Below are 103,831 nucleotides of genomic sequence, written 5' to 3'. Positions count from 1 at the left end.
TTAGATTACGCTATTTAATGAAGTCACTCCAAAATAAGAAACCTACTGTGGTACAACTGATAGTGTGGGACTTTTTTAGTCGGACTGGAACCAGGTAGGTTTAAAAACCCTGAGTGTTTTAATCAATTGGCTGACAGAGCAGACAACCGATACATAATTTGTAGCACTGGGAAAAAAAATGCCCTGCGACTGCCTGGCGACCAGTTAGGGTGTCCCCTGCCCACTTAAGATGTGACTTTAAGGTTCTCTTATTAACATACAAATGTTTGCATGGACTTGCACCCTCTTATGTCTCTGATTTGATTTCCTCCTATGTTCCTGCACGGAGCCTCCGCTCGGAAAATGACGGTCTACTTGTGACTCAGAGAGCCAAGAAGTCTGCAGGCTCGAGAGCATTCTCCATTCGGGCCCCGGTGCTGTGGAATGCTCTGCCTCCAGAGATAAGATCTGCATACCTGTCAACCTGTACGTTTATGCCGTACAAAGTACAAAAATCTGTACAGAAAAACGCAAATTGGTAAATTATGGGTACCATCCGGTATACACAGACTATTACGAAACGGCAAATCAATCAAGTCAAACGAGTTCGGCGCGGTAGCCTCTATCTCACTGCGTTTTATTTTTTTTTTCATTGCAAACGAAGCGAGCGGTTTGATGCTACTGTGCGCATGCATCTGCCGCCTCGGATTTCATGTGGTAGTTATGTAGTGAAAGGAAGTCCGTCTCATTTTAGAGAACCGGCTTTTTCCGCTTAACTCATTAAAGAGAGCCGGCTCTCAAACGGCTCACTTGCATTGATGCATTATATTACGAATCATTATTGTTGTATAAAGAAGTTAAGAAGAAAAGGAAGTATAGAAGGAGAAAATGAAAAAAGACAGGTTTGTGGTTATCCCTTTAATCAGTGTATTACCAACAATAATTTAATGCAGAAAATGAAATAATATTTTGAATAAGAAAATGTATTCTTCTACTTAACTATATTTGCATGTATTTTTTCCTTCCACTGCGAATGTCCAAGCTACTTAATTTTTGAACTTTTTCTTATAATAAACCTCATTCATGTCGAGGAACACATGTACAATATACAGGGTTGGGTAGGGTTACTTTAACTGGATTACTTTCAATTACTTGTGGATTACTCCAATACCAAATATGCTAATAAAAGACAAAACAAATAAATACGAATAAAATTATGACTCACAACACGTGGTAAGCTTTCTCTCCTGGCTTTGATCTCTTTGATCTCCAGCAAAACTAACATAAAATGCGACAGAAACAAAATGAAAATAAATCCAAACAGCTTGCCAACATCATTTTTGCCGTTCCATCTATTCCATTACTCCCCAAGCCTGCACAAAATTTAGTAATTTTAATCATATTTAGTTTCTTTTATCTTTTATTAGCATATATGGTATTGGAGTAATCCAAAAGTAATTGAAAGTAATCCAGTTAAAGTAACCCTACCCAACCCTGACAACATAACATGTTAAATTACATAAATAAACATGTTTGAAAAAAAAAATATCGTGTAAGATTATTTTGTATTTTGTAAGGGAAAATACAACATTTTGTAAGGGCATGGAACCGTGGAGGTTGACAGGTATAGATCTGCAACCTCAATGGAACTTTTTAAATCCAGCCTTAATACACACTTCTATTCAAAAGCGTATGATTGATGCCCACCTCATATTTTGTATTGTCCTGTCTTTTTCCGACTGCCTGGCTGGTGGTGATACGAGGAAGAAGGACGTTTTGAGATGAGTCAGCGGACCAGCGTTTGACCTGAAGCATGCAACGCCTGCATTGACCAGCCGGCAGAGATGGGAAGCTGCGTCGTGGCCGTCATAGACTTTTTGGACTAGTTTACAGGCTGGGGGGAGTCGTTGCTGTCATGCACTTTCCGGACAAATTTTCAACATGTTACCTAGAGTTTACTATGTTTGTGTATTGTAATGCTAAATCTAATTCACCCTGGTCATCCTGGAAGGGGGATTACCACTTGTGAGGCCCCTTCTCAAGGTTTCTTTTTTCCTCACGCTGAGGTTTTGAGTTTTTCCTTGCCCGCATGTTGGTTTAAGATCAGGTAAGGGTGTAATTGTAATCCTGTGCAGTCCTTGAGACATTTTTGTGATTAAGGGCTATATAAATAAATGCGGCTTGACTTGACCCACTGCCCGAAGATAGCTGAGATGGGCTCCAGTCCCCCGGCGACCCTACAGTGGATAAGCGGTGTAGACAATGGATGAATGAATGGAGGAAAAAATGTTTTATTGTCTTACCTTGATTATAAGTGAAGTCTATGTGCTGCTCCATTTGAATTAAAAGCTTTAGTCGATAGCTAATGCTCAATAATGAAAAAAAGTCCATGCAACGAGAAAAAAAATATACTGGAAGGCTGTCAGTTTGCTAATTCTACTATTTGGGTACGATGTGTGCGCCAAATCAGATTCCTTGGTCTCACTGTCGCCCTCTGCCAAGAAGCAAGAGAATAACGTGCCTCACTCTGCATTCTGCATTTGCAGACGCTGAGCACAATATTACCTTGAATACCATTGTATTACTAGTAAAGTAATCCCTTGCTGTATCACGGTTTCACTAGTTTGCCGATTTTTATTGTGAAATGTGTTCTGCATTCTTATTGGCTAAACAGTTGCCCTACCTTTTCCCGCTTGTCTGCCTGCGTGTCAATAATGTTGCAGTCTGAGTTGTACACATACGTAATACAGCTTGACGAACCTACATCACACAGGCGCAAATCTTTTTTATTTTCAAGTTTCTCTAAAAGCTATTAATTCAACAAAACTTTCTGGCCCAACAAAAGCACCAAAAGGCAGTGGACGATGCTTTCTGTCACCAACAAGGTTTGCTAAACTTTCCCAGGAACGGTTCTTTGGCAATCCTAAACACTTTTTCAAAAAAGTTTGATAACGGAAAAACATGTTTTCTGTATGAGAAAACGGGACACATTCTTAAAAATTTCCAATGATTATAGATAGATAATGTGTTTCTTTCCTTAAAGGTTTACATAAGGCATTTAATTTTTTGCAAAGCCAAAATACATTTACAGTTTTTACCCAAATATGGCTTACTTTCGGTCCACTTCAGCTTCTTTGGGTTGGCGACTGGAAGGTAAATGCAATTTTCTATGGGGACAAAACGTGTTAAGTAAAGCGGATTGTATATTTAATCAATACAGTCTTGCGACCAGCTCAGTAGCCTAGATGGTAGGGCGCCCGCTTTGAGACTGGGAGGTCGCTGGTTCGCGCCTCGGCCGAGTCATACCTAAGACTTACAACATTGGTAAAATGGCGGCGCCCTCTGTTGGCTGCGGCTGCATCGGCTCGCTACAACGGGTCAGGTGTATCGACATTTCGTTCTGTGTACATTGTTACAAAGAATGACAATACAAAGGAAATTATTATTATTATTAATATTATAAAACGGAACGATTATTTTTTAAATGATAATTTGACAGCACTAGAATTAATTGTGAAAAAAAAAAATTTATAAAGTTGGTTGGTTGGATCCCTTCCACTAGAGCCAAAGGGGCACAATTTCCTGTGGTGTGTCTTGGGAAACTACAGCCTGGTGGCGCCCATCCCTCTTGTACAATACTTTGATTTGTTAAATAAATAGTTAAGCCTGCAAATTGTGTTTGTACTTGAGTATTTAATTAATAATAAACAAATAAAGGTTTTTAATGCGCAAGTTTTGACTACCGTTGGATGTTTTTGAAATTCAACCTTCGCAAAAAGCGAGGGGTTACTGTGACTATGTGAAAGGATAGTGGGATATTTGGACGCGTTCTAAGGGATGGGCAAGGCACCTGTATGATGCGTCAGGGGTAAACCAGTGAAAGCTGTCGGGCCCTGCTGTTGAACAGAAGAGTGTTTTGTGTCACCCTGACCCGAGTGACATGGCCGCTTTCTTGTGTCCCATTTCATCTGGAGGGACGAAAGCGTGACCAACTTGGGTGCCAAGTTGCTTAACTTGTTCGGGTGTTTGGACATTTGGGTTGTCCATGGTCAAATTTTTTGTGTTTTTTGCTCCTTTTTCCTTTTTCTTTTCTTTGTTTTTGTGTATGTGTTTGTCTTGCTGTCAGTCACCCCTCTCGAGGGATACGAACAGGGTAGGTAGGTAGGTAGGTAGGTCGGTAGGTAGGTAGGTAGGTAGGTAGGTAGGTAGGTAGGTAGGTAGGTAGATAGATAGATAGATAGATAGATAGATAGATAGATAATTTAGAGAAAAAAAATCTGCGATTTTAAAAAAGGAAAATATTAAGAAGATAAATGAGAAAAAAATTTAACACAGGATATTTATAGCAAAATATTGATTAATTCGTTTTGGATTTCCAGGATTACAAGTAAGGCACAGCCTCACCTTCCTTTCCTGACTCCAGGTCACTAACTTGCAACCATATGCCTCATATGTTGATGCTGTCTTCAAACAAGAGAAGACCAGGGCCATGGACAAATGTGATCCTGCGGGGATATCAGTCCGTGTCAGTGAACCAGACTTCAAGGATCCCCTTCCTGGACCCTGAGAGGTTAGTGTTGTGACGGCTCCCTTAACCTTAAGGCCAGAATAGCTTCACCGAACCCCTTTCAGTATTATCTAGCAGTGGGAGTTTTTGAAGTGGGGCGAGTTTGAAAGGGATGTCTGTTCATATTTTATTCATCGTCCCCAAGCAGTTGTTAGAATGTGTGCAGATGGATTCTTCCAGAGGCCGCACCTGTTTTTCTGTAGTAGTTCTGTGTACACAATATTCAGTTTGTCACTGTTTAAACGGTTGATAATGTAAGCAAGATACACTTCTAATTTGATAATTGATGCTCTTGAAAGAGTCCTTTATTTGCGCCGGAATTTTAAATATTTGTCGAATCAAAACATTGAGGGCAAGAGAAGTCTTGCATGTTAAGACTGGTAGGAAAACATATTTTTGACCTTTTGCAGAAGCTTATTTTTGTATTTTTTTGAGTTTTGTACCTCCATTTTGAACATTTGAGGTATTGGCTATGAATTCATTCCTGATAACTTTTCCAGTAACACCTGATGATCAATTAAGTTAAACTGCTCCCTCTCTTGTTTCGCCTCTCGATGCTGGATAATTAATCACTTTTCATTTACGCCTGATAGTACCACTACCCGTTTAGTACTTACTGGATTTTAAATGTATTACACATAATTTGAGATGTTTGAAATCCGTGGATGTTTTCAGAATGGGTGCTTTTATTTTTTCTTTGCACACGTAATCAGTTAGCACTGCTGACAGTGCATCCAAACCCATTTGTCCCATAAATTCCACTTCATCCTGTGAAATCATCTAAATTCCATGTGGGGTCCATGCCGTACATTTAATTATGATACTGAATTGAGAACTAATATATTCCGAAGCAACCAGCTTGTGTCTTCGTAGTAAATTAATCTTAAACGCTGGAAAATTTGACAAATTCTTTTATTGTAGTTTGCGTTTTTTCCTCAAGCCTAATGCGCTCAGTGTCCAAAACACCAATGGAAAAATAAAATCAGAGAGACTTGGTGAATTGAAATATAGAACATTTCTTTGATCTCAGTTGGGCGATGTTAACACATACCTAATTGAGAAAATGTTTCATTTTGAACTTAGCCATTGTTTTCATCAATTAACTGGCATACTTTCTGAGACTATTGCATCATTTCAATATATTAATAGTTGTGTTTTGGTGTGCATTTTCATTGCCTTTTTTAAAACCCCCGCATTGCAATTATTAGGGTTTTAATAGGGGTATTGCCCGCGTGTAAAAAAAACCAAGATTATTTTTTCAATTGTTTTTGATAAACATGTTAGCAAATTCATAGAATGCTCAACATCCTTTTAAATAACACATTTGTGGCACCCATTCTTGACTTTTGATATGACATGTAAATCAAAATTACAGGTAATCCTTGGGGAATCATGATCAATATAGCCTAGATGGTAGTGTGCCCGCTTTGAGACTGGGAGGTCGCTGGTTCGCGCCTCGACCGAGACATACCTAATTGGTATAATGGCGGCGCCCTCTGGCTGCGGCTGCATCGACTCGCTACAACGGTCAGGTGTATCGACATTTCGTTCTATGTACATTGTTACAAAGAATGACAATACAAAGGAAATTATTATTATTATTATTAATATACAGTACACTATAATCAATGTGCAAGAATAATGTCAGATTTGAGGTTTGGAATACTAACCCACCGTTTTACTCTTCTTGTACAAAGACTGTTAAAGTTAGGTTCACCAGAAATAAAACTCTCCCCTACTCCCCAACATTGTGCCGCTTCCAATTTTTCTCTGCAAATCTAATGGGCACTTTCTGCTAGATGTTATTAGCTCAGGTATGGGCTCTTAAAAGAAAGATTCCATTTAAGAGTTGTCCTGGATGAAGTCGGCAAGCTACCTGTCTGCTTTCTGGTTCATCCGTGACGTTGCCTAAAAAGCAAGTCAGGTAAGCATGTCCAACTGTACAAATGTTGAAACCTTGCCACTATGTGTGGCAAGCTGCCACCACAATTGAGAGCGTGTGCTGAGTTGAACTGTATAAAAGCTGCTTCGTTGCTTCCTCAAATGTCTGATCTTTGCCCCTGTCACATTTTCAGACCATGTGTTGTACTGCACCACATAAAAGTCAAAACTGTTTTTGCGAGACAATGGCGTTTGTGCTGGTGTCTGTCTTATCTTTAATTTGTTTGATGTCAATCTTAGAATGACAGGCATTACAAAGAAATCACACTTTTTGTAAGACTTATTTGTTTAGTTAGCATCATCCAAAGCATCTGCAAATAAATACCATCTAAGAAAACAAAAACGAGACCTGCGCACGTCTTGGTGGTGATTACATCAATATTTGCAATAATATAGGTTTATTTTATAAGCAGGTTGAGTGAGAACCTTAAGTTTGTTAACCCTGCAATTAAAGAAGCAGTGATTGTCCGTTGCATGAAGCAGAACTGTTTCGCATAGAGGTAACATGAAATCTCTGCTTGTTACCAGAGTAACAGAGCCTATTTTTAGATGAGCAGTCTTAACTCAATGAACCTCAAGATTATTTTTTTCAATATTTGTATGTGTCCCTCATTCATTCCGGTCTGTATTGGGCTGGACTTAATCGGAAAATTGATGTCTAAAATTGGGTTGATTTAGCCTGTCGGACTAAATTTTGTCAAAAATAGTCAGTATCATCTTTTAAACTTCTTGAAAACCACTTTTTAATTTAAGACGTCTTTGGGACTGCACCTTGGTGTCTTATTTGTGTTTTTTTTTCATTTATTTTCAAACAATTTTAAGCTCTGTAGGATTTATCTTACTCATGACTTAGTTCCCGGAATAAAAAAAGAAATGTTTGCTATCTCAGGGTTACTGAACCCAGAATTTGGGTTTAAATTCAGCATTCTTACCAAGGCTTTTTTTAAATGGGATGTTTACAAAAACAGAAAGCAATAAGATGTCTGCAAGTACTGTAAATTCTGGACTGCCAAAAAGCTGCGAGCTCAAATTTAAGAACAAATTTCAATTTTGTCTTTGTAAAAGTCGCACCAAATTTTAAGCCTCAGGCCTTAACAGCAAATGAGGGCTCATCTCATCTCATCTCATTAGCCGTACCGCTTATCCTCAGTAGGGTCGCGGGGGGGCTGGAGCCCATCCCAGTCATCTTCGGGCAGTGGGCAGGGGACACCCTGAACTGGTTGCCAGCCAATTGCAGGGCACACGGGGACAGACAACTCACTCGCTCATTCACACCTAGGGACAATTTGGACCGGCCAATTCACCTGAAATGCATGTCTTTGGAATGTGGGAGGAAACCAGAGTGCCCGGAGGAAACCCACGCAAGCACGGGGAGAACATACAAACTCCGCACAGGAAGTCTGGAGCTGGATTTGAACCCACGCAGGAGGTTCCCATGACATGAACTGTGCCGCACAAGCGCTAACCACTGCGCCGCCGTGCTGCCCCAAATGAGGGCTGTGTCTCTTAAAATGTGAGCCCTGTATTTCTAGACAACAGGGCCACGGCAACCATATTGTGGAGAATAGAGCCTGATTGCAACTCGGACATGCCTCTTGTTGTTGTCATTGGTAGTTGCGGCAATAGACCAAATTGCAAAAAACCTGAAATTTCATGAGTATGCTGTAAATTTTGAATAAAGTAGTCAAAACCTCCCGTTTGCTCCTCTTAACTATTACAGTATGTAAATAATGTTGGCAAAGACACAAAATAATTTATTTTGAAGGGTGTCATACTCCTAGACATCGCCGTGGTGTTTTGTACTTAGAGTGCATGCTTTGTGGACCCTGTATTTAAACTATAGCAGAAAATTAGCGGCTTGTAATCATGGATTTGCAATACAGACGCTCCCCTACTTACGACCATTTGACTTACGGAAAACAATAGACACGAAAACATTTTTCAGGATATCGAAATATATTCCGACATTGCTGTCAGTAAGATTTTGTATTGTGTGCACCTTTTTCCGAGTAGAGGACAGTACTGTACTTTAAAACTCACTTCTACTCTATAGCATACGAATAACCTAAACTTCTTATATGTAATAACTTGTGAAGCCCTTTGAGACTATTTGTGATTAAGGGCTATACAAATAAAAATGACTTGACTTGACTTACTGCAGTGCTTCTTTCCGCCGTGTGGCGCTGTGAGAGGTCACCCAGCATCCAGCCTGAAGAAGAAATCCAGCTTCTACTTCCTAGTTTGTGTATAGACATACTATGTGTACTGTATCTCTAGCGTGCTAAGAACTCCGACGTTTTTATTGTTTGATATCTCATGCATCCATTCAATATGGTTGGTGTAAAGTGTAAAGGAGAGGCGAGCCGTTTGTTTTGAAATGAAATTGGAATAAGAAAGATTGATGCGGTTGAGAAAGCGGTTGGATCGCTTTTTTTTCGTTCACTCTCTACCACGGAGGAGGACCTTTCGAAGCCCATCTTCCAAAAGTAAGTTAAACTCAACTTGATTCATCTTTATAGAGGATATTATTTTATGAAATGTTTATTTGTTAGTACAAAACAATACAGGTTACTTATGTAAACCTTAAACATAAAAAATATTACACTGAGCAACTTAGGAGCAAATTCCACTTTCGAACGTCCGGAACCTATCTCGTTCAAAAGTAGGGCAGTGTCTGTATATCTTCAATGCATGAATACAAATTGGATATTTCTTTTTTTCTCCTTGTTGCATTCAAGAGACTGTATCAATCTTTTCCAACTAGTCTGGGCATTGCTCCAATTTTTTTAACCTTAATGCGGCCACTACTGAATTTGCCCATCCTTGGTCTACATGATAGAGCAAAACACACAGATGGCTCTACACTTTCTCCTCGTTGAAAACATGAAAAAAGATAAAAATGTGCTCTGACACCACTGTACTGAACAGTATATGATCAAAAGGCTGATCGAGAATCCAATTACCCACAATATTAAGCTAACGTAAGCACACTCATTATAAAGCTGACTCATTCGACGCAAACGGATATCTCGAGCAATAATCCTGCTCCGTGCATCTTTGCTTGCAGAAGCTTCCAAATTCATACCATGTCTGACACTTTGCCGACAATGTGTGTTTTGCTATCTTTGTTTTTGTGTGGTGTTGTTGTATCATTGGCCTTACGGCTCAGATTTTATCAGGAACGATGATTTGTGATAAGCGCTTGAAGGCCCCTGTTTAATGGATAACTTCACATTAGGACCTCGAGCGTGTGTTTGTCTTTATCTTTCTGCAGCACCACAGCCATGACATTCCACCTGTATTTTGTGGAATCTATTTTGGAAGGGTCTCCTTTCCCTTGCTAATATGTATGTGTCTGAGACAGTTTCCTATAGGAAAATCAGTCTTTCATTTCTATATGAATTGCTTGTGGCATACTACAGTATATAAGTGGCATTTAAATGTGTATAATAATGCACATTTATGTCTTATTACCGAAGGTGTCCAATAATCAATTTACAGCCATAAGATGTTTTGCATATAGTGTATATATATATATATATATATATATATATATATATATATATATATATATATTATATATATATATATATATATATATATATATATATATATATATATATATATATATATATATATATATATATATATATATATATATATATATATATATATATATATATATATATATATATATATATAAAATTTATAAAAATCCCACAATCCGTTCACAGGAAGTGACCAGACTCTCCAGATGCAAGAAACGATAACGCCACAACCTGTTTTGGGCAAATAATGTTTCATTTCTGACAGACCATGAAAAAAAAAAGATCATTTAATGAACTGATTATTTTAAAACCGGGTTTATTGATCAGTACTTTCATTATTGCTACTGAATTTCTTACCCTGTTCCCCTTTTGCTAACCGACTGTGAGTGCTTGTGTCAATAATGCACTTTAACCTTTCTTTTATTAAATTTTCTTTGTCATGTCAATAAAACGTAGTTTGTTAGAATCAAACCATGGGCTGGATTTATTTGTGTGTTGATATAATTTTCCTTCTGGACTGATTAATGATTATCCATATCAATGAAGTACAAGGCAGCACGGCGGCGCAGTGGTTAGCGCATGTGCGGCACAGTTCATGTCATCGGAACCTCCTGCATGGGTTCAAATCCGGCTCCAGACTTTCCAGGTTTCCTCCGGGCACTCCGGTTTCCTCCCACATTCCAAAAACATGCATTTCAGGGGAATTTGCCGGTCCAAATTGTCCCTAGGTGAATGAGTGAATGTCCCCGTGTGCACTGCGATTGGCTGGCAACCAGTTTAGGGTGTCCCCTGCCCACTGCCCGGAGATGGCTGGGATGGGCTCCAGACCCCTTTTATTATCTTACCCCAACTTACAAGTGAAATTTATGCACTGCCCTTTTTGAATAAAAGCATCAACAGATAGGTAATCATTAGGAAAAAATGTCCATGTAATGAGAAAAATGAAATACTGGATGCTTTGACTTGCTGTGAGCTAGCTCATACTATTAATACATCGTTTGTTTAGGGGTGAGTGTGCATCAAATCTGTAGATCTCGCTATTGCCTACTGCCATGAGGCAAGATAATTGTGTGCTTCACTCTGCATCGGCAGACGCTCAGCACAGTAATATTTTAAATATTTTTTTGTCAATAGTATTCCTGATTTAATACATTTTGAAATTCATAAGAAAATTCAGCGATCTGGAAATCATTTTAACAATAGGCGTCTTTCTATTCTATTCAGGCTGTCCCTCATTAGTCTTAACAATTACCATACATACATACAAGCCCATCCCCAACCTTTAACAAAGACAATAATGTGATGCTAGCAGAGAACATCTAGTTAATTTTCTCTTCAGTCTGTTTTACTTTGTTTGTAAATGGAATGCTACACTTTCCAATTTAAAGGTATCTTTCCATTAAAGAATCACACCAAACATTTTGTTGGCACAGACACACCTGAGCTACTTATCGCTCCTGTGTTCCTTGACAAGCTCATTCTTGCCTTGATCATAATGGTTACCGTAGTTTTGATTGAAGCTGTCAAACCTGTGGAGTTTATTGAGGGTGCAGAATACATTCATTCAAAATACATATGTTGTATTTGGTGCTTTGGCTTCTCAGATGCAATGTGACACAATCCACACATATAAATACGGTTCACAGATCCCTTAACCGCATGGGTCGTCAGGTCACCAATGAGGATGCAACTTTGGACAGCCTTCTCCACTGCTGACGGTCCCTGGCCGCTTCTTGGGTCGTGGCATAGTTGGCACCTGTCCATTCCTTATTGTTGTCGGCCCAGTTCTTTTTCGGTCTTCCTCTCCTCCTGCCTCCTTGGACTGTGCCCTGGAAAATGACCTTGGGCAGTCCTGATGATCTTGTGACGTGACCATAGCACTGAAGTTTCCGTCTGCGCACAATTAACAACAGTTCTTCATCGGGTCCAATGTGCCCTCTGTTGGTGTTGCGCACCGTTTCCGTTGTCACATGCGTCATGTAGCTGATGCCTAGACGTTTCCTGTAGCATTTCCATGGCCTGGATTTTCTTTTGCAGTTTTGCTCTGAGAGTCTATGTCTCGCAAGCAAAGAGGAAGATGGAAGTAAGCAGTGCCTGTATGAGTCTTGTCTTTGATTTTACTGCTATGTTCTTGTCCCTCAAGATGGGTTTAAGTCTGGCAAGTGCAGCTGTGGTTTGAGCTATCCTCACCATGATTTCTGGGTCTGACCCTTCTTAATTTTTTTAAATGTTTATCGCGTTAATAATTATAGAGTTATTTTTCTTATAGAAATCTCGAACCAGGATGGAAAAACAAACATTAAGAGCAAAATCATGTGAGTCAAGGGGCTCCAACATGGTGCCTGTGGGCACAGGGGTGCCCCTTAAGGACAGCTGAGGTGCCCGTGGACCTCTTCCGAAAATAACTCACCAGTGCTGGGTCATTATGATTTTTGTAGTAAAATGATTTTTTTCGTCGTTGACCTAGTTTAACGATGATTCCCATTATAAACCTGTTAATAGTATCAACATAGTTTAGATTTTAGATATCAAACAGGGTGCCCTTTGTGCTAATTAGAGACAAAAAGCAGCTCTCAGCTTGAAAAAGGTTCAAGACCCCTGTTGTAAGTTGCCTCACCGCACACATAAAAATAGTGTCAGAGCACTCAAAATATTTTACTTGGATTAAAAAACTTTCACATCACCGCAAAAAGCTGAAGTTGAGGTCTGACATATCTACAATAATATTTGCCTGACCACTGGGGATTAAGTTACTGTAAACACTTTGGGCTATTGATTACTTTATCTTTTATGACTCAGACTAAGGATAAAAAGTGTTTTTGTTTTTGTTTGTTTTTTTTAACAAGGTCATGCATTACATGACAGCTCAGCTTTCTGTCTCCCTTTCTTCATATAAAAGTGCAAATCATTGCCTTGGCTGCTTGCCAAGTCATAGATAGAAAAACATATTTTTTTCAAATAATAGGCTCCTGGTCACTTTCTGAAATAGGAAAAAAAAACATGTATTTTCATGGTGGTTTAATTTCACACTTCATGGGTTCCCAGCCACGAGAGGAATAGAACTGTTTGTATACTTATTCTACAGGTAAATGAAGCAAAAAGGTTCAATTTGTTGTTCCTTGCCTGTACCTCTCTGGGCATGCCAAATCGTTATAAAGACACCTTCTAAAACCATCTTTTTAATCTATAATCAGAATAAGGAACATGGATAACTATTCTGGTGTGTTTCATCCTATATCCTTACCATTAAGCTTTTCTCTATTTCAGTATTGGAAGCTGGCTGTATCATAGAAATTGTTAAGATCAGAGCCGTTCTGTTCAAACAGACATACATCTGCACATGCTTTTTTATGTTAATGATTGCTCAATGCCAACAAACACAGTTATCTTTTCATTTGGTCTTCCTCTTGTTTCTATATTATTTAAATACCCGTTTTGGGTGAATAAGAGAGCAGACACAACAGTTCAAATCAGATGGATCCTTTTTTTTTTTTAAAAAAAAGAGGCATATCAATCCGTTGACTTGCAACAAAGAGCAATCTGATATTTGTGAAAATAGAATGGGACTGTGGATTAACATGGCAGCCTTACTTAATACCTCCGTGACAGGGTTGAAAGTGAAAAAGATGGGCAGATCAACTTGTTAGATAATTAATCTGTTCCTGCTTGTTCTGCCTTAAGGCATGCACGTGTTTTGGATGCAGATTATTCCATAGCTGCTAAAAGGAATTCATACAAGATTTAATAGCTGTCATGATTACTGATTAGCCCTGGTCGCTGATTGGCTCCTTGCCACTTTTTAAACCCCCCAACTCCCTGTTACCGGCGTCCGATCGTTGCGAGGCAAGCCTTCCGAACCTGACTCCATGTTTTTTTGTTTTTTTTGACTCCCGTACGTTTCCCGGCTTCGACCTGTTTCCGTTTGATCACGTGTCTGCTCCTGCGCCTCGACAACCCGACCTGCTTTTCGCTCTTCGACACCGCTATCGCTCGCCAGAGAAGTGCCACTCCCGCGTCCCGAGCGACCTGCTCCCCACAATCAACGATCACTGGATCGTGGGTGCCAGCTTACGTCTCCTTCTCAATAAAACTAAGAAACTAACGCAATTGGGTTCCCGTCTCCGTTCCTGGTGCCTGACAAGAGCCAAAGCCAATGTTGAATAACTGAGGTCATCTGACTGTGTGTAGTGAAAAACACTTTTGCCTATAACATGTCAGCAAATGTTTTGGAGAATGCGTTTTACAATTCTAAATTAAATATAGTTAAGTTGGTCTTGTCTTTCAAATACTTTTATAACAAATGCAGCTTATTGCCTCACATTGCTACAATGGTTACTAGGCATGCAGTGTATAATGATGGGGTTAAAATGTTAAGAGATTGTTTGTAGGAATGCATATTGTTTTGATTTATTAATCTTGTTTAGAAAAAAAATCCACTCAGAAAGCTTTCCACCTCACAAATGTTCTTTCTCACTCTGCTAAACTCTGCTCATTTTTCTAGTGTCAGGTGATCACTAAACTGGATTAGATTTTGGTGAGTGATCATAACGGGAATCGATGAAGAAATTGGTACTCGCAACAGCATATTATTGCAGTGCACCCACCTTTTTTTGGCAATTCTATGTAAAATAGAGGAAAAATGAGATACATGTAATATAGAGGAAAAACATTATATATGTGAATAACATACAGACAGAGAGACAAACAGACAGACAGACCTTGATTGTCTGCAGGGGGGAAATTTGTTTTCCCAGACATGACATACAAACATAAAATAAGGACACATGTAAACAACACACAGGATATCACACATACAGGTGACTGGATAAGATGATTACCAACAGTTAAGTGCAAAAATAGCAGACAGACAAGCTTTTTTTGAAGCGTACCCGCTTCCACCTCAGAGTTATGTATCTGTTGCCCAAGGTCAAATGGCACAAGTGACTGTATAATGGATCATCTGAGTCCCCAGTAATTGTCCTGGCCGTACGATGGCTTAATTGATGAGGTTTGAGCGGTCCGTAATAGGCTGATTCATGATTTTGGAGACTGTACGGGTAATCTTAGGGAGTTTGTTTTGGACGACTGTTTCACATAAAATATTACTGTAAAAATAAAAATAACAAAAGGCAATGTATGAAGGCATGATACATCTCTTGAGGCCCCACCATATTGAGTGTCTTGAAGGGGAAAGACGCAAGTGCAGAAATATTTCAGTCATTGATGGGAAACATTTCATTGTTGTCTTTAAAGATTTTATTCATCTTGAAAACAGACTGCAGATTAGTACTTTCAACCTTGAGTATTAACATGAACAGTGTTGCATTTCACCTGTAGCCAATTTTCACAAACTAATACAATATGCCATCCGATTACAAACTTTCTGCCCCCCCAAAAAATATAAATTAAAAAAAATAAAATAATCCATAACATGATTTCTTAGCTCACTACTATTAACATAGTATTTAACACATATTTAGAGTAACAGGATATTCTGTAAAACAGGATACCTTCCTTTAACATACTTTAAATTTAAAGTGCACATAGAGAATTAATGAGAAAGTAGCCCGAAAGCCACACTGAACTACAGTAGTATGATTCTGCATTTACTCCATCTTTAACGCTGAGTGCCATTTAAATATTATCTATTTACTAAAAATTCATTATTTTTAAACATACACTTGACCAAGCATTGCTCTCTCTAAAATTCAAGATGGAAAAATAAACTGAACAGTTATCTATGTTACAACTAGTATTTAACCATATTGACATTGAACAATTTACCTGAATTAAATATCGAAACAGCTTCCCATTATTTTTAATATTGTTGATATTGGAAAGCCTGCACATTTATTGGAAAAATACAACCCAATCATACTTTTAATATAATGTACCATGCTTTTCATCCTTTTGCACATTTTACCTTTTTATTTGTTTACTTGCACTGAAAGAACAAACCCTCCATTTTTGTTATACTGTACTTGTATAATGACAATAAAGGCTACTCATTCATTTAAATATTTAAGCAACAACATGATATTTTCTATAACACCGACACAGTAAAACAGGGGTGTTTGATTGTACCACTGATTAACAGGGCCCTAGAAAATATGACTTTCAATTTTTACTAGTGGGCGGCACGGCAGATAAAATGTTAGCGCGTCAGCAGCACAGTTCTGAGATCATAGGTTCAAATCCAGCCTTCCTGTGCGGAGTTTGCGTGTTCTGCTTGGGTGGGTTTCCTCCGGACACTCCGGTTTCCTCCCACATTCCAGAAACATGCATGTCAGGTTAATAGTGTGAATAGATGAGAGTGTTGTCTGTCTCTGTGCACTGCGACTGGCTGGCAACCACTGCCCTAAGATAGCTGGTATGGGCTCCAGCACCCCCGCTGTCCTACTGAAGATAAGTGGTGCAGATAATGGATGGGCGAATTGGTTCAGGGACACAGAAAGTTATTTTTATAATATTATAATGTTACAGGGCCTCAAATCAATGGCACCATTCTCTTCCCACGTTACGGTATGCACTTGCCGTTTTTAGGGGAGACATTTAATATTTTTCTCATGGGAATTATCATCATTTTATATACAAGTAAGAAAGCTGTTGTTGTTGTTTTTTGTGAGGTTAGTTGTGAATCTTTTTGAAAGCGGCAGTTCCCTATACAATAAAGCTACTGTTCTTTTCAACACTTCCAATGCAAACTGGTCCTTTTAAATATGTACACTAATACTTAATTATAAGTTAAAACATCCAAAGAGAGTTGTGTCACTAACCTAACTTGAACCTTTCCTTGGTTGAAGACTTTACAACATGATACTCTAAGTATTGTTGTTTTATTCCGATCAGCAAGTAGACAATAGCCCCACAATAGTCTTAAGCAATAGAAATGCAAAATAAGCTAGCAGAATGAACACCCAACAGCCCAGATCTTCTTATTCTTATCTTATTCCATGTACATGTTACAATAGAAATTAAGTGAGCTAACACAACATATTTTAAGGGAATCATATTCATAGCTTATTTTTAATTCAAACACAGTTCCCCTCAAAATTCTCAAAGCAGTCACTTGCACTTTTCAATTTCTTTAAACATGGCTTCAAACAAGTACACAAGTCCATGAAATAAATAAGACACAAAAAAATCCAGCCCATCCCGACCTGGCCTGCAGTTATATTTGAGTGAGTAAACACAAAGTTTTACTACAGCGCTGAAGTAAACCTGAAGCGCCAAAGTGTGCGTTTTGGCTGAAGTACAAGTCAAGTGTGTGCATCGAAGTGCAACGGCGAAACGGAAATTTCAGCGTTGAAACATGTATTTCCGCGAAGTGCTGCGAAAAGAAACCGAACGAAAGGATAATCCGAAAAGAAAATCATATTCTGCATATTACGAGATGCAAATTGTGAAATATTTGGCTGAAAAGCAGAGATAAAGTTTATAAGGCTTGTAAGCAGGAATGTCGTCTGACGAAAGCCACGAGGAGGTGGAAAGAGGAAGCGGGGCATTTTTTACCCTGACTCTGAGGATAAAAATGTTTACAAATTCGGAGTTCAACTGAGTTGGTAAGGGTGTTCTTTATGATAGAGTTATCTGAATAATATAACTGCAGCGCCCAAGTGTGTTACTCAAGTAAAAGTACTGTTACTTCAGAAACATATTACTTATGTAAAAGTAAAAAGCACTTGTCTAAATAATTACTTGAGTAAAAGTAAGTGCATGCTGTGCAGATCATCCATGAAAGAAAAAAAAAGGCGAGAGAAAAGCCCGGCCCGGCCCGACTTAGTGATTGACATTTTAAACCTGAGCCCAGGCCCAATATATTCCCTCCTCACCCTTAGAAATACTTACAATCAATAAATGCACATAATAAACATATTTACAACTGTTACAACTTGGTCACATATTAAAAACCTGTAATGAAGCGATCCACAATAACTGTATTACAAGGTAGCAAGGGAAAAACACTGCATCTGGTTTTGGGTTTCCCACTAATATTCAGCTAAATAAATGCTTAAAGTACCTTTACAGATAAAGAGTAAAGATTAAAATCCTAAATTTTGAAGGAGGTAATGATCACAACCATAAATTTCAGGTTGCTGAGAAAAATAAATATATGCTCCACTTCTGTGGTGGTTGGTCCAGTGCCATTTAAATCCCGATAAAATTTTGGGCGTTCCCTAATGCCAGTGACTTGAGGAAAATGACTACTGTAGGCGTGTTGTGTGGTTACTGCACTGTCTGGCTTAACCAGTCAGACAATGCGAAGTAAATTATGTCTAGTGACTGTCTGAAATTCATCTCATAACCAACTGTCAGTAGTTACTTCAACAGGAGCAAGGCCTCCATTCATAAACTTTTCTCACTAATAAATAGTATTCAACTGAAAAGGCATGGAGAAATGACCTTTTTTGACATGTTGCTGTGTTTTGCTGTGTGTTTTGATATTTGTATTCTGTCGGTTATTTTTTCATTATTTAGGAAATACTCAAATTGTATGTTCATACCTTCTGATCAGTTACTTCTCGGGCTGAGCTATCTGTTCTCTCCTTTGCTCTGTGTTCGGGACTTTCTCACGAGAGCTTGATTTTGGCTCTCCTTTTCTTTAGAAAAAGTCTTTGGTTTTGACTCCTCGTTACTTCGCCCTTTGGAATCTCGATTAAATGTCTTTTTAATTCCGCCGTCCTTACTTTTCACGTCCTCCTTGTCCCTCATTTTTACATTCCTCTCAAGACCTGGCGATTCTTTGCTTGAGATGTGCTTGTCTTTATTGTTAAACAAAGCAACATATGCTGTATAGTCAATTAATAAAGGACTGTTGACGTCATTAGACTGAATAGTTTTTGCACTATCAGGATCATGACTATCTACTGAACTCTGACTGTCACATTTTGCACTTTCAAACACATTTGGAGAGTTTGGTGAGTCCCTGCATTCAAAATACTCGTCTGAGGTTGTGGAGCGATTGGAGGCACCTCTTGAGCGTCGCCCACCACTCTTGTCTGATGTAGGGGAGAGTGAAGATGAGGTCTGGTGGGGTTTCTCTGGTGTATGGGAAACTGTTTGTTCTTTTAGAGATTTAGGGTGTTGTTGTGATATTCTTCGAGGGTTGTTCTCTGCTGTGGTAATATCATGTGTTGGCGATGTGACATCCGTGTCATCACTGGGCGGTTCCATCATTGCAGCCTGAATCCGCTCCCACATTGTCAATGGGGAACTTTGAGTATAAGATATTTGTTGTGGTTTATTTTCTTTGACTTGATAGCTTTTCTTTTCAGATTCATTTTCTTTCAATATTTTTGTAGATTTCGTTTCAGCTCTCTGTTTTGATGTGGCCTTGCTGGTGGTTTCCACAAGGTCTTCACGTGGCTTTGGACTTAAAACAGAGTCTTCTGGCCGTGCAGTTTTCGTCCCATTCATTTTTTTTCCTGGAATATTCACAATGTCTTTATTTGTTCCATGCGAGGCACTTGATTGGATTTCAGTTTTGTTCCGAGAAACCATGGATGCTCCTTCCTTTCCAGTACGTGTTCCAACTGTAATTTTCTGACTTTCTGAATGATTTTGTCTTTGATGTTGAGGTTTCTGTAACAAGTCACTCTTCCTATCGTATTTTTGAACTCCAGTTTTTCTGTTACTGTTTTCTTGCAGATTAACAACAGAGTGTTTGTTTTCCCAAGCAGACTTATAAATGGTTTCTTTATCTGTGGTCAGGTTGCTTATTCTCTTTAGAGTGTTAATACTGCCTAAACCATTGGGGATGCTATCTGGAAGCATAGCCTGAGGTTTTTGTGTTTGGTTCTTTGAGCTTGGCGAGGAAGGGTGGGAGGTGTCGGTAGAGGTTTTAGTTTGCATGCGATGAGCTGTGTAATCTGGTTTGGAGATGGAGTCTGTGGGACTTCGTAGGTAACGGGATTGTCCAACAGGAGATTTCATAGTTCCAGTATGTTGCGGCACTCTTTTCATTTGTTCAATAGGGCGATCCGTATTAATGGTGTGTCGATTAATATGTTCATTGATGACAGGTTGTTCAAACATCTGTTTTGCTTTATTTTGTTCTTTTGATTGTGAATGATTTGTTGACATTTCATTTTCAGATTGACTTAATCTTGGTTTAGCAACTTCTGGCAAGTCATCCTTGGGTCCAGGCAAAGGATTTTTGAACCGAATGGCTTGACTGACTTCAAACCTCTCAGAACGTTGAAGATGAACCTGAGTGGGTTTGCTTGTATCCATAATGTTTATAAAACCAATGACGTCACTTGGGGGGTCAGGTTCAGGCCAGGTAGGTAAGTAAGGTATCAAATAGGCCTTTTCTAGATTGATGAGTCCCGGATGGATACATTCCTCTTCATGTCCAGGTTCTTTACTTCCTCTTCCTCGTCTTCTCTTCTTAGTATCTGGAACTTCTGGTGTCTGGGACTCTTTGAGACTTTCCTGGTCAGCAGAAGAAGGGCTACCGCCGTCTCCAATAAGCAAGGCATATTTGGGATTGTACAACTTCCTTGAAGTAGTGGGAGGGAGGACTACAGGAGCTAACTGTGGGAGAGGGTCAGGCTCTGGCTCAGGTTCTGTCGTAACTTGTTGAAGATCAACAAATTTTGAGGACACGTAAAGGTGGCGAAAGAGATGATCAAAGGCTTCAACTGCCTGGCCAGTAACCACGGTGACAAGATTTTTGTCCAGTCGTGAAGACATCCACGTGAAACTGGAGATAAGTTAAAAACACGATATACGTTAAAAGAAAAAATAATTAAAACAGTTTCTCATTGTTTCAAAGAGTGAGATGACACATTATATTTCATCAACATGACTGCTAAAAACAGGTTCATTAAAACGTGTTTTTTATTATTAATGTATCATTTGAACGCTTACACATCCGATAAACTGACCTGAAAGAACCGGACACAGCTTTGTCCCCATCGATGAACATGAATCTGTGTCCCAGTCGACCGTTAACCTTGGTGCAGGAACGAGTGTAGAACTCAGTTCCCACTGTGCAACGTACCCGAAGGTGCTGCAATAATAGCCAAACATCCAGTTAATAGATTAATTGTTTATGAAATATAGCATTACAGTTGTACAATATTTATTCATTTCTTCAAGTAGATTGTATTACTGGACTTTTAAAATATCTTTATCATGATGGATGATTCAAAAGATACATTGTAATATGTCATACAGCAAGCATCATTTGGGCAAACCACAGCAATACAGTATATTCTTTTGGAATTGATTTCTTCGTGCTTGATGATCAGAATATTTGATGGCCTAGATATTTTGAAAGCACGCCCATCCATCCGTCCATCCATCCATCCAACCATCCATCCATCCATCCATCCATCCATCCATCCATCCATCCATCCATCCATCCATCCATCCATCCATCCATCCATCTATCCATCTATCCATCCATCCATTCTCTGCACCGCTTATCCTCAGTAGGGTCGCGTGGGTGCTGTAGCCCATCCCAGCTATCTTCCGGCAGTGGGCAGGGGACACCCTGAACTGGTAGCCAGCCAATCGCAGGGCACACAGGGACAGACAATCCCCTCGCTCATTCACGTCTAGGGACAATTTGGACCGGTCAATTAACCTAACACGCATGTTTTTGGAATGTGGGAGGAAACCGGAGTGACCGGAGGAAACCCACGCAAGCACAGGGAGAACATGCAAACTCCACACAGGAAGTTGGATCGCATGACCTCAGAACTGTGCTGCACACGTGCTAACCACTGCGCCACCGTGCTGCCCTTGAAAGCACGTGTGAGGCATACACCCCTATTGTGTATAGGTAAAATAAAATACATTTGGAAAAAACTCCTCTTCATAGAATGTCGTTGGTCTGAACAACACATCTTAGTAGGTCATATGGTAGGAGTTCCCTTTTCATCTCCTTCTAGACATACTTTTCTCTTCCCCTTTGTGCATAATTTTCTTTTCAGCCTTCGGTCATACAAGTTGGAATGTTTCAAACTTCAATAGTTTGTTTATTAACTTATTGCAGTTAGAACTTACATTGACATGACTAATGAAGTATTGGTCACAGGCGTAATACATTAGCACAATTTTATTTCCTACATTTTGAACTGGAAAGAATACAAAAATTCTTACAATCTTAGGAGTACAAAGCTCCATTTTCAGTGTAAACAAACACACTCATCAATTAATTACAATTTGTTCCCCCTCAACCAGTTGTGGCCACATGACACAATTAATCAGCCAATTATGAGTATTATTTCTGTTCATAATTGTCACTTAGTCATGAAAATATTGCTTGTGCTATATAATCCCCAGTGTGATGTGATGCGGTTGAGAAAGGGTAGTAACTTTGCCTGTTGCCTAAAATATCTCTATCTTCACCCTAATAATTTTAATCTCAACAAACTGGTAATGTACTATTACAGTTATCATTAACACTATTATGGAAATTTATATTCATATTTTCATTAAAGACATTACCCAAAGTGACAAAAGGCTTCTCGATAAATTCAAGTTATGTTTATTTGAAAAGTGACTAATATGATCCATAAATTCATGTCACATACCGTACTATAACATTTTAGCCAAGGGTAATTCTCTAAGTCTGTCCCCAGAAGGGCTTTTACAGAAAAAAAAACATACATAAAATACACAACATTATAAAACAGCACAATGGTCACAGGTGGTCACAAATTTGGTAAAATTGGTTGGATTTTCAGCCTAAATCATGTTCCACAAAAATGAGTCTCTGAAAACATTGGAGAAATGTGCTTTGTTTTGTGTTAACATTTGTCTGAAATTGCACGATTAAAAATTCCCTGGATTGAGATTTAAATGAAAGTTTTATTACACTATGTCAAAGCATGGTCAAAGTTTAGAAAATATTTGTTTTGATATTGAAATTACAAAGATTATTAACAACACATTTTAAAACTGTTAACTTTGCTACTACCAAATGTTTCCCCTATTAAAATAAATAATATTTGCAAAACTTTCAAACCAACATAATATTGTATGGTATGACTATATAAGCACTAGATTTACCCCACAAAAAAAGTTAAACAAATTCTCAAAGAAAAACAGTACATTTCTAATTTTACAAATTCTCAAGTATTAACTAATGTTTTACATTTTTATATGTTCATTCGTTTTCACAACACTGTAATGAAGCAGACAAAACATCAAACAATGTGTAGAGTTTCAGTTCAATTGTCGTATCAGTGACTATTTGCAAAGTAAAACAATGAGAACTATATTTGATGATTTATGTGTAAAGTGATGTTGACTTGTAATGCATGATAAAGGATGTTCAGAGTATACTGTGTTTAAACTACTCAAAGAAGTATCAAATATCAAAAAAAATAGTCAATAACTAGACTGACCTAGTTGTTTTTTCTGATTACGGTTCCCCAAATATAGTTTGTTATATTTTTTTCTTTCATTTATGTCATTACTCTTTATGATAAAATGTTTTTTCGTGTTTTGTTTTCAAAAAAATGACATTTAACGATGTAATTTTAACAAGTACATACCTCTACCATTAACTAGAAATGTAAAATACAGCCTGCTTATACTAACTTCCAAATACCATATAGAAAGGCTAATTTTTATAAATGTTTCAATGTTTTCAGACTTCGCCTTGTCACAAGTTAGTGCCAGATTATTTTGGGGGGATTTCTGACACTTTGACTTGCCTTGTCCTTGACATTATTCTTACCTTGAGATGTCCAGCGTGTATGCTAGCTCTTTGACACATAGACAGGAAATGAGGTAAAGATGTGCTTTCCAACAGAATGTAGACGGAAACTCTCCTCCTATAACCAGCGTCGATCAAATCTTGGAAGATGTCGACATCGGTGAAGACATCCATTACAACAGCAATGACCTGAAAAAACACACACAATAATATTAATTGGATATTTGACGCCTTCTAATTCTGTCCACATTCAGAGCAGCATCCCTATTTTTAACGTTTGGAAACAATGGAGATTTAAGTGGTTCCACAGGTTTCGGTTCTTGTTTAACTAAAGCTAGTGAAAACACCAATTTTGTCAGCATACTCATAGCTTGCTGTCAACATCTTTTTTATTTGTTGTCAGGTTTGAAACAACCAAGAGTGCTCTAGGCGTATTGTGACTGTCACGCTCTTCCACGACGCATACATGCGTACAAGTGCTATATTCAACACAAAATTAGGACACATTAAGTCCATAGGGTTTCAGGTTATATTGCAAAACCACATGGACGACCCATTAAAGAAGCAATATCAAACATACGGCGCGCAGGCTGAACCCAGTCCGTCGAATGTTTTAACCCGACCCGCCATAAATGTCTAATTATGTCAAGAAAAGGAACGAATCATTTCCATCCAAAGTTATGATTTTGAAAATAAATACAAACTAAATGCTTCCTCTGGCCGCTAGAAGTCAGTGAAATATATCCTCGCAGCTCTGGTTGGCCCAGTCTAGTAATTTGATCTGATGTAGTCTTTTCATATTGCACCTGCACTGCTAAAACCTTTATTTTGTATTTCTTTTTTATTCATTTTAAACCAATACGACAATTAGGGCAAACATGTCCTTTTTTCATGGCTCTTACTCGAGTTTGTATAGCGTGGTGAGTTGGTTCAGGTTTAAAACTACATTCATTCAACTGTTAAAATCAACCAGTTAACACATTTAATACCAAAGATGAAATTCATGTTTTTTCCCATTGTGGGGGGAGGGATTTTTAAGGGTTATTGTTCTATCTTCATTATTCATTATCCATTATCCGTTATCGGTCAGTTCATAATACGCTACAAAGCCTAGGAGCCGGGACACCTACTCTTAGCCAAAAGGCCAAGCTAAGGTCCTAGCCCTAAAGCCTTGCTGCGATCATTGCGGATGCACCGTTCCCGGAGGTACTGCAATATTTTCTCTGCAAAAGTTTATTTTTTGTTTTGGCCGAAAGAATTACTGAAACAAGGGGTGACGGAAAACAATTTGTGATTAAGTCAAGTCAAAAGCTTTGGGAAACTGGCTTTCATTCAAGGAAGTGTTTGTGCACAACCCGGCTGCTTACTTTTAGCAAAACGAGAAGGAAAGAAATGGGGAACCCTGTCAGAACGGGAGCTCATCCAAGCTTTTACCAACAACGTTTTATCAAAAGTTATTGTGTCCTTTTAATTCCACGTTTTTGCCAGCCACTAGCCGGACTTTGGCTAATCTTTACATGCTAACACTATATAGCCAACAACAGTTAAACAGTGTTTGACGTTCAATTTGTCGGTCCTGGTTGGCTCTTAGCAATTTGCAGGAAAAAAAAGTGATTTAACTTTGGTGAATATGCGAGTTTGACTAAGTGCGTTAGGTGGCGCTATCCTTATCATTGTTATCAGTTTCTTCCTTCCACTATTTTCTTGTCGCTATTAATTGTCCTGTTTATCCATCCATTATCAGCACCGCTTATCCTCAGTTGGGTCGCGGGGCTGCTGGAGCCCATCCCAGGCAGTCGACACCCCGAACTGGTTGCCAGCCATTCACACCGAGGAACAGTTTGGAATGGCCATTTAACCTGACATGCATGTTTTAGTGAACGTGGGAGGAAAGTGGAGTGCCCGGAGGAAACTTACGGAGGAAACCCACGCAGGCACAGGGAGAACATGTTAACTCCACATAAGGAGGCTGGACTAGAACCCTGTACCTCCGCACCGTGGGACTGCGCATTATCCACCCAGCCGCTGTGCTGCCCTAGTCTTGTTAATTAAAAGTTAAAATGCCCTAAATATATGTTCTTACTAAAAAGGGAGAGGTAGACAATGGGAATCGAACCTGGATCACAGCAGTGAGGGCGCCGACACTTTCCTACTAGACCTCCAGTGGTAAAGGAAAAGAGATTAGGGCTTATCTCATTATCATACTATTTTTAATCACCGTGGCAGAAACACTGATTTCCATAGTGCATTTTGATAGGGATTGGGAACCATTTTGAATCAAAGAGCTATCAAAGCAAAATATTGTTACTTTTCAGGAAAGAGCAACACCATATATTATAAGACAAAATTCAACAAAACCACTAAACCTGCTCTACAGACAAAAGCTTATTCTTCAGCACATTTTACTTCACGGAGTGACAGTTGATGATTTGATAAAATCTATGAAATAATTCTAAAGCCAGAACTTGTCTCCCATACAAATACAGCACTTAAATTTGTCTCCCTCCCAGAGAGTTATTTGAGAGTGTTGAGGCTCATTTTGACCGTCATTTTTTTATAATAAATGACAATTTCAAGGTGCGAGCAGAGTTCTCTTGTAAGAGTGTCAAAGAAATTTACAAACAAGGATGCTTACGTACAGTATTTAGCTTTGGCGCAGGTGACGCAGGGCGAGAGACAGGAAAGAGTTGTTGTGCTCTGTGCATAGCTTTGCCCATCCCTACGGCTCACCTAGTCAAATTGCTCTGGGTGCTTTGCTGGCGTGCTGGCGTGTTTACAGTTTGTTCTGTGGATTTTCATCACCAGGTGTATCAACAGTGAACATGGATTATTAAATGACCTTCCTTAACGATGTACAGCCAAAACGAGGTTTTTTTGGATGTGACACATTGACAAAGTGTTGGTTTAACTTTGCATTATAACATATATATATATAATATAATAGGCTTCCCTCACGCATATATGGATCTATATGGAGAAAATTCGCATGGTATAAATTTTGTCGTCGAACCATACGTACATGAAAAGAGCCATATATGGCTTGTGAGCCATATGTTGCCGACTGCTGGGTTAAACAGTCTCTCCACTTCTTCACCTGTGCGTCAGGCTTTTTCTACGTCATCTACATCCCTAGGTCTAGTGCAGTGGTTGCCAACCTTTTCTGGAACGGTTTAATGTCTGACAGTATTGTCACGGGTAGGCCAAATAATATCATTAGTTATAATAACGATAAAAAATTAAATAATAATAAGCCTAAATGCACAGTGCAATTGCTAGGCTACCAGTGATCCAAATGAATTAGGAAAAGGCATTAGATTTTATCCCAGCATTACACTAATTTTACTCACGGTACCACGTAGTACAACATTGTTTTGACTAAACTCCCTCCCATAATGCTCCATTACAATTAATGGTAAGACTGGGCCTACAAAAACAGTCTACCTAACCCGGACCTGAGGGTATTAAAGCCTGACCCCAGGTCAATTGACTTTCTTTGAGGGACCGATGCTGAAGCACACTCGAGAATTTGTGAGCACTTGGCAGGGGAAAGGGTGATTAAGGCTGATGCCGCCTGCTCACCGCTTGCCTGCCCTCTGGGTCAGATTGTGCAACTACGAGACAAGCATGACGACACGCGCTACACAGGAGGGGGATGGAATACATCGTGTGGAATTTCCGCAGAAAAAAAGAAACAAAGAACATAGACTGCCGGAAAAAAGGGAAGATACCCGGCCCTCCCCGAAAGACTGACATTTAAAGCCCATCTTGACCCGAATTTCGTTTTGGGCTTTGGTCCGGCTCGGTCTACCTCTAATTACAATGTTTTACTACGTGTCACAGTGATTAAAATCCTGTGATTATGAGATAAAATCAAATGCCTTTCCCTGTCCCATTTACAATCCTGGTAGCCTAGTGCTTAAAATATGGCGTTCTCAACACTGTCCTCCAGGATTGATTCCTGTTGCTCCAATGCTGAGCAAATGAAGTCAGCAAAATTCATCAACTACCGTAAAACCTAGGTATAGCGCACATTCAGCCTTCTTGTGTAAATATTGTGTAAATTATTTTTTATCTTCTTTGTTCCTTTAACTTCTTTGTTTTCTTTTACCCTCACTGATAAATGTGAAACTGGAGTGCCACGTCCGATTTCGTTGTCACAATATGTTCAACCCATTTTGTAACAATGACAATAAAGGTATATTCTATTCTATTCTATTCTTATAGATATATTTGGGTGAAAAACAAAGCGTTTAGAACGCACACTCATACGACAAGTTGTATTTGGGTGAAAAACGATGCCTGTATAAACGAGTAAATACAATGCCATCCAAAAATATTGAGTTTTTTCTTTTTGTACGGCTTACTACCAAACAAACCACATACCGGTACCGTTCTGGTGGTTGCATACTACAGATTTAGAGGACAATTATACGGTCGCACCTTTTGCGCCTGTGCGATCATCCTCCTGACAATCTCCTTGATGTGAGTCTGACCCTCAAGCGGCGGTTGCGTGTAAACGGTGGTCCGCGTCACCCCGCGGTACGATTCCGCTTGCGGCCATCCCAAGTCCATTTGCGGGATGGACAGGTCCGACAAGTCCGGCCAGTAGTGCAGCGACAGCGGGGGCTCGTTCTCCTCGGCGTGCTCTGGGAAGATCTCCGATCCCGGATCATAGGCCTCCACAGTCTTGGTCAGAATTTCCTGCTCCGAATCCGACAGAAAGCGTCTCATTTGGCGCTCCTCCATGAACTTGAGGAAGGGTTCGCGACCTTGACGGAGAAGAATCTCCAGGGCGAGTCTCTGATCCTCGCTGTAGAAAAAGTCCGGCTTGGTTTCATTTGTCCGTGGGTTGACGTGATTTTCGTCCAGGCACTGAATTTGAGAAAGAGCCATCGCCGAATTCAAAATAATCAAGTACAAAAACGCAAATCGACTTCGGTTAACTCCGGTGCGCTCCTGGCTGTTTTGAAAAGTTTTCTGAATCAAAACAGCTGCACAGTTGAACGTGAAACATGGTTGACAAAAGACTCATTGGAATTCCTTGCTTGAAAACTGCCATTGCGTCCCATTGTCTTTTGATGAGCGCTGTCAGTACTATGCGCGGTAGTTCGCGCGTGGTTGACGCCTCTTCGGAGGCCCCGCCCGACAGGTGCGAACCTGGCAGTGAAACGGACACACCTTTCTTCGTGTGACCCGCAGCGATTTGTAGCTCTGGATGGGAAAAACGATTGTTTTTCGCAAAGAGGAGGGACAAATTGCGAGTGAAGGCACCCATCCCTTTTCAAACGTTTATTAAATCATTAGTGGCCATACTGAAAACCACGAGAAGAAGCCTGCGGCATTATTTTGAGAATTCACCATCCTGTGTGAAAGCATACGAACAGGTTTTGAAAATAGTTACACATGGATCACATTTTAAAATAGACTAAAGCGAAGTTCAATACACGAGTACCAAACGAAAAATGTTCAATACAAATAGATGTTTTAGGATATAGAATCCACACCTGTCAACCTGTACGTTTTTGCCGGACAAAGTATGTTTTTTATGCATTTTAAGACGAGTACGACTTACAAGAAAGTCTGTACGGAAAAATGCGAATTTGTCAATTATGGGTACCATCTGGTATACACAGACAATCACGAATCGGTAAATCAATCAAGTCAATAGAGTCCGCCGCGGTAGCCTCTATCTCGGTATCGTTTTTTTTCGTTGCAAATGAAGCGAGCGGTTTGATGCTACTGTGCGTATGCGTCTGCCGCCTGGGGATTTCCCATCATGCATCATACTGTGGTAGTTGTGTAGTAAAAGGAAGTCCGTCTCTTTTTAGAGGACCGGCTTTTTTGGTTCAACTCATTAAAGAGAGACGGCTCTCAAACGGTTTACTTGCTTTGATGCATTATATTACGAATTATTATGCTGTATAAAGAAGTTAAGAAAAAAAGGAAGTATAAAAGGAGAAAAGAAAAAAGACAGGTTTGTGGTTATCCCTTTAATCAGTATATTACCAACAATAATTTAATGCTGAAAATGAATTCATAATTTGAATAAGAAAATTCTACTTAATTATATTTGCATGTATTTTTTTCCTCTACAGTGAATGTCCAAGCTACTTAATTTTTGAACTTTATTTTAAAATAAACCTCATTTATGTGGAGCAACTCTGGATCTCACAACAAAATGTTCGTTAACAATATATATGATGTAACGAAACGCTTCTACAATATAACACGTAAACTACATAAATTCAAGTCAAGTCAAGTCAAGTCATTTTTATTTGTATAGCCCTTAATCACAAATAGTCTCAAAGTGCTTCACAAGTTATTACATATAAGAAGTTTAGGTTATTCGTATGCTATAGAGTAGAAGTGAGTTTTAAGCTTAGATTTAAACATTTCCACTGAGGTTGGAGATCGGATCTCAGGGGGAAGAGCATTCCACAACACCGGTGCCCGGATGGAGAACGCTCTCGAACCAGCGGAACACTTCATGGCTCTTGGGATCACCAGGAGACCGGCGCTCTCGGAACGAAGGCTTCGGGCCGGGACATAGGGGGAAATCAAATCTGAAAAATATGAGGGGGAAAGTCTATGTATGATTTTGTATAGTAATAGGAGAACCTTAAAATCGCATCTTAGGCTAACAGGGAGCCAATGCAGGTTAGGCAAAATTGGGGTGATGTGATCGTACTTTTTTGTCCTAGTTAAAAGCCTCGCTGCAGCATTTTGTACCAGCTGAAGACTCTTGAGTCTGGTCATCGCAAGACCGAAAAGTAGTGCATTACAGTAATCGAGACGGGAGGTAACAAACGTGTGAATTATGATTTCCGCATCCGACTGAGAAAGTATAGGACGAATTTTAGCAATGTTAGGGAGATAAAGAAAGCGGTTCTAGTAATTTTCTTCACATGTGTTTGAAAGGACAGATCGGGGTCAAAAATGACACCTAAATTTTTAAGTGAGTCGCTCTGTGTGACGAGGCAATTGTCGATGTTCACAGCGGTTTTAGAGAATAAGTCACGGGACTTAGATGGACCAATAACTAACATTTCAGTCTTTTCAGAGTTAAGACGCAGGAAATTGAGTGACATCCACTCTTTTATCTCAGTGAGGCAGGCCTCCAAATTTCCACAGTTTAGTGTGGCAGATTCCTCCATCGGGAGATAGAGTTGAGTGTCATCTGCGTAGCAATGGAAACTGATATTATACTTGTGAATAATATCACCTAGTGGAAGCATATAAATGCTGAAGAGAAGGGGGCCAAGCACTGAACCCTGTGGAACACCACAGGTAACACTAAATGGCTCAGATGTCAATTCGCCATATCTAACGCAGTGTGTCCTATCTGAGAGGCAGGATCTGAACCATAAGAGGACGTTTCCTGAGAGACCAATCCATTTTTCCAACCGTTCTAGCAAGATATTATGGTCCACTGTGTCAAATGCAGCACTAAGGTCCAGCAGCAGCAAAAGTGATGATGCGCCAGAGTCCATTGCCCGTAGGAGATCATTGGTTACCTTAATCAGAGCTGTCTCAGTAGAGTGGTTAGCCCTGAATCCTGATTGCATTGATTCAAAGAGATTGTTCTCAGACATGAAATCATTCAGCTGCTGTGCAACTACTTTTTCAAGTATTTTAGAAAGAAACGGTAGGTTTGCCACAGGTCTATAATTACATAAGTTTTCTGGATCAAGGTTGGGTCGTTTCAGTGTGGGTTCAATGACGGCGGACTTAAAAGCCGCTGGAACTACACCTGAGGAGAGTGATATGTTTAAAATATTTAGAACTGAAGAACGCCAAAGAGACCTTTAATAAGTGAACCTGGAAGCGGATCGAACTGGCAAGTCGTCGGTTTGGCCGTATTCACCATCTGTTTAAGATTATCGAGTGACAGTTCACTTAAAACGGGACAAAATCACTGGACAGCCACCATGTCGTGCATCTATAGATTTGAGTGCTTTAGTATGTGTTGAACTAATACTGTCTTAAGCGATTTTTTCCTGTATGCTTTGGATCTTCTTAGTAAAGAATACCATTATGTCGTGGGCAGAATGAGTGGAGCTATCTGGGATAGTCTGTTGCCTTGTAAGCGATGCTACAGTGTCGAAAAGGACCTTGGGATTGTTCTTTTGTGATGCAATCACCTTCGAAAGGTAGGCTGATTTTGCAGAGGCCAGGGCCGCTTTATACTTCAACAAACTATCGCACCAGATTTGATGGAAAACTTCAAGCTTGGTAGCGCGCCATTTTCTTTCAGATTTCCTGCATTCTCGTTTAAGGGATCTAGTTTCATCATTAAACCAAGGCGTGCGTCTTTTAGGTCGTGATTTCAGCCGGATGGGCGCTACTGAATCCAGGGCACTAGCCAGGGTAGCATTAAATTCATTCAAATAAACACGTTTGAAAAAAAATATGGTGTATAATATCTTGTAAGGGAAAATTCGACAGTTTGTAAGGGCATGGAACGTGGAGGTTGACAGGTATGCATACTATTGTCTTAAGTGTCTCCAGATGCAGAGTGAGGCACCTAATTCTCTTGCCTCATTGCAGAGGGTGAGACCAAGGATTCTGATTTTGCGCACACCCTGGCCCCAAACAGTAGAATTAGCTGATATCAGCAAGCTCACGGCATGCTGTTAAGCCATCCAGTAATGTTTTTTTCATTGCATTGACTTTTATTCATAATAGAGAATTGTTTTATTCAGAAGGGTTGCACATATATTTAATTATTAAGTCAATATAAGATAATAAAACGTTTTCCCCTATGCTACAGTTTATATATTGCTTTATTGCTCTTCCAATCAAATGATGAAAAAGATAAAGGTCAATTTAAAAATCTGATGGTGCCTAACCAGACACAGACTTTACATAACGTCCCTGATAGATAAATGCCCACATATAAACAAAAATACGGGTACTCAATAGAAAAATGTCTAGACTAAAGCAATTGAGAAAGCTATTTATAGCCATTGTTAATGCTTGCAATGCTTTTTACAAAATATTATTTTCAGCAAAGTGTTGATAGTCAAATTAACCACCAATCAAAACCATTTTCACAATTTTTTATTTAAACAAGAATAATTTGAAACAAATGAATCTTAGTGGGTGACTTCAAAGTACTAAGTTAGCGCTGTCGTTGCTGATTCGGGTAAAAAAAAAAGAAGCAAAACAAGACAAAAAAAGCGCCACCTTCCTTTGATCTGAAATCACTGGTCTACTAGTGATCATAAGACCCAAGAAGAAATCCACAGGTTCGAGAGCGTTCTCCATTCGGGCCCCGGTGCTGTGGAATGCTCTTCCCCCTGAGATTCCATATGCAACCTCATCTGTAAATGTTTAAATCTAAGCATAAAACAGACTTCTATTCTATAGCATATGAATAACCTGTATTTTATGTTGACAATATCTGTGTAATATTTGTTATTGCAACATCTACTGCAGCCTGGTCATCCTGGAAGGGGGATTACCTCATGTGCAGTCCCCTCTCAAGGTTTCTTCATCTTCCTCATGTTGAGGTTTTTGAGTTTGTCTTTGCCCTCATGTAGGTTTTGGATTAGGGGGTGGTGTGCTAATAATCTGTGGTTTGCAATCATCTGTGGTCTGTGCAGCCCTCTGAGACTCTTTGTGATTAAGGGCAAATAAAATGAATATACTTGACTACTTTTTCCCAAATAAGTGACATAAAAAAAGGTATCAGAATTCCACTAAAAAAGACTGAGGACTGTCCGGGTGGCATAGTGACACCAAGTTTTTTGGCACACAGTCATCCAATTTTGGACCTCATGTGTGAGATAATCATGGCTCTCACTCTACTTTGACGTGAGTTTTTGCCAAGCCCAGCAGAGAGGTGGGGATATCGCTTGGTGTCGGACCAGAGTTTAGCTACAGAGGCTTCTGAAGGGATAGGATATGTTAAGAGTTTGCAAAGAGCTGCATTTAGTCATGCATATTCTACTTATAATCAGCTCTTCCAACAGATAATGTTGACTGTTTAAGCTTTCTGTTTGTTAGCGTATTTATATAGGTAAGCAGTTGTTTGCCTCAGGCGCAGGCAACCCATATTACACCACTGCTTGCTGTAAGTTCCAAAAAAAAATACTGAAAAAAAAGAACAAGATTGAGAACAAAACAGGCAGTCACAAGTATAAAGTAGCTTTATATTAATAAGTTCCACAGAGCCTCAACAATTGCAGTCTACACGATTATCACATGACAGGTTGTTTTGGTTCACGTTGTGATTAAATGTCACGAGACAGTCAGTGAGGAGCGATATAATCAGTGGTCAGCGTCGTCTTCTGGTTGTGTGCTTCTGCACAATTTTGCTTAAGATCAAAACAAAGATACAGTAGACCTACGAGATATGTTAAAAAAAACACAAAACATCAGGTGGTTGGAGAAAGTTCTGACTCTTTCACTATGTTCTGTATCTCACTTTTAATAGCTTTGTGTTTCACCAGTGAAAATATTGTTTAGTGTAAACCTGTTCTTTTTATGTCATCTGAGAAAGTCCAACAAGGATCCTGTTGCACAATTAAAATGCCACCACTGTGAGAGATTAAGGTTTACATACAGTACAGCAGTGAAAGAGGTGGACGGAAAATTGAATTATTATTGTTTGAATCTAAACAAAAACTCATAAAATGTTAGAAAAAAATTCCTAATACAGAACTGAAGACCATTGTAAGTTCCAAACTTTTTCATCTATTTTCTGCTGTTGTACCAAGAATGACCTGTTGGAGACAGCATGGTGTAACCCATTGATAAAAAAATCATGGGAAATAATAGCCTGAAAGAGCAGAGAGTACAAAAATGACATCAGCTGAATGTCATCGGGAACATTTTGCAGATTTGATTTGGGATCCTTTAAACAACAGGTGTCAAGCAGGCGACCCGCTGGCTAAGGGATTGAATCCGGCCCGCGAGACAACGCTTAGGGAAGCGCAAGAGAAAAACGACTTGCGGGTTGAAATATGTCCACTTGATGTTGCCAAAGCCTCTCACAAACGCTGTACTTGTATTTCTCTCTCTCTCTCTCTTCCTCCCACATTTTATCTCTCTCTTTCTTTCACTCTGCCTCTTTTTCTCTATCTTTGTTCCTCTTTGTCTCTCTCTCTCTCAGCATCGTTTTACCTTCTTTTGCTCTCTCTTCCTTTCCTCTCTCTTTTGTCCCTTTCTCTCTCTCGCTCTCTCTTTCCCCTTCTCTCTTTCCCTCCTACTTTTTTCTCTCCTTATCTTATTATTTCTTTGGACTTATTTCTTCTTCTCTCTTTCTTTCCCCCTCGCTCACCTTTTCTCTTTTTTCATAGTGATAGCCTTGCCTTAAGGGGTAGAGCAGATTCAGTAACCCAGAGGTCCACTGTTCAATCCCAGCTTTCTTCTGGTCACGTGTCCTTGGGCAAAACTCTTCATACACGTTGCCTCCAGTGCCACTCTCTTTCTAGTGCCTGAAATAAGGGAATGCTCTGTGGCGGTCAGAGGCGCCGTTGGAAAAAGGCTGGCAACGACACTTGCGTCAGCCTGCTCCAGGTGGATATGTATGTAGCTTACGGCCACTACAGTATGAATGAGTAATGTATCCTCTGTAAAGTCCCGATGAATGTCAAATAAATCGCTATGCTATTGCTATTATTAATTACACTAGCAAACTGCAGGAGTTGTCAAATACGAAACACAACCTGTTACTCTACTGATTGTGTATGGAAACAGCTACAGAACAATTCGAATTGGATACAGTTCACAACGGAGGCAAATTGTACTACTTTTATTGACTCCATTTATATGCAGGGAATATTCCAATCGGAAACAGAAGTAAGATTTTTGGAGAAATTCGAAAGGATTGTTGACACGATTAACCTTGTATACATGGCCTTTAAGAACATTCCTATTGTAAAGGCAAAGCAAGAGTGACGTCATTAAGCAAATAGACGTCGTTACCGCTTTTAACTCTTGACATTAAATCAAGTATGGATTCAACAAAGTACAGATCTTGTTTCCTCCAAGTTCCAAAAATGAGCTCCGGTGTTCCGCCTTATGTGTTTACAAGTTGTGTTTGTACTTGGCTTGCCAAAGGACTTACACTATACATGGATGGATATAAATTAAGCATCAACTATGAATGACCTGTAGCATTTTCACTGTGAAATAATGTGGAAATCAACCGATATACATGAGGCATTTTTTAGTAAGTACATTTTGACTGTAGTCTGGCTGTATCATTCATCTTTATTTACTCATCATTTATATATATATATATATATATATATATATATATATATATACAAATATATATATATATATATATACATATATATATATATATATATATATATATATATATATATATATATATATATATATTCTTATATTCATATTTGTTTTTGGGTCCGTTATGGCTCTTTCAAAATTTTGTGTTGCCAACCAGTGGACCATCCCAACCATTGCAACCAGAAAACTTGCAATGGGTTAGGACTTTAATCAGATATATTTGAACATTTACACGGCTTTACGAAATCAGAAGACTGGCAACAGTCCATTTCCAATCGATATATCGCCTGCATGTAAACCTACACACTGGACTTTTAGTCGACCCAACTTTTGATTCATTGTTTTAACACTTGACCTGCTTAATTGGCTGAAGAAGAGCTAAACGGTTATGGATGCCATGGCGCCCAATTGGTCCCCCGCCGTGTGGCGCCAGGTTCTGTCACGGTTGCCACGGCGCCCAATTGGCCACACTCATGGACACCAGCTGAAACGCGTTGACAGATTGCTCCCTGGGAGTACTTAAACCCTGTCCTTTGAGCCGTTTGTTGTCGAAGCGTCTGCAAAACTCCTGTTAAACTCCGTTTTGCCAGTGTTTTTTTACTCTTGTTTTGTCAAGCTCTGTGAATCTCCGTTTTTGCCTGTTTTGCTCCTGTTTTGTTCTCGCCCTGTGTTGTTTGATTTTGACCACTACCTCGTGGCGATCAATCTACTTCCGCGACCAACGATCCACGGATCGAGTTTGCGCTCATTCCTCTTCTCCCCAATAAACTGTGAGTGACGTTACGCGATTGAGTTCTGCTTCCTGTTTCCTGTCCTGGTTCGTGACATAAACGTGTCCTGCCAGCTTGTATTTGTCCTGCCTACAGACTGCTGAAGGCTACAAGTCAGTCCAACTGGTTTAACTGTTTTTTTAAAATTTATATTTACATCCCAGAGTATAAATGACTCATTGGTTTTACACTTTCTCGTCTACCGCCTCTCACTTAGTTACTGTCTCTTCCATGACTACTTTTTATCTATTGCTTCTCCACCCTGTATAATCTTTGTTCTTTTCACTTCTCTTAAAGCATTAGTTTCCTTTCTACGCAATCCCTTTTAACTCTTGCTCTTGAGGTGATGTCAGGCTTGTACTCTTGTACGCCGTCTTCCATCTCGAGTACTTTACAAATATGAGGCATGGAAAGAGAATTTGTTTCGGCTGAGTCGAGAGCACCTGAAGAACAGCATAGTTCATTGTACAGTATGTGAAAAAACTAAAAATGAAATATAAGACAGACAATTAATTGAACTGAAGTGATGCAGCAGAAGGGAATTTCCGCATGTGAACTGATTTCCTGCTCCAGTTGAAATCTGACGTCCTAGTGAGAGAAACAGCATTGCATTCTTCACATAACACCAGTCACCTGACAACTACGTTATCACTGTATGTGTGTGTGTGTGCCTAAATGTGAATTTGATTGATTCTAAAATATTAGCTTGCTGAATTATTTGTATTTGTACTTGTATTTGACAGCCAGTTGATATTTACAATCTTTCATTTTATTAGTTTTTGAGTCTGATCTGTTCACTTGGTCTTTTCAGCGTTGCACTGACCCTCCTGTATCACAGCCGATCTGATTGTTTAATTGCTTTGGTCTTACAGTATGTTCTCCATAGTAGCATCTTTGCGAGCGTCTTTGCTGTTTCCATTTTAAATGCAGTGTTCAGTAGGCTTTCTCGTGTAAACTTCACAATAACAGCAGCGAGCAACTGGTTTCTGAATGTATTCATGTGACATCTGTTGTGTCTCGTTTTAAAACCATCATGTAAAAATTACGACTCTTATCGTTTCAGCTATAACTCAACATGCAAGATCAAACACAAAAGGTGGAATAAGAAACATTGCTCACTTTATTCAAATGATTCACATTTGTCTTTAAATAGCTGTGTAGCAACCAGGTGAGTTGCAGAGAGAAACACATTTGATGCTTACTGCTGGATTGTATATACTAGATTATTGTAAATAGAACTTTATATACAACAGAATAATGAGGGCCCTGTTGTAACGTCATACTTGGTACACTGTGTGGGTGGAGATTATTTCTTTTATCCTGGCAGATGCACGAAGAAACTAGGCTTAGGTGCAGTTCTGGTTGAGAACATGATACTGGCAAATGGAAGTGGCTCCAATTTAATTTTATATTCAGTGAAGGAGGGCTCAAGGTCCATAAAGGAGGACAATGAGCACTCCATGTATGTTTAAAGAACTTCAGGAATATTTTGACATTGATATTGTCAAATTGGCCATGATTACTAATTATGTGATGCCCCAACACATTCACTGTTTACCAAAATAGAGCCCTTAAAATTCTTGACAGCCACAACTGATTTAGAGCACAATGAGTACATATTTACGTCCACGCCTGTTTGTCATTCACACTTTTTCTGAGGTCACTGGAACATTCCTCCACTGTCAGTCCAGATATATTTGTTCTGATACCGGAATGCCCAAATATACCACCCAAACAGTTTTTTTTTTCCTGTCAAGAGGCTTGTTAGTGGCGTTGTAGCTAGCTTTGGTCACTTGCTTATAATACACTGGTAGCAACAGCTTGACTGATCTTTGTAACAAAGGTCTTATGTTCGAAATACTTTTGGGGAGTGGTCCTTTACTTGTGAATCTATTTGCTGTCCCTTAAGTGGATTCCCTGTAAAGAGCAAGGGTCCACAATTTATTATTAACAGGTACTTGTACCGTACTACCATAGAATTCTGTGTGCTTTTCAAGTATTAAAGAGAAACTATATAAAGTTAAATACGACACCACTATGTTTTCTGTATAATAGTGTCCCAGGCTTTCCAAAAACATTTTTAGCCTACCGTGTCAAAATTTTATATTTTGTCAACAGGTCAAAGTGGCAAAGGTTTACCGAGCAAATGGCAGTGATGTGGTACACATAGTAAAGGGTTGTTTACATCGCACATCTTTCACAGTTATGCATTTGAAATTTATGTTTCACAAAGACAGGATACACAAAAACCTCCATCTTGGTCCAAAAAAGTGTGATGTGTGTCTTCATATTGCTTGGTCCAATCATTCAAACATAAAAAGATGTTTCTCTAAACTTACCAACCACTTGATGAGTGGGTAACTTTTCATGTACAGGGGTACCTCTTTATACAAGCACGTCTAGACAAGATCATTTCGACATACACGTATTTTCTTTTAGAACAAACATCTTGCTCTACGTATGGGGGTAAATCCAAGCTATGAGCAGTCCCGAAGGCTACCACTAGAGACCGCTAAACGATAGCATCAGCTCGTCCCAATTAGCGCATGCGCTTCCCACCATCAGATGCATGATCTTGTACCACTTGTATAAATTCTGCAGCAATTTTTTTTTCTATTTTATTTTTTCATATACCATCTATTTTTTTGTTGCTTTTTGTGACCCTACCCATGGTTTCTAAAAAAAGGGAAATAGTTAGTTTTCAGAGAACAAAAAGAGAATTATGTCAATTTAATTGAATCAGGAAATAAAAGACAATAATGGTTTTTGTGTGAGTGACTTAGCTAAGGAAGTAAATGGTCTGCATTTAGCGCTTTTCAAGTCACTGAAGACCTCCCAAAGCGCTTTACAATGTGCTTCACACTTACCCATTCACACACTCACACACCGATAGCAGTGTCAACCGAGAAAGGCAACTATTGGGGGCATTTGGTATTCAGCGTCTATGATTGGTAGACATCTCCTATTGGTACGCTATTGAAACAGAAATATTTCATCAAGGTTATAAAGACGAGGAGTGTGACTGTAGATTCAAAACTGAGAACTACTATTCATGACGGGATAGAGAGACTTATCACTGTGGATACGCGACAAGCTAGCAGTAGCTAGTGGCACTGACAGCAGAAGTCACTGAAGATGACTGGCTCTGTGACTGTGGTTTGGTACAAGAAGCAACGAGTGCAGATTACCAAGCCGTGGAGAAGTTTCGCAGGGCTTCGCTCCATTAAAATAAAAGAAGAAAATGAATGTGTGTGTACGTTTAATTAAAGTTACAGTAACTTTATAGTGCAGAGTAGATGGTTATGTGTCATCTGCAGTCTCGTGCTATGTCACTCTTCCCACACCCACCAAGTACTCCAAGATAACCGCCAACTCCCTAAATAAGTCCATTTTGTTTCTTATATTGGACAAATGTAAAACAGATTTCATAGGATACTAATTACTTTTTTGACTATTATTGTCTACTGTTGTTTGTTGTTTTGACTATTACATCATATTTGCTATTGAACAATCATGTTGCTGTTCTTTGATTCCACACCCCTAAGGGTTTTTTTTTGTAACCTTGAAGATTTGATGAAAAAAGGGGTCTCAAATGCAGGCTATATGACATGATGGAGTTATGTCATCTGTAGGCCAAAATCCATTGATGTCTCCTCTACTTATTTTGAATGTCTATTGAAGTTTAACCCTAAATATTTATAACACTGTTAAATTTGATTCGTCTGAGAGATCAGAGTAGGGCCAAATAGTTTTTAATGATTTCATATCGGGATAATTTGCTCGTTACAAGAGCGATCCGAGCTACAAACACAATCCTGGAGCAAATTAAGCTCGTATGAAGAGGTACCATTGTATGGCAAACACATTTTTGCATCTACCTTATGTTTAAAGTCCACAAATGGATATAAGCCTGAAAGTACAAGAATATGATTTTGAAGGTAATGTTTCTAAGTTGGAGAAGATTTTGTCTCAGTCACATCTAATAAGCCAGTGGTTTTGTCCAGGAGGTGGCCAACAAGAGGTGTGTTAACTCATTCAACTGCCATTGGTTGCTATAAATGTCCAAACATGTGAACTGGTTTGACACTGAATGAGTTAATGACTCCATCCTTCATCAATCAGAATGCCATCTGCTCCAAAGACGACTGGTAGCCGAGAGCAGCTGAGCGGTGGAAGTGACGTTGGTGAGGAGGCCCACCTCGTGTATGTGTGGGCTCACTGGCAGTGGTAAACAGGCTGGACATACTCTGGAGGAAAGTAGCCCACGTGTCCATGGCAACGGCCCCTCCAGCGCAGGGAGTCGGAGCAGTCAATGAGCTCGATGACGTCACCTCGCAGGAAGCGAAGTTGTGATGGATTGTGAGGGTTGAAGTCGAAAAGAGCGTGGGCGTGGTGAGGACGCTGCCAACCCGCATGGGAAAATCACAAAAAAGAAGCAGGAAGTTGTAAGAGGAAGTACAAAAGGAAAACAAGATCAGTTTTAAATTAAAGCGCTTTGGGAAGTCTTCATTGACTTGAAAAGCGCTATATAAATGCAGATCATTTCATTTCATTTCATTTCATTTTAAATCCTTCTATTGGGGCGGGCAAAGTTTTTGAGTAGCGGGCTGCATTGAGTTAAAAGATCTGGCCATGGGACAGGTCTTTTACGAGTAAATATACATGCAGAAATCTGCTTTTTACATTTCTTAGTCTTATAAAATTGGTTTTGAAACGCTCAGAGTTGAAGCAAAATAATATGGCAGAAATAATTACCTGTTTTAAAAACTCAATTTGATATTTTGTTTTGTACTATTACTGTGGTTGTATTTATGTAGTGTTTTTGTAGTATTTAGATTTCTTTGTATTATTTGTGAACATGTCTTTTTGTATTTTTTTTTGTATTATTTCCAAGTATTTCTGTGGTATTAATGTAGTAATATTTTTGTCACATTTCCTTGGTAGTATTTCTGTCATATATATATATATATATATATATATATATATATATATATATATATATATATATATATATATATATATATATATATATATATATATATATATATATATATATATGTATATATATATATATATATATATATATATATATATATATATATGTATATATATATATATATATATACATATATATATATATATATATATATATATATGTATATATATATATATATATATATATACATATATATATATATATATATATATATATATATATATATATATATATATATATATATATATATATATATATATATATATATATATATATATATATATTGTTAATATACAGTGCAGTGAAAAGGTATTTGCCCCCATCCTGAATTCTGCGTTTTGTTTTCTTTTGTTTTTTTATCACTCACAAAGGTTTCAGATCACAAAACCAGTTTTGATATTTGATGACCCGAAGTAAAAAAAGTATTAGTTATTAGCTATTTCCAAAGCTGTAGGGCTGCACCGAACCACTGTCCGAGCCATTATTCACAAATGGAGGAAACAGGACATTGGCAAACCTTCCCAAGAGTCGTCGACTAACTAAGATTACCTCTGAGAGTGTGACAACCGCTTATGCAGGTTACAAAATAACTCTCAAAAAATATCCAGGGAACTGCAGGCCTCTATGGCCTCAGTTAAAGTCAGTGTTCATGACTCCACTATAAGAAAGTCAACAATGGCATCCCTAGGCAGAGTTCCCAGGCGAAAACAACCGCTTTCACAAAAGAACACAAAGGTTTTGTCTCACATTTGCCAAAAACATTTTGATAATCCTCAAGGCTTTTGGAGAAACATTCCGCGGACTTCTGAGTCAAAATTGAACTTTTTGGTAGGTGTGCAGGCCATTGCATTTGGCATAGAAATGGCACAGCACTTGACAAAAAGAACATAATGCCAACAGTGAAGCATGGTGGTGGCAGTGTGATGCTGCTTTGCTTCCTCAGGACCAGGACAATTTGCTGTGGTTAACGGAATAATGAATTCTGGTGTTTACCAGAAGATCTTTAATGAGGATGTCCTGCCATTAGTTTGTGCCCTCAAACTCAAGTGGTCTTGGATCATGCGGCCGGACAAAGATCCAAAACACACCAGCGAGTTCACCTCTGAATGGTTAAATAAAAAAATCAATTGAGATGCTGTGGTGTGACCTCAAATGGGCAGTTCATGCTAGAAAGCCCTCAAATATGGCAGATTTGAAACAATTCTACAAAGAAGAGTGGGGCAGAATTCCTCCACAGCGTTGTGAAAGACTGCCAATTATCGTAATTGTTTTGTTTTTGTTACTGCGGTCATAAGTGTCCCAGCTCGCTATTTGGTTCAGGGAATAATTACTTTTTCACATAGGGTTTTGATTTTTTATTTGTACCTAAGAAAATGGACTCAACATTTCAAAACTGCAATTTGTATTTCCTTGGGATGTCTAGAAAAATATTAAAATTTGGTCTGATGATTTAAAACCTGTGTGAATGTTAAGAATGCAAAAAAACAGAGAAATCATGAAGTGTGCCTTTAAAAAGCTTCCTAGGCCACATGTGGCCCACGGGCCGTAGTTTGGTCACTCCTGCCTCTGGTGAGTGTTTAAATCAAGTATTTATTTGTATAGCCCTTAATCACAAGAAGTCTAAAAGGGCTGCACAGACTACATACAACTAAAACAGGTTAGCGGCTATTGAGTATTGCGAGGCCTTTTTAAAATGCAAGCCCTGCATAATGAGGGATTACTGTATTCAAATTTAAATTTAGCTTCACTCAATACCCATAGATACTTGACATACAAAAAGAGACACTGCAGGAGAAGAAGCAACTGTCAGGCCTAAGGAGGAAGCTCCTCTCCTAGCTGACGAGTGTTAACCACACGAACTGTAAATAAATGGGGCAAATAATTTATGGAAAAAGTGCGCTTAATTATTAGTCTTTTTGTTTGTAAAATTATTACTATGCCTGGAGCAGCACGGCGGCTGAGTGGTTAGCGCGTCTGCGGCACAGTTCTGAGGTCATGAGATCGAAACTTCCTGTGTGGAGTTTGCATGTTCTTCCTGTGCTTGAGTGGGTTTCCCACAGGCACTCCGGTTTCCTCCCACATTCCAAAAACATGCATGTCAGGTTAATTGGCTGGTGCAAATTGTCCATAGGTGTGAGTGAGTCAGTTGCCTGTCTCTGTGTGCCCTGTGACTGTCTGGCAACCAGTTCAGGGTGCCATCTGACCCCTGCCCAAAGATAGCTAGAAAGGGCTCTGGCACCCCTGCGACCCTACTGAGGATAAGCAGTGCAGACAATGGATGGATGGACAATGCCTGGAAAGAAAAAAATCATCTTGCACAATACCGAGAAATGGATAAGCCCAGAGACAAAATTGATATGGAGTGTTTCGGCTAAGTGTTATTCGTTCAACATGATATGTATTTTAAGAAAACATCAAACTTTAAACATAGATTGTTGTCCGTGACCCCAATTATTCTGACCAGTCATTTTCAATCCAGCTCAGTAAAACTCAGGCTCCAAGTACATAGGAGAGAAAATTTGGCTTCTGGAACATCATTCCGAGTTTAAAGCTCCTCTGATAGATGATTCAACAAAGCAATCGAGTTCCAATTAGAAGATCACCTCTAAGTGGTCAGGCGCAATGGCTTTTTTTTAACAGCACTTTGCTTGCATCATTGGACGGCTACGAGCACAAAATAAATGAAGAAACCGCAAGGGAAGGCACAGAGAGCTAAATGTTGTTTGGAGAAGAATGTATGCGATGCTCAGATAAGATCACACGCCTATGTACTAAAAATAAAACGTCGCTTTCTGTCCCACTGTCTTTAAGCACACCAAAACAAGTCAAGCTTACTTTTCTCCTGGCCGACAGCTTCCTCTGATCTCTGATGGCCTACGAAATAAACCCGGTTAGCTGGAGAAAAGCAACTATTTTAGGTAGCACGTTCTGAACCTCAATGAACTCTTTGCTGTCATTCGCGCTCCTGCCGAGAAGAGTGGAAGTGAACTAAGAGCAGGCTTCGGGCCTGGAAGGAATACCAATACTTTCTTTTCAAGGCAGTAGAGAACTCTGAATAAAGGCCCATCACCAGGTTTTTGTTTTGATTTGAAAAATACCTCATAAACGATCTTGTTCAAGTAAGCTTGATACTGTAGAGCAGGGGTCACCAACCTTTTCGAATTCAGCTACGTTTTTGGTACTGACTAGGACAGAAGGGTTTGATATACGCTTCTAAAATAACAACTCATCATATTAGTACTATGTTCAGGGTTCGTACAGGTGGATGAAATCCTTAAAAGAACTTTGATGTTGTGATTCGATGAAAAGTGCTTGAATTTTGGGTTAATTAGTTGTGAATGCTTGAAATCGTTGCCATGTTTCACAACATGTTTGCTTAAAAAAAACGGCAACACAGCTCTCTGGTGGCCTTACCTTGCCATTGCATTTCTTTTTCCATTGTAATTAACGGCCACTGGCATTGGTTTGTACGACAGTGTCCTATTAAGCACCATTGCCCTCATAGGTCAAGCCCAAAAGGACAGGTGCATGCTACAGCTTAACAGGGAACTATGAAATGTGTACTAGTGCAAGGATGGCGTATTGAATAAATGAATGAAAACTTTATTCGACCATCAAAATAAATAAAAAAACAGAACAAAAACAATAACTCAACAACAAAATAACGTTACATAATAAGTTCGAAAGGGGTAGTGAGAAGCAAATGATTATATTACCTACTCCTTCATGTATTAATTAAGGACATTTATTGTAGGCCATGAAAAGAATTAGGTAGCATCTCCTAGTGGTAAATTTTAATGGGAATAAATTCCTGCAACTGAAAATGTAAGCTACATATTACTGTCAATTAACCCAACACCTATATGCATACGTATTGTTCAGATCTACAAAAATATTCTCGATTTAGTCAAGATCTTAAAATGATATGTGTTGATAAATGGATCTGTAAAATACACAATTTAAGCCAGATTTCCTCTTTTGATGGTACTAAATAAATTGAAAATTGGCTTTGAAAAGTGTTTGGATTTTTGCCATGAGTGTGTACCAACCCCTTGTGTTTTTATTATGATATTACCGTGTTTTAACTAACATTAGGAGGGTTAGATAGTCTCAGTTAACCACTAAAATATTCATTCATTATCTGCACCACTTATCCTCCGTAGGGTCGCAGGGGTGCTGGAGCCCATCCCAACTATCTTCGGGCAGTGGGCAGGAGATACCCTGAACTGCTTGCCACCCAGTCGCAGGGCCACTAAAATATCTGCCTTATGAAAGGGCACTGAATGCTTTACATAGAGTATATGAACTAAAGGCTGATATCAACAGAAATTTCAGAAAAAAATATGTGTTTGAGGACATTGATCATGTCAATACTATCTTGTGTCAGTTAGAAATCAAATCTCTTGGAAAATCACAATGCCGATTACTGGTGAGCTATTTTAAATTCTACTCGGGTGTTTTTGGTGACCCCAGTACAATGTACCAATGCAAGAAAGAAAAACCATAAACAAAACATAGTGTGTTGTGATATGTTTACAAATTAATACTAATATGACAGACTTTCGGATAGAAGTGTAAACTTGAATGTTTATTGGTTGATGAGAGAAGTGAAACTGGATCAAAAAGGTTATTCCTATCCTGCCATGATGGGATAAGAAGTGATCTGGGGCCGTGTAATGAGATGATTAGTTTGAAAAGAAGTTGACACAAACACATTTTGACTCGGGCAGCTTTCTAGACAGTCGCACCAGATTTGGTTCGCAGCCGTGAACCTGCCCTACATAGGACCGAACAAATCAGAATGCTTTCTTTTTATTTAATTGCTGATATTGCAGTCTTTTTAAGTGTGTCTTCTTGGGGAGGCACCGTCAAGAAGAAGGATGCCTCTCGTCTCAATAAACTGGCTAGGAAAGCGAGCTCTGTTGTGGGCACAGAGCTGGACAGCCTAACAACAGTAGCTGAGAGACGGGCACTGAAAAAGCTGCGGTCAATCATGGACAATCCATCGCATCCACTACACAGCATTATCTCCAGACAGAAGAGCAGTTTCAGCCACAGACTGCTGTCACTGTCTTGTACTACGGACAGACTGAAGAGATCTTTTCTTCCTCATGCCATGAGGCTCTTTAACTCTACCCGGCAGAGTAAAAGCCCACAGTAAACCACACCACCTACATTGCATATTACCGAATCTTATTCCAATATGTATTCTGTGTAGCACTATTTAGTTATTCTATATAACACGCTACAGTGGGTATTTGCACGTCACACTGGGTATTTGTATATTGTATTCTTTTTGCTTTATTATTGTATTGTTCTCAGCTAAGGGATGCTGCTGGAAATGTGAATTTCCCTTCGTGGATGAATAAAGTATCTATCTATCTATCTATCTATCTATCTATCTATCTATCTTTCATCGGTACTTTACAGTAAATTCTGCTAAATTATATAATTATTGACTGGATTAGAATATGTGAGTTATACATGCATTATTAATACTTTTTGTTTGCGCGTAGTGATGTCATGCACATTAAATAACAAGCATAATGCAGAGCATTCTACGTTATCTACCCATTTTGCACGATTTGGAAAACCATTAGGCTGGCGGTGCCATCAACCTCATGGCTGAAAAGCTTAGGCATGTCAAACATATGGTATGCAGGCCAGATCTGTCTTTTTTTCCTTTCTTTGTTTTTGTGTATGTGTTTGTATTGCTCCCGGTCACTTCTCTCAGTGGATATGACCAAGGTAGATAGATAGACACCTAAATGGGTTTTAAATGATGAAGCATTACATTGCAAAACAAAGCTACATATGTGTCGGTTAACTTGTTTTACTAATTCGGGCAAGCCTAAAAACAGAAAGTCTGGATCCGGCCCCAGAGCCAAACTGAGTTTTACATCCCTGGCTTAGCATGCGTTGAGTTATTTTGCAACTGCAGTTTTAACAAAGTAAGTCAAGTCATGTTTATTTGTATAGCCCTTTATCACAAGAAGTCCCAATGAGCTGCACATACCACCGAATATTACAGACTACGGACCATTATTGCACCATCCCCTGATCTAAAATCTACATGAGAGCAAGGAAAAACTCGAAATCTCAGCATGATGTTATATGCTACATGTTCGAATGACATTTTCCTGGAGAAAACTCATTTCTGAGGGTATATGTACAGTGAAGAGCTGAAATTACATCATGAACTGTACTAATCACCATGTGCCAGGTTAAAATGAGATGTACTACATTTCCCATCATTTTAAGACTTGGAAACAGTTCAGGTGAAATAGAAACTTTATTTCTAAACATTTATTTAAGAATTCCTATGAAAAAATTGACTGGTGTTAAGGGGAAAAAACTGGAGCAAACGTAAATGATTCACTATAATTAATGTTTCATGTTAGGCTGCGTGTGGAATAATGAGCGAAGGTCACTGATGACATAGATTATTCAGAAAATATTATCTCAAAATCATGATTTACGGATGTAGGGTTTGTGATTTTTCTTTTGCTATGATGGTCTTTGCTTTAATTTTGTCATTTAATCGCTTGTTATTCAACATCATTGATACATTATTATAAAGTGTTGTTAGATTTACTTCTGCCTTTAAGATAGCTTTGATTTTATGCTATTCGAGTTTTGGGCATTCTATCTTTCTACAATGATATATTGAGTTCATACTAAATTAGTCAGAATTAGTGTATGTGATGATTTATTTACAACAGATACAGATTTGGGAAAACGTTTTGGAATGGAAGTAGTAACTCATTAGTATCTAGATGCTCCCAAAAAAAGCCATGCTTGTATGGTAGATGTTTATTTCAAGGTAAGGATTATTATGGTACAACATGATTGGACAAGAGGGCAACAGTTAGTTATCCCAGTCAGTAAACTTAATCTGAACCATAAACCCATGCTGTAAATATGGGTATCTCAGATTAAAACCAAACAAAAAAAAACCAACCATAGAATTTTTTTTTTACAGATTATTTACGGATTAAATCCAGCACAGCAATTGCTCTCATATGTTTAAAACACGTTTTGTATTGACATATTTTTTCAGGCAGACTTCTAATCAATACAAAAATCACGAGAGTCAGACTGGAACCCACCACTCTCACCATCAAACAACTTGGTAAGCATGAAAAAAATCCTCACATTTCCTCTTAAAAGGCAGCAAAAAGATTTCTTACTTAGTTCTGAGAGCTCTAACTTTTCTATCTCCACTATCACGCATTGTTCAGGTAGGTGTGCCTTTGCGCAAAAATGTATACAGGTAAAAACCGCCAACTTCAATCAATGTCCTTCTAAAGTTGCAAGAAAAATGTTGATCTTTAAATATGGATACATACAAAGTAAAAAGGAAGCAAGTCAAGTAAAGAAATGAAACATGTGAGTATATATATATATATATATATATATATATATATATATATATATATATATATATATATATATATATATATATATATATACTGGACTGTCTCAGAAAATTAGAATATTGTGATAAAGTTCTTTATTTTCTGTAATGCAATTAAAAAAACAAAAATGTCATACATTCTGGATTCATTACACATCAACTGAACTATTTCAAGCCTTTTATTATTTTAATATTGCTGAATTTGGCTTACAGCTTAAGAAAACTCAAAAATCCTATCTCAAAATATTAGAATATCATGAAAAAGTATACAAGTAGGCTATTCAACTAATCACCTGAATCATCTAATTAACTCGAAACACCTTGCGAGGGTTTCCTGAGCCTTAAAAACACTCAGCTTGGTTCAGTACACTAAATCACTGCTGATCTGACTGCTGTCCAGAGGACCATCATTGATACCCTCCATCAGGAGGGTAAGACACAAAAAGAAATTTCTCAAAGAGCAGGCTGTTCACAGAGTGCAGTTTCAAAGCATATCCACAAAAAGTCTGTTGGAAGGGAAAAATGTGGCCGGAAACGCTGCACAACCAAGAGAGATGACCGCAGCCTTAACAAAATTGTGAAGAAGAGCCGCTTCCAGAATTTGGGGGAGCTTCAAAGACAGTGGGCTGAAGCTGGAGTCCAGGTATCAAAAGCCACAGTTCACAGACGTGTCCGGGAAATGGGCTACAATAGCCGTATTCCCATGGTCAAGCCACTTCTGAACTCAAGACAACGGAAGAAGCGTCTGACTTGGGCTATGGAGAAGAAGCACTGGACAGTTGCAGAGTGGTCCAAAGTCCTCTTTTCAGACGAAAGCAAGTTTTGCATTTCATTTGGAAGTCAAGGCGCCAGAGTCTGGAGAAAGGCTGGAGAAGAGCAAAATCCAAGTTGCTTGAAATCAGCAATGGTTTGGGGGAGCCATGTCAGCTGCTGGTGTTGGTCCACTGTGTTTCATCAAGTCCAGAGTAAATGCAACTGTGTACCAAGAGATTTTAGAGCACTACATGCTTCCATCTGCTGAAAAGCTCTATGGAGATGAGTATTTCATTTTCCAGCATGATCTGGCACCTGCCCACAGTGCCAAAACCACCAGTAACTGGTGCACTGACCATGGCATCACTGTCCTTGATTGGCCTGCTAATTCCCCTGACCTGAACCCCATCGAGAATTTGTGGGGTATAGTTAAGAAGAAGATGAAAGACACCAGACCTACAAATGCAAATGAGCTGAAGGCCGCTATCGAAGCATCCTGGGCATCAATAACACCTCAGCAATGCCACAGGCTGATTGCCTCCATGCCACGCCGGATTGATGCAGTAATCCGTGCAAAAGGATTCCCAACCAAGTACTGAGTGCATCAATGGACATTTTCAAATGTTTGATTTAGTTTTGCTGTTATAAAATTATTTTTTTTACTTGGTCTGAGGAAGTATTCTTATATTTTGAGATAGGATTTTTGAGTTTTTTTCAGCTGTAAGCCAAAATCAGCAATATTCAAATAATAAAAGGCTTGAAATAGTTCAGTTGATGTGTAATGAATCCAGAATGTATGACATTTTTGTTTTTTTAATTGCATTACAGAAAATAAAGAACTTTATCACAATATTCTAATTTTCTGAGACAGTCCAGTATATATATAATATAGTGCACACCATGATGTCATAATTAATGTACCCAAAATGTATTGTAATGTTCTATAACTCTAATTACTTGTTGTAGCATAGGAATTCACTGGCCGAAACACCCAAACAAGTTAAGCACTTGGGTACCGAAGTGCTTAACTTGTTTGGGTGTTTGGGTTTGTCATGGTCCAACAAATTAGTGTGTGTGTTTTTTTGCTACTTTTTCCCTTTTTAATTTATTTTTGTATGTGTTTGTCTTGCTGTCGGTCACCCCTCTCGAGGGATATGACCAAGGTAGATAGATAGATAGCATAGGATTGTCTTACTTGGGATTTAATTGTTCAATGTTTAATGCTGTTGAGTGCTCAGCAGCTTAGATTGGGGAATGATGTATGGCTATGATGAAAGATTTTCGTGCTAAGCATATAAAGAATGCTGCCTGGGTATATCCCCTCCAAGCGGAATGAAGTGCGAGCACTTGGCAATGTTCTCATCAAGACAAAGGCGTGTCAAGTCAAAGGACATAGGAGACGACCTTTTGTCACATGAATACTTAATATTCGAATATAGGCACGAAACCTGGAAATGTAGTTGATAAATATTGATTCTATACTGCGCTGGGTGATGTTTGACGTGCACAGTTGCATGCTGTGTTCTCCATAATTGGTACTATACTTGTGGTTGTTGTATTGCTTAGTGGTAGTAATAAAAGGTAGGATTTTTAGTAACAATCAATTATTGTTTAAAGGTGCTGTCCTGAATTTTGAAACATTCTACTTGCTGATGCCATCTTCTGGCTTAAGTCATTATTGCAGCTTCTGTCAAGCTGCTTGTGTGGTGAGGGCAAGTTTGTAGAAGTCTTAGACGCGGTCAAATAAATTCCTGTTTTTTATGTTTTAGTTGGCGTTTGGACTATTTAAAACAGTCCTTTTCTTGCTTTCAACATTTTCATGCTACACTAACAGAAATGCGCAAGAACGAGCACCAAATTGAGCTTGCAAAACTTGAGTTCCATTTGGAGTGTGTTTTTGGTAGTCAGTGTACTTGGCTGACAGCTCCCGTTAAAAGCACGAAAATGAGAGGGCGGACATGCATGTAAGAGGGAAATAGGGACTGGCTAACTACTTGAAACATCCATCCATCCATCCATCCATTGTCTTCCGCTTATCCGAGGTCGGGTCGCGGGGGCAGCAGCGTTAAAAGGGAAGCCCAGACGTCCCTATCCCCAGCCACTTCCTCCAGCTCATCCGACGGGACCCCGAGGCGTTCCCAAGCCAGCCGAGAGAAATAGTCTCTCCAACGTGTCCTGGGCCGCCCCCGGGGCCTCCTGCCGGTGGGACATGCCCGGAACACCTCCCGAGGGAGGCGTCCAGGAGGCATCCTTATTAGATGCCCGAGCCACCTCAACTGGCTCCTCTCAACGCGGAGGTGCAGTGGCTCTACTCCGAGTCCCTCCCGGATGACTGAGCTTCTCACCCTATCTCTAAGGGAGAACCCAGCCACCCTGCGGAGGAAACTCATTTCGGCCGCTTGTATCCGGGATCGAGTTCTTTCGGTCATGACCCAAAGTTCATGACCATAGGTGAGGGTAGGAACGTAGATCGACTGGTAGATCGAGAGCTTTGCCTTTCGGCTCAGCTCCCTCTTCACCACGACAGACCGGTACAGGGTCCGAATGACGGTAGACGCTGCACCGACCCGTCTGTCGATCTCCCGTTCCATCCTACCCTCACTCGTGAACAAGACCCCAAGATACTTGAACTCCTCCACTTGGGGCAAGACCTCCTCCCCGACACGGAGGGAGCATACCACCCTTTTCCGACTGAGAACCATGGCCTCGGACTTGGAGGTGCTGATCCCACTTGAAACATAAAACAACTAAATTTGAAACAGTGGAATATTTTTTGGAGACTCTTGGGCTAGACGAACAAGTGTCTTTGGATAATTGAGGTTTACTGGAAATTTAATAAACAGGATTACAAAACACTTGGCATTAGAATCTTAACTTCAGTATTCATTATTTAAAGTGTGCCAACATTTTTCTGATCACTAACATTTCCACTAAGATTTCCTTTCACGTCAGAAACAAGATCACTTCAAGATAAGAGGAGTCTATTGCATGAGACTACTTTATTTTGATGATTGACACATGATTGAAACTTTGCTACAACAGCAACCTGTCAATCCAGATGGTTGTGCATACAAGTCTGGATTATGTACCAACTCCACCCTGCTGGCCTTGATTGTGAGTTGTTAACAGTTAACTTCGTCACTTTTGCCTTTAAACCATCTTTGCGGTACTCATCTTCAAAGGTTTAGGCATCCGATGCTACAATTTTATAAAAAAAATACTAATAAGAGATCATCATTGTTCTTAGATCTGACTTTTAATCCCTCAGTATCAACAGTTCCTAAATAGCCCCATAACCTCTCAGATTGATGTGCCACATTGAAACAAATGGCTAACCATAATCACTCCCCCTGATTCTCATTTTAACCTGAGAGATCAAATGCCTTCTTTGTACTTCAGCTATTGCCACACCTAGGAACAATCAACACGTAACATACCAAATTAATGACTTCACAAAAACATCATTGAGAGTGTAAGATTGTTACATGATACTTGATATTGTTTTTTGTTTTGTTGTTTTCAAACATATATCTGGACTATATTCCCTCACATATCAAGGAGATTGACTAGTACAATAACATATATTTGCTAAAGTTAAAAAATATTATCAAGAGAAACATTGATAATATGATAGTTGGAAGACAAACGGAGGAATCTGTTATTAGTGAGGGAAGCACATTGATGTGATATTTCCAAAATGGGGCAAAAATAGAGGAGTCGGACATAGGTGACTTTGTTTGTTTGTTTATTTTCTACACCACTTTTGAGATTAAAAAAGCAAATATTCAAGTATTCTACAAAAATAAACACAGATTATTCTCAATTTACAAAATACTTGACACATGGATGACCTATGTTTCATGTTGACAATATATGTGTATTGTTTGTTAATGCTACATCCATTGCAACCTGGTCATCCTTTTTATTTTTATTTTTTCATTTTATATTACACTTTAATTATTTTTAAAAGTATCTTTTAATTGTATTGTTTCTTAATGCAAGATCCATTGCAGCCTGGTCATCCTGGAAGGGGGATATCCTCATGTGCAGTCCCTTCTCAAGGTTTCGTCATTTTCTTCATGCTGAGGTTTTTGAGTTTTTCCTTGCCCTCATGTAGGTTTTAGATTAGGAGATGGTGTAATAATCAGGGTTGGGTAGGGTTACTTTAACTGGATTACTTTTAATTACTTTGGGATTACTCCAATACCAAATATGCTAATAAAAGACAAAAGAAACTAAATATGAATGAAATTATTAAATTTTGTGCAGGCTTGGGAAGTAATGGAACACATGGAACAGCAAAATGATGTTGGCAAGCTGTTTGGATTTATTGTCATTTTGTTTCCGTCGCATTTTATGTTAGTTTTGCCGGAGATCAAAGAGATCAAAGCCAGGAAAGAAAGCTTACCACGTGTTGTGAGTCATAATTTTATTCATATTTAGTTTCTTTTGTCTTTTATTAGCATATTTGGTATTGGAGTAATCCAAAAGTAATTGAAAGTAATCCAGTTAAAGTAACCCTACCCAACCCTGGTAATAATAGTCTGTCGTTTGCAATAGGCTGTGGTCTGTGCAGCCCTTTAAAACTCTTTGTGATTAAGGGTTATACAAATAAACTTGACTTGACTTTACTTGACTTGACCCATTTCGAAATTACAAGTATCACATGGCATTTTGTCCTTTAAACCATATCCTTTTTTGCTACACAATTGGTTTCAGCGGCATGATAAATTCTCCGAACAAAACTTCTCAAACAATACCTCAATTTACCAAGGACAAATAAATGGATTTCAATTTTATTTGTTTATCACACAAACAATATTCTAAGTAGATGTGTGCAGTGTTATGTTGTGCTTTAGAGTTTTCCTCTACACTGAAAAAAATGTCATTTTCTGTAATATGAGCCATACCTTCTTTTATTTTGTACTCGCAAGTGTGTTACAGTACGTTTTTGTTCCCTCATTTTTAGCTTTTTATACAAGTACATATTTTTTAGTGAGGAGCAAAAACATTTCAATTGAAGTGCACTGAATCATTGAAATCTTTTTTTTTTTTTTGAATCATTCACCAAATCTCTGGTCATGCTTCAACAGTAAAATACAGATAATATGCCGTTCACAAAAATTGATGAAATGGGAGCACCTCAGCTCAAAAACATTAAAAAAAGTAGAAAACCCTTTGGGAATCGATCAATCGGCTCACTTTCACAAAAATGATATTGTTATTTAGTCTATCCAATGTAATCTGAATCTAACCCAGCAGCTATTTAATCTATCCAATCCAAACTACTTTATAAATCCCGATTGGTGAGGGTGTGTGCGTGTCTGTATGTGACTTATAGGCTCCGAACTGGCTGAACCGATTTTTGGGAAAATTTACACACTGTTACTTTAGGCCTCCCTAAATCTTATTAGCTAGGTCTTGGGTCAAGGCACCCTCAATAAATACCAACAACATCAATACCCATCTCTTTAATGGGGTATCTTACGCCATCTGGCAGCCAAATTGGGTACTGCAGCTACCGACAACTGCAAGCAGCTGAATCCAATCTTCTATTGAAACCAATAACTTGATTGATGCAATTGTTTCTTATGCACACGTTTCAACAAACAACTTGCTTATTTTATGTCGAACCTTTCTCGGGGTTATGTAGGTCTCCTTATGCTGAGTTTTTGGTTTTGTTTTGTTTTTTCCTTGCCCTTATGTAGGTTTCAGATAAGGGGATGTTGTAATGGGGGTCTGTACAGGTTTTTGAAACTTTGGTGGTCTGTCAGGGCCAGCGAGGCCTTTTCTGTTAGCCATGTGACAATAATTATGTTTTGTCCATTAATATTTTTTAAACAATTCCAAATTGTACGTCACCATCCTTTCTTTGCTTTCTCCCTGGTTGCTCTGCTTTTACAAGTGTGCTTTCATATATAAGTATTTGACCAGTCACACATCAGCCATTACTGTAGTTCTTGCCATGGTTGGAAATCTACCCGGAGGCCTTCAGTTTTGCAGGCCCCTAGGCACAAAATAAGTGTCGATGAAACTATTGGTTTAGCAAACAGATTTAGAGTTGGCTGAGCCAGTGCTTTCTAGCTTGCCTTGGGAAACCTCAGCGGTTTTAAAAAACTATGATTGGCTAGGGGGCTGTAACGGAAGTATCACAACGAAAAGGTGAAGAAAATGATCCCCGTGTCCACTGCTTTGGTTAAACGGAAATTCTCATCTCATCTCATTAGCTGCACCGCTTATCCTCAGCAGGGTCGCGGGGGTGCTGGAGCCCACCCCAGCAATCATCGGGCAGTGGGCAGGGGACACCCTGAACTGGTTGCCAGCCAATTGCAGGGCACACAGGGACAGACAACTCACTCCCTCATTCACACCTAGAGACAATTTGGACCGGCCAATTCACCTGAAATGCATGTTCTTGGAATGTGGGAGGAAACCGGAGTGCCCGGAGGAAACCCACGCAAGCACGGGGAGAACATACAAACTCCGCACAGGAAGTCTGGAGCTGGATTTGAACCTACGCAGGAGGTTCCCATGACTTGAACTGTGCCGCACATGCGCTAACCACTGCGCCGCCGTGCTGCCCTATAGCGCGTGTGCGGCACGGTTCTGAGGTCATGAGATCGAACTTCCTGTGTGGAGTTTGCATGTTCTCCCCGTGCTTGCATGGGTTTCCTCCGGGCACTCCGTTGTCCCCACACATTCCAAAAACATGCATGTCAGGTCAATTGGCCTGCCCGAATTGTCCCTAGGTGTGAAACGGAAATTGTCGGACCTAAATCGACAAAGGACTTACAGTATGCCAGAAATACGACAGGACAGGCTCCACCTTCAGCATTAGCTTCAATGACGATAGAAAATATCTAGTTGATGAAACTGAAATGTACGCATAATCTGGATGACAGAGTAAAATAAATCTTCTTGAGGAAAAAAAAGAGGTTGGGTTTTGTGCACAAATAAAAATTATTTTTGATGAGTAAAATTTCGCTATATTCCTAAATACTATTGCAATCCTTTGAGGTTATTATTGATGCTATTATGTTTCGCAGCTGGAGTAAAGATGTTATGGCCACTGACTTTTTGTTTTTAGGGGGCAGTAAAAACAAATGTGACCTGTATAAAAGTGTAACCTAAACAAAAACAAGAATGAAAGATATAATATTGAAATGATATTAGCTACTGTATGTGAAATTCTTTCAATGTATTAATAATACTCAATATATATACGTTCAAAAGAGGATGTCATGTACTCACTCTTGCAAAGTGTTCGGGGTCTCGCAGAAAAACGGCCCTCTCCTTGGCAATGCTGTTGCTATGGTAAAATTCTACCAGCTCATTCAGGGAGGAGAAGAGCTCGTCCCACACGTAGTACTGACTGCAGCGGTCCTGCAGCACCTTAAAGTGCTGGACGTGGTCCCCGTAACTGCCAAACACAAAACAAACACATAAAACAAGAATTACCAATCGGTATTTAAAGGGAACCAGTTTTCTTTAAGCTACATGTACTTTACAGATTTTAATCCTGCAATGTGTTCTTCATTCTGGATGGCTAAACAGTTGCCCCGCCCCTTTTCTACTTGTGTCTGCCTCCGCGTCAATGATGTTGAGGTCTGAGTTGTACACATACGTAAAAAGGCTTGACGAACCTAGAGCTAAACAGAGCAGTGAAGATGATATTTTTTTCAATATTATTAAAAACTTTATACGTTGTTCTCTCTCTCTCTCTCTCTCTCTCTCTCTCTCTCTCTCTCTCTCTCTCAGTTTGCAGCTTTCCATAACATCCACAAGATGGCGACAAAGTATTGTGTGAAGTAAAGTTGTACGATAAAGCGCCAAGATGATTTTTAAATTATGATTCGACAGTTCATATGTTATTTGTTAAGACAAAGATTATAAAGTCCAGTAGTAGTTTTAGTTATAAAAACAAATACTTGAGCTTTGTGATTAAGGGCTATATAAATAAAAATGATTTGACTTGACTTGACTTTGAGGTTTGTTCTTTGTTTTTATTGTATCATAGAGTAAGAGAGTATTTAATAAAGGATACTGCTTCACAAGTCTTGACTACCGCAGCAGTCTTTGGGATAACTGTATTATCATTCAGTGCTATTGTGTTTTTCTAATCAGAATAGTTTATAAGAATAAAAAAAGAAGGCCATTGTCTAACTTCTTCGGAAAATGTCTGGTCTTGTGCCTGGATTCAAACAATAATAAGCGAGGAGTAATAAGCCAGTCAACATTTTGATCTAATTGAGTCATTAAAGGCTGTTGGTAATTTGTGTGACCAGAACTTTTGATGATTTTCATTTACCGTTGCTGTTCATGTGCTACCAATTGCTTATCATTTTCAGTTGAAGTTTCACTGAAACACATATTCTTAATCAGCACATCGAAGTTTAATTAAACAACGTGACAATTGTCATGAATGACGTAAATATTCAGTGAAATTAGTTTCAAGAAAGAGCCACTTTCTCCTTTCCACACTTCCTACCTTTTTGCTGAGGCGGTTGCTAAGTAACTTAGCAGTTTATCTTTAGAATTCTGAACATATCACCATGATCATTACAGTTACGTAACTGCCTATAACGTACAGCGGAAGTCAACTTGACGCCCCCTTATTTCTCAAATTATTGCAGAGTATGAGGGGGCCATGTTTGCATTTGAAATCGCCATTGGTGTCTTTTACAATTGTCAATCTTTTTCAGAGCAATGTGCTCTGTAAGAACTTTTTTATTCAGTAAAAATCTATGTTTGTTTCACTGCTAAATTCATAATTTATAAATACTGAACATTCACTTTTCAAGGTCACACAATCCACCCAGATGTCCTCTGGTAATGCTTAGAGTCAGGCAGTGGTGGGAGAAAGCATCTGTAGTAAGGTATCAGATTTTCCTCCTGTGGGTATTCCCCTCAAATAACAGGATTCATTATCAATAAGTCCCTAATAGAATTTAAATTAATTATATTGTTGTAAAAGGTTGCAGTGCGTCTCACCTCTGGCCCAAAATTGGTCCAGACAAGCTCAAGCTATTCTCACCCCAAATATTGACCATCTGCGTATGGCAGGGGTGTCAAACTCATTTAAGCTCAGGGGCCACATGGTAAATAAACCACTCTCACGGGAGCTGGGCAAGTACATTCAGGCTTAAAAAGAGTATCTTGGGTGGAGGGCTGGGGTCTTTTTGGAGGCTCAAAATGAAATTATGATTCAGGGATGTAAGATTAGATAAAACAATTAGTTTCCTTTGCAACAACCATGTTTCCGTAGTGTAGTGGTTAGCACATTTGCCTGACACACAAAAGGTCCCTGGTTCAAGATCGGGTGGAAATAAGTTGGCCTGGAGAGGGATGGCTACTGTACTTTCCCAAGTCACACCGCAGGCAATGGTGCTCCTACAAGCCAAGTGGTTAAGGAATCCAACCAACCAACCAACCAATGTTTATCAACTTTGAATTTGTAAAAAAAAAAAGTACAACAACAATGTAATTGATTTATCTAACTTAGGGAAACGAATGCCTACTGGTAACTGACAAAAATAGCATACAAACAGTATTTCAAAGTATTGATTCCATGATTTAAAATTATTTTTGCTTTTAATTTGTTTATGGAAATGTTTACCTAAATGTGACAAATTTACTGTTAGAAATGCATTTGATCACATTACCCCGATTTTAGCTAACCTGCATTGGCTTAAGATTTAAATTTTAAGGTTTGATTGGTAGTATACAAAATCATGCATGGACTTGCTCCCTCATATCTTTCAGATTTAATTTCCCCCTATGTTCCGGTCCGGAGCCTTCGCTCTGAAAATTCTGGTTTACTAGTGATCCCAAGAGCCAAGAATTGTTCCGCAGGTTCGAGAACGTTCTCCATCCGGGCACCGGTGCTGTGGAATGCTCTTCCCCCTGAGATCCGATCTGCAACCTCAGTGTAAATGTTTAAATCTAAGCTTAAAACACACTTCTACTCTATAGCATATGAATAACCTATATTTTTTGTTGACAATATCTCTGTACTATTTGTACTTGCAACATCCATTGCAGCCTGGAAGGGGGATTACCACATGTGCGGTCCCTTCTCAAGGTTTCTTCATTTTCCTCATGTTGAGGTTTTTGAGTTTTTCCTTGCCCTCATGTAGATTTTAGATCAGGGGATGCTGTAATAATAGTCTGTGGTTTGCAATAATCTGTGGTCTGTGCAGCCCTTTTAGACTATTTGTGATTAAGAGTGTCACAAATAAACATGACTTGACCTGATATTTTCATATTGTGGTTGATTAGTAGAAGTAGTCAGCAAATTCAGCTCCAGTGGGAGCTTTGCAAGTGGTGCCTGGATTTGATGACATCCAGTGGTCAATTTAAGTGATTGTCTGATGCGACGAAGGCTATTTTTCTCCTGTGCTTCTCTCAGCATTTTCTCGCATGTCACATTATGGGCCATGTGGCTAATGGAGTTCATTGTTAGAGTACTGCAGATCCCAATCAACATTTTTTTTCTTTTTAAGTACTGATTTGTATTTTGGGATATCAGGTTGTAAAAAAAGATCTCTTCATATATTACTTTTTCCCCTGCATATCTTGTTGTGCTCATGTTTCATTCAACACAAGCTATTTCATCAGTTTTTTATTATATGACACAATTGCTAATTCTTATTACCCCATTCCTCCACCGACCCACAAAACCTGGTCTTGTTCAGCATTATGAGTGAGCCAATTTGATCGTGCGGTGCTCTTTGATACCCCCTACTGGTCAATTTCGGTAAAAGGCCCTCCTTCATCCTGTCAGTAGAAAATGCTAGATGCCAGTGGTTCTGGAGATAAGATCTGCAACCTCAGTGGAAGTTTTTAAATCTAGCCTTAATACACACCTCTATTCAATAGCTAATGATTTATGCCCACCTCATATGTACTTTTTTCTGTCTTTTTCCGACTGCCTGGATGGTTGTGATACGAGGGAGAAAGACGATTTGACATGAGTCAGCGGACCAGCGTCTGACCTGAAGCGTGTCAACGCCTGCATCGACCAGCCGGCAAGGAGGGGAAGCTGCGTCGTTTCTGTTATGCACTTCCTGGACTATGTTACAGGCTTGAAGTGTCGTTGCTGTCATGCACTTTCCGGACAAATTTCAACATGTTATCTACTGTTCTCTTTTAGTTATGTTTGCTATGTTTGTGTACTGTTACCCAATGCTAAATGTATTCCACCCTGGTCATCCTAGAAGGGGGATTACCACTTGTGAGGCCCCTTCTCAAGGTTTTGTTTTTCTCAATGCTGAGGTTTTGAGTTTTTTCAAGCCCTCATGTTGGTTTAAGATCAGGTAATGGGGTAATTGTAGTCCTGTGCAGTCCTTTGATACATTTTTGTGATTAAGAGCTATACAAATGAATGTGACTTGACTTGAGTCAGCAACCACCGGGCCGCGTACTTGTACCAGGTGAAATAAAAGAAAGAGTTTTTTCATTTCTTGCACAGTATATAACGGGTATTCTTATTTACCCACAAAAGAAGTTTAGGTGCGCGTTATACTTTAGTATATTACCAGATGGGAGCAATGATTGATCAGTCAATATCTGACCACATTCGCAAAGTATTGGAGACTACAAGAATCAAACCCGGCTCGTGGAGGTGAGAGCGCCGAATCATAACCACTAAATCACAAGAGAAAAGGCATTCTATTTATTTAATCATCACACTCTTTTTACTCATGGTACCACATTGTTGAAAATGCGGGACCATGATTAAAATAATTTGTTGACAACGTAAACTCTTAACTTACTCATTTGATGTCCTGAAAAGTCTGAATTATCATTAGAGACACCCATTTTTGTGTTTATATCTAACATGCATCTCTCTGTGAGTAATAATAATGCGATGATGAGATAAAATCAAATGCCTTCTACTATGTCATTTACATCCGTAATGGTCTAGGGATAACACAGTGGATTTAGGCTTATTATTGTTATTATTAATATTACGAATGTTATTATTGGGCCGGGCCGCGAGAATATTGTCGCCACTGAAAAGGTTGGAGACAATTGCTACAGGTGCCTCCAAAATACTGCCATTTTACACAACATTTAAAACTGAGACTGTACATTGAAAAATAAATATAACTAGACAATTCCCGTGGCAATTGTAAGAGTTGTGATTGATCTGGAAGATGATCCCGGTATGTATATATAACCCCGGTTGTTAGCATTATGAGTTAGCATAAAGTTTTTAACTCAGAGAGATGTTTCTGTCATTTTTTACTTGGTTCTGTGGGGGGACTACGGGGGGGCATGAAGAAGTTAGCATTGCCCAGTGTTTACAGCTAGCTTGCGCTAATACTTGGGCTGGCTGCGCCAGCCGAACTCGTCACCAATAGTTTCTAGAGCTAGCATGAGTAAGCATAGCTTCAACCTCTCATCGCTAATAATTGGGCTGGCATAGCCAGCCCAACACCTTGCTAGCGGCGCACATAGCTGTTAGCATCCTCTCGCTAGCATCCACTCCTTGGAATTCACCATTTACCCATGGTTAAAGGTAATGTGGGTCGGGCCCCCTCAAACCACCCTGAGCAGTCCCTGCTTAGTCCCTACTAACCTCTGAAAAAGCCCTCGTTTCCATGACTACCCATAGAAATGAATGGGCCCATGTATTCCGGATGGGAGATTCTAAAAACCCATTATTCCGGATATGGACTTCTTTTGGTCTCTCGTATCGCTTATTCGTATCATCGCAGGGAAGTCCTGATCGGGCTGGAATTTTTGGTATATGAATCGTTGGGCTGCTCCAAAAGCTCTGGGAGGAGAGGCCCGTCGAAATTCGGCGGAAGAAGATAGATATAATAATATTATTGAATAAGATCTCGGATTCTCGGGGGATTATAATAGTTGTGCCTGCTTCGCATTGCCCTGTGCTTACAGCACTTGGCAATGTAGTTGTGCCTTGCTGCAGCAATCACAACTAATAAATGATAATTTATTTTGACGAGTAGAGTTTAGAAAGTGGCAGCACGGCGGCGCAGTGGTTAGCGCTTGTGCGGCACAGTTCATGTCATGGGAACCTGTCGTGGGTTCAAATCCAGCTCCAGACTTCCTGTGCGGAGTTTGTATGTTCTCCCCGTGCTTGCGTGGGTTTCCGCCGGGCACTCCGGTTTCCTCCCACGTTCCAAAAACATGCATTTCAGGTGAATCGGCCGGTCCAAATTGTCCCTAGGTGTGAATGAGCAAATGAGTTGTCTGTCCCTGTGTGCCCTGCGATTGGCTGGCAACCAGTTCAGGGTGTCCCCTGCCCACTGCCCGGAGATGGCTGGGATGGGCTCCAGCCCCCCCGCGACCCTACTGAGGATAAGCGGTACGGCTAATGAGATGAGATGAGATGAGATGAGTTTAGAAAGTACGTACGGTTTGTATTTAAAAATGGAGGAAAAAAAAATCAACATTGTCTGGAAGTGAGCGAGCTATCTGAATAATAAGTAATCGACAAATAAGAATATATACAAAACAAAATTTGAACAGATGATTGATTTTACATTAAACAGCCTTTGACTTTTTTTGATTACAAAATATCTTAATTCAGGGCGGCATGGCGTATGAGTGGTTTGTTGCACAGTTCTGAGGTCAGGGGTTCAAAACCAGCCTTCCTGTGCGGAGTTTGCATGTTCTCCCTGTGCCTGCATGAGTTTCCCGCGGGCACTGCGGTTTCCTACCACTTTCAAAATCATTCATGGTAGGTTAGTTAATTAATTGGTGATTCCAAATCGTCCCTAGGTGTCAATTAGCAAGTCTGTCTCTGTGTGTCCCTGCGACCGGCTGACAACCAGTTCAGGTTGTCCCCTGCCCACAATGCAGGATATTTCACTGCCTCAGCTAATTTGGCACTGTAAGAGGACCCAAATGTAGGCCATTTTCAGTGGGTCTTGGGGCCTTTTGCCTTAGCAAAATAATGTTAATAAAAAATTGATAAAGAGGAGGGGATTCCTAGCCCCCTCGCTTAACCCAACTGATGTGTTGCAACATCTTGTTGGGAGTCATTGGGTGACCAAACCCCCTGATTCCAACCCCTAATGCCGAGCGCCAGCTCGGTGGCCTTGGGGGTAGGGCGCCCGCCCCGAGACTGGGAGGTCGCTGGTTCAAACCTCGGCCGAGTCAACATTGGTACTCATTGCCTCCCTGCTTGGTGCTCGGCATTAGGGGTTGGAATTGGGGGGTTTGGTCACCTAATGACTCCCAACACATCAGTTGGGTTGAGCGAGGGGGCTGGGAATCCCCTCCTCTGTATCAATCTCCCAGAAAGAGTCAGAAATATGTGTGTATATATATATATATATATATATATATATATATATATATATATATATATATACATATATAATGCCGAGCGCTAACCAGGGAGAATATGGGTGCCAATGTTGTAAGTCTGAGGTTTGACTCGGCCAAGGCTCGAACCAGAAACCTCCCAGTCTAGGGGCAGGCGCACTACCCCCAAGGCCACCGAGCCTTGATAATATTAATAATTATTAACATTGTTAACATTGTTAATAATGTTCAGAATATCAAGTTAAAATTCAATGATTTTCAAAAAAAAAAAAATTTTTAATGTAAGAAAGAAATTCAACACTGAATAAATAAAACAATTTTATGTTTTTATGTTATATTTCCACTATGACAGCTGAAGCACAGCCTCACCTGCCTCCCATGACTGCATTAATATATACTCATACAAAAAGTGGTATATACATTGGTACTTTTAGGCATGTCAAGGGGCTGACTTGACAATCATTATTCAACCATAGTCATTCCAATCAGCCCAATGGTCAAAAACACACTCTGGTCGATAATATTCTTACAATAATTCTCTCTTTTTCTCTCTATCTCCCCCTCACACTGTCACTTTCATTTGTGTTCTTCACCAAGTGTAATTAAGGCCCACAGTGATCACAAGATTGCGGTATGTTATTTTTCTCCATACAGAGCAAATGGGATGAGGAAACCGAGTACGAGTTAGAATCAGACTGGAGACAAGAAAGCCACCTAACTGTAGATGCAGAGATAGAGCGCAGTGAGATGTTCTGACAGCCAAGTTATTTTTACAACTTTTACCCTACGCCAGCACATTTGGAGATGCATGAAGGTCGACCTGCTTGTCTTTCCCTCTACTTCCTCCCTCAATCGGCTCTCACTTCCTCTCTGGTGCTGTCAGCCCTCTTCTCTAATCTCACCTTCTGTTTCCTAATTGTTAAGAGTGTGCAACGGTGCGTGCATGTCTCTGTTAAGAAACTGGAAAAAAGTTTACAGTTGAGGGCTTTTCATCCATCGGGGCTTGTAAATGAAATTTTGTCATGTATTAAAGGTATTCGCCAAATTCTTAAACATGGAGAATGTGAGGAAATAGTACATGTTTTCTGCATAAAATCTAAATATTTTTCATCCGTGTATTCCAAATTGAAGACATCATGTCCTGTCTTTGTCATACTGAGCTGTGTAGTCTTCGGATAAACACCAGAACCATAGCAAGCTGGTCACCTTATTGTTTGACGAGTGTTTTAAGTGAGGTTTTCGTAGTTTTTGTGGATAATGCCTGCGCGTTGCATTTAGATGCAGTAATGGTACAACAAGGGGTTGAGCAGCCATAAAGGGGCTTAGTGGCAAAAAAACACACAGAGAGCCGCCAACTGGGGGCTAACCAAGACCGATCATCAAAAGGCAGCTGCAGCCTTGGCGGGAAAAAACATAAGGCAGGCCGCCCAAAAAACACAGTCAGCAGCCAGGCAAACAGGGAAACACAAATATCAAAAAGTGGCAATGGCTACGACCATAAACAGGTACAAAAGTGGGAAAACCAAAACAACATTTTAAATATAATCATATCAACATTTTTGTTTGTTGAAAATCCTGGTGGGCGTAGATTGCCCACCCCTTCGATATTGGCTGATAAAAAAGTTGTAGACAGTTGCTTGCGATACAATCATATGTCTGCTTATGGTTAAGCAATTTGAGACAATTCCTAATTCTCTCCCCTTATGTAATCATAGATATCTTTTTCATTCTTTTTTTCCCTCAATTAGTTTTATAAGCGCTGCAATAGGTATGTTTGGAATTTTTTGGATGCATTTGACTTTTTGCCCCACTCCCACAAAGTACGAGCACCAAAGAATAAAAGGAAAACATCAACTGTAAGTGATCCTTGAGTGGGAGACTAAGAAGCAACTGAAGCAGTCCAGATCGGACAACAGAAATATAACACTGAGTCATTCATCATGTTCTGCCTGCCGTTTGCTGCTTTACTCCCTTCCTCCTTCATTTATCGTTCTCGTTTTTTTTTCAATTGGCTTTTGATCATTGAGCTTTGCTAGTAACTTTGATCAGTTAGCTATATATAGCTCAGTAAACGGTCAAACAAGCCATTTTATACCTCTATATTAATACTGCAGAACAGGTGCACAATTCAAACATTTTTTCCAATTTATTTACGCTGAAAACATTATTAGCAAGATTTTCTTTTCCGAAGTAGACACAAACTGCTCTAATTTTAGACTTGCTGTGATCTTGCTCAAGTTGACAGATTGCTATGAATTTGAATGTGCTAGTTATTTACACATTTTTAACACATTCAGTGCCATGATGTATAGATTTTCGAAAGCATTGTTCCTGAGTGCCAAAACACAATAGTATGTTTTGTTTTACCCTACTCACTTTATACCTTAAAAACACATTACCTTAAAAACATATAATGTGTCCTAGCCTCTGGGAAAGATTTGAGTATTAAAAATCCCCGTTAGATGACAGAAGTGGCTTTGTTCAAATATGTGTCCAGACATCGAGGAAGCCCCCACTTCCAGCTATTGAATTGTGCAGGGTGCCCCGAATGGCGAGTATGGGCGTGGTAAAGCAGTTTGTTTTGAGTAGGGAAGTTACGAATAAGTTCAGATAGTTAATGCCTCAGGCTTTTTTCTTTTAATAAGTCTCTTCGTCATTGTCGAGACAGGGAGGGATGACTTTTCGAGCATATCAGCAGGAATGCAGTTTCCATAGTGACCGAAATCGTGTGATCACATCACCGGAAACATCGGGCGCTGAAACGTTCCTGAAAAGTTTATGCAATGTTCATTTATACGATCAGTGTTCTTGCAATAAAGATACATTTTGCAAGCAAAGTGCCCTTGTGTTTATGGAAATCATTAATGCACAGGTGTCAAACAGGCGGCCCGTGGGCCAGATCAGGCTGTTGGCTGATTCGTGAAAAATGTGAGCCCTATATTTGAAAGCCCCCTGACTTGTGTCATTCGCAAACAAAGCGTCTCTATGAGCTCTTGGAAGTGAATGAAAAAAGTCTTCTCCTGGCCAATAAACAGCTGTTTCCCTCCAAGACACTTCATCCTCCTATGATCGGTCAATATGGATTATTTAAGGATTCTGGGTAGTTGTCTTTAAATTTGTTGAGCATAATCATTTTTATCTGTGTTTGTGGATTTAGAAATATTTTAATAATATGTCATGTGTTTTTCAGTGTTAATTTGTTTTTAGAATAGAATAGAATAGAATAGAATAGAATATACCTTTATTGTCATTGTTACAAAATGGGTTAACATATTGTGACAACGAAATTGGGCATGACACTCCAGTTTTACACATTCACAGTGAGGTATGAGCCAAGAAGATAAAGGAACAGAGAAGATAAGGTTATAAAACAAGGGGGATAAGGCTATAGTTATAATTTACATGGTATTTACACAAGAAATGTCGGCATGTGGGATGTTACATACAGTGTTGTCGTGATACCGTTGGTATCGTAAGGGTTGTGCAATATTGCATTTGGTGCAAGTCATCATAGTGCAAAAAAATAGTCAGCATATGCATTGGTGCAAACATAGACATCATAGTGCAGAAAAAGGAAATGGTCAGACATTGTTCAAGGTGAGCAGTAAACGTAGTGCAGTCGACATGTGCAAGAACATAGACATAGACATTTTTATACAAATGTAGAGTTCATTATTATTCTTTTCTCTCTTTTTTTCCTTTTGTTTTTGTAATTTTGTCTTTTGTGTTATTCTTCTCAATTTTGGTCTGCTTTTCTTTATTGTTCCCCTTTTTTAAGTCAATCCGTTCATAATATTACACAATTTGTGGTAATGTAGGGATTGATGCAACAAAAACAACATGAATAGTAGGCTATTTTTAGTGAGCCGAGCCAAAAAGAACGGTTTTCTAAAAATAGTCAGATTTTTTATCTCTTCAACTAAAGTCCGGTCAAAGACGTCACTGCGGTGTTTAGTATTTGCTAAGAAAATGTCAAATTCTTTAACATACAACATCTTTACAAAGTAACGGAAATAGTAGCTTTCCCTGGCAACTAGTTTTTACTATAGAGTAATTCAGTTACTTTTTGGAAGAAGTAGTGAGTCACTATAACTAATTACTTTTAAAAAGCACGCCCATCACTGGTGATGAGTGATGAGAAAGATTGTCAAATCCCGTCTACAGGAGCATGAGTCAGTGATATCAGAGGTCATGATAATGAAACATCGTTGAAATTGATCCCCTCTACTAACCCTATTATGACACACAAGACCAATTACTCAGCATGTAGGAGTTAAAGATATAGGCTTCATTATGTAGATAATAAGTGAGCACATAAAGTGGACATAGTCTATAAAGTAAGCATTGTAACGGGAGTTTTCTTTCATAATTAGAATTGTCCTTATTGTCATTGATAACAACGTAGGTACATGGCACTCCAGTATATGTAACTACGTTATGACAATGTGACATTTTTCACTTTGCACTATGTTAGAAACCTACTTTTCCAAAAGTGTAACCTCTTGTGCTTTGCAATTGATATGCAAAACACCTAAATTATATCTCTATACTGTATGTCTTCATTTAATTGGACTTTTGCCTAACTTCGCCTTCACCACTCACTGCACTACTACTCGCAGGAAACCTGGAACGTTGAACAACTCTGGTTCAAAATTACTTTGATATGAAAAATGCTTTCTCATCCCTCTTCATAGGAGTAAGGTTTGGCTTGACTATGCCCCACTTTCTCAAAATAAACCTCAAAATAACCCAATGGCACAGTGTCTGTGCCATGGTCTCATGATTACTGATGCGAGGCACCTGAGTCTGCCCCTTTGGCGCCAACTGCCTCGGACGCTGATTGGCTGCTTGTCGCTTTTTAAACCCCCGTCTTCCTGTCACCCGTTGTCAGTCCGTCTGCGAACCTCAGCCCCGCGCTAGGCAAGCCCTTTCGACCCTGACTATCCTGTCCTGATTCCTGTTTGACTCCCGGCTCCGACCCCTTTTCTGAACTCGATTAGGTTTCTGCTCCTCCATCACGGCTATCGACCGGTTCTTCCCCCGCTGCCTTCGCTCGCCACGGAAGTGCCACTTCCGCGTTCCGAGCGATCTACTACCCGTGACCGACGATCACCGGATCGTGGGCGCAAGCCTTTTCCTCCTTCTAAAAAAAACTGAGAAAAACGAACGCAAGTGGGTCCTGTCTTCGTTTCTGGTCTGACACATGGCCCTGCTAAAATCAGTGGTTAGTAATCAAAGACATGTATTTTAGTCACAATCTCCCCTCAAGAAGCCTGCAAAACTGTGAAAATATATATCTTGTTGCTGCTAATGTTATTTCTCTATTATTCATTGCATGGTTTTTGCAATGCACTATTTGCTCATTGCATTATTATTATAACTTGGGCCAGTTTCGAAGCACTATGTCCTAAACAGTTTTGCTTATTTATTCCGACAGTCTTTTATCATTTATTTTTACTCTTTAACGTCTGTATTTTATGTTTACCTAGAGTGCCATGTCTAATCTTATTGCATACAATGTTTTACGAGGTTTATATCAATGGCAATGAAGACTATTCTATTCTATTCCATTCTGTTCTATTTAAACAAAGAAAAAGGTACCGGTAACCGTATTTATCCTTTGTGAGGTTTGTCTAAAGTGAATAATGAAGATGAAAAAAACAGAAAAAAGAAACCGATTCCAAAAATAACAGAGAAAGGAAGGGAAACAGAAACATTTTCATAAAAACTGATGAAAAAAAAGAACACGATTATTCAGAAAAAGAGAAAGATTCCGTACAATAGAAAAATATATTTAGAAAAAAAACAGGAATATAGAGTTCAGAAAAACAAAACACAAAAACATTAAAAAAAAACATATGTGTATATATATATATATATATATATATATATATATATATATATATATATATATATATATATATATATATATATATATATATATATATATATAAAAATCCATCCATCCATCTATTTTCTGCACCACTTATCCTGAGTAGGGTCGCGGGGGTGCTGGAGCCCATCCCACGTATCTTCAGGCAGTGGGCAGGAGACACCCTGAACTGGTTGCCAGTCAGTCGCAGGGCACGCAGAGACAGACAACTCAATCGCCCATTCACACCTAGGGACAGTTCGGACCGGCCAATTAACCTAACATGCATGTTTTTGGAATGTGTGGGGAAAACAGAGTGCCCGGAGGAAACCAAGGCAAGCACGGGGAGAACATGCAAACTCCACACAGGAAGTTCAATCTCATGACCTCAGAACCGTGCCACACACGCGCTATAGGGCAGCACGGCGGCGCAATGGTCTTGGGAACCTCCTGTGTGGGTTCAAATCCAGCTACCGGACTTCCTGTGCGGAGTTTGTATGTTCTCCCCGGGCACAAAAAACAGGTAAAATATCCCAGAAAAGAGGAAAAAAATTCCACAAAACAGACAACTATACACATATAATCCAAAAAATAATAATAACAATTCAGAGAAAAGAAAAAGCAAACACAATATTTTTGGAAAACATTAAAAACATTCAGAAAATCAGAAAATTATTCTGAAAAGCACAAAAGAAATTCTAAAAAATAAATAAATAAACAAATGCATAATAAATCTAATGCTGCACCAGTGGTACATGCTCCTCCTCTTCCTATAAACAGATATATAAACTGCTGAGTGAAAAATGCATTGTTTTCTGTAACTGTCACCAAAAATGTCTTTCTGACATGGGAGCTTTCAGCCCGCACACACCTGACCCAGTTTCAGGCCCTCCTGCGCCATCCAGTAAAAGATAGTCATGCAGCAGATGTCTACAAACTGCCCAAAATGTCTGTTTTGGTTGAACAGTAGCAGGCAAAGACATTTTCTAATCCGACTTTAATCATCAGTTCTATTCAGGCCAGTGGAGAAGCAGCCACCTCCCGAAGCTCCACACTTTAGCACCTCCTCCCAGCCCGGAGCCCAAATCGCAAGCATCTATGACTGTCACCGCCTTACTGGCCTAACAATCGGCACCATCAGCAGATCGAGATGCTCTTGTATGTCACACCGGATTAGCTCAAAACCGGCTAGAGGCTGCGTGCTTTTTAGCCTCGATCTAACACTCTCATCCTCCGAAGGCTACGTATTAGATCATGTGGCTGAAAATCAATTGCGTTTTCATGATACCCGGTCACGGATAAGTATGGGAGATAACAGCTCATGCTATCATGTTTTTCATTTTTTTTGAGTCTTAAAGTGGTTCATTAGGCTGAAAATAGTGCAAGTGTACATACAGTGTTCCCTCGCTACTTCGCCTTTTAGTTAGGGGTGGGCGATACTTAACTGAGTTTTGGTATTGATCCAATCCAAATAAATACAGAGTAGCATCAATCAATACCGAGCAGATAGCAAAACTTTTTGCTTGTATGTGTCATGATCATTGAAAAATTGACTTCCCACTTGAGTTACTTTATTATAATTACGATAAACCGATAACAAGTATTCTTTTTATCATAGCTATAGTGGTGCCTCTACTTTCGGGTGTCTCAACATTTGAAAGTTTCAGGTTACGATGTATGTAACGGGAAAATATTGCCTCAAGTTACAAAAGCGTTTCAGGATACAAAGTCAAAAATACAGTGCGATACACGCTGTATTTAGCTGCTCCAAGAGTTTCCCGGACGTAAACAAACCGGCTGAATGTATCCCAACATGCTCTTCGTGTCACCGTCACAGTTTAGAGATCAGAAAAAAGGAAGAGGAGGGATTCTGGCAAGACGGCGGGGAGGAGGACGCAGCCCAAATTAAAGACATTTTAGAAAAATTCCATAAAGTCTCGAAAAAAAGTGTTTACAATTCAAGCTATTGCAACGTCGTCCTCGCACATTTCCGACAGATCGGCAAAAGCCGGCAAAAGCAGACGTTGTTTGATCCATTTTAGAATCGTGAGGCAAAAAGGTAAACAAATAATTTCATTATATTCTTTAGTCTTTGTTTTTTTTACATTTTGTGTCACTCGATTAATGTTATTTGTCCAGTAATCTAATTATAACATGTATTTGGCGGCGCCCTCTATGGCGGCGGCTGGATCTGCTCCCGACAGTTTCTCACATTCTAGTCAAAAACCCCAATCTTCGACTCAGTTTATGAGGGCGAACAAAGACAACTCTAACTGTAGATTAATATACGATCGCAGTTTTTTGCTGGATATGCGAACATCCAGAAATCCAGCGCAAATTTCGACGATCACTCTGGAGTGTTTACTTAGCCTCGGAGTGCTACGTCAACAGAACGCAGCGGCCTACAAAGCAGCGAGTAAAAGTGGCAAGCGGAAGCGCTGTGACCGGGCAAGGAAACGAGGTTGTCGGGCCGGGCTAACGGCTCGGATGAAGGCTAAACCCTTCAAAACGCCTCTACCATCCATTTTCCTATCCAACGTCCGCTCCCTGGACAACAAACTGGACCATTTACAAGTGGAATTTACATCGAACCGCGAGATGACGAACTGTTGCGCTTTAATTCTGACGGAGACATGGCTAAACTCATCTATCCCGAATGACGCTGTTAGCATTGTGGGGCTAACTGCTTTCCGCGCTGATAGAAGCGGCGAGCTCACCGGCAAAAGCAAGGGGGGCGGTCTATGCATTTATACCAACAACAACTGGTGTAAAAATGCGAAGATTATCTCGAAACACTGCTCACGAGACATTGAACTTTTGACGGTGATCTGCAGACCCTTCTACCTACCGAGGGAGTTTAGCGCGACCATCATTACTGCCGTGTACGTGCCCCCCAGCGCTAATACGAAGGAGGCAATGGACGTTCTCTACCGAACTGTGAGTGAACTGCAGCATGCTTACTCCGAGTGCATTTTTATTGCGGCGGGGGACTTTAACCAGGCCAATATGAAAACAGTTCTCCCGCATTTCCATCAGCATGTAAACTTTGCTACAAGAGGTAGGAACACATTAGACCTGGCCTACACAAACATCAAAGGTGCATATAAAGCAGCCCCCCGCCCCCACCTTGGCTCATCAGATCACCTTTCTATTATGCTAATTCCAGCATACAAGCCCCTGCTGACCAGAGAAAAACCTACAGTGAAGCAGGTGAGGGTGTGGTCTGAGGGGGCAATGGAGGCACTACAGGACTGCTTTGATTGCACTGATTGGGACATGTTTAAATCGGCTGCCACTTACAACAACAAAATAAATATAGATGAGTACGCCATTTCTGTGTCAGCCTACATCAGTAAATGCGCAGAAGACGTCAGCAATAACAAAACTATATGCACCCGTGCCAATCAGAAGCCCTGGATGACTGCTGAAATACGAAAACAACTAAAAGTACGGAACCTTGCCTTTAGATCTGGTGACAAGGAGGCGCTGTTATCAGCGAGGGCTAACCTGAACCGGGCTATCAGACTAGCAAAGCGAACGCACAGTCAAAAAATCCAGGAACGTTTCCTCAGCACAACCAACACCAGGGATATGTGGAAAGGCATTCAGGCCATCACCAGTTACAAGCCATCCACCGCCCCAGTGCAGAACACTAGCATGGACTTTCTGAATGACCTCAACAAATTCTTTGGAAGGTTCGAGGCACAAAACGGCACCCCTGCAGCGAAAGCGGTTCCAAATCAGGACGAAAGAGCACTCCACCTGGACTCATCTGACGTGAGGAAGACCCTGAGAAGAGTCAACACAAGGAAGGCTCCAGGCCCGGACAACATTCCGGGGCGTGTACTTAGGGAGTGCGCCGATCAGCTGGCTTGTGTACTAACAGACATTTTCAACACCTCGCTAGACCAAGCCAAAGTACCATCATGCTTCAAATTTGCCAACATCATCCCAGTGCCAAAGAAACCCTAGATCTTATCACTCAACGATTACCGGCCCGTTGCACTGACTCCTATCATAATGAAGTGCTTTGAGAGACTGGTTAAAGAGCACATCACCTCCAGTCTCCCCTCCTCATTCGACCCCTTTCAGTTTGCCTACAGGACAAACCGCTCCACCAGGGATGCCATCTCCTCTGCGCTTCACCTGAGCCTGACACATCTAGAGGAGAAGAACACCCATGTGCGGATGCTGTTCCTGGACTTCAGTTCAGCATTCAACACCATCATCCCACAACATCTGGTAGACAAAATGAGACTCCTGGGTTTCAACACCCCCCTGCGGAACTGGCTGCTGGACTTCCTCTGTGACAGACCCCAATCAGTGCGGATAGGTCAGAACAGTTCAGATGTCATCTACCTCAGCACGGGCTCCCCCCAAGGCTGCGTCCTAAGCCCCTTGCTGTTCACCTTGATGACACACGACTGCGTCCCTAGGTCCGCCACAAACCACATCGTGAAGTATGCTGACGACACAACAGTGGTGGGCCTCATCAGGGATGACAACGACCTGGCCTACAGAGAGGAGGTGGAGCAGTTGGTGGGCTGGTGCAGGGACAACAGCCTGGTCCTGAATGTCGACAAAACTAAAGAGATCATTGTCGACTTTAGGAAAAACCAGCCCAACCATGCCCCACTTTGCATCAACAACAAGGCTGTGGAGGTTGTCAGCAGTATCAAGTTCCTAGGGGTGCACATTACAAACAAACTCACCTGGTCCGTGAACACTGCATCACTGGTTAAGAGGGCACAGCAGCGCCTGTACTTCCTGCGGAGGATGAGGAGAGCCCACCTGCCCCCACCCTCCCTCATTACATTCTACAGGGGCACCATAGAGAGTATCCTGACCAGCTGTATCTCTGTGTGGTGTGGAGGCTGCAGCGCTACCGACTGGGGTAGTGTGAGGAGGGTAACGAGGACAGCAGAGAAAATAATCGGGACTACACTTCCCTCCATTCAGGACATTGGCCAGAAGCACTGCCTATCCCATGCTAAAAACATTACCGGGGACCCCTCTCACCCCCATCATGGACTGTTCACTCTGCTAGCCTCTGGGAAGAGGTACTGCAGTGTGCGGTGCAGGACCACCAGGCTCCGCAATAGTCTAGTCCCCCTGGCCATTAGACTGTTAAATGGTCAATCTAACATATAGTTAACTTAAATCTAAACGGCTGCTAATCTGACTTTTTGCACTACTGGCAGTTTTTTTTTATAGCTTGCCACTCCTCCTTGCACATTGCTCTCTGCACTATTGTAATTACAGCGTTATTGTTACAGTGTTAATGTTACTGTGTACCTGACTTGTTAACCTGACTGCCCATTTTGCACATCTGGTTAGCTACTCTTCTTGCACTATCGGCACTATGGTAAAATACTATACGTAGCCAAAATACAATACAACATTATTTATATCTGTACATTCAAGGAAACTGTGGGGGTCAGATGCATCGACATTTCGTTCTGTATACACGTGTACTAGAATGACAATAAAGTAGATCTGAATCTGAATCTGATTTGTTTCACGTTCTGATGCTCTTTCATGATTTATTAAAATAATATCATCCTGTACTTTTTGCGGAGATGAGAACAGATTGGCGCAGTTACATACAAAATGTGGCTCTACTTACAAAGTTTTCAGGTTACGAAGCTACAGCCAGAACAAATGAAATCTGTAAATAGATGCACCATTACACAATGCAAACTTTAAAGAGACAGCGAGTGTTATTTAACCACTTTAACAGTATAAAAAATATATATTTCTGCTAAAAAGGAGTTTGTTACACATCAAATGCACAACGGAATTAAAATGCAACATGGTTTCAGAACAAAACTCAAAAGAGCAAAACTCAAAAAGCAGCAATATAAAGAAAATACAAATGTAACAATGTCAGCATGATAACTATACCCTCCATTGGACTATATTTTGAAAGTGCAAATAGTGTAAACAATACAGTTCTAATGGAGGAGGAAAGAACAATGGAATTGATACGGTCCAATTACTTGTTTAGTATCAATAATATCAATATTTGGTTCTATTTGCCCACCCCCTACGTTGAGTTATTGCTGACTTTCTTTCCTGTAGATTTTCAATAATGCTGATTAAAGTAGGATTTTTTTTTTAATTCTAACTCACCCAAAAACATACATCATTTTATAGAAACATAAATGTGCCCATAATTTCTACCAGCAAGGTTGTTGTCCAGTGAGGCAGTCAGGTTGAACCTACATCGTATTCATAATTTGATTGTCAGCGCAAGAAAGCAATATGTAAAGTATAGCATCGAAAAAAACAGGTTGTATTGTTTTACATTAGCTTATAAATGAATTCATGTGCTACTATTTTCAAATGAAGGCATATATGGATACATAATCCTTTATTATGAAAAGTCCACGCAATGAGAAAAAAATACTAGATGGCTTAACTTGATGTTAGCTTGCTTGGTGTGCGCCAAATCAGAAACCTTGGTCTCACTATCGCCCTTTGCAATGAGGCAAGAGATTTGTGTGCCTCGCTCTGTATCTGCAAACACTCAGCACACTAGAAGGTTCCTTTTTTTGTATTACAGACGCTGCCCTACTTACGAACGAGATACGTTCCGGACGATTGTTCGTAAGTTGAATTTGTTTGTGAGTTGTTCCACTGCTCTATTTTGTATGGAATGTATGTTTAAGGCTTGTATAAATAACCTGTATTGTTTTGTACTAAAACATAAATATTTCATAAAATAATATTCTCTATAAAGATAAATAAAGTTAAGTTAAACTTACGAGCTTCAAGAGTTAGGCAACTTCCTCCTCCGTGGTAGAACGTGGCCAGAAAATAGCGATCCAACCATTTTCTCAACCGCATCAAGCTTTCTTATTCTACTTTTCAAAAGAAACGGCTCGCCTCTTCTTTACACTTTACACCAACCAAAATGAAGGGATGCAGGAAATATTAAACAATAAAAATGTCAAAGTTCTTAGCGCACTGGAGCTACAGTATAGTATGTTTACACACGAACTAGGAAGAGGAAGCCGGATTTCTTCATAGGGGTGGACGCTGGGTGAGGTCTCACAGAACCACACGCCAGTAGCCACGGAAATAAGCACTACAGTACTGTCTTGTACTCGTAAAAGGTGCACACAATACAAAATCTAACTTACAGCAATGTCCGGATACTTTCAAACATCCCGAAAAAAAGGTTCATACGTATCGTTTTTTGTAACTCAAATGTTCGCAATTAGGGGAGCGTCTTTACTGATATTAATGATGTGAAAATTCAACAAGTTTCAAAAATAATATCCCCAAATTGTGGAGTTAAATGAGAAAGAACTTTAAAACTTAATACATATAACTATGTGGGCAGCACGGCAGCGCAGTGGTTAGCGCATGTGCGGCACAGTTCATGTCTTGGGAACATCCTGCGTGGGTTCAAATCCAGCTCCAGACTTCCTGTGCGGAGTTTGTATGTTCTCCCCGTGCTTGCGTGGGTTTCCTCCGGGCACTCCGGTTTCCTCCCACATTCCAAAAACATGCATTTCAGGTGAATTGGCCGGTCCAAATTGTCCCTAGGTGTGAATGAGCGAATGAGTTGTCTGTCCCTGTGTGCCCTGCAATTGGCTGGCAACCAGTTCAGGGTGTCCCCTGCCCACTGCCCGATGATTGCTGGGATGGGCTCCAGCACCCCCGCGACCCTACTGAGGATAAGCGGTGTGGCTAATGAGATGAGATGAGATGAGACATATAACCATTTAATATATTTTCAAATTTCTGGTTCCATGACAAAAGGTGAGGCACAGCCTCATATGACTTATTTGACAGCACATCACTGTAAATGCATTATTGTGCCTTAATATGATTTTGAAATCAAATAGTTATTTACTATTTTCAATTCATACTGCCGAAATAAAAAATTGAAAATCTTAATTCCTATTCATAGTTTTGATATTAAAACATTACTAGCCAGCTTTCTAATTACTTTGAAATAAGATCAAGTGTGAGTATTAAGCATTCATGCTAATGATAAATTATGTAATGCAATCTTTTTTAAAGCAATGCTCAAAATGTTGAACTGGCTGACAGAGCAAAACAATAAATCAATGATTTAAAATACTGCAATTAAAATATTGTTTTCGTTTACTGTTGTGCTGGACCGACATTTGATCCCAAAACGGCTCCAGAATGTTTTTTTTACCGTCAAGTAGATTTGAGGAGACATAAATGTATTCCAATACAAGACGCTGGACATGTGATTACCATATTTGGCTTACGGTTGGAAAGTCAGGGTTGGGCCATCTTGTATTTTGTTTTGGTCTGATCCTGACACCGATTGGGTTCTTTTAAACACAACTGTTTTGATGTGAACAAATGGCAATCCGTCATCTGGGAGAGTTACCATCTCACCTCAACAGGATTATAAATATATAACAATGGCATGTTTGCAACTTTTACAACATCAGACCAGAATCAAAATGAAATCTCACACTTACCTGACTGACATGGAAAACTCCCCAGGAGCACTCTCGCTTTCTCGGACCAAAAACGCACCACATTCCCTGTGTCTCAGTCGACTTTCTGCCACACCACGAGATATGCGACCTGCAAACCAACTGAGCATTTGGACAGAAAACGATGTGGAGATTTTAATATGTTGACCGTATGTAAATACAATACACTAGATACCATTTTCTTGTCCATTGTGTTCTCATTACGTACATTAGAATTAAAATTAGAATTGTCTTCATTGACATTGATAACAACGTAGTAAATATTGGTTACAATGACATTAGACACATAATAAAGACTTAAAGATAATTCCAAATTCGTAAACGTGCAAAATGAGAGGACATAATACATGTTTTTACGTAATTTTATCTGTATATTCCAAATATTTTCTAGGATAATGCCTTTTGAAGACAACCAGTGTTTTCTTTTACATCCTTAGCTGTGACGTCATCAGGTGAATGACAGGTGAATCAGTGGAAACATGTTGCACTGCAAATATACGTAAAATGTGCCTCGTTGTATTGTTTGGATCCTGCTGAGCCGTATTAATTCAATTCTTAACCTTTTCCTGTCCGGACCAACACAGAAAATCAAAGTAAATGAGACAACAGTGGGTGTTGTCGTCAGCAGTTGATGGAAACTCAATGTCTGCGCAGTCACTAAAAACCGTGGTAACGCTAAGGTGAATAAATACTCGAAAAACTAAAAAATGCAGGGAATAAACAATAAATCCAGACAAGGGTTATGTAATGTTTGCAAAGCAACATTTGTTTTCGTCGGTCTTGAGCATAGCCTGGTTCCAACAGCGTGGTTCCGAATGACAAGCGAACTGCGTTTGATAACGAAAACTTGCAAAATCATCTTTATAAAAAAGTCATTGAAATGGGTAATTAGTTTGAAACACTATCTAAGAAGAAGAATCTTAACCTATAAATCTGAGTTGAGGAAAAGATCACTCCTTCTCTTCGTCACGGATGTCAAGTTCACCCTCATCCTTGTCACTTGCCTCAACCACTGCTTCGAATTTATACGGCTGGATACCTAGTTCTCTGGCACTATACAGACGCTCCACTACTTACGAACGAGATATGTTACGGATGATCATTCTTTAGTTGAATTTGTTAGTAGGTCAGATATGTGTCCAGACATCGAGGAAGTAGGTTTGTATGTTTAAGGTTTATTTAAGTATGTTTAAGGCTCGTATAAGTAACCTGTATTTTTAGATAAATAAAGTGAAATTTAACATACTTTTTCAAGATGGGCTTCAAGAGTTAGGTACCTTCTCCTCCGTGGCAAAAAGTTGCCGAAAAAAAGTGGTCTAGCCATTTTCCCAACCGCATCAAGCTTCCTTATTTCATGTTAATTTCAAATAAAATGCTCGCTTCTTCTTTACACTTTACGCCAACTATATTGAAAGAATGCACGAGATATATGAAAATAAAAATGTCAAAGTTCTAAGCTCACTGGAGATACAGTACAGTATGTTTACACACAAAATGGGACAGTGACAGGAAGAGGATGCCTGATTTCTTGTTCGGGGCGGTTGCTGGGTGAGCTCTCAAAGCATTGGACGCCGGTAGCGGCGGGAAGAAGCACTACAATACAGTCCTGTACTCGGAAAATGGTGCACAATACAAAATCTAACTTACTGTCCGGATATTTTTCGACATCCCGAAAAAAATCTTTGTTTGTTCCGTTGTTCGTAACTCGAATGTTTGTAAGTAGGGAAGCGTCTGGATATGTTTTTTTCCCTCTAGACCTATCTGTCAGGGACATTCTTTTGTCACAATCAGCCATAAAATCGGATTCAGAGACACTTTGTTCACTACAATCGCTGTCTGTTTCGGAGCTGGCCTCACATTTTGAGTTAATGGGATTTGATGTTACAGCTCTACAGGAAAATAGCCAGTTGGTTCAGTCTTGCGACTAAATTTATCGAGTGGAATATTTTGCTTCATATTTGCATAATTGTGCTGAGGAACATTAGAAATTTCATGCAAAATTAAAAAAAAAATGTTTGGGAATACCTATAAAAGAGATAATGAGATAAAAAATAATCTCTGTATAAAAAGGAAAACATCATTACAAAGGTAATGCTTTGATAATGGCGTATAAGTTGTACATAAGCACATCAGAAACAACAGTAAATGCACCAGAACGTAATTCTTAAAAAAGCACTGATCACTGCTATCAGACACAAACTGTTCTTGCCGGGGTAAATTTCTGATCTCTTTGAAGTTATTTTAGAACACAGTTTCTAAAATAGCAAACACTAACTCTTTGTAAGCATTTTTTCTCCCTGAAATTATCAGCCACCAAGCCGAAAGCGCTTCTTCCTCCATCTAAACATTTACTCCTTTGCACCTTTCATGGAAGGCGCTCCAATTAGTGTTCTTAACAAGACGCATCCCGCTGTAATGTTGTCACTTTAGCATCTGGCGTTGAAAAAGTGGGAGAGCATCTGCTGCGAGACAAAGTGATGGTAACGCAGCGTGTAGCGGCAAACTACACACTCACGAGCGCAAATTGTGAGATTACATAAGTGAGCGTATGAGTAGGACAAGCTTGTTTTATGCTGGGATGCAGATGTCCGAAACCAGAGCAGGAGATGCCTGGAGCTGCAGCGCACACAAACTCGCGCACACTGGCACGCTAATGAGTTGTTACAATTGAGCATTGTTGCGTACTCGATTCAGAATCTATTTAGCCTCTTTACTGATGCATTGTGAGTGATTATGTGTTTGTAGGCATGCACTGCATGAACTCACCCGTATGGCCGCAGGTTGATATAGTTTTTAGGCACGAAGCCTTTTCTGTTGTGGAGCTCAGCTGTGTACCAGTTGGGATCATCCTCCATGTTGGTGATCTAAGGACGCGTCACATAAATAGTTTATATATCGGTCCGTTGGAATTTCCACTCACGATATTCATTTTGTGTCAGAGGTCAATGAGTTTCGAATCAAATCAAAATGTATTTGTACAGTAGGGATGAGTCTATTCTGTTTTTGATATCAAGAACCTGCAGAGGCGATAGGATTAGATAGGACTCCAGTTGTTTTTTTTCTTTTTTTGCTATTATAACTGTTTGCATCAAAGGCAGCACTGGGATACAAAATCTGGCCGAGGGGCTGGCCCTGCACACCTCGTTTACATAAAAATGCAGACACATATTTGTTCAATTTCCCTTTGTATTCATTTGTAATTACATTAGTTTCATAACATTAGTTTTGAAACACTCACAATTAAAGCAAAATAATATAATGGTCCCTATTTTAAGAATTGTAGTTAATGTATAGATTTGTGGTATTACTATAGTAGTATTTCTGTAATATACTTGTCGTATTTTTATAAAGGATTTTTACAGTATTTTAGCTGGCTAATCAAAATGGCCTTGACTCCCACAATACAAGCCGAGAGCTTGCTTTTTTTCTCACAGAGACGCATTGGGTTTATAAAGTTTCACTATACTTATTACTCATTTATTTTACTCGCACTCCATCAAGGGGCCAACATTATACTGTGCATTTAAATGTGTGATTCCGGTCTAAACCAATCAGATTAATTTCCTGTGTTAATATAAACCAATCAGACGTGTAGTTTCATTTGTGTGTTTTACAATAAATGAGCCTTCTGCTAGAGGAGTAGCATGATTTCTCTCTGATCCGAAACACGCACTTCCGATAGAAGGGGCTATCAAAAACTTAAATCTTTGACTCAAGAGTGTGGTCTTTTCTTCCATTCTACTACAATCTCAACTTTTACCCTTGACATCCCCCTTCCAGGATGACCAGGCTTTAATGGATGTTGCATTACCAAACAATACAATTAAAAAAATAATATAAAATGATTAAATTATAATATGAAGTAAAAATAAATTAGAAAAGATGCACTGGATTTTAACATTAACAGACAAACAATGCATTCTATTAAAATGCTGTAGACAATTTAATTTAATTAATATGTGTATACAATTAGACATGATTCCCTTTGCCAGTTGGCAACTTTTACTCACATAACCTCACACATGCCACATGTCTTTGTAGTAAGATGTTTTTCCAGACCAATATTTGTGTACCCCCTCTTTTATTAATAGAATAGCAAGAACGTCAGAGAAAGTGGGTTGTCCTTGCAGTTTGCAGGACTTGCATTTGGTTGCAAGTGAGCCGGGACCTGCAATAGGCCGGTTGACTCTGCTGGAAACACTGGAATGATTGCCAGCCCTTTAGATAATTTCAAAATCAATTAATCTATTTTTATCATGCAGCAGCTAATACAAGGCAGGGTGTTCTGTTGACCATTAGTGGGAGAATGGGAAATTGAGTTAGCTTCAGCCCAAGGTATTACAATAACAATAATTTAATACCCGCAACCATTATTGGGGGATACACATTTAAACTTGATCCGGGAGTACTGAATTCTATTGGAATTAATTAATCAATAATTAATTTATGCTTATCTATGAATCTCTCTAGTCTATTACAATAGCGTTTCTCTAATATTTGAGAGAACTGAAGAAGCAGAGATACCGGTATGTAATTTGTGAAGATGTGTTTGTTTCCATTTTTGTATATTGGTATCACTTTTGCTATTTTCCTTTTATTTGGAAATTTCCCTGTTCAAATTGACAAGTTACAGATGTAGGTTAATGGTTTCACAATGCTATGTATAATTTGCTTAACTAATACAATATCTATATCAAAACAGTCAGTAGATGTTTTATTTTTACAATTGTTTACCAAAACTCATAACTCTGATTCGGTTACGCCACACAAAAACATTGACTTTTTATCAGTGACTCGAATTGTTTGCTACTGCAATCGGAAATATTTGATAATCTGTTATTTCTAATATTTTCAAGTGATAAATTGCAAAAATTAACTCTTATATGAGTTTTTAATTGCATATAATAAATGTGGGTAATATTTTTTCTCGTAAGTTCCTGATTGTCGAAGCGTAGATGTCCTGCCAATGGCGTCTTCTAGAAAAAGGTCTTGTGTCCTCCCAATTCTGTTTCCTTTGATCTGTACTTTTATTTATTGTAATATTTACTTCCCACTTAAATGTTATAATCAACCCAGAGTTTGTATACCCTTTTCATGGCCAAATTCAAGGCCCTTTAAAACATTTTCATGGTCAATTTTCCATTTTCTCCGGTACCTGGCATCTTCTTCTTTTCACCTCTCCTCCTGTCTTCTTGGTTAGACTCGGTGGAGTCGATAATGCTTTACCTGACGACACCATACAAACTAATACCAGCTGCCGTTAGTAACAAGGAAAGAAGAAAGACAATGGCAAAGCAAAGCCACCAGAACAGGCTTATTAGCGCCCCCATTTTAAGCAGACTTGATTTATTTTCTTTCATTTAATGTGTGGTCTATCGTGTTAAACTTCTGGGAAAAATGGCAACAATTTCAAGGATTTAAAAACATTTCACAGGGGCCGAAATTGAAAATTATTTTCATAATCGATGAACGGGTAGATTATTTTTTTTGATTAATCGATGAATTGCATTTCTGAAAAACATTTTTAATTTCTTCCGCTTTATTCAAATATTGTAATAAGTTTTGAAGAGAAAGAAAAAATAATTCACACAACAGAATATTCTATAATATAAAACAATAGAAATCTAAGTCTTTGTCAATTATGGTTAAATCATGCAATCCCCATGGCGTTGTCTACAATGAACTTTTACCCATGGGCGTAACCAGGCTGTTTTGGGGGGTTTCAAGCACCTTCAAATTTACCCCATTCACCCCCAAATATTATAGCATTTCTAAAACTCTCATTTCCTTAATAAGGAACAGGATAAGCTTCAATATCATGAAAAACGCGAGATAAAAGAGGGAAAACAAAACGGAAATGTGAATAACGCAGCGTTGTGAATACTATACTTCTGTCTATTTAATTCCTAGCACTGCTCTGGAGCTAGGGTCCGGGTGAAACTGGGTCAAATCAGCTTTTCCACAAGAAAACTTCTGATTAAAAACATTCTACTGTTTTCAAATATAAATTTTTTTAATTTGCTACACAAAATAAAATCAATAAAACCATTAAGAATGAAGGTGAAACCATAAATAGAATAAAGTGAAAACATTTAAATGAATCCCTAAATTCCATAGACTTTACTTACATTAAAGGGGCAACGTGGATAATTTGACCACTAGATGTTGCTGCATTGTGTAGTGCAACAATAAATGAGTGCAAGTAACAATACAAACTATGTCTCTACTTCTCTCCTGCTTCGCTCTATTCCAAAAGTGCGTTTGGATCAAACTGAAAATGTAGACGAGTTAGACATTCTACGGACTGATGTGCCCTTTGAGTTTTAGCATTTGATCTCATGATAAATGAAGCTCTTTTTTGCAGGGTGGGTGTCTACGCATAAAATCTTCCTATCTTGCTTTCTCACCTCACACACAACGCCCATGTTTCATACTTTTTGCTTTGCTCCTTTTTTCCCCCAAGCACGGCAAGGTTAAAGAGTTAAATTGAAACGCTTTGTGATGGCAAGTGTCCATTTGTCATGTCACCTTGAGCACTTGCAAGAGTGACAATGATACACTGTGATGGGATGCTGTTATTTATTTTTTAACCTACTTGGGGTAGCAAGCCTTTTGGAAATTTGGGATATTTTGGGCGACAGAATGATTACCAACACACACACAAAATCCAAGTTTTTTTTTCCCCAGATAATTGGTTAGTCATGTAAATAGGTTGAGATGCAGATGCATACCAAGACTGAAGGAGTTTTGGGACGAATGGACTCATAAACCCTTTCAAAACTTAGCATTAATCTATTATTTGACAGTTAAAGAGTTTTCCATGCACTCCACCAATGAAGGGAAGAGTACAAAAAAACACTGCAATTTTAAACTGCGACTACAACTACCAAATGGTAACTTTAGTTTGGTGTTCTTCTTAAATTTGGGATGCATCGTTTGAGATGTGCTCAAAAAGTTCAATATTTTCTCTTTTAAATATATGGGAGCAATGCCCAACTGAGTTCAAAGAAGTTTTATCTTCCACTCGGCCTTATTGTTAGTGTTCGTTCGTACAAACACATGCATTTTTATGTTGTGTATTTAAAAGCTTGAGTATTGGATGAATTGTTTGTAAAAGCTCAAAATTGTTGCCATGTTTCACAACATGTTTGCTTAAAAATGACATGGACACTGCTCTCCGGTGGCTTCGCTTTGCCATTGCATCTCTTCTCTTGTGATTAATGGCAGATGATTCAGTTTGTATGGCATTGTCCTATGATGCGCCATCGCCTCCTAGGGGTCGTGCTCAAGAGGGCAGGCGCATGCAACATCTAAACAGGACACTATGAATTGTGTTGTAGTCCAAAGATTATGTATCAATTATGGTGCTTTATTAGTGGCCATGCAAAAAAAAAACTAAGGTCACGTTTTCCAGTGATGAATTGTAATGGAAAGAACTCAAACGCTGTTCGTATGACTTATTTGACTTTGCTTCTCCCTTTACTTTGCTCGTTCTGTCTGTAAAATTTCTGTTAATAATGCGTGTGATTTAAGTTTGACCGTTAGGCATGACGTTTGCCACATTTTACGAACAAGAAGTAGACACTAATCAGGAAGTAGCTCAGTCACGGTCTCAGTTACAGAAGAAACTGTTAAATGTGGGCTGTGTCACCATCTTAATCAATTCTCTTGAGGCTATAAAAAAGCAATGGCAGTGTGTTTATTTTTGTAGAATACATCTTTGGCGATGTGTATTCGTGTATATTGTGGACTTTCAAATGCAGTGACTGCTGTAGTTTTTTATGTTTTTGTTTTCCATACAAGAAAAAGACAGGCAATACACAGATAGTATCAACATAAGATATAGTCAACATAATGTCCAGCTGTGTTCCAAAATCTTGACCAATGCAACAGGTTTTAGATGATGGTACAATGGCTCGAAATGAATGCTTCTTGCAAGAAAACCAGGCCCCAACTCAAGGTTTATTCATTATCCTTATGCTGAGCTTTTTGAGTTTTTCCTTTCACTCATGTAGGTTTCAGATCAGGGGATGGTGTAATGGTGATATGTGCAGCCCTTAGAGACTACGGACTAAGGGCTATACGAATAAACATGACTTGACTTGACTAATCAGTAAGTAGTTCAGTCTTAGTTACGGAAGAAATTGTGAGATGGGGCTGTGTCACGATCTTAGTCAATCCTTCTGAATAGCTTTAAGTTTATCTTTGTAGAGTACATATTTGGCGATATGTATGTAATTTTGGTTGGAGTTTTCTATGTTTATGTTAATTAACATATACGCCTTTAATAAATCAGTTGATGAATCAATATGTATACACATTTAGGTTTGATGTCGAACATTGAGGGTAAAAAGTACCTTTCTTTTCTTTACAGTTCCACTCTGCTTTTTTGTTAAGAAATGATATAAAACAAAAAAAAACATTTAAAAAAGAAGCACCCTCGCTCCTTGGCTCATGACAAGAGTTTGGTTGACTGTTGCTCTACGTTTCACGATCAATGCAAGTATACACATAGGAAACAGTACAGGGCTTTTTAATGAGTTTCCATTGCTTGAAAAATGCTCAGTCGTAACTTTTGCTGTTCCACTGAAAACCAGGTGGGATTCTTAAATTGTATGGAACAAACCTGTGTCAATATTTTTAAAATATAATATTTCCTTGAGTACAAGTGAAAATGGGTTAGCGCATAGCTTAATTATTTGTTATTTTTATTTGAGTGCATAAAGTATTGTTGACATGAAATGATACACTCTGGTAGGGCTTCGATTGGGAACCCTAACTCACCAATAAAGGCTTTTGTGAGAAAAATTGATTTTACTTTGCTATGTTCTTTTTCTTTTTCGGATTTGCAGCAGACGTTGCCATGGACAGACCTTACCCCAAATCCTTAAGAAGGCTATTTTAAAAATGTGAATCAACTTTCTTTCCTACTTTACTAATGCTTTATCGCACTGCACACTGGAATTATGTGGCCGGACTTCAACACGTAAATCTGAAAAACAGGCTTTAAGCAGCATTTGACCAATATTTGAACCCACGCTGTTTTGAGTAATGTAGGCCAAACACTTAAAGTTAACTGTGCCACCATTCCCAGGAAATATGAGTCATCAATAAGAAGTTGACAAAATTGAGACATATCATGCGTTTTTAATAGAATTGTGCTCACTTGTCTGTTTGGTGATTTGGTCCTAGTTTGGTTCATAAATACTGAATTTCCCTTAGGGGATGAATAAAGTATCTATCTATCTATCTATCTATCTATCTATCTATCTATCTATCTATCTATCTATCTACTGTCCTTGTTTTGAACACCCCTGCCTCCAGTCTCTGCTCCCCCCACATGGGTTTGTCAACTTCAAAACGTGACAGTCTGTAGCAAACGATGGTTACACAATTACAAATACAAAAATCCCTCGCTGTATGGCGGTTTAGTTCTTGCCTATTTTCATCATCATGCATTGGATTCTGCAGTCTGATTAGCTAAATAGTAGCCCCTGCCCCTTTTCTACCTTTGCTTTGCTGTCAAAAACGTTGTGGTCTAAACCAGTGGCTCCCATAGTGGGTGGTACCTCCCCACTAGGGGTGGTGGAAAGATTTAGGAGGGCGGCAATCCGAAGTCGAAGTCAGAAGTTTGAACGTAGTGCGGTTGTGAAACCGCAAAGCACTGCGTTTTTTTCAAGATTTTGTAGTGAGTGATTAAATTTTGGCCAACCACAATTGTTACTGTTTGAGTTTTAAAAGCGCCGACCAATCAGAGGCTAGTTTTAATAATGGCACAAGCCAATAAACGCGATTCAAAGTTTGCAAGTACCACATTATGCCACACCCACCGTGTGAGCTCATTGAGTGTCATGGCGGACTACGTAAACATAGTCCCAGAGTCAACAATTGACAAGGAAACGAAGCTCGCACGGAAGAAGGGCGGTACATCACTTGTTTGTACCTATGTTGGTTTTGGTTTTCAAAAAGGATCACAAGTAAAAGAAGAAGAAGGTGAATCTACAATTGGACTGGGAGGTAAACAAACCTCCATCAAGGCGCCATTTTTGCCCTTCGCCCCGAACTAAAAAAAGTTTGCAAAGGCACAAAGAAATAACCAATGTTGCTAGCTAAAATTGTCTTATAGTGTCCAACCCCAAAACTGCATTATCAATTAGAGGTAACACTTTTTATTTATGCAAGTTAATAAGTGGAATGTTATAACAAAAGTAATAAATAGTAGTAGCAATAGTTAATATGTTAGCAGGAATGGTGGGTTTCACGGGGAATACACGGGTAGCCAAGGGGCGCCAGCCTGCAAAGGTTTGGGAACCATTGGTCTAAACCAGGGGTCGGGAACCTTTTTGACTCAAAGAGCCATAAAAGCAAAAAATATTAATTTTATTTTAGGAAAGAGCCACACCATATATTATGAGACAAATTTACTAAATTGCTAAACCCGCGCCCCAGACAAAAGCTTAGTCTTCAGCACATTTATTTTTGATGATTTGATAAAAATTATGAAAAGAGAATAATGCCAGAGCCCCTGTCCCAAATTCAACAAACAGACCACTTTAAACTTGTCTCTTTCTTGCAATTACTCAAGATCGGTTAAACTCCTTTTGACCCTTTTTTTCATACATATTGGTTTCAAAACCAGATGCAAGCATTTATTTTGTAAAAACGTCACAACATTCTGAGAATAGGGAGCCTTATGTGCTTACCTTTGGCGAGAGATGGGAGGGAATGCTTGTACTTTTTGCATAGCTCCACCCATCCCTCCGACTCACCCAATCAAATGACTAAGTTCTCTTCTGGTGTTTTGGCGCATTTACAGTTCTGTGGATTCATCATAAAGTATCTGAACACTGAACACAGATTATATAGTGAACTTTTAAATAAAGGATTCTTTAGCGTTGTACAGCCAAAACGAGTTTTTTTCCCCCTTTTTTTGTGTGACACCTTGACTGTAAATTGTAGTGAAAAACGTGCCCTATATATACTGCAAAGTGTTACCTTCGCATTCAACTTTGGTTTGGCTTTACGTGTACCTGAATAGCATAGTCATTCCCGGTTTTGAACAAGATGGAGAAATTTTGCATGCAATCAAATTGGTCTCTGAGCCATAGGTACTCATAGAAAGAGCCATATGTGGCTCGCGCGCCATAGGTTCCCGACCCCTGGTCTAAACTGTCTATTAACATACACACACATTTTTTTGAATTTCAAGTTTCTGTAAAAGCCATCATGTTAACAAAACTCTCGGACCGACTGTGGCAGGGCCCAAAAGACGGTGGAAGATGCTTTCTATCGCCAACTAAGTTAGACTGCTCAACTTTACCATAATGTCCACATGATGGTGAGAACATACAGTATCATGTGAAGAAAAGTGAATAGTTTTGAAGAGTTCAGAATACATTTTTAATTATTTTCTAATACAGCCTGCCAAACCAAACTGGCAAAATTATAATGATTATAAATCGCCATACTAATACCATAAGTGCATGATTCATTTTTTGGAACCTAATAAAGATTTTTACCTAAACGGGGTTCCCAAAAGAAAGCTCCTTTATCTGCACAAGTGCCCAAGAGGGTCAGCCAGTAATATTTTATATAATTTTATATAATCAATAGTGCAATGTAATAGCAAGATTATTTTTAAAATAAAATATGACAGTAACAAAATAACAACTATAGATCTGCAAATAAAAACACATAACGCAGAATTGCAGTTGAATTAAGGGTCTTTTTGGTCATTTTACAATACTACAACAAAATTGGAGGGCTTCTCCTTTCAATGTAAGGAAATGATGTAGAGAGTTGCGGGATAGCTGTATGCTAGCATCGGGGATCCTCGGGTAAAGCAAGGTCTCCATGATGATTAAAATTTTTACTACAGGTTGTAACTCCAGGTCATCCGAAATGGATCTGGCGTTAGTGAAATGCAGGCTTGGCAGGGGTGGCTCGTGAGAGTTGTTATGTAGCCTAGCTGCAGTAGGCTCGACCTGTAGCCCCGCTACTGCTTCCTCTCTAACTCAGTCTCTTCCTGGACCTAACAACAATCCATGGAGCACCTGTTTGTGATCAGCATTTCTTAGTGCTCTTCTAACCTTAGTCAGAGTTCTATTTAATTGATAAATTTACACTGAAATGCTCGCTGTCGCCGTGCTTGACAGTTTGTTTTGACTTGTGCCACCGCCCAGCTCTTTGACTGACACAATACAGTATACCAGCTTATTGTCACGGTTGCCATGGCGCTCAATTGGTCCAAGCCGTGTGGCCCCAGGTTCTGTCACGGTTGCTACGGCGCCTAATTGGTCCCGCCCATGGACGCCGGCTGAAACGCGTTGACAGATTGCTCCTGGGAGTACTTAAATACTGTCCTTTGAACCGTTAGGTGTCAGAGCATCTGCGTAACTCCTGTTAAACTCTGTGTGAAATGCCTAGGTCTGTGAATTTGCATGTTTTTGATCCTGTTTTATTTTTGGCCTGATCTGTTTGATTTTGACAACTCTTTTGTTCGGATTTCAATCCACTTCCGCGACCATCGATCCCCGGATCGAGTGTGCACGCATTCCTCCTCTCCCTAATAAACTGTGAGTACGTTACGCGATTTGGTTCTCCATTCCTGTTTCCTGTCCTGGTACGTGACACTTTTCCAAGTTGCGAACACAATCACACCCACCCAACACACACTAACAGCCCTTTGGCGACCTTCCACAGTAATAGCATTTGCTGTGTGTTGTCTATTGCAATGTAAATGTAAATGAAATGGTCTGCAATTATATAGCGCTTTGTAAGTCACTGAAGACTTCACAAAGCGCTTCACACGTACCCATCCCCAGCCCCCAAACACACACAAACACACACACACCGACAGCAGAGGCAGCTATGCAAGGCAACTACCTGCTTATCGGGGGCCTTAGGGATTCAGTGTCTTGCCCAAGGACACATCGACATATAACACGGAGTAGCCTGGAATCGAACATGCGACCTTTTGAAGAAAGCTCTACCTCCTGAGCTTCGGCCGCCACAATGCAGGATAAAAACAAAAACAGTGAAAAGCAAACCTCGATACAGCAAGGGATTACTGTGTTGGACATTAGGTTGCTTACATTGCTTAGTTGCGTGATCCCATATTAGATGCGTGACCATTGTTGCAGATGATGTAACTATTGATACATTGATGCTGTTAGTTTTAAAATAGACCCCTGAAATTTGACTTGTTTACAAAAGACCCCACACACACTATAAAACTGACTTCACGTCATATTTACTGACATGCAATGCAAACAACTTCATATACATTTTTGTATTTTCAATTTAATGCCTCCTCTCCGTCCATTTCAAGGTGACAGGTGCATGAGGCTTCTTCTATTGTACAACTATATCACCTGACACCAGTGATAATGAGCTTTTTGATTACAGTCTAGGGCTAAGCAATCAAGTTGCAAGTATTAAAACCCAAAATCACGTTAACGCGCTATCTTGACTCTTTGACCTCTGCCCGCTGTCGTGAGCCTTTCAAATCCGCCGGCTTGACTATTGCTTGTCCTTTGGAATCGCTCAAGTCCTGAGAACAGCTGGCCTGTTGCCAATCTCCAAAGGAATCAAACTGTGCAAGAATTGCACTTTTGAGGGAACAATAACCAAAAAAGGAGGATCTCGTAACTTTGTGGGGCTTCTACACTCGGAGACGTACATTTGTCTACATCCAAACATTTGTCAACTTGCATGCAAACATAAAATCAACATAGTTTTGCCTTACCTTTAACAACTCTCCCTTATTGAAACTGAGTTCATCGCCCTCGGTGGCACGAAACGTATACAGTGCCACAGCTTCCATGATGAAAACCACCAGAGCATGCACTACCTTGCGCGCACAACCGCACCGACAAGTACTTCTACAAGTGTTCCTGAAAACTTAAAGATGGGAGAATGTAAAAGAAAAGGTGATGTTAAGCCTGTGCGGTAGAAAAATAGGAGCGAGCGAGAGCTCGGGGGAAAATAAACAACTGGCTGCTGCTCAGCAACACACTGCCATGAGTAACGTTGGCAGAGAGAGCGACGGAAAGAGAAAGAGAGAGAGAGAGAGAGAGAGAGAGAGAGAGAGAGAGAGAGAGAGAGAGAGAGAGAGAGAGAGAGAGAGAGTGCACTCAGGATGAGAGTGGGAGGAACTTCCTGCCTCTGAACATTTGACTCATTAGATTTGCGCTTTGACTTGAAGACTTGGTGTTTCTTTTAATTTACATACCTGTCAACCTCCACGGCTCCATGCCCTTGCAAACTGTCGTATTTTCCCTTACAAAATACAATATAATCTTAAACCATATTTTTTCCCCAAACGTGTTTATTTATGTAGTTTATCATGTTATATTGTACATGTGTTTCGTTATATCATATATATTGTTAATTAACATTTTGTTGTGAGATCCTGAGTTGCTCGACATAAATGAGGTTTATTATGAAAAAAAGTTCAAAAATGAAGTAGCTTGGACGTTCACTGTAGAAGGGAAAAAATACATGCAAATATAATTAAGCAGAATAATACATTTTCTTATTCAAATTATGAATTTATTTTCTGCATTAAATTATTGTTGGTAATATACTGATTACAGGGATAACCACAAACCTGCCTTTTTTTATTTTCTCATTTTATACTTCATTTTTTTCTTAACTTCCTTATACAACATAATAATTCGTAATAAAGTGCCTCAAAGCAAGTGAGCCGTTTGAGAGCCAGCTCTCTTTGATGAGATGAGCCAAAAAAGCTGGTTCTCTAAAAAGAGACCGACTTCCTTTCACTACATCGAACTGCTCGCTTCGTTTGCAACGGAAAAAAACGATACCGAGAGGCTTCCGCGGCAAACTCGTTTGACTTGATTGATTTGCCGTTTCGTGAGAGTACACCGGATGGTACCCATAAATGACAAATTTGCGTTTTTCCGTACAGATTTTCTCGGACGTCGTACATGTCTTAAAATGCACAATAAACGTACTTTGTACGGCAAAACTGTACAGGTTGACAGGTATGAATTTACAATCTTAGAAGAATACAGATTTGACAGGATTTAGTGAGTCCGCAATTAAGATTTTGATCTGAGTTAAAATACTACTGTTGAGGTTAGTGGATGATAACTTTATAGGTTACACCAGGCATGTCAAACACACAACTTCTGTTTTAGAAAAAGAAGGGTATCTCTAGGTCATTTCAATAAAAAGTTAAGATTTTTAAAACAAATGCAAACCAAAGTGTCCATCTAGCCACAAGAGGGGAGTAAAGGATACACTTTAAAAGGTCCCGCCTAGTAGTTTGATGGTATTTTAGTCAAATTTTATTTTCATCATATTTAGTATCTCGTGTGGACAGCTCGGCGGCACAGTTCTGAGGTCATGAGATCGAACCTTCCTGTGTCGAGTTTTCATGTTCTCCCCGTGCTTGTGTGGGTTTCCTCCGGGCACTCCTGTTTCCTCCCACATTCCAAAAACATGCATATCAGGTAAATTGGCCGGTCTAACGTGTCCCTAAGTATTATAGAGAGAGTGAGTTGTATGTCCCTGTGTGCCCTACAACTGGCTGACAACCAGTTCAGGGTGTCCCCCTCCTACTGCCCGAAGATAGCTGGGATGGGCTCTAGCACCCCTGTGACCCTACTGAGGATAAACGGTGCAGATAGTGAATGAATGAATAGTATTTTGTGTGTTTTTATTCAATTCAAACCAGGATGGCAATGAGGTCGATTTTATTTTGCCTTTTTCATAGGTCCTGCTTGAGTTTGTATGGCATAGTGAGCAAGTTTGTGGAGTAACGGAATACATGTAACGGCATCACGTAATTAGGATACCAAAAACATTTAATTGTATTCCATTACAGTTACAGAAAAAAGGTACGAAAATACAGGTACAATTAGCCAAAAACAATGATTACTTTGAACGATTACAATTTTATTTAAAACTATACTTTGTAAACATATTGCGCTGATAGATGAATGGTGTCATAATGTCAATCACTGACACTAGAGAGGCAATGACAGATGTTTACGCACAACGTGCGCGAGCTGAATCTGATTCGCAGATTGTGCAGGCCGACACATTCTCCACCAATGCTTGTTTATTAGAATGTATTGCAGGTAAAATTATTTGTTGTCCGTATTTTATTTCTCGTCAAAGGTAGCACTCGTTTTTGTCGAATTGGCGAACGTCTGGAGTTTCGTGAGGCTGCTAATGTGTGCGCTTTGCCACTAGGCAGCAAAGGTCCTCGCTAGCGATGCGTTCAGGGACATTTAGTAAATTTGATTTGGTTATCTTCTTTTGTATTTTGCCGTTAATTGTGGTTGAAATCCACTGTTTGATCACTATATTGTTATATTGTGAGAATAATTTACTTGGCTTTGTAAATCTGAATACTTTCAAGAGGTTTAAGGTCCCCACTTGAAACAAGTAAAAAGGCACTTGGTGTGTTAAAACAACATTGGGTTCTTAATGTCGTCTTAGCATGTCTTGTCTGCAATGTGAAAGATAAAGATTTATATTTTCTTAATAAACTATGCTACGTGGTTAAAATCTGAGCACTTTTTTGTACGACTACAATTAACTACCTAACATTGGTTTCCTCCAATTATTTTTCCAGGTGACACGGTTCATTTATCCATCCATCATCTGTATCGCTTATACCCAGTAGGGTCGTGGGCGTGCTGGAGCCCATCCCAGCAATCTTCGGGCAGTGGGCAGGGGACACCCTGAACTGGTTGCCAGCCATTCACAGGGCACACATAGACAGACAACTCACTCACTCATTTAGGGACAATTTGGATCCGCCAATTAACCTGACTTGCATGTTTTTGGAATGTGGGAGGAAACCAAAGTGTCTGGATGAAACCCACGCAAGCACGGTGAGAACATGCAAACCCCACACAGAAGGTTCGATCTCCCTTCTGCCATTTTTTTAACCCAATGTGTGCAAAACCTCAAAAGTTTTCCACACCCTGGCACATCGGCATTTTCCTTCCTTTCCGCGTTTGCTCATCCCAGGGCCTCTTCTTTAAGAAAAAGTGCCTCGGATATATTTAGTTGTGATATATGTGAGGTGCTATATAAAATGGAATGAAATGCGCTGAATATTTCATATCGGCAGAGAGCCGGCAAGGCGTCTGCCACGCTGTCAGTGAGGGAGACCAGCCGCTGGCGTGCACACACGTGCAAATCCAGAAGCAGGCCCAAGTCAGGCGGACCACTGACGGTCGATAGGCGCTTGCGTCATTTTCAGAGCCAAATTCACTCTGGCGTGAAGACCCCTGCAGTTGTTGAGAAAGTGCTCTTTAAATATTTGAAGGGACGCTCTCTAGATCAGACGGCATTGCGCGAATCCTCACGAGCATTTGGGCCCGATATTAAAAGATATTTAAATTTTTTATCCCTCACTAAAAAGAGTCAACGTGGTGTATTACTTAGATAAACCTGCCTGAGAGAATTCCAGCTCATTTTTGTGCTTCAGCTAGAACCCCCTCCCAACAAAATGTCTTATTTTACGATATACCATGTCCATTAAAATATATCTGGATTGCAACAGTGATAGTGTAGAATCCTAATCACTAGGTCACTAGAATTGTAGATTACTAAGGAAAATGACTTAGATTTTATTTCATTATCACACTATTTCTTTCTCACGGTGCCTCATTTTACAACGGTGTAATGAAGCATTATGGGAAAGAGTTCAGCTAAAATGACGTTTGATGATGAGATAAAATCGAATGCCTTCTCCTAGGTCATATGGATCGTCAGTGGTCTAGTGTTTACATAGTGGAGTTGGGTTTATTATTTCTTTGTTAGTATTATTTTTGTTGTCGTTATTAGTAATTGTATTATTAGGCCAAGCCACAAAAATATAGTCATACATAAATTGGTCCATGGTGCAGAAAAGGTTGCCGACCACTAGTGTACAACGATGTAACCCTTCAAAATGTGCTTGTGACAGTGGTATTTAGTGATTATAAATGGAGGCTTATTTGAAAAACAACAAAGTGAAGAATGAAAATAAAACATTCAGACATAGGATCTTTTTCTTTGAATTTGGGAAAATGACTACTACGAAGGTTCTTACTACAAGTAGGTTCTTCTTCCTAAAAGAAGTGTGGTTTGAGTCAAAAGAGCCTCTTACTTCCAGGTACAAATTATTCCTATCACAAAAACTGTCAATAAAACATATCACTGTTGCGTCAAAGGTTAGATATAATTGTAGTAATGCCAGTAGTTAAAGGTGGGTTGCATCGTTTGAGGTGTCCTTTAAAAGTTGAAAGTAGAATTTTCTATGCATTAAGTATGTGTTAGCTACTCCAACTGAGTTCAAAGAGCATTTATATTTTTTTTTCCAGCACGTCTATCTGCTTTTATCTTATATTTAGCAAGGTTGTACGAGGTTGTGCAAAACACATTAGGTAGAAAGAAGACGGGGAGGTGAGGGGGTTGAAGAGTGCAATGTGTTTGGATCGCCCTTAGTCATAAATAATCTCAAAGGGCTGCACAGGCAACAATTACCTAACTACCTACGTACCTACCTACCTACCTACCTACCTACCTACCTGCCTACCTACCTACCTACCTACCTACCTACCTACCTACCTACCTACCTACCTACCTACCTACCTACCTGCCTACCTACCTACCTACCTACCTTACCTAACCTACTTGACTTACCTTAACCTCCCTAAATCTACCTTAACCTACCTAACCTACCTTAACCTACCCTTGTCATATCCCTCAAGAGGGTGACCGACAGCAAGACAAATTCATGCACAAAAACAAAGAAAATAAATGACCATGGCCAGCCCAAGCACCCAAACAAGTTAAGCACCTCGGCAACCAAGTTGGTCATGTTTTCGTCACTCCAGATGAAACGGGACACACGAGAGCAGCCATGTCACTCGGGTCAGGGTCACACAACACACTCTTCAGTTCAACAGCAGGGCCCGACAGCTTTCACTGGTTTACCCCTGCCGCATCATACAGGTGCCCTGCCCATCCCTTAGAACACGTCCAAACATTCCACTATCCTTTCAAAACACCTCTCCACGCGGGCCCGACTGGCCTCAGGACCTGAAGCATCTTCCTGGTGAGCCTAACGGAAAGCTACGCCTCTGCTGACATCCCTGTGTAGTTTGCCTGTTTTCCCAATGCCTAAGTGTTCTCTTTTCCCACTGGACACTCTTGTATACTTCTATAAATATAATAAAAATATGCATGCAAGGTTATGTGCCAAACCCAAATTGTCCTTAGGTGGGTGTGTGCACTTGACTGGTTGTTTCTGTGAGCCTATGACTGGCTGGCAACCAGTTTAGGATGGCCCCTATGCGGTCCCTAAAGTCAATTGGCACCAACATTAAGTGCAAAAATCTGTATAACCAAGCGTAATGTATGATGTTGTGTGTCTTCTTTTTAATCCCAAATGATGTGACACGAGATTTTAGAAGCCGATAATGGTTGGTGATCTCTTCTGAGGAGGGCAACAGAGAAAAAAAAAGAAGAAAAATACTGTATAAAGAGGAGATGATAACCTCTCCAACCAATCCCACATGGGCGGACTACTTTGACTCTGTTGTGAAAAGCTTTTCTCAGGATGCTGAAAGGGTATCAGGACGTTTTCAAGGTACAAAACACAAACACATCAATCATGTTTCTGTTCTCTTGGCAGGACACTTAACAGATCACTTCTATGTTGCAGGCGATTTGTCTTCGTGCATTGCAATATTTAAAAGTGATTTCAATCTGCGGCCCAGGAGCCAATTGCGGCCCTGTGGATGATAGTTTGAGGCCCATGGCTTAATATGAAAGTTAAGGGTCAGTGTGTAATACTTGATCATTAGGTGTGCTGTATTCAAACTATGGAGACTTGAAGTGACCATAAAGCACAATTTTTCTTCTATTTTTTACACACAGCCCAGGTTTTTGGTTTTACGGGTGCCTGTAGCAGCAATGCGTTGGGCAATTATCTCATCTAGCTATAGGTTAGGCTCATGTTATGTAGAATGGAAAAAAATCAACCTATTTAAATCAATATTATTTATTTAGATGTGTGACTTTTTTACCACTTGGAGGCACTGAATAATACACACTGTCTCTTTAAGCGCAACACTAGCAGATTATGGATTATTTTTTTCTTAATATTTTCAACATTAGATTTAATTTTTGATGGAACTTTTTAAAAACAATATTTATGAACAGTTGAATGTTTTTATCAATATTTGTGGAAAACCCCATTTGTTCCAACCTCACTCAGACCCAATTAAATTGTGTTATGGACTCCTAACGTAAAACCTTGTAAAACTTTGATGATAGTGCTATCTCAATATTTTATTTTCCCTATATTATACATTTTTATTCCATAAGAGGTTTTGTTTTTAGTTGGAGGCCGTTAAGCATTGTTAAAGTAAAATGCATTTGTTCAGATTTGTAAAAAAAAAAAAATGCACATGTTGTTTTTCTTGTAACAGACTGACCTCTACTGGCTAAAACTGGAGGTGCATGCTGTAAACTGTATATGTAACCATTCAAGTTATTTTCAGGGACATTTTGAGGGTTTTTTTGTCAGTGACGTGGCACGTTATTGAAAGTTATGAAACATTTACTTGTATACAGTGCAGAAGATGTTACATAAAATTCTTTCACAACAACTCGAATAACAGATATGTAATTCAGTGCTGCGTGTTTGGATTGGATGCTTTATCAGAGAGATTGAGCATTTCCTTACTCAGAACGTCATTTGGAAATGAATAAATTGCGTTTTACTTATTGGCCGGGTGCTTTAAATTATAGGCAAAATATATCAGTTATTATACAAACACCGTTAAAAGAATACTCGTAGGTCAATAGATGTGCCTTTATTTTACAGTCTGTGTTGTTGTAACAGCCATTTTGTCAGCCATCTTGCTGTTACTGGAAGCCAAAACCCCGAAACCTTGCAAAAAGTCGGGCAAAAAAAACGAGGGGACAAGTTTCTAGTTTGGTTATTTTGAGTCTCCATAGTTTGTGGTCCTACTTGTGCTTTGTAGCACTTGTTTCAAACGCAATACGGCACAGCGAAATTTGGAGGTCAAATAAAACACAGTCTTTTTAAACACCTTTCAGAAATGCTAAAAACATTTTAATCAAGATTTGTTTTTGGATCCTAGTAAAGAAAAATAATAATAATGTACACATCTTTTAAATTCCAATGATTGTCTAGCAGAATGTAAAGATTCAATTTAAAATGAGGTGAAAAAGTATGCCAACGATTGTCTTACTTAAACTGACAAATAAATGCTATTAAATAGCCTTAAATGTCATCTCATTCATTTTGTTCCCGTCATGTTCCAACACGCGATATGAAAGAGGGGTAAACCTCCGAGAATTCACATAAGTTGACTAAAAACTGTTTGCCCCACAGCGTAATCTTTGATTTTTTTTTTAACCAACAAAAACAATAGAATGAAATTGTCTCTACTCTCATTGATATCAACATGGTGAAACATTGTAAGCAATGAGATTAGACATGACCAATGTTCCCTCTAAGCTGTGTGTGTGCGCAATTGCGCACTGCCAAGAGCTTTTCCGCGCACAAGAAAATCTAGCCAGCTCACAAAAATCAGGGCTCGAAATTGCTAATTAAGAAGCGAATTAAGTCAAAGTTAAAGTGCATGAAGGTAAAAATACACGGGTTCCCCTGACGCTGTGTTCTAAATGCGGTATTTGGAAGTCAATGTCTAAGTAGAATGAAGTTGAGTAAAGTCAGTAGAGTTTTTCAAGAACTGGCTTCTTCGGCTCGGCTCACTAAAAAGCAAGGGCTCTTTCGGGTCCCAAACGGCTCTTCGGGTTGTTTTTGCTTCTTTAATCCCTACACTACCAAATATTATGTAAAATTGTGCACAAAATGACTTAAAGGAAGGGGGGGAAAATAGAACAAAAAAGAAAAAAATACCAAAATGAAAAAGTAGTGAAAAGCTGAGAAAAAAAAAACAAAAGGACAAAAAAAGAGAATAAAAGAGCAGGAAATTTTCAGAAAAAAAGCCAGAAGAAAAGAAAGAAGCAAATAAAGGGAAAAAAAGTAATAGAGAACAAAATAGCAAGAAAAAAGTAACAGTTAGGAAAAAATACAAACACAATGAGATTTTTTTAAAAAGGAATTTTAAAAAAAGGAGAGAAAAAAACAGGGAAAGGGAGGAAAAAGTTTGTGTTGCATTCAAATAATTTCCAATTATGTCAAGTTAATCTTGTTGCCAACATTGTACTTCCACTAGAAAAATGTAATTAAATACATTCATGTATCGTGCAACCGACTAAATAAGCCCCCCAAAATGTTAGTATTATGCGACAAAAGATACCAGGAATAAAAGAAATGGAAATCTTGTGAAAGATTTGTAAAAACAAATGACGTCTGTAGGCCCTGCAACCTTTGCAATCGTACATTGGCCAATTCATTCAAAAGTGACAAATAATTTTGCATTGCCGGAAACTCAGCAAAATGTAACTTGATGTCAAGTTTTCGACATGTTTGATAATGGATTAGTTGCCACACTTGGGATTGCTGTTGCTCACTGTTGTTTCAAGCGTTGCTCACCGACTTTGAGTGAACGCTCAGACCTGTGGAAAATTACAGGGAACATTGGACATGACACTCCAGGGTAAACTTGTAATAAAGACTTTTAGAGAAAAAAAAGATAAAAGAAAAACAAGTTTGTCAGAATAAATAGGCAAAAGCATTTACAATGTAGTGCTAATGTGTTTCCGTAGTGCAGTGGTTAGTACATTTGCCAAACACGCTAAAGGTCCCCGGTTCAAGATCGGGTGAAAACAAATGTACTTGCCCAAAACACACCACAGGTAATGGTGCCCCTATGACCTTGGATCCAACCAGCCAACCAACCAGTGCTTTAGAGACTGTTATAAATAACAATGGAGCAATGAATAGGGCATTGTACTAATAGTGTAATCAAAAGTAGTGCAATTACATTAGCAGCGGCTAAAAAATCCCAAATAAGTCCCAAGATATATATTCTCACAGTTGTGCGCGCTTAGTTAGAGTGGTGATGACCCTGGGAAAGAAACTGTCTCCGAGCCAGTTTTTCCTTGTTTTAAGCGCCTAAGAGAGGATAACAGGTCAAAGAGGTGGTGGCCGGGGTGAGAAGAGTCCCTTATAATGCTGAAGGCTCTGCTATGGTATCGCAAGCCAGCATTGTCCTCCAGACTGGGTAGAGAGCAGTTAATGATCTTCTGGGCTGTGTTGATTACTCTCTGTATAGAAAAAGTGCTGCTTCTGACTTATGAATGTAACACCAACATAAAGCATGATTCAAGCAGGTAAAAGTCCTCGAAAGTATCAAACTGCAAAAAAAATCATGATGTGAAAAAAAACAGCTGAAACTTAATTATGATGAGATTTTGCAGCAGGCCACTTTAACCCCAATGGCTTTTCTTAGAGACTGATTTAAATACCGCATTCGATTTATGATTATAAGTCTGGAACATGTGATCAGTGCCACCCTGACGATGACAAGATCAGACACGTGCAGTGGAAACAGATCGGGGAGAGGAATGTTGGCTTGCAATGTTTTGAATACGGTAGTGAAAGGAACTACCACTGTTTTTCAAGAACCGGCTCTTTCGGGTCTCCTCATTAAATAGAGCCGGCTCTTTCCATCACCAAACGGCTTGACATTTATTTTCTATTTTTTAATTATATAATAACAATAATTATGAAATACTACAGGCCAAATTAATTCATTTTTATAATTTTGTATGCTATCTTATAATAGTCATCATTTTTTCAATGTACACTAAATTTCGAACTCATTTAAACTATCACATAGTTAACAATAAGCAAACAACACAGATGACGCCACTCGTATTGACACTGTTATGAGCTCCTTCAAAAAAGAAAGTGTGAAAAGCCCAAAAAAGTGAGTGACAGAAAGAGAGAGAAAGAGGATGACAAACAGACAGAAAGAAAACAGGGAGAAAGAGAAATAAAACAAGTGGGAGAAATATAGTGTGTGTGTGTGAGAGAGAGAGAGAGAGAGAGAGAGAGAGAGAGAGAGAGAGAGAGAGAGAGAGAGAGAGGGAGAGAGAGAGGGAGAGAGAGAGAGAGAGAGAAAGAGAAAAGGAAAGAGGGGGGGGGTAGAGAAAGGGAGAGAAATAGAGCCACAAAGAGAGAAAAACAGGAAAGTGAGAAAGAGAGCAAGATATCAAAAGTGGGAAAGATATAAAGACAAAGTGAAACAGAAAGGGAGATAAAAAAAAAGACAGTAAAATGAGAGGGATAAAGGGGGAACGTAAAGAAAGAATGGGGACAAAAAGAAAGATAAAGATAGAAAGCAAGAAAGAAAGGAAAATAGATGGAAAGAGTAAAAGAAAGAGAAAAAACGAGAGGAATAGTCAGAGAAAAAGAATGATACGGACACATTAAGAGATTGAAAGAAAAAGAAAGTGAGACAGGGAGAAAGAAAAAGAGGGATAAATAAAAAAGAGAAAATGCAGAGAGAATGAGAGTGAGATAAATTGTGACAGAGAGATGGAAAAAAGAGTGAGACAGATAGAGAAAGAAAGATGGAGCAATTGATAGAAAGAGAGTGAGAGAGAGAGCATGAAAGACAAAAAGACAGGAAAAAAAGGAAAGGGTGAGAGAAAAATGCAAAGAGAAAGCTAGAAAAAAAGACGGAGAAAGAGAGACATTAAAAAACAATAAGAAGAAAAGAATAGAAATAAAGGGTATAATAGAGAAAGAGGATGTAAAGTGTTTTCCACTTCATGATTGTGTCCCACTTATTGTTGATTCTTCACAAGAAATTAGTTTTATATCTTGATGTTTGAAGTCTGAAATGTGGCAAAAGGTCACAACGTTCAAGGGGTCCAAATAGTTTCGCAAGCCACTGTCCTAACTATCTGCTCATGAGGTTGTACAGTAAAGGATTTGATTTTTCTTTGTGGTTTTGAAGCTTAGCAGATGTTCCTTTGTGTTCTGTATTCTGATTGGCAAAACAGTTGCCTGGCCCGTTTTTAGCCTGTGTCTGCCTGTGTGTCAATGACGTTGTGCTATGAGTTGTACACATACATAAAACAGCTAGACAATCCTACATTACGCAAATCCTTTTCGATCTTCAGTTTCTCTAAAATCCATCATGTCAAGAAAATGTTCTGGAATCCACAAAATCACAGAAAGGCATGGGAAGATTATTTCTATCGCCCACAGAAAGACTTTTCCACATGCTAAAGAAAGTAAAAACATTTCCCCCCCACATATTTGTTTTTATAATAAC

The 103,831-nt window shown here is 39.4% G+C and overlaps 2 protein-coding genes across 2 annotated transcripts; both read right to left on the bottom strand.

Moving 5' to 3' along the window:
• Positions 1–17,363: 17,363 nt before the first annotated feature.
• LOC148373390 (uncharacterized) lies at positions 17,364–28,772 on the bottom strand. Its single transcript, XM_088354188.1, is given in 5 exon segments — positions 17,364–18,573; positions 18,575–20,740; positions 20,925–21,049; positions 23,732–23,899; positions 28,151–28,772. Coding segments are annotated over 5 exon segments (2,952 nt in total). The 5' UTR covers positions 28,604–28,772; the 3' UTR covers positions 17,364–18,533.
• Positions 28,773–37,838: 9,066 nt separating this feature from the next.
• Positions 37,839–92,599, bottom strand: grapa (GRB2 related adaptor protein a). Its single transcript, XM_088354066.1, has 5 exons — positions 92,317–92,599; positions 81,336–81,433; positions 78,552–78,671; positions 57,159–57,327; positions 37,839–41,142 (listed from the first exon to the last, which is right to left on the bottom strand). The coding sequence occupies exons 1-5, from the start codon at positions 92,392–92,394 to the stop codon at positions 40,957–40,959; spliced, it is 651 nt and encodes a 216-aa protein (XP_088210192.1). The 5' UTR covers positions 92,395–92,599; the 3' UTR covers positions 37,839–40,956.
• Positions 92,600–103,831: the final 11,232 nt, after the last annotated feature.

This window comes from Urocampus carinirostris, chromosome 1 (genome assembly GCF_059441175.1).
Source record: "Urocampus carinirostris isolate Australia breed hairy pipefish chromosome 1, RoL_Ucar_1.0, whole genome shotgun sequence".
NCBI classification, from domain to species: Eukaryota; Metazoa; Chordata; class Actinopteri; order Syngnathiformes; family Syngnathidae; genus Urocampus; species Urocampus carinirostris.
This window is presented reverse-complemented; position numbering and strand designations above follow the sequence as displayed.

What these genes read in the sequence shown, in the direction of transcription:
- grapa (XM_088354066.1), bottom strand. Translation starts at nt 92,394, where the DNA reads ATGGAAGCTGTGGCACTGTATACGTTTCGTGCCACCGAGGGCGATGAA. An exon ending in ATAAGGGAGAGTTGTTAAAG is followed by an intron (nt 81,434 to 92,316) that starts GTAAGGCAAAAC and finishes ACGCGTCCTTAG; the next exon opens with ATCACCAACATGGAGGATGA. An exon ending in GAGTTTTCCATGTCAGTCAG is followed by an intron (nt 57,328 to 78,551) that starts GTAAGTGTGAGA and finishes TGTGTTTGGCAG; the next exon opens with TTACGGGGACCACGTCCAGC.